We start from the raw sequence: 144,179 nt of genomic DNA, 5'->3' as shown, positions 1-144,179 counted from the left end.
TATGAGACCAGTAGCATCGCATTCAAAAATGACCAACGAGTTTCCATATTTGTCCTATTTAAAACTGGACTCTTCTGTAGTTATATCATGTACTAAGACCGGCGGAAAATGTAAAGCTGCTATTTTCTAGGTGCAGTAATATCACGCAGCACCTGAAGTTTGGTCACAATTTCAAAAAGCTGGTCACATTGGAAGTTACCCAGCTGGGAACTAATTTCGGGCGCTGCGTGATATTACTGCGCCTGCTGCGTCCTTATTACAGCAGCAAACTTCCTTGACTATTACGCCGGAATGGAAGTGTAGTTCCTAATCTTATCGGCCTAGAAAATTGCAGCTTTACATTTTCTGCCGGTCTTAGTACACGATATAACTACAGAAGAGTCAAGTTTTAAATAAAACAAATATCGAAGATATTTAGAATCCAGAAAATTAATGAAAAACTGATTTTGGTAAAAATTACACTGAATTTGGGAAAGGAAAACAAAAAAACAATTTATATGGCCTTAATTTAATTTTTATTAAACTTGTAATAAATTGATGTTAAATTGTGTAAGTTTCTTGATTTCAATTATTTAGACATGGTTTTTGACTAAGAAAATTTCATTTACCATTAAAACAGTCCAGAAAAATGAAAACGGATAAACAGAATCAAAATTAAAAGGGGGAAAAAAAAGAATTTGGAAAAAAATAGAATGGAATTTGAAAGAAGATAAATAAACTGGATTTCATAGGGCCCTATTGAAGAAATCATTGAATTTTTAGAAATTTATAAATATTTTTTTATAATATTAGATTATATGAATAATCTTTTAAACAATTTAAAAAAAAAATGTTTTTAATAAGTCTTTTATGCTCACCAAGGCTGCATTTGATCATAAATATAATATATAGTAAAAACAGTAATATTTTTAAAGTTATTGTTACACATTAATACTCTTTTCTATTTGAATATATTTTATAATCTTATTCCTGTGATGCAAAGCTGAATTTTCAGCATCATTACTCCAGTCTTTAATGTCACATGATCCTTCAGAAATCATTCTTATATGCTGATTTTCTTTTACTACTTCCCCTTTTTTTTTTTTTATCAATTTTATTTCTTCTTAAAAATGTTGAAAACATTTGTATTGCTTAAAATATTTTGGAAAACGTAATTAATTTTTTCAGGATTCTTTGGTTAATAAAGTTTAAAAGATCATTTATTTAAATTTAGTTTTTTTTTTTTTGTAATAGTAGAAATATTTTTGTCACTTTTGGTCAGTTTATTGCATCCTTTCTGAACAAGTATTAATTTTCTAAAAAAGGATTTTTTATTAGCCTTACTAACGCTAAAATTTTGAATGATAATGTAAATTTATACACTACAGTTTATACAGTTTATCTCTACTGTTTCCATAATTTAAAAAACATTTATTTTTCTTCACTTTTCATTTTTATAATTATTTATTTATTTATTTATTTATTTATTATTATTATTATTATTATTATTATTATTATTTTATACATTTTATATGTATACTCTGGACCACAAAACCTTTAAGTAGCACAATTTTAGCAATAGCTAAAATACATTGTATGGGTCAAATTATTCATTTCTTTTTTTCTTTTTCTTTTTTTTTAATCAAAAATCGTTAGGATATTAAGTAAAGGTCATGTACCATTAAGATATTTTGTAAATTTCCTACCGTAAATATATCGAAACTATATTATTGTTTCGTAATATGCATTGCTAAGAACTTCCTTTGGACAACTTTAAAGGCGATTTTCTCAATATTTAGATTTTTTGTTTTTGTTTTGTTTTTCAAATAACTTAATGGTTTTTGGGGGGCACAAATGGGTCCTAATGATCCGTTTGTGCTTTTTTGTATAAAAGAAAATCCAAAAAAACGTGACGTTTGAATCTTCTTCTTTTTTGGTTGAGCACAGTGATTTTACATTTTGTTGGACTATATTGAATTACAAAATGTATTTTAATCAGTATTACTAACATTCACAACTAGGGATGTGCACGAGTACTCGATTAATCGATTAATCGAACCCATCAGCGACGATCGAGCATGAAAATGACGATCGATTGGCTCTAAAAATGCATTTTTTAAATTTAAACTACTTTCATTCTTTCTGATTGGTTATGCTGGTATTTGGGCGGTAGTCTGATATTTGATTGGTTACGGCTGTGAGAAGTTACGGTCTAGAGACAAACCGGAGCACAGAGCGAAAATGGCTTCTAAAGTGTGCAGGGCTTCAGTTGCCGTTGTTTTAAAGTAACGGGAGAAGCTCATCCACTACTTTATGATTGGCACGTAGTTCAAGCTCACATGCATTTTGTGTAGATTTACATATTTATGTATCTAGGCTATGTGATTAATTTTATATACAATGCGTCATGTAGAAAAAGCGCTTCAGCTTCACCTCATGCTGTTATTTCTTTTAAATGTATACTGTGATGCAAACGCCCCGCCCCTTGCTTAAACTCCACCCCCGATTAATCGAGTAACTCGTTTCTCAAAACTGTGGATTACTCGAAATGAAATATGAGCAGAAATGCCCATACCTATTCACAACACAGTAAACCTTCATTAAGTGGTCTAAATGTATCAATTGTGCCTCCCCTAGAAATTCACCAGCTTCAGCAAAACATTTCACAACAATTACTGTCAGAATTCAGATCGTCTGCTGAAAGCAAGTGTTATTATGCCTATTCTGTGACTTTTTCTACAATTAAAATCTTGTTTCTTAGTCTCAAGAAACAAGACTGCTGATCCTAAACCATCTAAGTTACACATAACTTCCTTCAGACTAGTTAAGAAAACCTGTCAGCTTTCTATTTCACGAATATGTTGTTTTGCACTGATATAGTGGGAAAACACTATGTGCCTTGACTGTGATCAGATGTTTTGACTCCCAGTACTGCTAGGCTCAGAGCAAACAGCTCAAAGTGGAAGTGGATGAGCCGCTCGTAAGAAACCTCTCTACAGGTGTTGAACTTTAAGGACGCCCATCCGACCACCTGGGCTGTAAATGAGCCATCGCGACACATTTGTGGTGAGGAGGTGGTGTATTTGCAGTGTCTGACAGGCTTTGGTCTCTGTCCAGTGAAGGGAGCATACAGCTGGACTGCCTGGGAGGGATCCAGGACAAAATCACGGTGTGTGCCACGGACGACTCCTACCAGAAAGCCAGGCAAAGCATGGCTCAGGCCGAGGAGGAAACCCGCAGCCGTGGAGCCATCGTCATCAAGCCCGGCGGGAGATACGTGGGTAGGTTTGGCGACCGCTGCTTGAACGGAAGAGCCTCGTTTTGGCCGTCGGCTGGTCAGAATCTGATCTGTTTACAGTCGTGCGCGTAGACAGGTGGAAGGGGGGCGATTAGAGCCGCTTCGTCTCCACATGTCTGGAGCTGCAGCGTTGCTACATAATTTATGAAGCTGTCTGTTACGGTGCTCACTGATGAGACTGCTGAAAATATTATACGGGGAGCTCTAACTCTCACAAAACTATCATTACCAAACACCAAAAACATTTAATGACCAAAGTCAATCAGCTAAATACATTCCCACTGATCTGCAGTGCGAAGTCACGACACAGGCTGTGCAACAAATACATTTTTTTCCCCCCTCAAAATCTATTTTGTATATATTTTATTAAGATTGTGTAATACCCAAGTCAGTGGTTCTCAAAGTGGGGTCCGTGGCGCACTTCCTGGGGGTCCGTGGAAAGTTTGCTACAAAATATAATCAAACCCGGAGAAAGTGCAGGGACCATTGTCATTACTCCCGCTTGTGAAACGTTAGACCAATGAGAATTCGGCTTTTACATTACGTCAATCTACGGTGACGCATTGCTGCCACACACTTATTTTTTTCCCACTCAGCTATGTCGTAATAACGAGATCTTTTCTCGTAAAAACTACATCTTTTCTCGTTAAAACGTCAATTTTCTAGTTAAAACGACATCTTTTTCTCGTAATAACGACATATGTCATAAAAACATCATCTGATGTTCCTGTTATAGATGATATGATTATATTATGTGAGGGAGCTAAGCGTTTGTCCGCGCTGCCTTCGCCACAGTCCTGACCTAAAGGAGGATGCACGCTGCTGGAGTTATATAGAAATAGACTGTTTTAATAATTTTAATGTAATTGTTTCAATTGTAGCGGCTTGTTTATTAGGATTAATCTCCATACTAATCTGCCCTCAGACCCAGAGGATTTAAGATGATCAGATCAAAACTGTTATTTTTGACTCTGAGCTTGGAATATTATTTGGATGAAAGTTTGATTTTACAGAAAATGTAGGCCTAAATAGTATTTCAATTTTCTGTAAAATCTAACTTTCATCCAAATAATATTCCAAGCTCAGAGTCGATTGTTCAGAAATAACAGTTTTGATCTGATCATCTTAAATCCTCTGGGTCTGAGGGCAGATTGGAGATTGATCCTAATAAACATGCCGCTACAATTGAAACCATTACATTCAAATTATTAAAGTGTATTTCTATATAACTCCAGCAACGTGCATCCTCCTCTATGTCAGGACTGTGGCGAAGGCAGCGCAGACAAACGCTTAGCTCGCTCACATAATATAATCATATCATCTATAACAGGAATATCAGATCATTTTTATGACATAATATGTCGTTATTACGAGAAAAAGATGTCGTTTTCACGAGAAAAGATGTCGTTATAACCACATAGCTAAGTGTGGAAAAAAAAAATGTGTGTGGCAGCAATGCATCACCGTATCAATCTGCCAAAACATTTCCCTCAGACTTTAACTTCACGTCTCCATTTAATGAATGAAAGACAATTAAACCGGCGCATTATTTTCAGCACTCCCCCCGTTTTAATTGTGGGCCAGTAGAAACTTTGTTGTTACATTACGTCAAAGCACTATAAAAACGCTAACCTAACGTTACTAGGCTAGAATCCACAATGGATAAATATTTAAGGTCAAGTATTGATAATCCCAAATTGGTGCATTGTCATTGTATTTTATATCTGAGCACTATACTTATCCTTAGCAAACATCTTTTGCACTATTTTCATTGTGTTCCAATGTTTCTGCAGTGTTAATTGTTAAACTGGGTAAACATACTCTCTTTTTTTTGCCTGTTACTGCATTGGTGCATTGTCATTGTATTTTATATTTTAGCACTATACTATCCTTATCAAAAATCCTTTTGCACTATATTCACTGTGTTGCTGCAGGGTTAATTTTTACTTGTCCCCCACCCCACCCCACACACACACCTGTTAAACATATATTTTCCTAACACATGAAGTCATTCCAAAAAAGTTTGATTCTCTCTGTTTATTGCCTGTTATTGCATCAGTGCATTTTCATTGCATTTTAGGACTATACCTATAAAAGCCTTTTGCACTATTTACATTGTGTTCCACTGTGTTCTTGCAGTTAATTTTTACTTGCTCAACCCTTTCCCATCGTTCTCTCTCTCTCTCTCACACACACACACACACACACACACACACACACATTTTAGCTATTACATTTGTGTTGCGGTTATGAGGGGGTGGGGTCCTTGGAATTTTTTCTGCCCTATGAGGGGTCCCTATCTCCAGATAGTTTGAGAACCCTTGACCTAAGTAACCCAAATTTATTCAGACACCTTTAACATTTCTTGCATTATCACAGTTTATTTGCTAAAGTTTAGAAAATGGTAATAAAAGAGCTCGAGTTAAACTGTGTCTGAACAAATTCATCTTGATAATGACTGATGACTTTGATTAAAAAGGTATGTAACAAGACATGGTCAGGTCAAAGTGTACATTTTTTTTATTTATTTTTTTTATTAATTTTACTGGTAGTCCACTGTATGAAGAATTTTTCGGTTATTATGTCACAGTGTAGTTATTTTTTAATAATCATACATTTATAAAATTTTTAAATATATAATTAGATACATAACATTTACAATAATACAATTGTAATTTATTTTATTTAATTTTTAATTTATTAGTGTCTAAATATTAAATTATTAATTAATATTAAGTGTTTTTCCTCAAATCTTAATATATTTTATTAATAATTATGTATTTAAATTTGAACAATACTGAACTTATTTAAAATAATAAAATTATTTTAATAATAATAATAATAATTGATAAGTTACATAAGTTATGTTTTATATTTAAAAAATATAAATAATATTAAATGTTTTTTCCTCAGATCTTAATACATTTATATATATATATATATATATATATATATATATATATATATATACATACATACATATACTATTGACCAGTATACATTTAGATTATGTAAGTTTGGTATTATACATTTAAAATAATTATACTTGTGTATTTTATACATTTATTCATAAATTATATCATTTATATATTTTAAATATACAAATATTAAAGTTTTTTTTATTGTATATTAGTTAGATTGCATAAAACGTAACTTTACATTATATTAAATATAATGTAAAATAATGCATTGTATTTAATTTATTTTATGTATGACCATTATATTTATAAATTGCATAATGTATAATGTATTTAATAAAAAAAAAAAAAAACTTTTTTTTTTTGTGGCCCTAATCTTTTTTGGTCCAAATAAACAAATTATAAATATAATTTTATTTCAAACAAAAATATATAATTTACATTTTAGATGATACAATTATAATTTGATTAATTTATTAAAAACTAACAATCTTCTTTCTAATATAAATTGTCATTTATATATTTGAACTATTTATTATTTTAAACTTGGGCCAAACACACATTTCTTACATATAATTTATGTAATTTATATATTTAAAATAAAACAGTTTATAATTAGTATTTAATGTAGTATTTTAATTTTTAATCTATAATCAATTTTAAATAATATATATTATATATGTAATTAGTTTATAAATTACAAATTAAATTGATATAATTGAAATATTTCTTTAGTTTAATAATAATTTTAATAGTAATTTTAGTTTAACACTGCTAAATGTGGCCCAAAATTATTTTTTATTCTCAAATTAATTACAATTTTATTTTCGAATAAATAAATACATTTTATATAATTTATTTATTTCTAATAAATAAATACATATTCTACATTTTATATAAAATTTTATGAAATTTAATTTTACAAAGCCGTTTGCTCTGCACTCTTTTGTCACTTAAGATTATATTTTGGTGTGTCAATTTATCAGATTTTTTATTTACTATGAAATATTTAGTCAAAAGAAAACGTATAGTACTAATTAAACATTTAACATTTGTTTTATTAGTTATTATTGTAAATCCATAGTCATTTTTGCCAAATGTTTCAGTTACTGAAATTTAAAAATTGACTACACATGCGAAATATACTTGTCTGTTCTTTTAACATTTAATTTTTTCCCTCCCTTGTCTGGTCAGGTAAGCGGGTACAAATCCGGAAGCCGATAACGACCGTATCGGACGTGGCGCCGTCACGACGGACCTCGCGGCCGGTCATCATCTCCAGCAGTCAGAAGAAGAGTCCGCCTCGGCCGCTGAGGGAACGGCTGGTGCATTTACTGGCCCTAAAACCCTACCGCAAACCCGAACTTCTGGTGCGGCTCACGAAGGACGGCCTGTCTCCTCAGGACAAGGAGACGCTGGACAGCCTCCTGCAACAGGTTCATAACCAGTGCTAATAACACTGAATGATAACTGTATTCAGTTACTGTAAATATAGCACAAGTAATGTGCTACTCTGTCCATAGCCAATGCAGCCAACAACTCTTTTTTTTTTTTTTGGTTTATGGCTCATTTAGTTTGTTTGACCCGTTCAAAATCATGTTTTTGAACTCTACTTAGACATAATGGCTCAACCTAGACACATGTCACTACGCAGACAAACAAGCTTAGCCCTGCGTAAAGCCAGAGCATATAACACACAGGCTGTCAGCATGCCGTTGTACTGTTGTTTGTTTTTCTGCGCTGGTGTTGAAACGCAGCGCTTGTACTCTTATTTTTAGAAAGCCAAAGACTTAAGCCTCTTGTTTTATTGTGTTTTTTTTTTTTTCTCTCTGTACGGGTGTAGGTGGCTAACCTGAATAGTAAGGACAACACCTTCACATTGAAGGATTGTTTGTTTAAGGAAGTTCAGAAGGACTGGCCTGGTTATACTGAGGTGGACCAGCAGATTCTGAAGAGAATTCTTGTACGGTAAGGTGTTTTTTTTTTTTGTTTTGTTTTTTGGAATTTGTTTAATAGTGTTTATGATTATTATTTTAAGTGATTTAAATTTTATTAAAGTTATTTTGAGTCCCGCTATTGATGTAGATTTTTTTACTTTACATTTATTTTATGTAACTAGGTGGCGTATTCTTTTCCGTTTGGTTTTAACTTTATGCAACTAGGTACTGTTTTTAATTTATTTATTTATTTTAATGATTTTATTTTGACTCCTACTTATTTTGTGTTCTTTTCCCATTGGTATTAATTTCATTTACCTAGGTAATTTATTTTTAAGTTATTTATTTATTTTTATTTGTTTTTATGTTTTGTTATTTATTTTATTTTATTTTTACTTAATGCAACTACTTTTATTTTTTTTATTAAAATATTTGTTTTATTTTATTTTATCTCCTTATGTATTTATTTCTCCTTGGTATTAATTTTATTTAAACAGGTAGTGTATTTTTTTTATTTATTTGTTTATGTGTTATTTTCATTTTATTTTGACTCCTACGCCTTATGTATTTATTTTTTTTCCTTGGTGTTAACTTTTTGGAACTAAGAAATGTTGTTTTAAATCAAATAAATAAATAAATAAATAAAATGAAATATAAAATTTTTTTTTTTTTTTTGACTACTCCATGTATTCTTTTTCTTATTGGTAGTAATTTTATTTAACAAGGTAGTGAATTTTTAGGTGATTTTTATTTTATTTTGACTCTTACTCCTGATGTACTCTTTTCCTCTCGGTACTAACTTTATGCAAGTAGGTGTTTTTTTTTTTTCAGTGATTTTTATTTTAATTTATTTTATTTTATTTTGGTATTTTATTTTTTATTATTTTAAAGAATTTAAATGTAATTTTGTTTTAAATTATTTTATTTTCAGTGATTTTTAGATTTTTATTTGACTCCCACTACTGATGAATATATACATGTACTTTTTTTTTTTTTTACTTTTTTATGTAACTAGCTGGTGTTTTTCTTTTTTCCTTTTCTTTTATTTTGAGGACGACTCCTGATGTATTCTTTTCCCCTTGGTATTAACTTTATGCAACTAGGTACTGTTTTTTTATTTTTTATTTTAATGATTTTATTTTATTTTGACTCCTCCTTATTTTGTATTCTTTTCCCCTTGGTATTAATTTTATTTACCTAGGTAGTTTATTTTTAAGTGATTTATTTATTTATTTTTATTTGTTTATATATTTTATTTTAGTTTTTATTTTATTGACTCCTACTCCTGATGTACTTCTTTCCTCTTGGTATTGACTTTTTGCAACTAGGTGGTGTTTTTTCCCCAATGATTTTTATTTAATTTATTTTATTTTGGTAATTTATTTAAGTTATTTATTTATTTTTATTTGTTTCTATTTATTTTGTGTTTTTTTTAGTTTTTTATTTTAGTTTTTTTTACTCCTCCTCCTTGGTGTATTCTTTTCCTCTTTTTAACTTATTTTATGGGATTTTATTTTATTTTATTTATTTATTTTATCTTATCTTATTTTGACTCGTACTCCTGATGTACTCCTTTCCTCTTGGTTTTAACTTTATGCAACTAGGTAGTATTTTTTTTTTTTTTTTTTTTTTTTATTGTTTTGACCTCTTGATTGTATTTTTTTTTTTTCTCTCGGTATTAACTTATTTTGTGATTTTTATTCTTTTTCTTTTCATAATTAACTTTATGCAATAAGGTGGTGTTGTTTTTTTTCTAGGGGTATATTTAAGTGACTCAATTTTTAGGGTTTTTTTTTTTTTTTTTTTTTTTCATTTCTGGTGGTGTTTTTTTTTCTGTGTGCTTGTTTGGTGCTTTTTTATTTTAAGTGATTAAAGTGAGGGTTTTATTTTGACTCTCACACCCAGTTTATTTATACATGTACATTGTGAAGTTTAATATTTGGTGTATTACCAAATAAAGGTAGTATTTCAAACTGGAATTGCACCAATAGTAGGTGTATATGTTATACACCAATCTACAATCTTCAATGCAAAAGTCATTTAAAAAAAATGAAAAGTGATTTGAGTATTCATTCCCTGCCATGCAGTAGTGTTTTGCATAACCAAATTGATATCATTTGGTGTATTCCTATTGGTATTTTGCACACCAGTTGGTCAAAACACTTTCAAAAACCTTTATCTGCCCAGTCCAGCTGCGTTCACCCTTGTTCTCCGAGCCCTCTTTGGCTCTACATGGAGAAGTCTGGGTTCCCATGAACTGCCGGCGGAAGACTGGCCCCTGGAAGCTAAATTTAGAGAGGCCATGCTGTGCGCTAGACTGGCGAGAACATGGTGTTGTGATATCCGTTCAAAACAAAATGGAAATATTTGCCAGAAACGCTCAGGTGGAACACACTCCACACGCTTGCACTTTGAAACCTGGTGGCGACGCTTATCAGCTGATGGGCCTTTTTACGTGCGCTCACCCGCCCCTCACTCAAGCAACCATCCACTTTCCCATCTGGTCGTGGACACCAGGCTGTCACGCAAGAGCCGTCGGGAGGTTAGTGATGCAACCTTATTCCAGCACATGCTGATCCATGTGTGTGGGTGGCACGGGTCCAAGGTCCGGCCGTGCATGGGCACACGCAGTTCGATGGAGATCGTAGCGACTCATGCCTCCTACTCTCAGGCATAGTCCCCTGTCAGTGTACCCTCGATGAAGGCGGGGTTTGCTTTTGGGATGCATTGGACCATGTCATACTGCCCCCTGTTGACATACAAACCTCAAGCAGCATTGTAAACTTGCAAAATGTACAAGATTTGTGGTTCAAAAGTATATCAATTTTCTTTTCTTTTTTTTAGAAAATGGTAGATCGTTTCACTAGATAAGATCCTTATTTCTCGGCTGGAATCGTGTAGAGCCCTTTTAAGCTGCATTTAAACTGCAATTTGGACTTTCAACCCGTTGATCCCCATTGAAGTCCACTATATAAACTAAAATTCTGGAATGTTTTCTCAAACCACTTGCAAACCAATTAATGCTCCTACGTTTGCAGCACTTTTCTAGATTAGTCAGGTCTTTTGCATCTCACTCAAGCAGTTCCTTGGCTCTTTTAAAACTGATGATTGTCTGTCTTTCCTTCTCCGCAGAAAACTGTGTAAGCCTCAGAGCAGTGTCCCTGTGCCTGTGCCTGTGCCTGTGCCTGTGCCTGTGGAGAGTCCGGTCAGCCCGCACAAAGAGCCGGCCAGCAGTTCGCCCTCTCAGGTCAGCCTTTTGCCCTTTTTAGACCCGTCAAAGCTGGTTATGATGGATCTGCTTGGATTATTTAAGGGTTAATCCTTTCCTGCTCCTACATTTCTTCATAATCTTTCATCGAAATGCTCTGCCTGTGACTTCATGGCAGACGTGACTAAGCCCTCTTTCGCGTACTAACAGAAGCAGTTTGCACGATTCATGAGCGCATGTTATTCTGAAGTTTTACGTAATCTTTGTGCAAAATATGATTCACTTTCTTTGCCTTAATATTTGACTCTTTTTATAAACCATCATTGCTCACATCCAACAGAAACGGCCTGCAGCAGAGTTCATCGATCCCCTGGCCAATAAGAAACCCAGGATATCGCATCTAGCCAGCAAGTCTACAGGGCTCATCAACGGCAAACTGAGCTCATCCAATGGGAAGGACTCATCTAGTTCTCAATCAGCAGAGACGTCGGCGAGCTCCCAGTTCCCTTCGCTGGAGATCCCTCGACCCTTCGACCCCCTTTCGGATGTCAGCAACGACTCCAACGGCCGAGACTGTGAAAGTCAGGAGTCGGCGGTGGCGGAGAGACTGAGTCAGCCCCCGTCGTTCGCCCCTCGCTCCAGGACACAAGAGGAAGGACTGGGCTCCACGTCCCCGGCACACACCAGCCTGGACGGGTCTCAGACCCAGAGCTCTCAACCCTCTCTCCATGGAAAGTCTAAGAAGAAGTCCAAAAAACACAAGGACAAAGACAAGTCCAAGGAGAAGGACAGGGACCGAGAGCGGGACATGAAGAAGGAGAGGAGAGTTGATGAAGATCAGAGGAAACCCTGTGACGTCACAACGAGCGATAGGAGCCCAGGTGCGGATCGCTTTCTCTGAATCATTTATGATGTCAAGGGTTATGGGGTCAGAAAGTACCTCAGAAGAGAACGGATTAACTTTTGTCCCACTTGAATCTAATTGGTTTCGATTAGATTGTTTTGATCTCTGATTTCAAGTATTAGGAAGTTTGTGTTTAGTTAACAGCTAAAAAACTAACCATTAAGTAAACAACCAACTTAGTTGCTAAATGAGGTTTAGTTAAATAGTCGTTCGAGCAGCCTACCAGTCAGATATGTGGTCCAAAAGCTGACGCATTTAGTTAGTCACTAGGGAGTTGTCTGAATGATTACTTGGCTAACGACTAACTAGTCGAGTACCCTAGTCCAAAAATCAGGCTAGTCGTTATGTGAGGATGATTACTTGAATATGAGTTCAGATAGTCCATCCCACCAATTAGTAACCCAAAACCCACTACAGTTGGTTAGTTAGCTGACTAATCATTCAGACAACCCACTAACTAGTTGATTCATCTTCCTTAATGACTAGGTTGGTTGTTGGAGTAATACTTGAGTAGCTCTTCAGACAGCCCACCACATCAACTAGCTGATTAGTAGTCTAACAACCAGCCTGAACTGTTAGTAAGGTCGGTTAGAATTAGTTGAATAGTCATTCAGACAACCTATTAAAGGGTTACTCCACCCCAAAATGAAAATTGTCTATAATCACTTACCGCCATGTCGTTCCAAACCCGTTAAAAGCTTTGTCTATCTTCGAAACACAATTTAACATATTTTGGATGGAAACCGGGAGCTTTGTGACTGTGCCATTGACTGCCAAGTAAATAACACTGAGAGCCCAGAAAAGTATGAAAGACGTCGTCAAAATAGTCCATCTGCCGCCAGTGGTTTAACCGTAATTTTACGAAGTTACTCTTTTGACGACGTCTTTTATACTTTTCTGGGCCTTGGCAGTGTTATTTACTTGGCAGTCAATGGGACAGTCACAAAGCTCCCGGTTTTGATTCAAAATATCTTAAATTGAGTTCCAAAGATGAACTGAGCTTTTACGGGTTTGGAACGACATGGAGGTAAATGATTAATGACACAATTTTAATTTTGGGGTGCAGTAACCCTTTATCCTTTGGATTGGAACAACAGACAAGTCAGTTTGCGAGGTCAGTTAGTTGAATAGTTGTTCAGACAGCCCACCACATCAACTAGATGATTAGTAGTCCAACAACCAGGCTAAACTGTTACAAGCTTTCGTTTAGAATTAGTTGAGAAGTTGTTCAGACAACCTGTTAACCTTTGGATTGGTAGTCTAACAACAGACCAATTGGTTTGTGAGGTCATTTTAGTTGCATAGTAGTTCAGACAGCCCACCACAACAACAAGCTGATTAGTAGTCCAACAACCAGACTAGATTGCAGATAAGGCCAGTTATTTGAATAGTTCAGACAGCCCACCACATCAACTAGCTGATTAATAGTACAACAGCCAGCCCTAACTGTTAGTAAGAATTAGTTGACTAGTCCTTCAGACAACCTATTAACTTTTGGATTGGTAGTCTAACAACAGACAAGTTTGTTTGTGATGTCAGTTGTTTTCAGACCCCCCACCACAACTAGCTGATTAGTAGTCCAACAAACAGCCTAAACTGTTAGTAAGGTTGGTCAGAATTAGTTGAGTATTCGTTCAGACAACCTAATAACCTTTGGATTGGTAGTCTAACAACAGATAAGTTGGTTTGAGATCAATTAGTTGAAAAGTTGTTTAAACAGCCCTCCACATCAACTAGCTGATTAGTAGTCCAACAAACAGCCTAAACTGTTAGTAAGGTTGGTCAGAATTAGTTCAATAGTCATTCAGTCCGTCAGAATTAGTTTAGTCATTCCTATAATAGTAAGATCGGTCGGAATTAGTTAAGTAGTCATTGATTTCAAAGGTTAAGAGGTTGTCTATGACTATTCAACTAATTCTGACCGACCTTACTAACAGTTTAGGCTGGTTGTTGGACTGCTAATCAGCTAGTTGATGTGGTGGGCTTTCTCGACTAATTGATCTCAAACTGACTTGTCTGTTGTTAGACTACCAATCCAAAGGTTAAGAGGCTGTGTAAGATCAATTAGTTAAATAGCTGTTCAGACAGCCCACCACAACTAGCTGATTAGTAGTCTAACAACCAGCCTAAACTGTTAGTAAGGTTGGTCAGGATTAGTTGAGTAATCGTTCAGGCAACCTAATAACCTTTGGATTGGCAGTCTAACAACAGATAAGTCTGTTTGAGATCAATTAGTTGAAAAGTTGTTCAGACAGCCCACCACATCAACTAGCTGATTAGTAGTCTAACAACCAGCCTAAACTGTTAGTAAGGTTGGTCAGGATTAGTTGAGTAATCGTTCAGACAACCTAATAATCTTTGGATTGGTAGTCTAACAACAGACAAGTCTGTGTTTGTTAGCTCAATTAGTTGAATAGTTGTTAAAACAGCCCACCACATCAACTAGCTGATTAGTAGTCCAACAACCAACCTAAACTGTTAGTAAGGTTGGTCATAATTAGTTAAACAGTCATTCAGACAACCTAATAACCTTTGGATTAGTAGTCTAACAACACAAAGCAGTTTGATGTCAACTAGTTGAATATTGGTTTGATTAGTAAGGTCAGTTGAGTAGCTATTCAGACAGTCCACAGACTAGTTGATTAGTAGTCTAAAATAGGGTTGTGCCGATAGACGATAGTATCGTGTATCGACGATAGTCAGAGATATCGCCTGTTGCTGATGCCTTTGACGATAGTTAGACGATTATTATTATTATCCGTCAACAAAGAACTTAACTTTAGCAATGCAGCACAGAGAGTCTGTTCTAGGATGCTTCAGAAACTTGCCGCGGTATAAACACACGCATAGAGAGGCCACCGCGCCTTAACGCACCTCGTGCAGTGAGAATGGGAGATTTACATCATACAGTACGGTGGTAGATTAACTGATTCTAAAGGGAGTGTTATATTATATTAGCATTGCAGTCATTAGGATAACAGAGGTAGTAAAACCTGGTTCAGGCTGAATTAATTACGATGTATCATAATCAGTCTGTATACAGTAAACATAAACATTCATCTCAGTAACGTCTATAGGCGTTAATTAGAATTACGATGCGATCAGATGGCGCTAAACATACGCACGTGAATTACACGCGCGTCACTTCTCCGCATTCAATATGAACTTAACTACAACATCACCTGATGACAACCTTCAGACATACAGCGGTAACATTATCGCAATATGACGGGTAAAGAAAGATTCATTCATTTACATTCTGGCACGCACATTTACAGCTCACTCACTGACGATAGCAGAGAATGAAACCGAAAGTAACTTGAACAACTCCGGCAGAACTGTAGTCAACGCTCTGTACACGCACAACTTAATCATATGCCAAAAGAAAGTCTACCTTTACAAAACGAATAAGGAATTTAGTACAGAGATAATTAATTAAATTAGCACGATAGTATCGTGTATCGGCGATCTCTCAGGCTGACGATAGGGCGATTTGAAAATTGAGCATATCGCCCAACACTAGTCTAAAAGCCAACCTATTGTGTTATATGAGGTCGATTAGTTAAATGGGTATTTGGACAGCCCTCCAGCTATTTTACTAGTAGTCCAACAATCGACAAACTTGCTTTTGTGAGATCAATTAGATGAATGGTCATTTAGGCAGCCAACCAACTAGTTGACTAGTGGTCCAACTGTTGACTTAATGAGGTAATTAAGCTGAATAGACATGTAGACCGCCCACCAGCAACTGACCTAGTCAGCCTGCCAAACCCACCAACTAGTCACTTTTAAAAATGTGTAGTTTTGAAAGCACCTCTTCAGCTTATGTTCCTAGCTAGTTTTTATCTCTCCAGGGTGGACTGACGTCACAGCACACTTTCCTTGTCCTTCAGTCTACAGGATAAAACTGTGTCCTTGAATTCACCTTATATTTCTCTTCAGGTCTGAACGGAACGTGCAACAGCTCCAGTATCCCTGCGTCTTCGTCGGAGACGGCAGACTATTTATTGTAAGCACCTCTTTGTACATTACACATTGCTCTTACCTTGCGTCAGGGTTTGTTAAAAAGTGCGTTATATAACCGCAAGAAAATAACATTAAACTTTTATGACGTTTATAAAATGATGATGTTTCTCGCTTGGTTTCCTCAACAGAAAGTACACAGTGATAAGCTCACAAGAGCAACGTCAGACTTACAAAAACGACTTCAACGCAGAGTACAGCGAGTACCGGGGCCTCCACTCACGGATAGAGGGCATCACCCGACAGTTCACTATACTCGACTCCGAGCTCAAACAACTCCAGCAAGGCACAGACAAGTATAAGGTACCTTCACTGAAAATGCGGTGCATCCATTCACATTTGATTCCTAATTTTTTATTAATATGCTGTCCTAGTCCTGGTAGTCACGTCTTCCTCCAGAAAATGAGTAATTAAAGAGTGTAGTTGACTCATCTGCAGTCCTAGTGTTTTCTCATCTTGATAAATTGGAAAATGTTACTATGCGAGAGGTAAGAGAAGAAAACCTAGTGTTTGAGCGCAATGAGATAAACGACACAATCAACCGACTGATTAGAGGCAATAATGTTAAATAACCGGAGCAGAATGTCGTAAAGATCATTTATTTCTCCTAGACACAGTCATAATCGTTTATTGGGCTCAATAATAAGGATTGCCCACTGGCGTAGGGCCAGTTGGAGAGTTTCAGGTCAGCTGACAGAACGGCTGCTTATATTATTGCTGTAAAACTGTTGCCAGATCTCAACTTCATTGTAAAAATCTGTTTGTTCTTTTCAGACAATCCACAATCAGATACTTGAAGAGTATCGCAAAATCAAAAAGGTAAGCTGACAGTTTCTTCCACCTTATTTTTTTTCTATTTAAAGGGACAGTTCACCCAAAAATGAAAATGACCCCATGATTTACTCATTCTCAATCCTACGTGTATATAGCTGTGTTTCCATTACCCTTTAAATTGCACAAATTAAAATTGCGAATTAAAAATACGCCTAATGGATATGCGTCCATTGCGCAAAAATATATATCGCATGAGGTGTTTTTTCAGGCAATTTTGCAGTACTTTTTAATCTACTTTTATAAAATAGTGCCAAAGTTTTGCGCAAATCTGAAATGGAAACGCAGTTTATGACTTCTATGACAGTTGGCGGAAGCTAGAGATTATAGCCTCTAAAGTTTTAAACATGGATTTAGATTCAGTTCAGAAGGCATTTATTAACATCCTGGAGCCGTGCGTAGCACTTTTTATGATGGATGAGGTGGTTTTTCAGGCTTTTCAAAAGAGGAATATTTCACGAAAACGGCAATGGAAACATTTTTTTTTTTCGCATTTACAGGTCACATTATATTAAATATAGCCAAAATCCATTGCCATGACTTTTCACAAGAGGAAAAAAATATGTTTTAGTTGCATAACATCAGTTAATGGAAACGCCATCATTTCGCAATACTTTTTAATCGACTTTTATAAAATAGCGTCAAAGTTTTGCGCAAATCTGTAATGGAAATGCAGATACTTCTATGACAGTTGGCGGAAACTAGAGATTATAGCTTATAAAGTTTTAATTATGAATTTAGATTCAGTTCAGTAGGCATTTACTAACATCCTGCAGCTGTGCGTAGCACTTTTTATGATGGATGATGTGGATGGCAATGGATATGTGTTTTTTCCGCATTTACACATTCACATTTGATTTAATATAGCCAAAATCCCACAAAAATCAATTGCCATGCCCATGACTTATCGCAAGAGGGAAAAAATTAAGTTTCAGTCGCATAACATCGATTAATGGAAACGCGTAATTTCGCAATACTTTTTAATTGACTTTTATAAAATATAATAAAATAAAATAGTTTTGCGAAAATCTGTAATGGAATTGCAGATTATGACTTTCTTCTGTGAAAATTGGCGGAAGCTAGAGATTATAGTTTATAAAGTTTTAAATATGGATTTGGATTCAGTTCAGAAGGCGTTTATTAACATGCTGGAGCCGTGCGTAGCAATTTTTTTTATGATGGATGACGTGGTTTTTCAGGCAATTTGAAAGGAATATTTCGGAAACTTTTTTTTTTCCTGCATTTACACATTCACATTCGATTAAATATAGGCAAAATCCTACATAAATTTGTTGTCATGAATTATCGCAAGAGGAAAGAATTACGTTTCAGTCACATAACATCAGTTAATGGAAACGCGTAATTTCGCAATACTTTTTAATCGACTTTTTAAAAATATAATAAAATAAAATAGTTTTGCGCAAATCTGTAATGGAATTGCAGATTATGACTTTCTTCTATGAAAGTTGCCGGAAGCTAGAGATTATAGTTTATAAAGTTTTAAATATGGATTTAGATTCAGTCCAGAAGGCATTTTATTAACATCCTGGAGCCGTGCGTAGCACTTTTTATGATGGATGATGTGGTTTTTCAGGCAATTTGAAAAACCGCAATGAAAATGTTTCCTTTTTTTTCGCATTTACAGGTCACATTCGATTAAATATAACCAAAATCCCACAAAATCCGTTGCCATGACTTATCGCAAGAGGAAAAAATTATGTTTCCGTTGCATAACATTGGTAGCACTTTTTATGATGGATGAGGTGGTTTTTTCAGGCGTTTTGAAAGGAATATTTTGTGTAAACGTTTATTTTTTTTGTTTATTTATTTATTTATTTTTTTTATTCACATTTCCAGGTCACATTTGATTAAATATAGCCAAAATCCGTTGCCATGACTTATCATGTGGAAAAAAAAATACGTTTTAGTTGCATAACATCAGTTAATGGAAACGCCGTCATTTCGCAATACTTTTTAATCGGCATTTATAAAATGGCGCCAAAGTTTTGCGCAAATCTGTAATGGAATTGCAGATTATGACTTTCTTCTACGACAGTTGGCAGAAGCTAGAGATTATAGCTTATAAAGTTTTAAATATGGATTTAGATTCAGTTCAGAAGGCATTTATCAACCTCCTGGAGCTGTGCAGTGCACTTTTTATGATGCATGGATGGATGCACTTTATTGGACTTTGAAATCTCAAAAGCCATTCACTGCCATTATAAAGCTTGGAAGAGCCAGAACATTTTTAAATATACCTTTGATTGCATTTGCCTGAAAGAGGAAAGTCATATACACCTAGGATGGCTTGAGAGTGAGTAAACCATGAGCAAATTTACATTTTTGGGTGAGCTATCCCTTTAACATTCAAAATAATTTGCAACACTCATCGGATTCTCTTCTTTTTCCCTCCCAGACTAATCCAAACTATAGCCAAGAGAAGAACCGCTGTGAATACCTACACAACAAACTGGCACATATAAAAAAACTGATAGCAGAATATGATCAACAGCAACTTCAAAACTGGCACTAATAATGATATTTGTCTATTTTTTTTCTCATTCTTTGTCTCTTTTGAGAGAGAAAGAACTCTGGATTATTTTTTGTTTTTCTTGGCTTGCTCTAAAAACAAGTTGCTCTAATGTAAAATGCCACGAAACTGATTTCTTTTTTCCCCCATAGTGGGCCAAGTGCTCTAGCAAGGACAATGCAGACCCGTGAATTTCATTTTTTTTATGAGACTCGGGACATGGGCGTACTCAGCCATGCTTACCTGTGTAGCCTAATGCATTATGGGATTGGTTGCCAGCTCCCTTCTCTTCCTAAGGGTCTCGGAGTGTAAAAGGAAAAAACGATTCTTTAAAGATCTTTTCCGAGTAGGGATAACCAACACCCGTTCCCAGAATCTCAGTTTAAGGTTTAGAAAAAGTTATAAATGGATATTTTTTTTTCTCTATGTACTAAAATGGAAGGTCCTAATGATAAACTATTTTATTTTCTTTTATATTTATTTTCGTCTTCCACACGATTTCGATTTCACACTCCTCAGATTGAGTGCTGAACATCTCCATCTCGTCCCGTCCCTTTGGTCTTTCGTTCTTTAATCAGTCAGTATTTTATGCAAAAGCTGCCTTGGATTTCGAGATCCCTATTGCAGCACATCTTTTTTTCCCCCCCGTTTTCTTTTTGTTTTAGAGTGCTGTAGTGTCTTAAATAGCACTATTTGGCTCCTTGTTTTGTGCAATGCGCTAAACCATGTGCAATGGACATGAATCGGATGCCTATGGGAAGGAGATAACCGTCTGTTTAGAGGCTTTGACACTATCAGTATTAATATGGTAGAGCTCCATACGGATGAACTTGCCATTCCAGAAGTGAGGGAGCGCTTCGGTGTTGGCACATTTTTACAATATTTTATGCTTTTAACTCGAAATATGACTTAAACAACCCAAATCATGAATCAAAGTGAGGTTGTACAAAAACGCGGCGAATTTTGTAAAATTGTGCCTCGTTTGTCGCCCCTCAGGTATCTACAGTAATCCAGTATTGCCAGTTACGAGTGTGACGGTAACACATCACGTTTGCGGCCAAACTTTCTTGGTATTCTTCCAGAAAATAGTGATTGTATCCCTTTAACGCAGCCTTGAGGTGTTTCCGACGGGCTGGTTGGTGAAGACGACGCAAAAATGGTACCTTCGCTCACTGTCCGAACCCTTTAGCAATTCAATGCCTGCTTGAATACTGAGTATTTATGGGAGGGTTTGACCATTTCTGACAGTATTTTTTCGTTTTGAGATGACTGTTAAATTTCATTGAGGCATCTCATCGTGGAGGATGCATTACAGACCTCTGACGTGCTCCTCACGTTACCTGTGGACGCTCGGCCACAAGTTGCTCATCTGTCGGATCCTGTTGAAGCATCAGTTGTACTTCTGATATCTGAACTCTTTTGTGTTTAAATATTCAAATTCAGCACTTTGCTCAGCTTCTTGCTGTTACTCTTACCTGGGTTTAGTTGCAAGGAGACCTTGCCTTGCCCTTGCCTTGTCTGTCTGTGTATGCATGCTTTCTGACTGTTGAAGACACAAAAATGGATAAAGGCCAGTGTTTACAGTGGATTCACACTGCTGTTTAATATTCAAAAGTCATATTTATCAACCTGCCCTGAATTCACCTGGCCAGAATTGGTTCAGAGTTACAATTTTAGGAGCAAAAAATGGAGATCTCTTATGAATCTTTTTTTTTTTTTTTTTTTTTTTCAATATTTATTTTCTTTTCCAACAATGATCATGATCTGCTTTACGGTCTTTTGTGTTACCTGAAGAAACAGAAACAATCTGAAAATGATGCACAAATTCAACAACGAATACGAATGCCGTTTGTTTGGATTTGAAACTGCTACGATACTTTGAAAAATGATGAGACAACTGGGGGGGAAATGTGCCAAATGACCTGTTGTATAGGTTTGCATCGGATGAAATATGTTGCTGTTTTAGCAAAAAAAAAAAAAGCAAAAGACAAATAAAGGGAGTGGGAGGAGCTTTGGGACGAAGGCTTGATGTCAATGCTAAAACCCAAAGCGCGCTTTTTGAAACAGCAAGGGACTGGGACTGAAATTTATCTTGGTATTTCAATAAAATTCTTGGAAAACTTGCGTTTCATTCTGATGTTTTGTTTTGTGTGTCCTAATGATGTTTCGTTACCTCAATTGTTGTTTCAGCTGTTTAGCCATGCATTACCAGCACCAAATTTACACCGCAAAGTTGGCAGAGAAACATTCTGAAATGACATTTAGGCGCCTTTACACAGACTGTTCAATGCTGCTTAGAGGTGGCATAAATGTTTGGTTTGTGTAAAGATGCCCCTTTAAAGCCAGTTTTAAGCATGCCTAGAGTAGCCTTGTGCCAATTTAGACTGCAAAGGTGACACACACACAAGCTCTTCTTAAGTGGCATTTAGGTATCATTACATAGACTGTTTAATGCTGTTTAGAGGTGGCATGAATGCATTTATATGGCAATTGTATGGGATGAGGTGGGTCAGAGCAGGAATAATTTAGTCTGGCTTTTATGCTGCATTGCATCTTAACACAGAATTTTGTGCAGGCGCAGAGCAATTTGGTGCCAAACAACATTCAAAAGCAGCCCAGACGTTTCTGAAGTGGCATTTAGGTGTCTTTACACAGATCACCAATTTAGACTGCAAAAGTGCTTCTTAAGTGGCATTTAGGCGTCTTTACGGAGACAGTTTAATGATGCTAAGATCAGGCATAAATGCATTTACAATGCAATTGCACCTTTATACAGTAGTTTGATACTAGGGGATGAGGCAGGACAGAGCAGGCAAAATTTAGCCTGGCTTTTATGCTGCATTGCGTAGTTACACAGAATTTCCAGCGGGCACAGAGCGGCCTTACTTGTGTTAAACAACACTGCAAAGGTAGATTATGACCCACCTCAGCCTTTAACATCAAACTACTGTATAAAAGTGCAAACAGCCTGTGTAAAGATGTGCCACCTTTGCAGTGTAAATTGACACAAAGCTCCTCTATGTCTGTTTAAAACTGTGTAAAGACAAAATGCGGCATAAAAGCCAGGCCAAATTATGCTTGCTTTGACCCAGTTTAGCCCCTAGCATCACACTACTGTATAAAGGTGCAATTGCATTGTAAATGCATTCATGCCACCTCTGAGCAGCATTAAACAATCTGTGTAAAGACACCTGAATGCCATATCAGAGGAGTTTCTGTGCCATCTTTGCAGTATAAATTGACACACAGCTGCTCTATGCCTGCTTAAAACTGCGTAAAGACCAAATGCGGCATGAAAGCCAGGTTAAATTATGCTGGCTTAGCCCCTAGCATCACATTACTGTCTAAAGGTGCAATTGCATTGTAAATGCATTCATGCCACCTCTGAGCAGCATTAAACAGTCTGTATAAAGATACCTAAATGCCGCTTCTGTCCCACCTTTGCAGTGTTTGGCACAAGAAAGCCTTATTTGTGGCAAACATTAAAGGAGACACAGAAGTGCTTCTGAAGAGGCATTTAGGTGTCTTTACGCAGTTTAAAGCTGCTCAGAGGTGGCATGAATGCATTTACAATGCAATTGCATCTTTATACAGGGTCAAAGCAAACATAACTTAGGGGCCGTTCACATGTAGCGTCTTTTGCGCGCTCAAGTTCTTTATTTCAAATGTAGACGCGCGGCTTGTGCGCACATAATGGAAGCGATGCGACGCGCTCGTTTTTCCAGGCGCGTCCGCGCCGCATCGAGCACCGCAGGTCATGTGACATGAATCAACCAATCAGCTTCCTCACGTTTTTCGTTACATTGAAACCTCAGCAGAAACATGGAGGAGCAGCTCATCATTGTGGTCCAGGGATTTCCTGAACTTTATGATTTGTCAAGCCCCCATTATTTTGACGCTAATAGAAGAAACAATGCATGGAGACGCATAGGCTTGGAGCTAGAGCGCAGCTGATGGTTGCTTAGAAACGGCAGACGCTTCCGGAGCGCAAGCGCCCGAGCGCTTTGTTGATTAGGAAGAAAGCGGCGCGCCTAGCGTTTTCCACGCGTTTTTAGGCGCGACATGTGAACGGCCCCTTAGTCTGTTTTTTTTTTGCAGCATTTTGTAGTTCTACTTTGTGTAGCTGTATACTTTGATATTAGGGGCTGAAGTGGGATTGAGGAGGTGTAATTTAGTCAGGCTTCGATGCGGCATTGCATCTTTACACTTAATTTTAAACAGGCAGAGAGTAGCCTTAAGTTGACCATGTAAAGGTGCCTCAGTTCAATCAATTATCACATTTGATTTACGCTACGGAAGTGCTTCTGACAGACTGTTTACTGCTGCTTAGAGGTGGCATACATGCATTTACGTAGCGATTACAACTGTATACTTTGATACTAGGGGCTGAGGTGAGTTTGAGAAGGTGTAATTTAGTCTGGCTTTTATGTGGCATTATGTCTTGACTCTTCACTGAATTTTGAGCAGGCAAAGAGCAGCCCTAACTTGGCTGTCTATGACCGCTAGATGGCAGCACGGGTTTTGTTTTTAACCAAGCTGTCACAGTTCCCCTATTTACTAAGTGGGACCGTTTATCTGGGTAAATAGGACTCTATATCAGTTCCTAAATATCATAATGTGTACCCTACTTACCCCAGCGGCTTTCTGTGCCTTATTTGGTACTCGAAACCCTCGCGTTATATAAACACACTCGTAACCAATACTAAACTCTGAGTGGAAGACGCATTTGGATGTATACGGTAAGGGAAATGTCATGTGTGAAATCTTCAGCTGGCTTCACAGCACTTAGTTTGGCTTGACGCCGCTACGTTGGCCTCAATTTTAGGGGAGCTCGAGGAGAGTCAGCGAGTTCAGTTTGGCACCGCGCCAGCCTCTCGTTCCTGGCTCATTTGCGTCTATCCCTGTCCTCGTTCATCCCGTTACGACACACCGAGCCCCCTGACAGTTGGAAGACGCCCTCAAGATTTAAGGCTCTCCTTCCTGTTTGCTTAGGCCCGCAAATTGCACTCTTAATGTCCGCGTTTACGTTTCCCTCAAGGTTGTGGGAGTGTAGTTTTAATATAGCTCTGCGTTCATGGTTAGGATGGGTTTGCTATTCATATACGAGCTGTTTGTCGTCGGTAGGATGTAGAACAACAACTTTAATTGGAGAGTTATACTGGTGTCTACAAATGTTTGTTCTCAAGGAGTGTAGGATATCCTGGAATGCTTAATATGTCTGAATTAATGTTGATAAATGACCCACAATCTGAATCTGAAATATAAATTTAATAAAACAGGTCGCATTATATAGAAATCAAATCTACCGAACTCTACTAGAATGTTTTCAGTGCCAAGTAGTTTTGGGAAGTTTGATTCATTTTAGGAAATTGTTCATTTAGTTTGATTCTTCAACAAAAGCTAACAAAAGCGCGATAATATGTAAGTGACAAATTGTGGATAGTCTAACAGTAAATGTAGTAAGTTTTTTTTGTCATATTTATTTATAATAAAAAGAAGACAGAATAGAAATAGAATAGTGTTGGCTTTAGAGGGTCAAGTGTTTTATAATAAATACAAAGAAAACAAGTAGAACAATAAAAATAAAATGGAGAGTGCAAGTGCTAGAGGGTCAAGTTTTTTATTTTTAATAAATAAATAAAAGAAAATAAAAATAGAATAGAGAGTGCTAGTGTTAAAGAGCCAGGTTTTTATAAAAATAAATATCTAAAAAGAAAACAAGTAGACAAATAGAAATAAAACAGAGTGCAAGTGTTAGAGGGTCAAGTTTTTAATAAACAAAAAGAACAAGTTGATAAATAGAATAGAGAGTGCATGTGTTAAAGGGTCAAGGTTTTTTTAATAAAATAAAATCAATAAATAAAAATAGAATAGAGAGTGCAAGTGTTAGAGGGTCAAGTTTTTAATAAACAAAAAGAACAAGTTGATAAATAGAATAGAGAGTGCATGTGTTAAAGGGTCAAGGTTTTTTTTAATAAAATAAAATCAATAAATAAAAATAGAATAGAGAGTGCTAGTGTTAGAGGGTCAAGGTTTTTTTTAATAAAATAAAATCAATAAATAAAAATAGAATAGAGAGTGCTAGTTTTAGAGGGTCAAGTTTTTTATATTTAAATAAAATAAAAGAGAGAGAGTGCTAATGTAATATGTAAAAATAGAACAGAGAGTGCTAGTGTTAAAGGGTCAGGTTTTATACAAAATATATAAAAGAAAATAAGTAGATAAATAGAATAGAGTGCAGGTGTTAGAGGGTCAAGTTTTTTATTTTTAAATAAATAAAATAAAATAAAATCAATAAGTAAAAATAGAATAGAGAGTGCTAGTGTTAGAGGGTCAAGTTTTTTATTTTTAAATAAATAAAATAAAATAAAATCAATAAGTAAAAATAGAATAGAGAGTGCTAGTGTTAGAGGGTCAAGTTTTTTTTATTTTTAAATAAATTAATTAAATAAAATCAATAAATAAAAATAGAATAAAGAGTGCTAGTTTTAGAGGGTCAAGTTTTTTATATTTAAATAAAATAAAAGAGAGAGAGTGCTAATGTAATATGTAAAAATAGAACAGAGAGTGCTAGTGTTAAAGGGTCAGGTTTTATACAAAATAATATATAAAAAGAAAAAGTAGATAAATAGAAATAGAATAGAGAGTGCAAGTGAGGGTCAAGTTTTTTTTTTTATTAAATAGGTAAAAGATAAATAAAAATATAACAGAGTGCTAGTGTTAAAGGGTCAGGTTTTATAAAAAAATAATATATAAAAAGAAAAAGTAGATAAATAGAAATAGAATAGAGAGTGCAAGTGAGGGTCAAGTTTTTTTTTTTATTAAATAGGTAAAAGATAAATAAAAATATAACAGAGTGCTAGTGTTAAAGGGTCAGGTTTTTTTAAATAAATATATAAAACGAAAACATTAGAAATAGAATAGAGAGTGCAGGTGTTAGAGGGTAAGTTTTTTGTATTTTTAATAAATAAGTACATAGAAATAGAAGTGTTAGAGGGTCAAGTTTTTTATTTTAAATAAAACAAGTAGATAAATAGAAATAGAATAAAGAATGTTCAGAGGCTAGTTAGAGGCTCGGGTTTTTTATTTTAAAGTAAATAAAAAATAATACAATTAGAATAGAAATAGAGTATGTTGCTTTTAGACGGTCAGGTTTCTTCTCTTAATATTTTGAATAAGCTTTATTTATTTTTTCAGTTTAATTTTTAGTTTTTTCCTTATTTATTAATATGTATTTAATAGTTCTATTTTCTGCTAATATATATTTTTTTCTGTCAGAATACAAATGATAAAACTAATTTAGAGTGGCTGAGTTAAACCTAAACGCATAAATCCACATTAAAATACAGCTAAAATCATTCACTACGTCCAGTGTTTTATTATATTTAGTTTACTGAAATAAAATAGAAAAATTAGATGAAAAACATTACCTTGGTAAGCTTTGGCAACTAACCGAAACAAAATAAATTTTGTCAACTAAACACACAGAATCACTGTAAGGCATTAATAACTAAGACAAAATATTTTTTAATTTTATTGACATTATCCTGTCATGTTTCTTTAGACTTCAGCAAGCAGGAAGTTGACAGTAGTGGCAAAAAATGTAACCGTTAGTCTTGATCATGTCATCTAAACACTGGTTTAGGTCAGGTTTAGAATTAAACAGCTGGTTATTGTTATGATCAGTGTGTTCTTAACCTAAAACACATGCCACAACTGTACAGCTCACAGATGTACTTCAGGTTTGTTCCTGGTATCCGTTACATTAAGTTTTAGTGCTGTGTAAACACTTACTATATTTATCAGATGATTCCAGGCTCTATGTAATATATAAAAAATGGTTATATGAATGTTAACTGTCCTTTTTTGCCACCATCGTTTTGAATAATTTCTTAAATATTTCCCAAATAATGGGAATCCAAAAGGAAAGCTAATAGATTAGTTTTACTTCATCCTTTCACCCTTCCACCCTTCATTTTAACTTGAAAGTAACGGCCCTGATAGTAAACAAGGGTTCTTCACTTTCAGCACATGTGCTGGGGGAAAAAATGGTACGTCCCGCCCATTCAACGGTTATTGGCACCGGCATCGTGATTCAAACTGCCCGGTTAATTGTCAAACCGTGTCATCGTTACCCAGCCAATGTGAGAGAGTTGTCGAGGAGAAATCACCGCCGTGTGTGTGTGTGTGTGTGTGTGTGTGTGTGTGTGTGTGTGTGTGTGTGTGTGTCAGAATACAGACGCCTCGCCCCTCTCGTTTCATACATACCGATTTCCACTCTCCCTTTCGTTTCGGTTTTGATGGTACGACCTGCGCACAACACACACACGAACGAATCGCTTTATGTGAGTCGGATCTTTTCAGCGAATCAGTTGAACCGCTTCCCAAAACCGTTGTAGCCGACTCGTTAAAGGGATAGTCCTCCCAAAAACGAATATTCTGTCAAAATTTACTTCCTTTCGTCGCCTTTATCTACTATCTATCTATCTGTCTGTGTATTCATCTGTCTTCTCTCTCTGTCTGTCTGTCTGTCTGTCTGTCTGTCTGTCTGTCTGTCTGTCTGTCTGTCTGTCTGTCTGTCTGTGTATTCATCTGTCTGTCTGTCTATCTATCTATCTATCTATCTATCTATCTATCTATCTATCTATCTATCTATCTATCTATCTGTCTATCTGTCTGTCTGTCTACTATCGATTTGTCTGTTCGTCCGTCTATCTACTATCTATCTACTATCTGTCTATCTCTCTGTCTAACTATCTATCTATCTACTATCTGTATGTCTATCATCTGTCTGTCTATCTGTCTGTCTGTCTGTCTATCTATCATTTGTCTGTCTGTCTGTCTAACTATCTACTATCTATCTGTCGGTATGTCTATCGATCTATCTACTATCGATCTAACTATCTATCTATCTGTCTGTTCGTCCGTCTATCTACTATCTATCTCTCTATCTATCTATCTGTCTGTCTGTCTGTCTAACTGTCTGTCTGTCTATCTATCTATCTACTATTATCTATCTAATTATCTATCTACTATCTATCTATATATCTGTCTGTCTGTGTACCTGTCTATCTAAGTATATATCTACTATTTATCTAACTATCTACTATCTGTATGTCTATCTATCTATCTATCTATCTATCTATCTATCTATCTATCTATCTATCCTGGCGCGGATTAACGCACAGGCTTACATAGGCTGCAGCCTAGGGGCCTCACGTGTTCAGGGGGCCTCGGATTGGCCAGACAATTTTTTTTTTTTTTTTATACTGAAGTGCGAACCAGGCACGGCACGGCGCAGGCAGGGACACCAGTTTGGATGGGCCAGACCAATTGTGAACGTTAAATTAAAAACGTTATCTAATCACTGTTTAACCTAATAAAAATTACTGACTAATATACTGTTAAATTATCTGTGACTATACATAATATACATTTTAATAGCTTGCTCTTTAAATATTTTGTTGCATTGTAAAAAAGTTTCGGTGCATAGGACGGACTTCGCGATCGCTCTCCGTGGTTCTGACCAAAGAAGAGTGCTTTGGAATCTCCATTAGGTATCATAAGCATCATTCCTGGGCTGCGGGGGGCACCAAAAAATCTGGGTCGTGAAAAATCATCACGACAGGCTACTAGTATAAATAACAAATAAAATATGTCTAAAGCATGTTGATATACAAAAGCAATATAAAGGTAATATAGGCCTAGACCAAATTAACGGAGAAAAGGTGATCTCCTGTGCGGCCCCCTCTCCAGTCTCCCTTCCCCACCAGTGATGCGCGGGTTGATCCAAAATGAGCGGGAGGCTGCGGTCATAGATCACACATAGATCAGCCTAGGGGCCCCTGACAACCTTAATCCGCCCCTGTATCTATCTATCTATCTATCTATCTGTCTGTCTGTCTGTCTATCTATGTCTAACTGTCTGTCTGTCTGTCTGTCTGTCTGTCTGTCTATCTATCTATCTACTATTATCTATCTAATTATCTATCTACTATCTATCTATATATCTGTCTGTCTGTGTACCTGTCTATCTAAGTATATATCTACTATTTATCTAACTATCTACTATCTATCTGTCTGTATGTCTAACTATCTAACTATCTATCTATAGTTACGAATAGACGTCAGTGGTCGTGCGGTGACGTAAAAGACTCGTTAGAGCTCTTTGAACTGTTCAAAAGAACCGATTCGCAGAAATGAATCGGACTCCTCGTCACCAACACACATACACATTCGGGCGCATTTTTTTTTTCATCGTGAGCCGGTCAAGATGGCGGCGGTACTGCCGAGACGGAGCAGCCGCTCGGCTTAATCGATCATTCTCTCTAAATCACCGGGGCAGATCGGATTCAAATCGACAAAATCGTGCGGCAGGACTCTGTGAAATCACCCGCAGCCTGCGATATCCAACGTGACATCCTATCGCGTTAAACCCGGCGTTTTTCCACGGAAAATGCTCTTACTCTAGTTTATGTGTCTCGTCCATTAGCTGCACTGGGGAGAATGGGAGAAAAGCTGGAGTTAAAACTGAAGTCGCCGGTCGGAGCCGAAGCTGCAGGCTATCCGTGGCCCTTACCTGTTTATGTAAGTACTATCTGGCTTATTGTTTTAATACAAACCGAAACCAGCACCGGGATTCCCTTGCGATAAAACGAACTGGGTCATGTAGGTAGAGAACAACGTGTATCAGAACGAGTACATGGTGTGCATAGTGTGTGGATAGCTTGTTGTGGTGTCTGTAGTGTGCTCACTTCAATATTAGTATTTTAAGAAGCAATAACCACTTATAATTGAGACACGAGAGTGTCAATACATGCTAAAAGCGTTGAATATACTCTAAACATGTTTATGTTCTTAAAGGTGTTCGGGCGTCCACTAAACGTTAGTTTACGACATAGTCGGTGTTGTTTTAAAAACATGAAATGTGTTATCACCTCAGTTAATAATAATATTTGAATCGCAGGAAATACACACTGTGTGTAGCCTGCTGACCCAGTTGGCTATCTCGTACACTGCCTGTGTCTCAAATCCCAGTACGCTGTCTACCTAGGCAACATGTTTATTGCAGTTCAAATGCGATTAAAAACGTCTTTATTGGGATTCAAATTAAAAAGAGTTTCGTTTATGTAATTGACCCTTTCTGGAGGTTATATTTATTATGCTAATTGGGTGACAAGTAAGCTTGCTTTTATAAGTTATAAGTTTGTCATGTAGTTATTTACTCGAACAAATACAGAAACAAGTATTTACGTCGTTTATTACAATATTAGCATTCATCATACGCTAGACTTAACTAAAACACGAGCGAATCGTTCGCTTACTAGGCAGGCAGCTCACTAGAGTTTAAGACACCGCCGCTAACCAAAACCTGCCATAGCAGAGAGTACATGTATAACACTTTTTCATTTACCTCAGAAACGCAAGGTTATCGACGAACAAACGATTTAAACGTACATTAAACGACAGTTTGTATGACTATGCGGAGTCGTGTATTCAACGAATGTTTATGGAGACTGAAATTCACGCTAGCCGTCATGCTAACAGTCAGATAGCAGAGCTAGCTAACTTTATCGCTTTTTACGCTACACTAACACTCCTCAAACTCTAGATAACTTAAACATTGTGAATATCTGCCAAAAGTGTGTGTGTAGAGAACTTAAGTAACATACTAGGGTGAAACACGCTTCGTACCGGCTCAATATCACACAGAGGGTGTTAAACAAAAGGCGAGTAGTGCACTCAGGCGAGAGGACGGTATCTCCATATTGTTAGTGTGTGTTTTATTGACAGACAGTTTTTATTTGTGTCCCTTAACGGGTACCTTACCGTTTTTCACACTTTGGGTGTTTCCTTCACACTATTTTGCGATCGAATCTTTTTAGTATGCTCCGTATATGGGATCTTTTGAAGTATTGTGTACTGCTCGGGAAGTGTCAAATTTGTCACTGATGGCTAAAATCGCGTTTGCTCGCTTGGCAGCCCATGCATTGGGATAGTGCTGTGTTTCGATTACCATCTGGATGCATCCTGAAAGGGGCAGTGCGCCATAATGTAACCCGTATGGCTGACATTTCTTGAAAAACAAGCTAGTATGCAGGATTCTGTAGGAAGTTTGACAGTAATTGACCTTTAGTGGTTATTAGGGGGTTGTAGAGCCTGCTGAACTTGAATATTGGCTTTTTGAGGTAGCTTTCCAGCATATATGAAGCTACTGTTGTTATTACACATTGAATGCTCTCCAAACTCTTAAAGGAGTAGTTCACTTTCAGAACAAAAAATTAGAGATAATGTACTCACCCCCTTGTCATCCAAGATGCTCATGTGTTCATGTTCATGTCATATGGTGCCCCCGAGTTTGAACTTCCAAAAAGCAGCTTCAAAGGGCTCCAAATGATCACAGCCGGGGTAAGAAGGGTCTTATCTAGCAAACCAAATGGTTATTTTCGAGGAAAAAAAAAAAAAAATACAATTTATATACTTTTTAACCTCAGATGCTTGTCTTGTCTAGCTCTGTGTGTACTCTGTGTAGAGCTTAAAAAGTATATAAATTGTAAATGTTTTTAGAAAATAACATCGTTTTGCAAGATAAGACCCTTCTTCCTTGGCTGGGATCATGTAGAGCCTTTTGAAGCTGCATTTAAACTGCATTTTGGAAGTTCAAACTTGGGGGCACCATAGAAGTCCATTATATGGATTTATTATTTGAAATCCTAAAATGTTTGTCTCAAAAAACATAATTTCCTTACGACTGAAGATAGAAAGACATGAACATCTTGGATGACAAGGGGATGAGTACATTATCTGTAAATATTTGTTCTGAAAGTGAACTACTCGTTTAAGTAATACATATTTGGTAAGTTATCCTGTACGGTTTTACTTAAAACTAGAATGACACCTCAAATCTTTGTACTCATTTATTGGTCTACTGAAGTGTTTTGAAACCAGGGTTGCCAGGTTTTCAAAACCCGCCCAATTGCTACTTAAAACTAGCCCAAAACTAGCCTTTCGGATGGGGTAAAATACGCTTTTTTTTTTTGGCAGGGTTCCCCTGGTTAAATGTGCATTCAGTGTTATTGGGGTCGCTCTAACCTGCGGACATGCGGTAACTGTGGAAGTAGCCTGATTCTGCGGACTTGGCAACACTATTTGAAACTCGCAGAATTATTCTGTGTTGATGTAATTTCAACTGAAACAGGAAGATAGGGTGGGACATCAAGCAGCCCTGCCACCTTTTTAAAAATAGCCAATAGTGTTTTATCACAGCTTGGGCTAGCCATTGAGCTCAGTAATGCTGTATTTGACAGCATATGACAGCCACAATCTCATCCATATCGCTATAAAATATACCATTTTGTGTATAATTAAAATGGGTCCCATACGTTTTATGGTCTGCTCTGACTTGTGCGTATGATCCGCTTCGTGCCATCACTGTCTCTGGACCAGAGCAGTGTGTGCGCGCTGCGGTGGTTCGTGTGAAACAGCGCAAAACCAGACTTCTTTCGCCCCAATGGAAAGCATATTTATACTGTCTGAATTGTTCTCTGTCTCCTATATATAGTGCACTATGTGCCATTCGCCTTACAGAAAATACTAATTCTGTGAAATTACCGATTTCAGCTGCAGCTTCAACGTTTGTTTATAGTGTAGGGGTAGGATGCTTCGGATTCTAGAGAGCATTTGATTGGACAGAAAATTTGACGTATTTGTTTGAGTGTTTGCTCATCTGCAATATGTCTGTTGGGCTTTTCCTCTCAGATGTCAAATAGACGCATGTTAGATGTCTTTAAGATGTTTATGATTTAGAATGTACGTAAAAACATCTGAAAGACGTCTGTAAGATGTTTGTACACAGCAGATGCTTTCCAGATCAAGAGATCTTTAACAGACATATTGCAGACGCAGATAACACATGTACATCTGCAAGATGTCTGTTAAAGATCACTTGATCTGGATAACATCTTAAAGACATCTTATAGACATCTATTTGACATCTGATAGGAGACATCTTATAGATGTATTGCAGATGAGCAAACACTCTGAAAGTACGTCCTAGAGATGTCTATTTGATGTCTGCATTTATATCTTTGTGATGTATGTGTGCTATCTGGTTTGTAAATAGTGTTGCAAAAATGTGGAACATTTCCAGTAAATTTCGGAAACATTCCAGAAATTTTGGTAACTTTCCAGGATTTTTTGGAATCTTCCTGGGATTTTGGGAAAGTTTCCATAAAAATTGACATTTTTAACCCTTTTGCAATCTTAGTTGTAAATCTGAATTTTGTTATTGACAAATAGATAATCTTAAGGCTAACATATTCACACTAAAACCCCAAAAACTTCATTTTGATTTCATGGGGCCTTTAAACTAGAGTTGCGTGAATTTCTGAACCCCCCTCATAAAAGATCGGGAGTCTGTTCTTGTTGTTCAGTTTCTTTTTCTTTTTTTTTCTTATTTGACGGTGAAACAACATTCATTGTCAGTTTTGCCTCTGTGTTAAACAACTAATTGGTGCAAAAAAAACAATGCGTGAAGCACATTAACCCTAACTCTAGTGGTTGAAAACTTTTTCACACGGGGCATCAGCGTCAACGGCTCTCATTTACTTTGAATGGAGTGGGTCCGTTACGTCACTGGCGCTGCTCACGGCAGAAGTTGAAAACTTTTCAACTTTTCAAGCGCCAATGCAAGCGTCAGCCAATCAGATGTTTTATGCAAATACTCTGGTGCAGACGCGAGCCAATCGGATTCATGCAACACCAGAAAACTAATGTGATTGGCTGTTGTCACTGGCAATCGCGTCAAGCATCAAAGCCTTGAAACGATTGGGTTTTGTTTAGGGTTAGGGTGCAATTGGACCTTCAAGCTCCACCCATTACCATCAAAGAGGTGGAGCTACACAACAAGTCCCACCCACTGGCTTCCTTGCAAGCACCTTTTTAAAAATCACATACTATGATGATGGCGAAATTACCTTACGTGTTGCGTGCAAGTGAAAACCAAAGTATACTTTGGACTTTTGCAGTGAGGCTTGTGATCTTCAACTGGCAGAAGATAAAACTGAAAAAAAACATTGAATATTTGCATCGAGTTGCAAATATCATGGAGACTTGATGGTGGAGGCTTTTGAACAGTGTAGCAGTGCACTGGCAACCACCCAGAATGCCCTAGCATTTTGTCGACAAGCTGTTTTTTGGCTTCGTTATCTTTCGAAGATGTATTCATCTGGTTTCTGTGATCATTGTGCCCTTTATTGTCAAACAAGCTTGTTTGGAGTCGTTTCATCCATTCTGAGTCAGACACTGTTCTTCTGTTCACTGTGTTCTTCTGAAAACATTGTACAGTCATTGCACATGTACAGTAATCATAACACACAGATTCCACGCTGTGATTAACTCCACTGATGCTAAGCTGCTGAACCGATTGGCGGTGGGTCGAGACCCTGTGTAAAACACACATATGCACTGCAGTTTGAGTAACATTTAGGGTCTAAGAGATGAGGAAACATATTCATGTTTAGTGTAACAAAAGAAAATACATTTGTTTTAATATTTCATTACAAGAGTGTGTTCGGAAAGTCCTCACGTCATCCGAAAGTTTGCATTTCTCACGCCACCACGGTTGCCAGCGCTGTTTCGGTCATAGACGGAAATAGGGGGGGTGCAGATCAAAGCCTGTGGTTTCCACAGAAACGGCTGTCTCATTTGTCCCGCCCGAAGTCTAATGTACTACGATTCATGCTCTTTTTACACAAACCGAGAATGTGGGTTTCTCAGAAGCGTGGGTTATTTTCAAAGCTGCTGCATCACTGAAAACTCCAGTCTCTTTCATTTATGTCATTCAGCTTGTAGTGTAGTAGTCGTGACCTCAGCCGCTTTACTGTCTCGCTTGGCCTCAGATGACTTCCGTCTTTGACTTTGGCTGATAAGGGCTGGATGCCCCACCTACTGAGAGCCATATTTCTGACCTGCTGTTGGGTAAACAGAGTTACAGAGCGCCTGCGTTTGGCGAGCGTCGGACATGCCTTGCAAATTTTTGTTTAGGGAGGGGCGGATTTTGTTAATTAGGGAGTCTGGGCGGCGGTTATCCACATGCACTGGTGATTTAGACTTCCCTTTAAGGGAAAGTTCATTTGGTCACCATGTTGTTCCAAGCCCATATGAGTAGCTTTCTTCTGAGGATCACAAAAAGAGATGTTTGGCAGAATGTTCACGCTGCTTTTTTCTTTACAGTGAATAGAGATGCACCGCTTTTTTGATTCCTGAACCCGTTTCAGACTACACCATTTTGGCCGGGTTTTGGCTCATTTTTAGGGAGACGGTAGTATCGGTTCTGCTAGGTGGAATTTTACAATGGAGGAAATGTTCATTGAGCTATGCCAACAATACTCTTGCATTTATGATGTTTCCTTGAGGAACTATTTTATCTTAGTTCTCTTTGACAGTCCGTACTGCAATCCAGATTTGTGTCCACTGTCTGGTTTTCTTTCTTTTTTGGGCTTTTCTGACAAGATCAAGTAAAACGGCGTTTGCTAGCCATTGTTTGTTTATGCTCGTGGCAGCTTCAACATGTAGTCTGACGTTCTTGTTCACGACATGATACCGCAAGATTTTAGGAGTCAAAATCACATGATCTGACACCGTGATTGTCACAACTGACAAAAAATTGTGTAGTCTGAACCACCCATTATGAGCCAGTTCTTTTTAGTGAGTCAAAAATATACGAGGCGATCATTGTAGTCCGATTCCCGAACAAATGACTCTAAGGTGATTGTCTTTAGTAATCATAAATATACAATTACTAGTGTAGTCTGGTTCCTGATAAAATCGATTCTTATGAGCATTTATTTTTTTGCGGATTCAAACATATTCAGCACAACCAGTGTAGTCTGATTTCTGAAACAAATGACCCTCATAAGCCAATTCTTATTAGTGAATCAAAAATACAACACGACCAGTGTAGCCTGATTTCTGAAACAAATGACCCTCATAAGCCAATTCTTATTAGTGAATCAAAAATCTACAGAATGACAGTGCTACAGTGTAGCCTGATTCCTGTAACAAATTATTTTTACGAGCCATTTTTTGTCACTAATTCAAACATTTTCGTCACAACCAGTTTAGTCTCTTCAAACAAATGCCTCTTATGAGATGATTCTTACTAGTGAATCATAGATATACAGTATGACCAAAATAGCCTGATTCTCAAAAAATGACTCTTATGAGTTGATTTTTTTTTTGTAGTGAATCATAAATATCCAAAATGATCAGTGTAGCCTGATTCCTGAAACAAATTACTCTTATGAGCTTCTTTTTAGTGAATCAGAAATATACAGCATGACCAGTGTAGTCTGATTTCCCATTTCAAACATTTCAGGATTTCTCTCCATATAATGGACTTCTATGGTGCCCCCGAGTTTGAACTTCCAAAATGCAGCTTCATAGGGCTCTAATCGATCGGAGGCGAGGAAAGAAGGGTCTTATTTAGCAAAACCATCGGCTATTTTCTAAAAAAAATAAAAAATAAAAAAAATTTATATGCTTTTTAACCTCAAATGCTCATCTTGTCTAGCTCAGCAAGACAACGTTTGAGATTAAAAAGTATATAAGTTGTAAATGTTTTTAGAAAATAACCAATCGTTTCACTAGATAAGACCCTTCTTCTTGGCTGGGATCATTTAGAGCCCTTTGAAGCTGCATTTAAACTGCATTTTGGAAGTTCAAACTCGGGGCACCATAGAAGTATATTATATGGAGAGAAATCCTGAAATGTTTGCCTCAAACCTCAAAAACACCATTTCTTTACGACTGAAGAAAGACAGACATGAAAATCTTGGATGACAAGTACATCATCTATAAATTTTTGTACTGAAAGTGAACTACTCCTTTAAGACTACTTTTGTGGTTCAGTGTCACATATGATCGACAGTTTCTTTCATGTGTTATCAAAATGAAAATCATTACCAAGTTGAATCACCTTACCGTAGTCTCCATTCACATTCATTGCTTGGAAAAGAGCAGCATGGACATTTTACGAAACATCTTTTGTGCTTTTCGGAACCAATAAGTCATGAATCATAAATGATTATTAATTTGCATGAAATGAACTCTTTATACGATAAGTGAGAAAGTAAAGTGCTACATTTTCCTTTCTCTTTTATTCGAGGTTACGGTGTGTTTTACAAAGACCCAAAGCCCTCCATTCATTCAAATCTTGTTGTTCACAGACTCAACCGAGTGATTTTTCCTCTCCCGCTGTCGTATTGGCTGTTGCCGGCTCCTCGTCCACTAGTGTGCCATTTTGCCTCACGGCTTCACATTGTGCTCCGAACAAAAGCATCCCACTCACCTGGGGTGGGAGGAAGGCGAGGGTTTTTATCGAACACTGAGCTTCACTGTTTCCTTTCTCCCCTACGCTGCCGTAACCTACGTATCCGGCCACATTTACATCCCATATCTGGAAACCTAGACGGCCTGTAATTGCTTCCACATGAAAGCGTCAGTCCCTTAAACTTGGCTGCAGAGTGATTCAGAGCATGAGCAATTCCAATCGAACGTTACGACCCGGTTAAACACGTTAATACAAAAAGGTGTGGCGTTTTCCCGCCTCAGCCAAAGCGAACAGTTGTGCAGTGAGAACAAGGCGTGCTTTTTTGTGAGTCACGTCAAGGGTGCGTGAGGTGAGCAAAGTGTCCGTTTTTGTTCTCGTGAGTCAAGCCTGCTCGTGACCGAGGGCTGTCGTGCTTTATTTTTTGCTCCCTGTCATCCTCCCCTCCTTTCCTCTGGATATTTTTAGCCGTGGCGCTGGTGTTGCTGTGCGCCGGAACATACCCCCCCCCATTCCTCACGATTCGCTGAAGTGTCTGCTTGTGCATGTACACACTCCGCCATCTGTCTTAGCGTTTGCATTTAACGCAATATTGAAATAATGCAGCATCCCCTGCTTTAAATAAGCGCCCTTGTTCGCCTCAGACTATGGCTGCATTATTTCCCAACGCCGTGACGCCGCCTCGGAGCTGCAGGGGTGGGCGGAAGAGCACGAGACCCGCCGTACATGCAGCCGAGCGGGAAAAACGGCTAGGAGGAGCTTAGCAAGGCACAGGAGCCCGGCAGCGGCACACTCAGGCAGGCAGAGGGCTTCTCAGGACTCTGTTGACGGAAAGTGGGTCACTGGGTCAGGCAGCAGCGCAGCTCCAGCGGCAGGATGGAGCGAGTTCAGTGGGGTCACATCCACATGTTAGACGCAATTCGAGGTTAATTAGACTCGATAATTATTTATATTGGCCTTAGGAGTTCTTAAAGGGATGGAGTTAGGCGTTTTTAAGTGAGGCACAGGCATGTGTGATGGCTTTCGGGTTTTGTTTATGGTTAAAGTAACCGTTTTGATAATCGAAATAAAATATTGGGCAAAAATTTGAAGTGTGAAGTTACTACTTACTGAAATAAGTTACTAAAGCTAAAATAAAGATAGGATTTATTTATAAAAACATTTCTTATTAATGTTTAATTCAGGACTTGTGTTAAAAGCAACAGCTTTGATAGTTTAAATGAAATATAAACATTAGACAAAAATTTTAAATGTTGCTACTGACTGAAATAAGTTACTAAAACTAAAATAAGAATATTATTTATTTCTGATTTTTTTTATTGTTTAATTCAGGACTTCTGTTTAAAGCAACAGTTTTGACAGTTGAAATGAAATATAAATATTTGAAATGTTGCTACTGACTGAAATAATTTAATAAATAAAAGCTAAATCAATCAAGAATATAATTTATTTATGAAAAAATAAATCCTTGTTAATGTTTAATATACTAATTTTGAGATATTCAAATCTGAAAACAAAATGTTTGCTTAAACTTGAACAAAAATCAGAAAAGTTTGAACTAACTGATAACTTTAGTGAGTTTAATTGAATTTGGAAATGATTAAAACTAAAGCTGAAATGAAATGCTAATTTATTACAAAATAAAACTTATGTTTAACATTCCAGTTTTGGCCATTTAAATAAAATGATTATAGGAATTAAAAAAACAAACTAAAAAACAAATAAACTAAGTTAACTAAACTAAATAGAAATTTTAATAATTATAATAGAAAATACAACAAATAATACAAGTGACAAAAGCACATGACATGACTGCAATTAAAGTTAAAACTAGAAAAATAAGAAAACAAAAGCTGATAGTGTGTATAAATTAATTTATAAAAAAAATAAGTCCTTGTTAATGTTTAACATAATTTTGACATTCAAATCTGAAAACAAAATGTGAGCTTAAACTCGCACAAAAATCAGAAACGTTTTAACTAACTAATTATTGAATTTGAAAAAATATTAAAACTAAAAAATAAAAGCTGAAAAAAGCTAATTTATTACAAAATAAAGCTTATGTTTAACATTCCAATTTTGGCTATTTAAATAAAATATAAGAATAAAAAAACTAAATGGAAATATTAATAATTATAATAGAAAATACAACAAATAATGCAAATGACAAAAGCACATAACATTACTGTAATTCAAATAAGAAAACAAAAGCTGATAGTATATAAATTATACTAATATAACAATAACATACTATTCTGTTGAAAAAATTATGAAAAAAATGTTAATGTTTAATCCGTGTTAATATGTTTAATATACTAATTTTGACATATTCAAACCTGAAAACAAAATATAAGCTTAAACCTGAACAAGAAATTAGAAAAGTTTCAACTAACCAAAATAAATTTAGTGAATTTTATTGAATTTGGAAAATTATTCAAACTAAAGCTGAAATAAAAAGCTGAAAAAAGCTAATTTATTAAAAAATAAAGCTTATGTTTAACATTCCAGTTTTAAAAAAAAATTCAAAATTAAAAAAAAACCTAAATGGAATATTAATAATTATAATAGAAATGACAAAAGCACATAACATGACTGTAATTCAAATTAAACCTGGAAAAATAAGAAAACAATAGCTGATAGTATATTAATTATACTAATATGCCAATAACATACTATTCTGTTAAAAAAAGTATGAAAAATATGTCCTTGTTAATGTTTAACATGCCAATATTGAGATATTCAAATCTGAGATTAAAAAAAAGTAAGTTTAAACTTGAACAAAAATTAGTAAAGTTCCAACTAACTAAAATATCTTTAGTGAATTTTATTACATTTGAAAAATTATTAAACTAAAGCTGAAAAAAAAAGCTAATTTATTGAAAGCTTATCAAAAATCTTATGTTTAACATTCCAAATTATGGCAATTCAAATAAAGTAAATATAAAAGAAAACTTTATACAATAATATAATATACAAATATGAGATGAAAACATAAGCTTGAACAAAAAATAGAATAGTTGCAATAGAAAAAATAATTTTATTGAATTGCTAAAATGATTAAATCTGAAGCTGAAATGAAAAAAGGCTTATTTATTAAAAAATAAAATAAAGCCTTATGTGTAACATCTAAATTATAGCAAAATAACTAACATACTACTAAGTTTATATGGTTTATATTGGTACTTCAAATAAGTTAAAGTACTAAAATTACTAACCCTGAAATGAAAAGTTAAAATAAAAAATACAAAAGTACATAAAATGACTGAAATTAAAATTATAAACTCGAAAAATAAACAAAAGCTGATTAGAAGTGTTAATAGATACTACAGTAGTATATAAATTATACCAAAATAACGCCAACACGCTACTAAAAAGTAAGAAATACAAAAACTAACAATTATTTGAACTATATATATATATATATATATATATATATATATATATATTAAAATAAAAGCTAAAAATATGAATAAATACTATAATAGCATATAAGTAATACTTAATGCTGTAACATATGACTTCATTCTACTTGTGTTTTGTAAGTAGGGCCTATTTTCTTTTGCGCATTCATATACTGTAACTACAGGATCATTGACGGCTTATAGTGACATGCCAAATGAGAAGTCTGGCAAGTAAGTAAACCGTTCATTTTAGACTTTGCTTATAACGCAGCATTTCTTTCCTTCTCCACAGGATAAACATCATGATGCTGCACATGAAATCATCGACACCATTCGGTAAGTCTGTGACCCTGAGTCCTTTTGTTTGATTTTGCTGTTATGTTTGACTGCTCTGTCCATTTTATGTGCATAATAGGTTTGTTTTTGATTTAAAACATGAGCTGTCTCTTCTCTTTGTCTAGCTATGTGTGTGAAGAGATCCCAGATCTTAAGCTGGCCATGGAGAACTATGTTCTTATCGACTACGACACCAAGAGGTGAGGAAATTAGTCTCATAAGATTGAGTCAATTAGATATCATTGGAAAAAGAAGCCTGAAAGTAAGTAAATAAATAATAGTATGATTATTAATAAGAAATCATATTTATTTATTTACTTATTGTAATGAACATTTTTTATTTAAATAAGTTATATTAATATATGACTATTATAATTAAAAATGGCATTTCTACATGCTAATAAAACTATGTAATGTAATAGTAGTTTTGTGAAAGATTTCACAAAATGCTGCAGGTTAAATATTTATTAAAATAATTACTTTTTAGTGTCGATATTATGAAATTACATACTTTACAGAATTTAAATTACAATTTAAATATTTGTAATTGCACACTTAATTTTAATTATATAATATTTAAATGAAGTATCGTGCATCAATTCATAAAAATGAAAAAACTACAATTTGTTTTAAATTTAATTAAAAAATAAATTTAAATGTTGCAACTAATAGATACTGAAATTACAACTGAAATTAAAATAAATTAAAACTAAATACAAATATTGATAAATAATAATATTAATAATAATAATAGAAAATACTAAAAATATTAATGATGACAAGCACATAACAAAAACTGAATGAAAATATTACAAAATACTACAATAGTATATAAATTATACTAAAATAATACTAACATTACATTATTTTTTTATTACAAACACTAAAATTACTTAAAGTAAAATTAAAGTGGAAACTGAAATATGTAAGAATGAGAAATTTTATAAAAAAAGATTACAAATTAACCCTAACTAGAATAAGTTGAAGTACTAAAATTACTAACACTAAAATTGAAACAAATGAAAACTATATAGAAATATTAAAAATCAATAATAATAATAGAAAATTCAAAACAATATAAATGATAAAAGAATGTAACAAAATGACTCAAACTAAAATTAAAATAAAAACAGGAAAAAAATAAACAAGCTAAATGAAAATATTTTTTAAAAATACTACAATAGTATAGAAATTATAGATTTAAATTTAATATTTCTAACCTATTTTTATTTAATTCTACATATAGCAAATATTTAATGGAAGTGTGATTTAATCTTTTTTTTTTTTTTTTTTCAAATGCTGTACAAATATGATATATTGCTGCTCATTGGCATTTCTTGTACCTGAGCACAGCAACATGGTTTATTATGAGCTGATTACAGATTTGATAGAAAGTCATTTATTTTTGATTTCTTGCAGCTTTGAGAGTATGCAGAGGCTGTGTGACAAGTACAACAGAGCCATTGACAGCATTCACCAACTGGTATGTTGTTTTTCCTGCCGATGACAGATGTTTTTTTTTTGTTAATTATATATATATATATATATTTTTTTATTTTATTTTTTTTACATCAAACAACATGTAAAACTTTGTGTTGCAGTGGAAAGGGACCACCCAACCCATGAAACTCAACAAGCGGCCTTCCAAAGGCCTGCTGCGTCACATCCTGCAGCAGGTCTACAACCACTCCGTCACCGACCCAGAGAAACTCAACAACTACGAGCCGTTCTCTCCCGAGGTGTACGGAGAGACTTCCTTCGACCTGGTGGCTCAGATCATCGATGAGATGGAGATGATGGAAGACGACACCTTTGTGGATCTGGGCAGTGGTCAGTAACGTCTGCTATCAAAAACCTATTCTACGGTGACTCTACAGTCAAATGAAATTCACAAATCAGAAAACTCAACTGTGAATAGAAAACACAGCAAATTCGCTTGCATAATTGGTTTAAACAAGTCTTGATTAGTTTAGTTTAAGACTGCTAATGTAATTAATTACTCACCCTCATGTCGATTCAAACCTGTAAGACCTTTGTTCATCTTCAGAACACAAATTAAGATATTTTTGATGAAATCTGAGAGCTTTCTGACCCTAAATAGACAGCAACGCAATTGACATGTTTAAGACCCAGAAAAGTACTAAGGACATCGATAAAATACAGTTGAGGTCAAAAGTTTACACCCCCCTTTCAGAATCTGCTAAATGTTATTTTACCAAAATAGCAGGGATCATACAAAATGCATGTTATTTTTTATTTAGTACTGACCTGAATAAGATATTTCACAAAAGGTTTGCATATAGTTCACAAGACAAAACAAATAGTTAAACTTATAAAAATGACCCTGTTCAAAAGTCTTAAAACTGTGTTGTTACTTGAATGATCCACAGCTGTTTTTTTTGTTGATGTTTGTTTAGTGATAGTCCCTTGTTTGTCCTGAACAGTTAAACTGCCGGCTGTTCTTCAGAAAAATCCTTAAGTTCCCACAAATTCTGTGGATCATTTGGGTAACAACTAGTGGTGGGCCGTTATCGGCGTTAACGTGCTGCGTTAACGTGAGACTCTTATCGGGCGATAAAAAAAATATCGCCGTTAATCTATTCTCAAAGTTGGGTTGGGAGCTGGGTCTAAACTACGCAAGATATGATGACTTTCACCTTGATATTTTAGCGCGGATGACGTATACCTAGTCGAATTGCACTGTAGGGGGCGAGAACGAGTCTTCAACTTCTGTGAAATTACCACATCAAATGAGACGTGCTGACATTGATGCAGTTATGAAGCCGCTTCAGGGCAGGTGCGTTGCTAGACCCTTTTTACTGGGGCACGTGAGTTATAATTTACTTTGATAATCCCGAAATAAAGACATTAAACTATATGCAACAACTGAATTGGCCCTTCTAAAAGCAACGCAGTTTAATGGAAGACTGCACGCAGAAATCCATGCCCGTGCGCGTCTGTGTATTCAACGGCAACACGCACGTCGTGCAGCCTTTTGCGCACAAGTACTTGGTTACACAAGTTTGTATAGGTAATTATGTTGTAAATGCAATTGTCAAGCAGTTTGTGATGCATTTTGGAAACAGGAGATGAGCGCCTGATCTAATGCGCCACCTGGCCCGTTCTCGAAGTCTTACTTTTAGTCATTATTTGGGTAGCACACATATTCTGAATGCCTTCAGCAGAATTCAAATTAGCCATTTTAATCTAGATTAATCTAGATTAATTCCAAGATTTAATCTAGATTAAAAAAATTAATCTATGCCCACCCCTAGTAACAACACAGTAATAAGAATCAAAGGGATGTAAACTTTTGAACAGGGTCAAATATCTTATTCAGGTCAGTACTAAATAAAAAATACCATGCATTTTGTATGATCCATCTTATGTTGGTAAAATGCAGATTCTGAAAAGGGGGATGTAAACTTTTGACCTCAACTGTAATCCATGTGAGATTTAAAAGGTGAAAGATGTGACATACGGTGTCGTCTTTTCTTGATTTGCAGGAGTCGGTCAGGTAGTCCTGCAAGTCGCTGCAGCCACCAACTGTAAACACTACTACGGCGTGGAGAAAGCAGACATTCCAGCAACCTATGCAGAGGTACCCACAGGGCATTAAACACTCCTTTTACACTCGAGTCTGCCTCAAAGTTTACATTTTGCACTATTTATGTCTGAATGTGTTTACAGTCAATGGACAGGGAGTTTAAGAGATGGATGAAGTGGTATGGTAAAAAACATGGCGAGTACACGGTAAGTGTGTGTTCACAGATGTTATACTGATGAAAACCTTATTATTGTGACTGAAGGGATGAAATTTCAGTCCATACTGATGTTGTTTGGTCGTATTTGGCAGCTGGAAAGAGGAGATTTCCTTTCGGAAGAGTGGAGGGAACGAATAGCCAACACAAGGTATGATCACATACAGACTGCTTAGATGCTTCATTTTTACCAATATTATCTTTTTGTCTTCAAAAATTTGCATGTTGCTTATACGTCTTGTATAAGTCTATAGTGTGATGTGCTCTTTTACAGTGTTATTTTTGTGAATAACTTTGCCTTTGGTCCTGAGGTGGACCACCAGCTGAAGGAACGATTCGCCAACATGAAGGAAGGTACGTGGTGTTGCGTTATTTAAAAAAATGGCTTTAGTAAATTCACCCAAACATGGAAATTCAGTCGCTAATTAATCACCCTCATGTTGGTCCAAACTCATAAGACCTTTGTTCATCTTCAAAGCACAAATTAAGATTTTTGATTAAATCTGAGAGCTTACTGACTTTGCACTGACAGCAAGATGCATTCAAGGCCCAGAAAGGTAGTAAGGAAATCTTTAAAATAGTCCATGTGACGTCGGTGGTTCAACCTTAATGTAATGAAGCTACAAGAATACTTTTTGTCCGCTAATACAGCAAAAAATAATCAGAAAGCTCTTGGATTTCATCAAAAATATCTTCATTTATGTTCTGAAGATGAACGAAAGTCTTACAGGTTTGCAACGTGAGAGTGAGTTATGAACAGTTTTCATTTTTGTGTGAACTATTCCTTTAATAATAAGTAGAGATGATCAGAGTCAAATTGAAATTGCTATAAAACATGAGAGCTGGTTTTTCCGTGTAATTGTATTTGCATGTTATTAAACGATATTTGTTGAAATAATCGCATTTTGTCCAGCGCTAACATGAAGTTAATAGCACTTGGCTGCTAACGTTTGAAAAAGAAAGGGATCTGTGTCAGTGTAGCTCGAAGGCACCTGTGTCAACATGTCATTCTTGACCTTTGACCCCAGTCAGACTTGTTTTTTAGTTCGCATTGATCTGCAGATGTTGAGGAGATGATATGTGCATAGGTTTTCTCCTCTCTCTGTTACTTGTGAGTGTTTTGACTCAATCTCGTCTCTTGTAGGTGGAAAAATTGTATCCTCAAAACCTTTTGCACCTCTTAACTTCAGAATAAACAGCCGAAACTTGAGTGGTAAGTATGAAACTTTGTAGGTTTGTCTTACGAGAATTAGCTCACTTCAGAATTACAGTTTCCTGATGATTTACTCACTCCCATGTCATCCAAAATGTTCATGTCTTTCTTTCTTCAGTCGAAAAGAAATTAAGGTTTTTGAGGAAAGCATTCCAGGATTTTTCTCCATATAGTGGACTTCAATGGGGATCAATGGGTTAAAGGTCCAAGTTGCAGTTTCAATTCACGGTGTTCGTACAAGGTGCTTAACCTACTTGAATTTGGCTTTTTGAAACTAAGGCCTGGAAAACCCTGGAAAATAGCAACATTCCTGAAGAGGAATTGCTAATTGATAAAATTAAACATTTAATTCATAGATACAATGTCTTTAAATAATTCAAGCATTTTTCAAAATCAAATAATCTAAGTCAAATGATTCATAAACCCGCTCTTTTAAATTAACCTGTTTTTTGCTAGTGAATCACTTGAAATGAATGATTAAAGTCACAAGTTTGAATCAGTCAGAGCGGTTCCAGCATAAATGACTCACTCAATTGATTTGGTTCATCTGTTTCTCTTTTCGCGTCTAAATGACTCAATCAATTGAGTGAGCCATTTATGCTGGAACCACTCCAGTTGATTCAAACTCATGACTTCGATCATTCATTTCAAAGCGATTCACTAGCAAAAACTAGATCAATGTAATGACATAGTGATGGGTGAAACGGCACTTTTGGAAACTCAGAATCAATGAAACCATTGTGTCCCAAAATGATTCACTTTTTTGAACTGCTCCAATCGGATTGCGTATCGCGAATCATTTGATTTAGATTTGGACTTTGGAGCGGGCTCATGAATCATTCGACTAAGATCGGGACTTTAAATTGCGTATCACAAATCATTTTAGATTTAGATCGGAACAGGTTTCTGAATCATTTGTAGAATTTGAAAGAAAAGACATTAGCTGCGTTTCCATTACAGATTCGCTAAAAATGTCGATTAAAAAGTATTGCGAAATGACGGCGTTTCCATTAACCGATGTTATGCGACTGAAACGTAATTTTTTCCTCTCGCGATAAGTCTTGGCAACGTATTTTTGTGTGATTTTGGCTATAGTTAAAAGAATGTGACCTGTAAATGCAAAAAAAAACTTTCCATTGCTGTTTTGCGAAATATTCATTTTTCGAATTGCCTGAAAAACCACCTCATGCGAGCGTAAAAAACTTTTTTGCGATATATGGGAGTTTTTGCACAATTGATGCGTTTTCATTAGGCATATTTTCAATTTGCGCAATTTAAAGGGTAATGGAAACGCAGCTAGAGTTTGATTACTGAGGTCTTTTTTTTTTTTGTTCATGAAAATCATCCAAAAAGTAGTGCTTGAAAGGTCCTGGAAAGTCATGGAAAGTCCTGGAATTTAATTTTACTGTGTCTGTATGAACCCATAATGCAGCTTCAAAGGGCTCTACATGATCCCAGTCAAGGAATAAGGGTCTTATCGAGTGAAACGATTGGTCAAAATGTATATACTTTTTAACCACAAATGCTCATCTTGCACTAGCTCAACCTCAAGCATTATGTAATCATGTTGGAAAGGTCATGCATGACATAGGCGGAAGTCCTAACCCAGTGCAAACATGCAAAGAAAGTCATATGCCCTTTACAAAAAAAGTGTTTCACCCTACCCGACCTTTTGAACCCAAGTACAAAAACGAAGAACTAACCACACATGACCTTTCCAAAGTGTGTGATGTCGTAGACATGCATTGCGGATGAGCATTTGTGGTTAAAGTATATAAATTTGTATTTTTCTAAGAAAATGACTAATCGTTTCGTTAGATTCAATGCCTAGAGTCCTTTGAATCTGCAATTTGAACCTTCAACCCATTGATCCCCACTGAAGTCCACTATATGGAGAAAAATCCTGGAATGTTTTCCTCAAAAACCTTAAAGGATTAGTTCACTTCCAGAACAAAAATGTACAGATAATGTACTCACCGCCTTGTCATCCATGTTCATGTTTTTCTTTTTTCTCAGTCGTAAAGAAATTACGTTTTTTGAGGAAAACGTTTCAGGATTTCTCTCCATATAGTGGACTTCTATGGTGCCCCCGAGTTTGAACTTCCAAAATGCACTTTAAATGCAGCTTCAAAAGGCTCTACATGATCACAGCCGAGGAAGATGGGCCTTATCTAGCGAAATGATAATTTTTTTTGAAGAAATTGACAATTTATATACTTTTTAATCTCAACTGCTGATCTTGTTTACTCTCTGAGATGCACATGCGTTTTCGTCTTCAAAATCGCCCTACAGTGCTGTTTTACCTTTTTTTTGTTAAGGGTGTTTGATAGGGCTGGGCGATTAATCGAAAAGTAATCGAAATCGACATTCAGAACCAATAATCGATCACATTTTTCCAGGTCAATTATTTCAATTACTTTCCCTTTAAAAACATTACTGCGTGTGGAGTCAGGTGACCCCGCTCCGTTACGTTGCGTTATTCCGCCGACATGTCGATGGAGAGCTTAAGCAGTATTTATACAGTAAAAAGTATTTACAGGATATACAAGAGTAATTTTATTTAGAAGAGATACTGCTTATTTTCTACTTTTAATATTTATTATTATTTTATAAATTAATTTTGTTTCAAAAAGTGCAAGTTATTTATTTTCACTAATTTAAGAAAAATGTGACTTTTCGTTTTAAGCAATGTGTGCTTTAATTTCAGTTGTTCAACACTGATGTTCAATAAATAATCATAGATAGTAGATAGTGTGTGCACCCTTCATTCAAAAATCTCTCACTTGTAATATGTGAGCATATTTACTGTACAAAACTTGTCAGTGAACTATGAGGGTAAAAAAAAAAAATATATTATTTAAATATAATTAAATATAATTGTATTAATGAATAAAATAATCGTTCATTAATCGTAATCGGGTTAAAATGTTCAATTAATCGAGATTTTGATTTTAGGCCAAATCGCCCAGCCCTAGTGTTTGATCATCTTTGCACATTCACTTTGTAAACACTGGGTCGGTACTTCTACAGCGATGGTAGTTTTTCGACATACCCTAACTGTATTAGCCCGGATCACACAGACTACGCATCGCAAAGACAAGATGAGATGAGCATTTGAGGTTAAAAGTATATAAATAGTGAGTTTGTTTTGAAAATGATGAATCGTTTCGCTAGATAAGACCCTTCTTCTCCGGCTGGGATCATTTAGAGCCCTTTGAAGCTGCATTTAAACTGCATTTTGGAAGTTCAAACTCGGGGGCACCATAGAAGTCTATTATATGAAGAGAAATCCTAAAATGTTTTCCTCAAAAAACAGTTTCTTTACAACTGAAGAAAGAAAGGCATGAACATCTTGGATGACAAGGGGGTGAGTAAATTATCTGTATATTTTTGTTCTGAACATGAACTAATCCTTTCATTTCTTTTCGACTGAAAAACCTGAACCCAATGCAAAATTTCCAATTAAATTCGTATTGAAAAGAATTCTGCAGAGCAAGGTGAATATGACTGCACCTTTTCAATGTTTAATGGTCTTTATTGTGTTTCTTTTTAAAGATATTGGCACAATAATGAGAGTAGTAGAACTGTCCCCTTTGAGGGGGTCGGTGTCATGGACGGGGAAACCAGTGTCATACTATCTGCATACAATAGACCGCACCATAGTAAGTTCCCTTTCATTTGTGGCACGTGGGTTTTGTTGTTCCTCTTGGTGTACAATAGCTCTCTTATTTGCATTAGCCTTTATTGTTAGGCAAATGATGACTTTGAGCGTGGCTTTCTCGTGTCACGCGGTCGTCCAAAAGGAAACTTGTTTTTACATGTATGTAGATTTACTAGTAACCAAAAGCTTGGTTTTTTTGCAGCTTGAAAACTATTTTTCTAGTCTCAAAAATCCTAAACTCAGGGTAAGTCTTGTTTGGTTCTCTTGTTGTTTATGGGTTTTTGGACACAATAGTGAGTTTGATTTCTTCCCACAACCCATGCGGTGTGTTTTTGGTTCCAGGAGGAGCAGGAGGCAGCCAGAAGGCGCCAGCAGAAGGACAGTAAGGAGAATAAGAGCAACACCACCACCCCGACCAAGCCCAAGGAGCACAAGGTAGACAAGGTACAGAAATCACTTGTTTATTTGTTTTTGTTTTTTTTAAAGTAATTGGTTTTATTTATTTTTTTTATATTAAATAATGATTTTTTTCTAATGATCAATATTTTATTATAATATTACATTTTGTTTTGTTTTTTAAATTCATATATTATAATATTATTATAATATTTTTTGTAAATTAAATTCTGGATCACAAGGTAGACCAACAGGAATAACTTAAATTTAATTGTGTATATTTTAAATATATTTATTTTTAATTATTATAGTATTTTAAATTATTTTATTATAATTTATGCATTTATTAATTGTTTAATACATTACGTTTCTAATGAATCTTTTATGTAATAATTTTATCGATTTTAAATGTGTTTATTTGTACAATTCAGAATTTATTTTAATTGTATTTATTTTTCATTTTTACTTTTCTGTTTATTACATTTCTGCCAAAGGAGCACAAGGTAGAGCTACAGGAATCACTCTTTTATTTATTCATTTTAATTAATTAACTATATTTTAAATGTATTTATTTATACATTTTTTTTTAGAGTTGACCTATTTATATGAATTTTTCAAGGTATCAATATTTTATTACAAATACTATATTTAATTTTCAATTTATGTATTACTGTTTTTATTTCTGCCCAAGGATCACAAGGTAGACCAACAGAAATAACTCTATTTATTTTAATTGTATATATTTTAAATATTTATTTATAAATGTATTAATTAATAAATAATTAAAAAATGAAATTCAAATGTATATATATACATGGATTTCAAATATATCTATTTATAAATATATTTATTAATTTATTTTAAGTTTATTTAGAAATTTTCAATGTATAGAATTTTTTACTACTTTTTTAATTATTATTTATAATTTATTTATTTTCTATTATTATTATTGTATTTATTTATATATTACTAGGTTCATTCAATACATACAAATTTAATTAATGTAATTAAACAAATTATATATAATTAAATAATACAATTATTTAAAGTAAATGTAAAACAAATTAATAAATATATAAATGGATACATTTACAATAAATGTGAAATTGGAAATGTAATGTTTTAATTGTATATTTAAATGTATTTATTATTACATTCATTTCAAATGTATGTCTTTATACATTTACTTTGATTTACCTTTATTTGTTTTTAAATAAATTATTATCTAAATACAGTTTTACATTTATATTATATTTTTACATTCATTTCAAATGTATCCATTTATACATGTATTTTTAAAGAAATATAATATAATTAAGCTTTCAAATTTATTTATATTTTTAAAAAAGTAATATAAATGATTTTCTATTCATTAAAATTTCTGCACAAGGTTGACCTACAGGAATCACTTATTTATTATTTTATATATATATATATATATATATATATATATATATATATATATATAATGCATTTGTTTATTTATAATTCATCTGTTTTTACATTTTATATTTATCAATGTTTTATTTATCAATGTTTTATGTATTTGTGTATTCATGTACTATTAAATTTTTTTCAATTTACATGATTTATTTTCAATTTATTTTAAAATGTTTTATTTTACATTTTTATTTATTTAAAAGTTTTATTTTAAAATTGTGTAATTACATTTCTAAATGTTTATGTATGAATTTTTATTTTATATATATTTTAAATGTATTTATAATTCTTGTCCTCCAGACGCAGCATGACTCTGGTGGTGAGGAGGAGCGCTCAAACTCGCTCGTGCCAGTGAAACCATCACCCAAACCTCGCCGGGCCAAACTGTTACCCAGGGGCCGCAAACTAGGCAACAGGAAGCGCGGACGGCCGAAAAAGGCTGCCACTGCAACCGCAGCCGAGCGCAAGAACAACAAGAAGAGCCAGAGCCAGAGCGCCCTTGATCTGCTGCACGCTAAGACCCTCTCAGCGGCGCCCCCTCAGGGTAAGAGGCACTTACCTAAAACCGTCACGCCTTTGATTGATGTTTAACAGCATCAGCACCTTTGACATTGACTTTTGTGGTTTGGATGAATCTGCAGATGCATACAGGTCACCTCAGAGTCCGTTCTATCAGCTACCTCCCAAAGTGCAGCATTATACATCAAGCCAGCTTCTCATGGGCCCCACTCCACCAGGCCTGCAGGCTCTTCTCGGTACGTTCACTTGCTCTCCTTTCATATTTAGCATGAGGAGATCCATTTTTTTAGTCCCACAGACGTGCTTCTGTATCTGCTCTAGTTAAGTAGTCAATCACCCAGTTAACGTAAACTGTCTTGCTCATGCTCCAGATAACATGAAAGTCCAGTACCTGCAGTTCATGGCCTACATGAAGACACCGCAGTACCGGACCAACCTGCAGCAAGCCCTCGAGCAGGAAAAGGTAAAATTTGTCTCTTAGTGTGTGTATAATAATAATAATGATAAACATTTTGAATAAAAATAAAATAATATAAATAAATTACTAAACCAGTATTATAAATAAATGAAGTATTTTTTATATAAACATAATAATAAAAATTATATACACGATTCTGTTTTACTCATTTGCTAATATTGTTTTATGTATTATTATTATTATTATTATGTTTAATAATAATATTAGTAGAAATGTTAATAATTGATCAGTTACTGACAAAATACTTGACATATTTAAAAAATAAAATATATAAATTGTAAAATTTTATATTTAATTTTTTTATTTTATTTATAAAATTTTATATTTTTATATTTTTTATTTTATGAATATTTCTTTAATACTGCTAGTAATAACAATTAAATCAATCATAAATAAATTGTGACAAGTATTATAAATTAAACAATGTTATTGTTTAATTTTAACTGTTTTGTTAGTTTAAGATTTTTATTTTATTTAAAAATGACAAATTCTAATAAAAATGAAAAAAACACAAATTTTTTTAGTATAATAGTAGTAGAAATAAATGTATAAATTGTCAAGAAAATATTTTAGATATTTAAATACACAAGTTTTAACAAATATTTATAAATGATGTATTTTGATAGTTATTTTTATTTTAAAAATGCCGTAAATTTTATTATTATTTTATTTATATATTATTATATATTGTTTTTTAATTATTATTATTATTATTATTCATGTCTTAATAATATATAATAATGTATATCATTGTATTTTATTCATATTGATTATTATTATAATAGAGATTAATACTAATATAAAGTTAAAATTGTATGTGTGTATATATATATGTATGTGTGTGTGTGTGTGTGTGTGTGTGTGTGTATAAATATATATATATATAAACATTTTATTTTGTGTTTATAAACGCCATACATTTTATTTAAAATGTTTAATAATACTACTACATTGAGAAAGCAAAATATTTGTATATATTTAAATATTGTATATATTCTTAGTTTAAAAATAGACTAAAAATAGAATATTTAAATCATGACTTTTATTATTTGTAAATTTCCTTTTTTCAGTAGAAATGAAATACATAATTATAAATATAAATAAAATGTTTTGTTACTTAACTAATTAACAGTTTTTTCCCCCAGTTTTGTTCATTTGAACTAAAAAAATATGGACTTTATGGTTTTGTCATAACATTATTGTTTAACCTTTCTTATCCCGTGTCTTATGTCACAGCTGAGACACACCGAACTGTCCGGTCAAGCCCAGCAGCTGCTCAATGCTTGTCATGCTCATAAGGAGAGGATCAGAGACCTTTTCCAGTCCAAACTGGAGGAGGTAAGACTTGTTTCACAACCTACTGTGCTGCCTACCTAGTCAACACTATCAGATCATTGATAATGTAGGCATGTAGTGCTGAATGTAACCTCTCTTCCGCCTTTCTGACAGCTGGGCTTGAAGGCGGTGACCGTGGAGGACCTGGTGCAAGCTCAGAAGGAGATCACAGCCCACAACATACAGCTGAGGGAGCAGACCAAACAGCTGGAGAGGGACATGGCGGAGCTCCGCGATCAGAGCCTGGTGCTGGTGAGTGAGCCGCAATAAACTGAGCAGAAGGATACTTGTGATTCAGAAATGAAAGGTTGAAATGAACGCCCATTGCACATATGTTTGTGTGTTTGTCAGCTGAAGGCTCGGTGTGAGGAGCTCAAGCTTGACTGGGGATCTCTGTGTTTGGAGACTCTGCTAAAAGAGAAAGCGGCTCTACGAAGACAAATCTCAGAGAAACAGCGCCACTGTCTGGAGCTCCAGGTACTGCCATGCACATTTTTCTCAGTCAGCTCAGAGCTAATATGCCATTGCATAATGTTGTACATCTGATGCTGTGGCATGCTAATCCTGGCCTTTAGTAATTTCCTGTTTCTCCGCTATTTTCATCTAATAACAGAAGGTAAATTCTGCCAAGACGCACTAGGATGACAACGAAAAATGATCAATTTAGTTTTTTTAACCCTCGCTTTTTTGTAATCATAAGTTATTAAATCTTATGTGTACTCATATAATACTAATTAGATGTCGAATTAGTTGAAAAAGATTTTAAAAATTATATAAAGTCTGTATGTGCCCATATTAGAAAATAACCTTGACTAAGCAGATTTCAGTTATCGTTGTTATTGTATAGGTCAGTTTTTTTAAATCCAGATGAATATTTTATTATAAATGTATTACTTAATCATCGCAGTTAACCATTTTTGTTTCTAAGATTTAGGTAGATTTCAGTTATTTCAGTTGCACTTAAAAAAAGTATATATTTTATATCAATTGCACTTTTAAAATTTTAAAGATCTGTTGATATATAATAAATGTCATTTATTGTTAAATATATAAATATATATGTATAATATATAATATTAAAATATTTATTCTAAAAATGTATTTTTAGATAATTATATTATCTAAAATATTTATATATGTGTATGTATGTGTGTGTGTGTGTGTGTGTGTGTGTGTGTGTGTGTATATATATATATATATATATATATATATATATATATATATATATATATTATATATATATATATAATTATTTATTTATCTTTATTAATGTTTATAATGTATAGAGTGCTGCACCCCAGCTAAATGTATTTTATGTATTATTTATTAATAATAGTAATAGTAATAAATTAGTAATAAAACATATATATATATATATAATTATTTTAGTAGATTTCAGTCACTTTAAAAAAAGTGCTGCATCCCAGCAAAATGTGTATTTAATATTTTATTTAATTATTAATAATAGTTCTAGTAATTAATAAAACACAATATTTATTATATATTTCTATATGGAATTATTTTATTGTAATTTCAGTTGCGCTATATCTGTTGATATGTTATCAATGTTATTTATAGTTAATAGTTTTATATAAATATAGCTATATATAAAATACTGCAAATTTTGCTCAGATGCAGCGGTGCATACATTATAAATATTAATTATAAATTCTAAATGTTTATATAGATCTATATATTTTTTATTAATCAATATTTGTAATTTATAGAGTGCTGCATCCCAGCAAAATGTTATTTTATGTTTAATTATTAATTATAGCAGTAGTAGTAATACATTAGTAATAAAACACTATTTATAATATATATACATATGTAATTATTGTATATTAATGTTTTGTAGATTTCAGTTATCAATTGCTGTTTAAAAAAATCAGATCTCTTGATAGATATGTGTGTGTGTGTGTGTTATAGTTAATAATTTATATATATACAGCACTGTATACATATTTTAAATATTAATTTAAAAACAGATGCATTTATTAATCGATCACTGCATTCCAGCAAAATGTGTATTATTTTATATATTTATTAATAGTAGTAGTGATAGATTCATAATAAAACAAAATAATTATATATTTTAGATTTCAGTTATTTCAATTTTACTTAAAAAAATCATCTGTTGATACATTATATTTTTAGTTGGTAATTGTTAATAATTTTATATAATTTATATAATTTTTAATGTGAGCGCTGCATCCCAGCAAAATGTGCATTATTTTGTTATTTAATTATTAATATTACTAATAAATTTATAATACAAAATTTTTAGGTATATCAGGTTTTTAAAAAACAAAATAAAAAAAGTTATATGTTTTAGATTTTTATTTTAACTAGGTTTCCCCCCTTTTCTTCATCTTTTCTCTTTCTTGTCATTAACTTGTTTAACGTTCTGACAAAAGCTTGTTTACAGAAAACTTGAACTAGCTCGTACAAGGATATTTTTTACCATGAGTGGTGTGGGTTGGCTCAGTCCGTGTTTACATCAACGGCTCCCCCTGGTGTTTCGTTGCAGATCAGCATTGTTGAACTAGAGAAGAGCCAGAGGGAGCAGGAGCTCCTGCAGCTGAAGTCTTACAACCCGTGTGAAGAGTCCCCCTACCAAAAGGCCCTCCCTGGCCCAGAGCCCCGGCCCACACTGGATTCCGACACCCCAAAACTCACCCCACACGCTTCTGCGGTGCTCAACGGCCTCAGTCCCGAGCTATCCATCAATGGCACGGCCTCTCCAGGGTTACGAGAGAGGTGGTGGCAGCGGAATGGGCAAAAACGACCTCCTCACTCGCTACCTGCCCATTTCTCCTGACCACGAAATTGTGCCGCCCACCCCAGACTCAAGAACCAGGCAGCTTGGGCAACCCCTGCCCGATTACACCCGCTTTTCTCCAGCCAAGATCGCCCTTAGGAGGCATCTCAACCAAGATTCGGCTGCCAATCAGTTTAGAGCCCTTGGCAACATCCACCGGTGAGTAAAATTAGCACGTTTCAATTAAGTGCTTGTTGATTGTCACTGATCACTCATGCCGCTTTTCAGGGGCGACATTGGTGCTGTTTCATCTCCAACTCTGGGATTAAAGCAGTCTTGCTCCTCTCCCAGTTCAACTGATATTCAAGCTACCGCTACACCCAAGAGCACAGATAAAGAAAAGAGCCCGGCTGCCCCTGGCGACACTATAACCAGTCTACCAATCAGCATCCCCCTCAGCACTGTGCATCCCAGCAAACTTCCTGTCAGCATCCCACTGGCCAGCGTGGTGCTGCCAAACCGTGCAGAAAGACTGGTATGGATCTGTGTGGGTGGCGGACTTTTGATATACAATCTTGTGGGTGTTTTCTGTAAACATTTTAGCAGTTATTCAAGCTGTGGTTTTCTTTTGACAGAGGAGCACTCCTAGTCCAGTTTCAAATCCTGCAGGACAGAGCAATGGCAAACCACCTCTCACGCCTACCTCAGGTACGGTCCCGCTGCCCACTTTGGTATGCTTTGTTTGTGTAGATAAAACTCCAGATGAAGTTCTTTTAGAAATAAATAAACATTACTGTTTAAAAGTGACCACAATTTAATTAAGCCCTTTCAAAAATACTTAAAAGTGTTTTTGAATGTGGGCTGTTGTGTTTAATTATGACTTGTGACCTCTCCTGATTGCATTTTTCCCATCATTTCCTGTGCTGATTTGGCAAAATGGCCAAGGGTCTGTTTTTTTTTAACCACCTCCATAACCAGATGTCCAGAAATGGAACAAGGATTCCAACAGTCTTGGAAAAGCTGCACAAGGAAGCCTTGACTTTGAGAAAAGTCATGTAAATTAATAAAACCTCAAAATGCTGTGTGCATTTTTATAATGAATAAACATTTTTCCAGTTTTTTTAACTCTAAAGTAATTTTTGCTCAATTTGTAATTTCTAAAATATTTTAAAGTCTGTGTAAAGCAATATTAAAGGATTAGTTTGCTTTAAGAATAAAAATTCACTGATAATTTAGCCCCCCCCCCCCCCCCCATGTCATCCAAGATGTTCGTCTTTCTTTCTTCAGTCTAAAAGAAATTAAGGTTTTTGAGGAAAACATTCCAGGATTTTTCTACATATAGTGGGCTTCAATGGGGATCAACGGGTTGAAGGTCCGAATTGCAGTTTCAATGCAGCTTTAAAGGGCTTGACACGATCTCAGCTGAGGAATTAGGGTCTTATCTGGCTAAACGATTGCTAAAATTAAACAAATTAAAATTGACATACTTTTTAAACACAAATGCTCATCTTGCACTAGCTCTGTGATGCACGTCTTTACATATTACATAATCACATTGGAAAGGTCACACGTGGTTACTTTTGTCGTATATGTACTTTGGTTCAAAAAGGTAGGGTAGAGTGAAAAAAAACACGCCCATTCATTGGAAAGCTGCCGTCTCAACTGTCAAAAACAAAAAAATTGTTGTATTGAATATTATCACAACCGGGTAATATGCATTTATGTGACCAAGGCATAGCTTACTAGCTAACTATACGCTGTAGTAACTAATAGTAAGAACAGTAACTCGTGACTGAGCAGCGAACAACTGATGTTAATGTGCTCTAGTTATTATAGTGTTAGGGGAGGGCCCATGCTCAGCGGCTTGATTTCATGCCCGCCTGAGACATTATTTCAGGCCTACCCAGAAAAATCCTGAACACAAAAATGGTAAAAAACCATTTAACGTACCTCACAGTTCACAGTCTTCGTAACATTTTTACAGCAATGCATTCCTAACATTTATTATGCGTTTAGAAACAATTCTCAAAATTACCTTTACACAGACTTTAAAAGATTATCCAGTAATTTACAAATTACTAGAAAAGACTTGTAAATTTGTTGTTTTAAAATAAAAAGAAAATTCCACTCTTAAAACGTCTTGAATTCTGAAATTCAATTTACAGAACCAACAAGTGTCCATACATTAAAATTTTTCGCATATTGTCGTAGACACTGGGGGCCTTGGAGTCAGAAAGAGTTGAGAACCTCTAATCGAATCCATCATTCATCCATGTAGTTTACATACTTTAGGACTATACTAGGGGCTTTCGCACCACGCAGATCTAGGAACTAGCCAGCATGGTGGTTCCTAAAGAACCAATTTCTCCCTCCGGCCATTTTTCTGGTGGCATTCGCACCGGCAACAGAGACGTCTTATTCACAGCATTCACAAACATCAACAACCGGTGAATTGGCGGCGTAATCTGATCGGTTTATTTTGTCATGGATTTTGTGATAACGTGATAATGGTGATGGAACGTAAACCGTACAATTTACGCAATGACAACTTGCAGTATTACATATCATCAAGGCTGAGAAAAGAACTCAATGCTGCAGACAACAGGTAGCTAAATGCCGTTGTCGCGGTTTTCCATGTTTGTGAAGTAAATTTTTTTTTGTTCTCTGCTATTAAAAAATTTCTTGGTAGCCGGTGTTTCGTATGTGTTTTACCAATCAGCGTACACTTACATCACTGATAGTCCCTATAAAACTGATTCAGACCCTATTCTGAAGTAGGAGCTAATTTAGTTCCCCCAAACTAAAACGGTTCCTAGTTCCTGTGGTGCGAACATGCCAAAAAGCGAGAACTTCCGTCAATAGTTGTAGGAACTAGGAAAAGTTCCTCCTGTGCGAAAGCCCCTACTGAATCCAAAATCTGCTTCCTCTTAGGGTACTCCTCCAGCTCAGGTTTGGTGAATGGCTCCCACTCTGCCATGCTGACCGAGGACCAAGACTGTGATGCTGCATCCCCTCCCCCTCACAGCACTCCCATTATGGGCCTCCAGCCTCGCGGTTCTGGCCTCAGTCCTGCACTAGGCACTGGAGGCGTGCTACAGTATGCCGACGGCCCACCAAGGCTTCCCCCTGAGGACGGCCATGACCGCCAGGGCCCCGAATCCGACACGGAGCCCTTGGACAGCGAGGCACGTCGCCGTATCTTTTTCTCCTCTTCTTCTTCTTCCTCCTCATCTTCGTCCTCCACAGGAGGCTCGAGGCTCCACCACGGGTCGGTAAAGCAGGGTCACCATCATCACAGTAAGCACCATCATCACCACCACCACCACCATCATCATCACTCTCCGAGCTCCCACAGCCAAGAGGGGCGGAAACGAGGGCGGCGGAAGCGCAGCTCCTCTGGAGTCGTTCCCAATAGCGGATCACCCAAGAGAAGGGCATTTCCGGGAATTGGCTGCTCAAGCCATTCCTCCGGATCACCCCTTAATATCAATTCAATGGTGAGCAGACCAAAAATGGCCGGTGTTGGTGTTGCTCAAACTTATGATTGGACTGAAATCAGACCCAAAATGTTTGTTGTTTTACCAGGTGAACAACATTAACCAGCCTTTGGAGATCTCCGCCATTTCTTCCCCGGAGCAGTCAGGACGAAGCCCGTGCGGGACAGATCTAGATCAGCCTCCCGTGCTTAAAAGAGAGCGTCCCCTGGAGCTCAACAACACAGGTCGTTATTCCTCCACCCCTAGTTCAGATGACGAGGGCACAAATTATGCCCCGGACACCTCTAGTTCAAGCCGGTAATAGCTCTTTTCTTTCAAATCCAGTTTATTGGTGTCTTGAACTTCGCAGATCATCGAAAAGATGGTTGATAGGACAACTGTTTTCTCTTTCAGAATTGAACGGAAAATTGCCACCATTTCCTTGGATCGAGATGGACCCATCAGAGATGTGGAAAGAGGTAAGTGCCATACATTTTGGCTAAAGGACATTTCTTGCTCCACTACCAATTTGTCATGAAACGTGGCATTTTACAGGCTCGCAAGGACGTAAATCAGGTGCCAGTAGCGTGAGCAGTGAGGTATCATCTTCCTCTGGAGCCAGCAAGTGGAAATCCACCTTCTCCCCAATCTCTGACCCCAAGCCAACTCCGGATCTCCGCCAGGGTGGCTCGCCATTTGGTGTGGGGGCTTCCAGAGGCGGTACGGACTCTGACTCGGACCAGAAACCACAGAGGAGAGGGGAACGGGAGCGTGAGCGTGAGCCTTACGGGAACTCAAACCTCTTCCTCAGTCAGGATGGCGGCGGTCGCTCGGTCGTCAACTCGTCAGAGCGGCCGCTGCAGAAACAGAAATCGCGGGAGTGGGACTTGAAATCTGTAGGCGGATTGGCCAGCCAGAACCTCTTTATATCTGCCGCGGCCAGTGGAGGCATCTTGAGTGGGAAAGTGGGTGGGGCCGCCACAGTTTCCTCCGCCTCCTCAGTGGGACAGTACTTCCCCCTGGGCGGGGCTTCAGTCCTCCAGTCCTTATTTGGAGCTCAGACGCCTGGACCAGCCACCAGCGGAGCCCCTCGGTTGGTTAATGGACATTCGGCGCTTAGCAGTTTCTCCAGCGCCGGGCTGGCAGGGGGCGCTGCAGGAGGTGAGTTGGATATCTTCTGTCTCTCTCTGTTTTCCTGTAAATATTGAGCTCATGGTCAGAACAGTCTCTTGGGTGTAGAGAAAAGGTAAGTTAAGGCCCAGCGCTGCCACCTTGCCTGGCTCTCCCACACTGCTTGCTGTGCTGACTGTGCAAAGGCTACAGCTATACACCTAGAGAAAATGACGGCAGGTTGTAACAAGGTAAATTTCATGGAAACATGTCTGGCATATGTTTCACCCCAAAGTTGAAAGCAAAAAGTGTGTGTGTGTGTGTACACACTACCAGTCAAAAGTTTGGACACACTTCCCCATCAAAGAGAATATATATATATATATATATATATAATTTTTTTTTTTAAGACTTTTTTCTTTCTTTTCATTTTGCTGTGAAATATAACCCAGGCATGTCCTTGAAATTCTCTGCGGGATTCACCCAATGAAACATTTACTATTATAATGCAAAATGTACAAAGCTCAGTCCTAGTAAATCATTTTCACTGGCCTTGATGGTGTAAACTGCTGATTTAAAAGCCTGTGAAAATATGCTAGAGCTGTTAAGCTCTGTGTAGTTTATGAGATTGGCGAGAAACTCCTCGACTTTTGTGGTTATATTTCAAACTTGCACATTTTCTCTGGGTGTTTGTCTGAATTGCAGGTCTTGTTTTTTGGGTGTTGAGGCATTTCACTGTGTACCAGCACTTCACAGTCCACAAAGATAGAATTAGTTTCTTAAATAATCTGACCACCCTTTAACCTCTATATATATATATATATATATATATAATGTAGATAGATAGAGGGAGAGACATATAAGGGTGAATGACGGATAAGGATTTAAAATGTGGAAAAAAATAAAACAGGCAAAAAATTTAAATGTTAGTACTTTCTATACTTATTACAGTGTTGTGTATGTAATGCAATGATATTTACACATTTCAAGAATGTAATTAACCATTTTTTTTGATGAATCAGATCTTTTTCCTCATGAAAATGTCATTCCTGGGTAACGTAATAAATTTTAAAATTAATTACATTTCTATCATTGTTGGCATATACAAATGTACTTATCTCCATATTTGGAGCTCAACAAACAATTAGTGCTCAGAAAACTACATTTTAATCACAATTAATATAATAAATTTGGGATTTCATATAGGCACACGCTCATTTTGGGCTGCTGCTAATTCAAAATTCAGAACCAAATAAAGAAAAAAACTGGAAAATGTTTAAAAATGTTTTCCAATAAAGTAAATAAGACTTGTTTTATCATTAACTCAACAAAAAGCTGAATTGTGTTATCTAACACAGAAATATGGGTTAAATGAATTGCCCGTGTCATTGTTAGCCAGAATGACATACTGTTAGACGGAATGACATTCTGCAATATTTTTCAGGATTACCATAAGAACCATCATCAGTATAATTTTTCTTTCCAACACTCAAATTTGAAACTAAGTAAGATACACTTGACAGTTGCAAAACTCACAGTTTTTAATGATTTAAAAAAAGTACAACAGGCTTTTTGGGAACTGGTCTTGATTTGTAGTAGCTACACACAATAATAATAATAATAATAATAATGAGTATTAGATGCAGGTTGTAATCACACCAATTTCATTACAATCGTATTTTCTAAATATTACAGTAAATCTGTAAAATTATAATGCTTCATAAACAATGGCCAGGGGTATAGTGTATGATGTGTAATAACACATTACACCGCTAAAACATTTAGGCTTATTACAAATGAGTGTGAACCTATTTTGATTAATATTTCAAGTTTGCTTGTTACTGACACATTATTGTTCCACTGAATCATCACCCTAATACCTTGATCTCTTTTTTCCAAGATACTCAGCCCTAGCTTCTGCATCTGTGTTTATTCTGGCTCTGAACCGTCTCTGCCTCTCTTTATTAGACAGAGGCATCTGGAAGAACATAATTGACCTTAAAACACCAGAAGCTATACAAAAGTTTTAAAATGGGTAACACTTTATAATAACGGCACGCTATTAATCATTAGTTAAACATTAGTAAACAGTTAATTCATCATTTATAAAGCATTAAAAGACATTAATAAGCAGTTTATAAATACAGCTATAAATGCTTTATTCTTGATTTAAAAGCATATCTATAATGTGTTTAATAATTGTATTTCCATACTTTAATTTCATACTTGTTGGTAGGCTTATAAATCAAGCATTAAAGGGATAGTTCACCCAAAAAGGAAAATTTGATGTTTATCTGCTTACCCCCAGGTCATCCAAGATATAGGTGACTTTGTTTCCTCAGAAAAACACAAACGAAGATTTTTAACGAAAACCGGTACAGTCTGCCAGCCTTATCATAGACGTGGATGGGCACCAGACCTTTAAAAGTAAACAAAAAACATGCACAGACAAATCCAAATTTCACCCTGCGGCTCATGACGATACATTGATGTCCTAAGACACGAAATTATCGTTTTTTGTGAGAAACTGAACAGTATTTATATCATTTTTTACCTTTGATACACAGCAACATCCATCTGTCCTGTGCACGAGTTTGGCATCAGTCACGTCACATGTGCACGCGCTCTTTGTAGAATACGCAAACGCCGGAAGTGATCTTTCGCATGTACACGACACTCATTTTTTACACAGTGCACACAGACTGTGGGTATAGCGGCTATTCAAAATAGTAATTATTGCGCTTATCACGATTGTTCAAACTGATTTAAAGCTAAAAGATTACGTTTGCTTGCGCAAACTCATCCGGGACTTTTCACTGATTTCCCCTTACGGCGTTTGCGTATTCTACGCTAGAGCGCGTGCTCATGTGACGTGACTGATGCCAAACTCGTGCTCATGACAAATGGACGTGGCTGTGTATCAAAGGTAAAAAATGATATAAATACTGTTCAGTTTCTCGCAAAAAACGATCGTTTCGTGTCTTAAGACATCAATGCGTCATCACGAGCCGCAGGGTGTAATTTGGATTTGTCTGTGCATGTTTTTGTTTACTTTTAAAGGTTTGGTGCCCATCCACATCCATGATAAGGCTGGCAGACTGCACCGGATTTCATTAAAAATCTTTGTTTGTGTTTTTCTGAGGAAACAAAGTAACCTACATCTTGGATGCATTGGGGGTAAGCAGATAAACATCAAATTTTCATTTTTGGGTGAACTATCCCTTTAAGAATTTATAGCTGCATTTTAAAACGTAAATTTATTAATGAATTAACTGTTTAATGATGCTTAAATAATGATTAATAACGTGTAGTTATTATAAAGTATTACCAAATGTGGATATATTAATAATAATGATTACATTATTCATGATTTGACCATTAACATTACAAAAGTTCAATTCAATGATAATTAAATGTGAATCATATGAAATCAAGATGAATGACAGCAAAAATACGGCAAAAAACATACAATTATGTAAATAATGTTAATGTTAATAATATAACTTTAATAACTATACCTAAAAGTTTACAAATGTTAATTAAAAACTAGATTGTTATGCCTATGTCATTCTGGATAACGGATGACATGTCCTGGCTAACAGAGTTTTTTTGTTATCCAAGAATGACATGTTGTTATCCAGGAATGACAAAACAAATATTTTTCTTTATAATCAGGCACTAATTTAACCACCTATGGAAAACTACAACTTAGCCATCATCGCTTTAAGGTAATCTTTTAGATCAAATAGATAGTTTTTTCATATAAAAACATTATAAATAGTTTGTCAGTGTTATCCAAAAGGACACATAATATTGCTACAAAGTGCATCAGTGACCGAAAAGGTCAAAATATCATCATTTTAAGAGACGCTTACTCACCTTTGCACTTGTTCTGGTGCTCCTTCAGGGTCTTCTTTTTGATACAATATTATGTCACATGACATACCACAATGCATTATGGTCTAAAATGGTCATTGGTGTCTGTTATCCAGGAATGACATTACAGAAATCACAATTTGGGGACAAAAGTCTTTCTGTCATTAAAATGTAATTAAGCTCAGTATTATAACCATATTTGCAGGTATCGTTTAAAACATCAATACAATTATGCCCAAGTAGATTTTAAATATTTTTATTTTTATTATTTACATTTTTATTGTATTTTTGTACTCAGATTTTAAGCCGGGACAGTTACCCGGAATGACGTTTTGGGACTTTTGAGCTCAATAGTTCCTTAAAGATTAATTATTTATAATGAATTCTCACAAGAGTAATTAAAGAGGGGAAAGTTGAGTCATTTAATGAAATGCATTTAAAAATGTATACATTTTTAATATTATGAATATGCTTTGGACACCAGAATTGACATGCCACGTCATTGACCCATAAATTGAATTAGAAATATAAATCTAGATAGAGACATTTACAAATAGATATGGAGATAGATGTATGATCGATATAGTTGGATGTAGATGGATGGACATTCATAGATAGATAGGTAGACATGAAGATGGATGGATATAGTTGGATATAGATTTAGGAAGTTATAGATAGATATACATAGATGGTGTAGTTATAAGCCGTTGGATATAGATGGAGATGTATGGATAGATAGACATGGAGGTGGACGATGAATAGACATAGTTGGATATAGATATAGGTAGTTGGTTATAGATAGATGGATGGATGGATAGATGATATATTATTATTATAAGGCATTGGATATACAGTACAGACCAAAAGTTTGGACACACCTTCTCATTCAGATGTGTCCAAACTTTTGGTCTGTACTGTAGATATGAATTCAACTGAAAAAACTTGTGAAAAAATATCTTTCAGGTGGGCAAATAGCGAATAGTGGAGCTCTGCAGCCACCTACTGGTAAAAGTTATGTGTAGTTGTTGTTTTTTTAAAACTGGATTTTCCAAAAGATGGGCAAAAATCTTACACTAAACCATGTGAAATTATCCATGTTATCACCATGAATTAAAGTTAGAAATGTGGGTCTTTTATAAAGTGAATTTTACATAAAGCAGTTTTTGTATAAAAACCCATTTAAAAATATTTATTTATTAATTTATATATATTTAAAAAGTATCACTAACCCACTGAAAACTGCACAAATGTAGAGTAAAAACTTTAATAAACAGAAAAATATACAGTACAGACCAAAAGTTTGGAGACACCTGAATGAGAAGGTGTGTCCAAACTTTTGGTCTGAACTGTAGATGATAGATGGATGGATAGACATGGATAGGTGAAGACATGAAGATGGATGGATATAGTTGGATATAGATTTAGGTAGTTTATATAGATGAATGGATGGATACATGGATGGATGGATGGATGGATAGATACATACATACATACATACATACATACATACATACATACATACATACATGATATAGGTATAACTCATTGGATATAGATGATGGATAGACATGGATATGTAGACATGGAGATGGATGATGGATAGATATAGTTGGATATAGATATAGGCAGTTGGTTATAGATAGATGAATGATGTAGTTATAAGTCATTTGATATAGATGATATAGACGGATGGATAGACATGGATAGGTAGACATAGAGATGGATGATGGATAGATATAGTTGGATATAGATGTAGGTAGTTGGATAAAGATGGACGGATATAGATAGTTGGTGTAGTTATAAGTCGTTGGATATAGATGGATGATGGGGTGTATAGACATGGATAGGTAGTCATGGATGATGGTTAGATACAGTTGAATATAGATTTAGATAAACAGCTAATGGTTCATTAGCCTATAGAAGTGTTTATGAGGTGGCTGTGGTCCATCAGTGCAGTGCCTCGTGGCTTTATCTGTGCTTGTTTGTTGGACTGGCTTGCTGTTGTGCACAATCTGGCTGAGCCCCCATTTTCTGTCTCTCTGTCTCTTGCTCCCTCTCTGTGCTGTATGTCTGCAGGGATATTTCACCACATGGTGCCTTCAGTCTCCTCACAGCAGTCTGGGGCCAATCACCCAGGCCCCGGGGCCCTCAGTTCCCAGCAGAGGCATCTGGACACGAACCCCAAAGCGGGGGCCTCGTTCTTGGCCTCTGGCCCCTCGCAGCACAGCCGCACACAGACAGTCCTACACGCGCCCTCCCCGCCCACCCTCGCCCTCCCTCCGCCCCCTCCCCTCCTGAACGCCTCCTCCGCCGCCCCGTCCCAACCTTCCTCCCCGCATCCCGAGCGCCTCCAGTCCTCAAGGCCGCAGTCGTCCCTCCCCGCTTCCACCTCCTCCCCGGCTGCCACATCTGCTTCCGCCGCCACCTCCGCTTCCTCCCGGCCCTTTACTGTGCACTATCCCCCGCATCTGCCGCCTCCGCACCCGCCAGGCAGCGCAGGTTCAGGTGGGGCTGGGATGTCCTGGAGGACTCTGGGTATGCAGGTGTCCTACACGGCCTCGCAGATCCCAGGCAATCGCCCCAGATAGGACACGTCCAGGCGTAGGAGGGTTGGGGGTAGGGGTTGAAAACATGAAAATAGACTGTTACTAGACGGATACAGGGAAGCTAATGTTATGAGTCCCAACAAAGGTATGTGGTGTTGGCATGGAAATGGGCGACACGCTTTGCTGCTTTTTTTTTTTTTTTTTTTCGTAGCTGCATTTCCTGCGAGTTGTTTTGGTTTCAGAAACCAGCTGTTAGACTATTTATGTCAGAATTGCTGTTTTGTTTGCATCTTTTGAAAATATCATTACATGTTCAGGGCTCAACAATGAGGAGTGGTTTCTACTTTTATTAACCCGCAAAAATGATATTTTATTTTATGTAGTAGGAATTCACAAAACATATTAGTAATGTATTTTTGTAAGTGTTTGAAAAATATTTATTTTTTTCATTAAAATGTTTTTCCCCTGTCGAAAAGGAAAATTTAAAATGGCTAATTTGGATATTTTTACTATGTTTTCAATTAAATAGAAGAATATTATAGTAATTTTATAATGTAACTAAATTTCAAACATTTTTGCTGGATGATTATGATGGTTTATTGTGCAAATATTGTGATTTTGAGATATATATATATATATATATAATTTGATATTTATTTCATATAATAATCAATTATGCATTAAATACAACCCTAAGAAAGGGTTTTCTGCAAAAAACAATTCTGCTGTTATTATAAAACATGAACTAATTGATAATATTATTCATTTTAAATATAGTGCAAAATATAACATTAAAATATCATTTAATAATCAATTTAAGCATTTCATACATATTTTTATATATAATATTTAAAACTGTTTTTGTGAGAAATAAACTCCTTATATACTTTTTTTCTCAGAATTGTATGATATAAACTCACAATTGCAAGAAATAGTCGGAAATGCGAGATTAAAAACGTGCAAATGTGAGAAATGGTAAGAAATGTGAGAATCTCAAAATTCTAACTTTTTTTCTCAGTGTTGTGAGATATAAACTCCCAATTGTGATTTATGAAGTCAGAATCGCAAGATGTAAACTAACATTTCTGACTTTTTCTCAGAATTTTGTGATATAAACTCACGATTGCGAGAAATAGTCAGAAATGCGAGATAAAAACTTGGAAATGCGAGTTATCTCGTAATTCTGACTTTTTCCCCTGCAATTGAGTTTATACCTCGCAATTCTAAAGTTTTTCTCACAATTCTGGCTTTTTTCTCACAATTGCATGATATAAACATACAACTGTGATAAATAGTCAGAAATGCGAGATAACTTGCAAATGCGAGTTTACGTATCGCAATTTTTATTTTTTTCTCACAATTCTGACTTTTTTTCTCGCAGTTGCGTGATGTAAACTCACAGTTGCGAGAAATAGTCAGAAATGCGAGATGACTTGCAATTGCGAGTTTATATTTCACAATTCTGACTTTTCAGACAATTGCATGATAAACTCACAATTGCAAGAAATAATCGGAATGAAAGATAAAAATGTGCAAATACGAGTTTATATCTCGCAATTCTGACTTTTCAGACAATTGCGTGATAACTCAATTGCGAGAAAAGGTCAGAAATGAAAGATAAAAACTTGCAAATGCGAGTTTAAATCTCGCGATTCTGACTTACATTGCGTGATATAAACTCGTGATTACAAGTTATAAAGTCAGAATTGCGAGTTTGTATCGCAATTCTACTGTTTTCTAATGCAATTATAAAATATGAACCAATTAACAGTTAAAATATTTGTTTATTATTCATATATTACAAATAGTGTAAAATATAAATCAATTAATAATCAAATAACTTAATTAAACATTCATAATTTTAGATTTATATGTACATCATGAAATCAAGTTTTGCACAGTAAGCCATCATAATCATCCAGCAAAAATGGATATAAAATAGTTTTGAATATATTATTTTTGTTATGTAATATTATTATTACTTGTATAAAAAATAATATAAATACCTACAATTTTAGCCCATTGTAAATGTTTACAAGCAAGTCGCTCTTGCAGAATTAGAAAAAAACAAAGTTTTAAACATTGCAAGTTTGCCAGGCATGTAAATTGTTGAGCCCTGATGTTATATCAGATGAAATATCTGTCCACATCTTGTGTAATTCCTGGATTTTACCCCCTGACTGGTTACAGGTAACTGAAGAAATCTACCTCAACCCAACATAACCTATGCAATGGACAGGTGTGGACCAATGGGCTCGACTCGCTCACCGGTGCTCAAACATTTGCTAAAGCCGCCACTGTAAAACTGGCATGGGTATCAGTACTTCTCACAGGTGCAGCTTAACACAAACACACACAAACACACAGCCCCTGAATCATATTCCGATCGACACCATATGCAGCTTCCTTGTTTGTTAATGTGGCACCATGTTGGGCTGATGCTAACAGCCGTTTATCAATAATTGTGAGTTTAACATGGCCTTACTGAATGATGGCTTTCTAAATTTGCAGCCGTCGATGACACAGGAAGTGTTCTCAATGTCAGGAAAATAATTTCAGTCAGTCCGTACACAACAAAATTACTTGTGAATCTCTGTAACCTTGCTGCTGTTATCAGTGAAATGAAATGTGGCTTTTTGTGATTGACAACTCCTATTCGGATGGACTCCACGAAGCCCCTGGAGCCTGATTCAACATCCTTACAACATGAGCTTGTGCTGTGAAGTCACTACTTTAGTGAAATTAATGTGGCTTTTCCAAATTCATCATTAATTATTTGCCTTAATAAGGTGAAATATGCATGAAATCACAAGCTCAGGCTGTATAAGGGTCAATCTGATAAAGTGATATTTCATCCCAAAAACATGACAGTTAGAAATTATATGTTGCATAATATTAAAACAATCAAGATTTTTTTTGCAATTCACGACTACAAAATTCTCATTACAGTAATGCAAAAAAATGCATTTGCCATGTACTGTAATTCATCAAAATGTTTTTTTTAATTATAATTCTTTTTTATATTTATTTATAATTATTTTGATACTAAAGTATTATGTGATTATAAAATGTTTTTTGGTTAAATTGCAGTACGGTTTCGCATTGCTTATTGTTTGTGAAAATATATTTTGCAGTACATCTATACATTTTTCTTGCATTACAGTATTGTATGAAATTTCATTTCTGCCACTGAATAAAACGTTTTTTTGCAACTTTGTTCCCAATTCTGACTTTTTTTCTCAGAATTGCCCGATACAAACTCACAATTACGAGTTATAAGTTATGAAGTCAGAACGGTGAAATATAAACTAACAGTTTTGTCTTTTTTTTTTCAGAATTGCATGATATAAACACAATTGCGAGATCACAATTCTTACTTTTTTGCTCACAAATTAGTTTATCGCAATTTTAACTTTTTTCTTACAATTGCGAGTTTGTATCACAATTCTGACTTTTTTCGCAAATACGAGTTTGTATCACAATTCTAACTTTTTTCTTACTATTGTGAGTTTATATTGCAATTCTGACTTTTCTCCCGCAATTGCGAGTTTGTATCTCGCAATTCTGACTTTTTTCGCAAATACGAGTTTGTATCTCGCAATTTTTTTTCTTACAATTGCGAGTTTATATCGCAATTCTGACTTTTCTCATAAATGCGAGTTTGTGTCTCGCAATTCTAACTTTTTTCTTACAATTGCGAGTTTATAACACAATTCTGACTTTTTTCTTGCAATTCTTTTTTTTTTTTTTTTTTCAAAGTAAATGTGTTTGTATCTCGGGAAAAAAAAAGTAAGACAATCTAAATTCTGACTTTTTCTAAGAATTGTGTGATGTATACTTACAATTGCAAGAAAGTCAGAATTGCGAGGTAAAAACTCACCATTCTGAGTTTTTTGCTCGGAAATTCGAGGTTGCATCTCGCAATTTACTTTTTTTTCCGCGAATGTGAGTTTGTATTTCCAAATTCTTCTAAACTTTTTTCCTCACAATTTCGAGTTTATATCGCAATACTGACTTTTTTTGCAAATACGAGTTTGTATCTCGCGATTAAAACGTTTTTCTCACAATTGCAAGTTTATATTACAATTCTGACTTTTCTCAAATACGAGATTGTATCTCGCAATTCTCACTATTGCAAGTTTATATCGCAATTCTGACTTTTTTTCTCGACTTTTTTTGCTAATGCGAGTTTGTATTTTGAAAAGGTCAATCTAACAGTTCTGACTTTTTATACAAGAATTGCGTGATGTAAACTCACAATTGCGAAAAAGTCAGAATTGCAAGATAAAAACGCACCATTCTAACTTTTTTGCTCTCAAATTCGAGGTTGTATCTCGCAATGTATTTTTTTTTTTCGCAAATGTGGGTTTGTATCTCAATTCTTTAAATCTTTTTCTCACAATTTAGAGTTTATATCGCAAATCCGACTTTTTTCCTTGCAATTCTGACTTTTTTTTAAATGCAAGTTTGTATCTCGAAATTGTGAGTTTATATCTCGCAATTCTGACTTTTTTTCTTAGAATTGTGATACAATTGAAAGTTAGAATTTTGAGGGGAAAAGACTAATATGATTTCGAAATTGAGCGTTTATATCTTACAATTCTGACTTTTTCTCGCAATTGTAAGTTTGTCTTCTGATTCAGATTTTTTTCTTGGAATTCTGACTTTTTTTCTCAGAATTGTGATTGTAAACTCGCAATTGTGAGTTATAAAGTCCAATTTTGAGAAAAATGAGTGTTCTCAGAATTGCGTGTTTATATCACAATTCTGAGAAGAAAAGTCATAATTTTGAGATATAAACTAACAATTCGAACTTTTCACTCATAATTCCGTCTTTTTTATATTAGTCTTCTATAAACTAACAATTCAGACTTTTTTCGTGGAATTGTGATAAACTCGCAATTAAAAGTTAGATTTTTGAGTGGAAAAGATTTTAAAATTGCGCATTTCTCGCAAATTCAAGTTTATATCTCACAATTATGACTTTTTTCTCAATTGTGAGTTTATATCTTTTTTTTTCTTGCAATTATGACTTATTTTTCTCAGAATTGTGATATAAACTTGCAATTGTGAGTTATAAAGTCCAATTTTGAGAAAAAAAAAAAAGAGTTCTCAGAATTGCGTGTTTATATCAATTCTTTCACAATTGAAGAAAGTCAGAATTGCAAGATTAACACTCGCAATTCCGTCTTGCTTTTAATAGTCTTCTATAAACTAATAATTCTGATTTTTTTCTCTCGCAATTCTGGCTTTTTTCTCAGAATTGAGATATATGTTCTCAGAATTTTGAGTTTATATCTCTTGATTCTGACTTAACTCGCAATTGCGCCTTTATATCTCAATTCTGTCAGAAGTCAGAATTGCAAGAAAAAAAAGTAGTCATAATTGTGAGAGAATAATTCGGAATTACCTTTTTTATTTTTTATTCAGTGGCGGAAACAGGCTTCCATAGTATTGGGAGTTTAAGTAGATTGTCATGAAAGTCTAGTCACTACAAAATAAATATATATATATATATTAATTAAATTAAAATTTTGGGTTGAAATATGACCAGGGCATGTTCTTGATGGGCTTCATGAAAGACACAGATAATTAATTTAATTTTAATTTTTACACTGGATAATTTACCTGTGGAGCTGTTAATGACATACGTATTATAACAGCATGTCATTTTTAAAATTTAAGCTTTTATTAATCAAAGGGAAAAATTCACATGCATGTAAAATAAATCAATTTGAAAAAATATGAAACAAACACAAACGCGCCTTCCAGGAATACACAATTAAAACCCGATCTGCAGGGAGAGAAGCAGTTAGAGCCACAGAATGAGCGAAAAGCCTGTAGGGAGCTATTCAAATCAGGTTAGTTACTTCAACTACCAGATCTTATTGAATCACTACGTTTACCGTTTGGTTTAAGGCCCTGTTGTAATACTCAAGCTTCCATGCTCCTAACAGTTACTGCTGAACCTTTAATACAATGCACATATTTCGTTCAAGCAGGATGCGGTGTCTCACACGGTACAGGCTTATTCAGGTCAATCTGGTGCTGAACCATTTTCCTTGCAGATTTTCATTTCGGATGAGCAAATCCGATATTGTCGTGGTGCTCTTCGCAAACCTGGAAAAAACCAGCACACGCTTGTACGTACATACAGTACAATCACACTGATTAAAACATGTACACACACTGGGGAAAATGCAAGATCACAAAAAAAAAAAAACGACACACAACTACTGGGCAACTTCAACTCATCCTTTTTTGTTTCTTTTTCCTTTGTATATGTTTTTTTTTCTTGTACTGTGAATGGTAGTCTCTCTCAGACTGTATAATTGTGTATATAATTTGGGTTATTTATCATTTTAATTCTGTCTTTTTGTTATTTCTTTTGGTTTGTGATTGCTCTTGTTTTGTATTGGAGCAGAGCACAACTTGTGCAAAAGTGTATGTACTTGACTCGCAGTCTAAAAAAGAATGGTGCTACAATCTGTACAACTTTAGACTGTGCTTATTTATATTAAGATCATCAGTAACAACAACAACAAAAAAAGAAATGAATAAAGATTTCTGGTGCTTCTTTTACACAGGGATGTTTTCAAGCCTTGCGGCATTTATTTTTCCAATATTTATAATGTATTATTTGGCGCCCAGCATGAAGCAGCCCCTGCTTGTTTGGATCAGTGCCGTTTTTATATAGAAGAAACACCTTTTGGTCTTAATCGAGCTTGAAGAAGCATGAAAGTACATTGCAGAACTTTATAGGATGATGAGACGTTTTATTTTTTAAGTATTTACTTCAATGGTGCTCCGAAATCGACCTGTGCGACAGGTAGTGAATGCTTTGAATTACGTGTTTCCTTTAAGGTTTTTTTTTTTGGTTTCTCATAAGGAGAACGTGTGCTAAGCCTGTTTGCTACTAACTAGGGCCCGTACGCCTCGGTGCTGTTTCCTAAAGTTGTTTTCTTCGCAAACAGCTTCATCGTACACAAAATGGTGCTGCCGTTCACACGGATGTCGTCCGTACCAGTGGGCCCGTACCAAAACCTACTATCCACTATCAAAAGGTGTCCTAGAGTACGTTGTGTAACTTAGCATTTGAGCCTATTACGTATCGTGGTGATGTGAAGTTGTTCTGATATGACCGGTCATAGATTTGGCTAGTGTTTTGTCAGTTGGCTAGTACTAGTGGTCAACCGATATGGGTTTCCAATGACTTGGCTTGGAATAATCAATCATGTCGTTCCAAACCTGTACAACTGCGGAAAACAAAACTTTGTTCAATGAAAGCCATTCGCTTTCATTGTACGGATGAAATTTGGTCGATTCTCGGCTGCCCGATATATCGGTTTATCACGTCGTCAAAATAGTCAAAAGACAACGCAGGAGTGGACTTCCTCGTCGTTTTGCGTCCTTATTTCCTTTTATCGTGTTTTGTTGCTCAAGGAAAACTCAACCTCGCCTAAGCTTTAGTCAGAATGCTGTTTAATAGACGTGTATAATAATATAAATAAAAAAAAAAAACATTGTGTAGGTGGTCTTTGTCTAATTAACAAAAGGACATTTTGATGAAATATGATATTGACCAGGACATTGTTATCAGCACTGAGGGTTATTATTATTTGGGTTTTTTTTATTGGTCGTAATTAATAGTCATTGTTAATGTTATCTGTTTTAATGGCCAATTTGTGTTGATATTTTTGCGACTGTTTATCAATGATGGTTTTATTATGATTTCATAATCCTGACCATTTAAATCTTCTTTCGAACAGTAAAGGTGCTCTCCTACACTTTAAACAAGGAAAATGCAGCTATGAAATTCATGCGCCTCTCGTTTCGCGAGGGGTAAACAGTACAATTAATAAACGTCAATGCAAGCTTTGCTTGTTTTACTTCATTGTGACGTCTCATTTGAACTCTTTTTGTCCATCGACGCTGTTTCCTGTTGGGGGTGGAAGTTTAGCTCTTGTTGAAATTGATGTTAAGCTATTTAAAAAAGTAAACCGATCTTAATTCTTGATGTTGCGTTTTTCTCAGGTACATGTATGAGGTTGTGCATTGCAAAAGGCAACTCAAATCCTTTCGCATGTTTTAAATAGATTAAAGAATATGTACATTTTAGATATGTCTAAATCTGTAAATTCCTATAGGCTTTGTCTAGTGTCTCAGGAACATCAGTTCTGGCTTTGTTCATAGTTTTGCATATTGAAAGGGAATGTTGAAAACATTGGCTGTCTTCCTAGCTGACAGATATAAATGAGAATGAGATTGCTTTACTGCGCGTTATTTACCTGTGATAGAAATTTCCACTGTTTTTGTAGTCACAAACTCAGTTTGTCTATTGTAATGTGTCCCTTTTAAGTTATTAGAATGAACTTGTAATACACGCATTCTTATTTTCAATGAACCACATCATGTTTCAGCAGAAATATCGCAGGATAATTGTGCAACAGTCTCTGTTTGGTGCTTTTAACTTAAAGACTTATAATGACAGCCTAATTCAGTTGATAAGTTTTTAAATCTCAGCTTTTTGTTAACAAAGTGAATAAAGTGTTTCTAATGAAAGCTCGGTTTGATCTTTTTATTGCTTTATTAGCACAATGTACATGGAGTAACGTCCACCTGGGAAAGGTAACAAAGGTAACAACAATAATCAAAGGCGATGGTGGTTTTCTTCAGAAAAATCCTCCAGGTCCCACAAATTCTTTGGTTTTTCTGCATTTTTGTGTATTTGAACCCTTTCCAACAATGACTGTATGATTTTGAGATTCATCTTTTCACACTGAGGACAATGAAGAGACTCATATGTAACTATTACAGAAGGTTCAAACACTCACTGATGCTCCAGAACGACAAAACATGCATTAGGAGCTGGGGGGTGAAAACTTTTAGAATTTGAAGATCAGGGTAAATGTAACCAAAGAACTTGTGGGACCGCAAGGATTTTTCCGAAGAACAGTGGGCAGTTTAACTGTTCAGAACAAACAAGGGACTCATGAACAACTATCACTAAACAAGGGGGGAAGCTGTGGATCATTCAGGTAACAACACATCAAAGGGATGTAAACTTTTGAACGGGGTCATTTTTATAAATTCAACTTATTGTCTTTTGTGGACTGTATGTAAACATCTTTTATGTGAAATCTTATTCAGGTCAGTACTAAATAACATGCATTTTGTATGATACCTCTTGTTTTATTAAAATTAACATTTAGCAGATTCTGAAAGGGGGCTGTAAGCTTTTGACCTTAATTGTATAAACGTCTTTTTCATCTGGATTCTGTGGCCACATGTTCCCTGGGGTTTGCTGATAAATGATAACATTTGCCAAATATAATTTGAAAAGAATGTAATGTTACTTTTATACAATAAAGGACATTCAAAATCCCTTGCAGCAACATCGAAAAAAAACTACATTGTGTTCTTTTGTGTGCTTGCCAAACAGGCCTAAAATAGACTCATCTGTTTTGAGAAATACTTATCGCTGGGATACAGCCTGGGCAAATAAGAGAGCACTTGCAGTTTGATGGAACCCTATATACTAACATTTATTGACAACTTTTAAAATGTGACCCTGGACCACAAACCAGTCATAAGGGTCAATTTTTTGATAGTGAGATTCATATAGCATCTGAAAGCTGAATAAATATGTTTTTCATGTATGTATGATTTGTTAGGCTAGGACAATATTTGGCCAAGATACAACTATTTGAAAAACTGGAATCTGGGGGTGCAACACATTTATTGTTATAAATACACACATGCTACTTTTGACAGGTTTGTGGTCCAGAGTCACAAATAATTAAAGTGTTTACATTTTGTGAAAATGCATCACATTATACTACACATCGTAAAACTAGTGCTTGTAAGCATTCAAAAAATACCCCTTTTCCTTTCATCAAGAATTCCTGATATGGTAAACAATCTAGCATTTTGTCCTCTGTGATTTGTTCCTGTTCTCAGCCGTTCTTTTGGCTAAAAGATACCTGCCTTATCTTTTGGGACTGGTCAAACATCTAGTACACCAGTGTTAGAAGGACCTTGAAAGTCTGGAAAACATGTGCAGCTGTGTGTCTTCCAGAGATCAGGGCTAGGAGGAATGAAAGGATAATTGTTGCTGTTCCTTTAAGGTGTAGCAATTCACTCTAATCAACCTTTAGCACTTATTTAAGGGCCTTTTCATAAAAGTCATAAAAGGTAGATAGTGCTAAGAAATGGCCCCTACGTGTCGCAATCACACCTGCATTTTAATATTGGCGATCCATGAATATCGTGCCCAGCAAGGCTTCAGAAACACCCTGCGAGCAGAGAGAACAGAACATTGCAGGTAAATGGTAACCCATGTTCTGCAGAAAGTTTTGCAACTTTGAAAAGCCATTGTAATTCAATAGGGAGTTTTTCAGTACAAGGTTTGCCATTTGGACACAATGGTGCGCCTGTTCATTGTTCATGGATCAGCTCCTTGCAGGGTTTGAACCTACACCCAGATATGCCTTATTACCATGTTTAATCAAGTTCAGGACAAAATGGTGCATAATACAGGGCAACAAAAATCTACCCCAAAAGATAAGGACACTCTCTGAAGTCTAACTGCATCCCATGGGAATGAGTGAAGAAATTGTTTACAAATTTAAAAATAAAACTTTGTTGCAATTTCCCGGCTAGGAGGATCAAACTGTTATCCCCTACTGTAGCTGCGTGTCTGGGGTCTACAGAGTATCCCATTGTCTGGATGAGTTCCTCCTCACCTTATCAAAGCTCAAAGGCATGTGATGTCCATTCACTATCCCTCGAAATTCACACGTCTATCGCATGCCTTGAATACCCTGTTACTCCAAGGACAAGCTTTCTTGGCAGGCTGGCTCTGCTCAGGAGAGCAGGAGAAATATATAAAACACCACCCCAAAACAAGTGCTGGATTTCTCTGTGATTGAATCAGAGAATATGCTTTTCCACACAAGATTTTGGCTGATGCTGTTGCTGACTCAGACATATGGTGCCAGCATGGGACACGAAGAGCAGGATAACAGCCCGAAGGTCACCCCATTATCAGGTGAGTCCCTTTGATTTGCCCCGCATCTGTACGTTGATGCATTAATGGAAGTGTTTTGCATTTTTGCAGCACAGATCAATAAATCGGAATTAGCTTGCAACTTTCGGTGTGATTATGATAGTAGTTCTTTTTGGACATCGTTCCCTGAAGAGGTTGCAGGGGTACTATTGTAGGTACTGTTTAACAAGATTTGGGAACGTGTTAACGCAGAACTGTCCAATCCTTTCCTTAGAGGGTCACTTTTTGCAGAGTTTAGATCAGGCTTCCTCAAATCTTGCCCTGGAGGGCCAATGTGCTGCAGAGCTTATCTCCAAACACTGATCAAACTCCTGAAGACATTGATTAGCATGCTCAGGTGTCTGATAAGGGTTTGAGCTAAACTTTGCAAGAAAGTGGATCTTGTGGGCCAGATTTGTGGATCCCTGGTTTAGATCGGTTATACCAAACCTGGTCCTGGAGGGCTGATGTCCTGCAGAGTTTAGCTCCAACTTGCCTCAACACATCTGCCTCAAAGTTTCAAGTATACCTAGTAAGACCTTAAGTAGTTGGTTCAGGTGTGTTTGATTAAGGTTGGAGCTAAACTCTGCAGGACAGTGGCCCTCTAGGACCGAGTTTGAGCACCCCTGGTTTAGATCCAACACACTTGGTTAAAAATTTTTTAGTGATCCTGACCTTGATTAGTTGATTCAGGTGTGCTTAATTAGGGTTAGCGTTAAACTGCGGAGAAGGTTGCCCTCCTAGGGCAGGATTGGACACCCCTGAAATAGGACATGGGTGTTGCTTTTCTCCAAAACGTGAAAGGGCAACTTTAGATCAGTGCTTTTCAAACTTGTCTTAGGGACAGCCCCACCATCCAACACAGGGCTGGGCAACTTTGGTGCTGAAAGGCCAATGTCTTGCAGTTTAGTTCAGCTCCAAACCTAATCAAACATACCTGCCTGTAGCGTTCTAATGATTTTGAAGACATTAACTTGTTCAGGTGTGTTTAATTAGGGTTGGAGCTAAATTCTACAAGACATGGGCCCTCCAGGACCGAAGTTGTCCAGCCCTGATCTAACACACCTAATGCAACTCATCTGCAAGACTTGAACTGGGTGTGACCAATGAGGAAGAAATCCAAAATGTGCAGTAATGAGGGTCCCCAGGACAGGGGTGAAAACTACTCCTTTAGGTGACGCATGTTCTGTTTTTGAATGGTTCTTTAACTGACCAACAGGATGGAATGGAAATGAGCAGGAAGTTGCAGATACAGCACATACATCCCATAGTGCCAAAGAACAGCCGATTGGTCCATCTGCCCGGTCAACACATGCCACTGAAGACATTCCATGTGATGAACAGCAACTAGCTCGCAGCCGTGCCATGGATGACTTCCTGTCAGCTCTGAACAGGGAGAGTGAACTAGAAAGGATGGAGCTCCAGCGGTTCGGAATATGTTCATCTGGAACTCCAGATTTGCAAATTCCACGTCTTGTACAAAGTTTGGTCCAAAAACGAAGTGGTCTAAAGGGTCTACATGCCACAAAAGGTAAATCCAAATTTCTTGGTTTGGTAATTTGATTTCCAGCTCGACCCTGGATTTAGTTGGATGTTCATCCTTGTTGACACCATTAGTTGAGTTGTGGTTGTTTTTTAGTAGATATTTGGGATGCTGAGGTGGAAGGAGAGATGACTTTAACCCTCACATTCCCAAGGCATGCTCAACCGACCAGCCCAGCCTCTGTAATGCTCCTGTTCAATGTCGATTCCATTAAAGGAGATGGTTTGAGACTGAAATTCAACAGTCACTCGATCCATCCAAATACACAGGTTAGCCTCATAACCTCATAGTTTTGACACTTTATTAACTATGATGGTAGGGCAACGGGACTGTGAAATGTTATATTGCTGGCATATCAAAGCAGGGGTGTAGCAACCACCTACATTGTGTAGTCTTTCCTCCTCAATAGGGTAAGCATTATCTTCCCTAATTAACGTTCCTGAGGTTTATAATGTATGCCCACAGTATTACTATGCTGCCAACTAAGACAGTGTGGCTCCATGCACATTTGAAGTTTCCATGTTGTTTTTTTCTGGTTATTTGCCTTTCAGATGGTTTGCATTTCTGAGGCTACACGTTTCCTGCTCCTTACAGGAGGACAAAGCCATGCCCACGTTCACCTTAAGCTGAGTCTAACAGTTGAGACCTGGAAGGATGAAAACAGTGAGACTTTTTCCCTTCAAATCTAGACTTCTCTAAAGAATCCTTTCACACTGTAAATTTTAATACTTTCTGTTACATATTAGAGCCGAAACCCAGTGTGTCTGAGCTTCAGGAAGTGCTGATGAGAAAGGCAGGTGGCAGCAATGTGTCAATGAGGCCGATCTTACTTTTCCTCTCTGAACGTGACGAGCAAAGGACACTGCACTTAAAACATCATGGGTAAATGATTCATTTTCTAAAGGTTTGAACTGCTCAATTTTAATACTGCATTGTGAGATTAGATAATAACCCAGCTGTTAAGCCATGACCCATTTAAATCTGTGCCGCCTTAAAGTAAAAATTAAAATGGAATAGCATACTACAATACAACTCTATCAGCAGCATACAGTGCAAATACTGTGCAAAGTATGTGACCTACTACATACATAAGCAAATTGCTGATACAGTTGAGGTTAAAAGTTTACACGCTGATACAGTTGAGGTCGAAAGTGTACATACACTTGATTCTTAATACCTCATGGGGGGGGGGGTAAAGTCCATTGTTTGTTCTGAACAGTTAAACTGCCCACTGTTCTTCAGAAAAAGCCTTCAGGTCCCACAAATTCTTTGGTTTTTCAGCATTTTGTGTATTTTATCCATTTCCAACAATGACTGTATGACTTTTACATCCATTTTTTCACACTGAGGACAACTGAGGGACTCAATGCAACTATTACAGAAGGCTCAAACGCTCAATGATGCTCCAGATGGAAACCTTCTGTAATAGTTGAATATGAGTCCCTCAGTTGTCCTCAGTGTGAAAAGAACTCAAAATCAGACAGTCAATGCTGAAAAAACACAGAATTTGTGGGACCTGAAGGACTTTTCTGAAGAACTGTGGGTACTCAATATGCTAATATTCCATTCAGACACTTCCAATGTATCTATTCCTCCTCCTTCAGAAATCCACTGGATGAGAGACTCCTATCCAGAACTTATCTTTTCCTCTGCGAACTGCAGAAGTTCTTGAGCGACATGGTTCCTCAAAAAGAGGGGCTGACACCTCAGGAAGGGGTAAACACGGTCTCTTTGGATGTGCTGGATTCCCTTCCACCTCTCAGCCTTGGAGTGTCATCCACAGAGTCCCTGCTATTGGGACTGGTAAATTCCTCCACGCCGACTATATTTGTCTTCCCTGAGAGGCAGCAAGGCCTGCAGACTCACCGAGTGGAGGTGACGCTTGATTCTTCTCTGCTGTCTGTGCTCAGAATGAGACTGGATGAAGCCATGGCTCAGGTGAAACAGCAGGAGGTGGGTCAAAAGGCGATTGACAGGCTTGAGAAGCTGAGTCAACTAAGTGGCATTTCTCAAGATGGAGATGACGAAGCAGGTGAGCATTAAAGTTTTTATGTACACTACCTGTAAAAAGTTGATCTTTAAGCACCAATATTAAACTATATCAAACTATGATTTAATAGTTGCTAAGGACCACAAAGAGGCCCAGTACCGGTCCATCTTGCTGCTGAAGGCCCTGCAGGTGGTACTTAGTACCTGGGAGGTGGAAAGAGCTCAGAGAGCAGCCAGAGCGGATGAAGATGGCCCATCAGTGCCCAGTCAGTGTCGGCTTCAGAGCTTGACAGTCTCCTTGAGGAAGTTCTTTCTTGAGCCCTCCCAGATCAACATCAACAACTGTGAGGGAGTGTGTAAATTCCCCCTGACCAGCAGCAACAACCATGCCATCCTCCTGAACAGCCATATTCAGAGCGGCAAGCCCGTCAGTCGCTCTCTCTGCTGCACACCGGTGGATTTTGACGACCTGTGTGTGATCGAGCTGGAGAGTGAGGGCACCAATATCGCCTATAAGACCAACGTGGTGGCGACCAAGTGTGAATGTCGCTGATGGGCTCCTTATGTATGCGTATATAGCAATATACAAATAAAACCTCATACATCTGCATTTATTTTTGCTTGTAAATACACAAAGCTGTGTTTTCTCAAACATGCAACATAATTTGAAGTCATTTGAAGTGTAAATTTGGTAATTAGAGGGGCAATTTGCATATTTAGTGATATAAACAAAATTGTAGACCACTTTTGGCTGTATGGAATGATTAGTTGTCCTGTTAACTTAGATTTGCATCAGTGCTGAACGCATTAAAATATTTGGCTGTGTTACAATAAAGTAAATATTCATAAAGTATGTTTTCTCTGTGTATTCACTATGCAAAATTCTCTCAATATTTTACTGGTGATTTTAGGTTTAAAACATTTCAGATTAGTGTTTTTTGTAAGTAAATAAATATACACACTAACAGTCAAAAGTTTGGAATAATTGTGATTTTTAAAGTCATGATCGTTCAGAAATCATTCTAATGCTGATTTGGTGCTCAATTATTAATAAAAGTTCTCATTATTAAATATGTTGAAAAGAGTTTTTTGTAGAAACTGATTTTATTTAGGGTTCTTTTTTCTTTTTATTTATTTGACAGATCTTTTGTAACATTATAAATCTCTTTATTGTAACTTTTGGTTCATTTAATGTTTCCTTGTTTACATCTTGCAGAATCTGCAAAAAAAAAAATATCAGAATAAGATATTTCTTATGAAAGCTGTTAACATATATTTCTTTTGTTTGCATATGACTTTATTCAGGTCAGTACTAAATAAAAATAACATGCATTTTGTATGATACCTCTTATTTTGGTCAAATAATTAACATTTTGCAGATTCTACTTCAACTGTATCAGTTGCAGAATTTTGAGCAACTCAACTGTTTTCAACATTCATAATAAGAAATGTTTCTTGAGCAGAAAATCAGCATATTGGAATGATTTCCAAAGGATCATGTGACACTGAAGACATCACATGAAAAAATTACACTTTAAAATGTACTAAAATAGAAAACAGTTTTTTTTTTTTAAATTGTACAAATATTTAAGAATATTACTGTTTTTACTGTATTTTTTGACTGGTAGTGTATACTTATTTCATCGTAATAACCTTAAGACTATTCCTTTTCCTTGAGTAATCCTTTAGCGGTTTCTTTGTTACGGATCCTCCGTGGTCCAACCTTCTCTCCATCCTGCCTTGGCCTTGCTGCTCTTTTCTTTTTAAAGTCTTCGAGTTTATCCCCAGATCCCCAGTTCCAAAACGCAAAGATGTCCCACCATGAGTCAGGCTACAGCAAAAACAGACAACATTTCAGAAACGATGAACTAGGTGAAAACTGTTCAAGCAGACTCAAATGAGCCTTACCTCTGCTTCACCAGCCTGAAGCTCTGATCCAGGTTCATCTTCTGTCTCTTCAAAGAATGGCTCTATTGTCTCTGTTACACATTAAAACATCATAAATACCGATGTCATAGCAATTTAATCACTTTAATGTGTCCTTGCTAAATAAATGCATTAACTGACCCAAAACTTTTGAATAGTAGTGTATTTGGTAAGCAAATGAAGTCAAAAGTTTTCATACACCTTGAATAAAAGCGATCAGAAAATGCATGTTATTTTTTATTTAGTACTGACCTGAATATGATATTTCACATAAAAATGTTTACATATAGTCCACAAGAGAAATTAATAGTTGAATTTATAAAACGACCCCATTCAAAAGTTTACATACACTTGATTCGTAACACTGTGTTGTTACCTTAATGATCCACAGCTGTGTTTTTTTGTTTAGTGATAGTTGTTCATGAGTCCATTGTTTGTCCTGAACAGTTAAACTGCCCACTGTTCTTCAGAAAAATCCTTCAGGTCCCACAGATTCTTGTAGAGAATTGTGTATTTGAAACCTTTCTAACAATGACTATGATTTTGAGAGCCATCTTTTCACACTGAGGACGACTGAGGGACTCATATACAACTATAACAGAAGGTTCAAATGCTCATTGATGCTGTAGAAGGAAAAAACATGCATTAAGAGCCAGGGGTGTAAACTTTTGAACAGAATGAAGATGAGTACATTTTTTTTTTTTTTTGCCTAAATATATTTCTTTCACTTAGCACTGCCCTTCAGAAGTTAATGACGATCTTACATGTTTCTCAGAAGACAAAATAAGTTACCCTGTTCTTCAAATTCCAAAAGTTTTCACCCCCTGGCTCTTATTGCATTGTGTTTTCTTCTGGAGCATCAGTGAGCGTTTGACCCTTCTCAAAAATCATACAGTCATTGTTGGAAAGGGTCCCACTAAAGAATTTGTGGGACCTGAAGGATTTTTCTGAAGAACAGTGGGCAGTTTAACTGTTCAGGACCATATGTGGACTATATGTAAATGTAAAATATCTTATTCAGGTCAGTACTAAATAAAAAATAACATGCTCTCATTTTATTAAAATAATTAACATTTTGCAGATTCTGCAAGGTGTATGTAAACTTTTGACTTCAACTATACATGCACACGTATTTACTGCATAACTCACATTCAAGAATTCACCTTGTACTATCTCAACCGTTGAGCTGACCATCACGACGACCATGGCAACTAATATACAGCGGTTCAGAGTGATGCCCTTCCATGGATTTTCCACCTTACTCAAGGATTCCACTGGAAATATGCGCCGGTATTTCACTGTTAAATGAAGATATGAAGTTAAGTGTGATACAGTTAGAACCTAAATGTAATGACAAATGTACAGTGAATATGTTCTAAATAGTTTTGTGTTAAAGTTGTAAATCATGGGTTAGAGATACATACTTGTTCTAATGATCCTTTCTGGAAGTTTCTGTGGACTTGAAGATCAAAACAAAACACATGTTTGATTACACCACCATTCAATGGTCTTACACTTAAATTTGTATATTAAATGGCATTTAAACTTCATTGTGTACTTTTATAACATGTTGTCATTTCACTGTATGGTGCAAATTTATCAATTTTTCATTTATGCCAAAAAAACAAAAAAAAAACAATAGGATATTAAGTAAAGGTCATGTTCCATGAAGATATTTTGTACATTACCTACCCTAAATATATCAAAACTTATTTTTTGATTGGTAATATGCATTGCTAAGAACTTAATTTGGACAACTTTAAAGGTGATTTTCTCAGTATTTAGATTTTTTGCACCCTCAGATTCCAGATTTTCAAATAGATGTATCTCGGCCAAATATTGTCCTATCCTAACAAACCATACATCAATAGAAAGCTTATTTATTGAGCTTTCATATGATGTATATATCTCAGTTTTGTAAAATTTTACCTTATGACTGGTTTTGTGGTCCAGGGTCACATATGATTTTATTTTATAGGACATGTGTCGCGTTTATTCAGGTGTGGCACAGCTCAACAAGAGGTGGCTAACGTTAAAATGCTAACTTGAAACTATTTAAACTTTTCGAAAATAGCACAAAAAAAATCCTAAAAATATGACAGAATTTAACATGTACAGCTGCAAAATATAGCTACAAAATTACAAGAGCTGGCATCTGAGTAATATAGGCTAGCCCTGATAAATGCAATACATATAATTCTGAGTCTAAACAAACAAAAACAACTGCATTACTGCTAGTTAGTAGTTAAAAGCAGTTCTTACCAGGCAAAGCCGGAGTGCTCACGCGAAAACTGTGTGTAAGGAGGAGTCTCAAGTTCTTCAGAGCCCTGATGGACAGGAACAGCTGAGACTTTATTATTAAAAACACAGCACTTGTGAATTTACATAGCCGATTTGCAATCTTAAATTTAATGTTGGTGTTATGTTTATTAACATACAAACGCACGTAGTCATTTTGTGTTTTTTCCTGCTAATATTATTCCTTTTCAGTTTTAGTAATTTCTTTAAATGCATTAGTTATAACTCATCTCAGATATACAGTACATTATGCACTGCTAATCATATCGAATGCTTGTACCAATGATAAATATGGTTAATTATTAACAAACTATGTAATTCTATTAGATATTGTAATCTATTAGGTTTGTCATGACTACAATCTATTTTAATTCGTTTATTTCCACTTAGGGCTTATTTGTTTGTCAAGGCGCGTGACGTAAAGCCGAAGCCACGCCCACTCGTGTTCCCAGTATAATTACTGCGGGCCTACAGCCATTAACACTTTCAGTGGGAGCACGGACAGAGAAGAATCGGGCCTTGACGTTGGCCGGATGGTTAAATCCAACCTACAGACGATCCTGAATAGCCACTGTTTTGTCAGAGAAAAAGAGAGCAATATATCCAAGATGCCAGTGATCGAAATGACCCGTAATAAACCCGAGAGTGAAAGGTAATGTGGGACTTTTATGTAATGTTAGATGGCTCGCTCATCTGCGGCCTTGTTTTAGCTTAAGCCTAGCGAGCTATAAATTGTATGACGAAATACAATATTATGTTTAATATATTTAACGTTTTTCGCTTGCGAAATGAGATTCAAATCTGTCAGACGCCTTAAATAAAGGCTTTTTTGAATATATCACGTTAAATATAACGTGAGAACGCCGCTATATTCAGGTGGGATCGTGTTGTCAATCAGTCACGGATTAAAATGATTGACAGGCCCGTTGCCAGGTAACCGTTTTAGCCGAGTTCGTTGATCATTCGAGAAACTTCTCAATCATAAATTCGCTGTCATTATTCCCAACGTTTGTTTAAATGTATTTAGACGTCTATATAGTCTCAGTTTGGGTTTTCTGAGCTGAAAATGTTTTAAACGTCATTATGTGGCATTACAACGTTTTTATTTATTATACGGTTTTGTTTTATAGATGTACAAACGTTTACCGCGTTTATTCAGGTGTCGCAAAGTGATTGACGGGTAGGTGCAGAGGTGGTTAACGTTCAAATGCTAACTGCTAAAACGAAAACACTTGGGGAAAATGGCTCTTGTGTCACTGCCGAGAGTGTTTTAGGAATAATACGTTGAGTAAGGATAATAAACAGCCGTATAAAGAGAAATTCGCCACAAAATGGTGGTTAAAACGGTTTGAAGCTGAAGCGTAATGGCTAAACATCGCCTCGCCCATCCCCCCTTGTTTGTTCCTCTATCATGCGTCATTGCTGTACTGTATAGAGCACCATCATGTTTTTATTGATTTTTAATATGCATTACTTTAAAAAAAACAAACAATTGTTTATCTAATGAATGAAAATATGACTGCTTAAATCTAAATTCTAAATATATTCTGAGTTATCTATCCATTATTTTAATTGCTTATGTCATCCGGACACCTTCCCCTCAAAGAATAGGTATCAAGGGGAAATTTGGTTTGAGTAATGCAGCTCATTTTAAGATGTAGTCATGTCTCGACTTGTATGTGGGCAAATGGGCTCTTTGTGACACCGGGTTCCTCCTGTTTTTGGAAGGAAGTTGCCCACTAGATTATTCATTTGTCTTTCGTGCTTTGATGTGTCACAAATCCAGGCTAAAAAAATGGGTGGGTGTTTTAGCTTCCTGTATTTTGCCTAATCTTTCAACAGAGGGTTTCTGGTCTTGCAGTAACCCCTTGTACTCATCGGGTTTAAATGATGTTGTTCATTCACCTGCTCCAGGCTGTTGTGTAACTACTGTTCGTGCCCTCCCATGTGATCCCTGCGTCTGTAACCGGCTCATTGTGTCCCGTGTGAATGGAGAGCGAAGGTAGTTTGACTTCAGGGATAAGCCGTTCTTCAATGGGCTAAATGAAAGTTCTTGTTGATGCCCTCACGTTGCTTTGCTACAAGTGGCAGTGAATTGAAATTGGGTTGCTTTGGTTTGCAGAGATGGCATTTTGTTGAGGTTAACAAATTGCAAACACTCGTCAGGGTTCATACACGGTGCTTGAATTAGACTTTTTGAAATTGAAGGCCTGGAAAACCCTTGAAAATGGCAATATTTCTGAAGAGGTACTTGAAAAGTGCTTGAATTATTGAAAAACAGTGTATCTATGAAGTAAGTGGTTAATTTAGTCAGGAAGCACATCTTTTCTCAAAATTCACGCAATCACATTCCTTTTTCCTTTTTTTTTTTTTTTTTTTTTTTTTTTTTTTTTCTCAGTGAGTAGTAGTACTGACAGTGTCGTGTAAACATGACTGAAGGTGCGAAAAGAGCAACGGATGAACCAAATCAAGTCTTTTCGCTGGAACCGCTATAATTGATTCAGACTCGTGACTTGGATCATTCATGTTGAAGTGATTTACTAGTAAAGTCCAGATCAAATTAAAAGAGCCATTCATTTTTGAATTTCAACGTCACTTATAATGATTAAGAAATTTTATTTTACAGAAAGCCACAAGTTAATATAATTCTCACAATTAAAAAAAAACATGATACCTTTTTCGTTTATTTCAGTTCATGTCAGAAAATAATCGAGCTAAGCAAGTAGTAGTACAGACAGGGTCGTGTAAACATGGCTGAAGATGCGAAAACGGCAACAGATGAGCCAAACCAATTGACTCATTTAAGCTGGAACTGTGACTTTGATCATTCATTTTGAGCGATTTACTAGCAAAAACCTGATCAAATTAAATAAGCCGTTCACTTGTAAATTTCAACATCGCTTGTAACAATTTTAAAAAGAACCCATTGATGGGTGAAACGGCTTTTTTCGAAACTCTGAATTATTTAACCATTGTGGCACAAAAATATTCACTCTTTCTAAACGCTCCAGTCAGTTTGCGTATTGCAAATCATTTGTTTCAGATCAGGATATATCTAGATCGATAAACAATCGAGCGAAGCAAGTAGTAGTACTGGCAATATCGTGTGAACACGACTAAAGATGCAAAAAGAGCAACCGATGAACCAAATCAGTTGTTATTTATGCTGGAACTACTATGATTTATTTGAACTAATGACTTTGATCATTATTTCCAAGTGATTTACTAGCCAAAACGAGATCATCTTTAAAGTTAACTTTTAAATTTAGATCTCGCTTGTAACAATTTTAAAAAGCATGTATTGATGGGTAAACGGGGCTTTTTCGAAACTCCAAATCAGTTAAACCATTGTGTCGCAAAATTGTTCTCTGTTTCGTGGTGCTTCAATCGGATTGCGTATCGAGAATCATTTTATTTCGATCGGAACTCAGTGCATTTCAAATCATTTGATTTATATCGGAATGGATTTGTGAATAATTTAGCAAAATGAATCAAATCAAATGATTGCTGATAAGTTATTTGAAATCATGATCTAAATCAAAAGATTTTCAGTATGCAAAGTTCAGATGTTTTCTGCCATTTAAGAAATTAAAAAAGAAAAAGAAAAAAGATTTGTGAAATTGCTCTGAAATCCTGATCTGTAACACACACCGAAATCCCGATCTGAATCAAATGATTTCCGCTCAGAGGTTTCGATCTAAAGCAAAAGATCGAAATCAAAAAGTAGTGCTTAAAGTCCTTAAGTCCTGGAATTTAATTTTTATTGTTTCTGTACGAATCCTGTAATGTGTGCCGTATTTTCCGATATGTTTTTTTGGTACTATGGTCAGCAGATGCACCATTTATAATTCAAGCCATCAGCCAAGATCTTGCAATGTCCAAGGTGCCAAGACATCAAAATGTACTACTACTACGGTTTCTTTTTAAACTTTTACATTTAAAAATGGAATATAATCTCTATTTTTAACTTAATTATGGATTTCTGTTAAAAAAAAAAAAGGCCGCTCTACGAAAAAAAAAAAAAATCTGTTATGCTGTATTATCGAGTATTGGCAACTTTTCTTTCAATTAGCACAGGTTTTTGAGTGAACATTATGCGGTATAACAATAACAATATGCGGTAAACGATAAAACTGTTTGCACTACAAACCAGTGTGTTCATGATTAAGTTAATCCATTAAAATAACATGGGAAGACACCAATCTGCAGTATCAAGCAGCAAAATGAGCTGTTTTGTACAGCTAAAAATAGATGGATACAAATGAGACCAGAAGCCTGACCCATAAACTGTACAAATGGCCATGTCCAATCTTATAAGTAGAAAAGGTGGATACAAAATGTATGTATTTCTTTGCGTTTCCAAGAAATTGAACTTTGAGCACTGGTGTCATGCTCTACCAGTTGAGCTACTAGAACTCAGTCATTCATTAAAATGTATAGTAATTTAGAGCCAAAAATGGTCAAACAGTGTATGTTGATGTCATGCCGTCTAAGTATTAACAAGTTTGTTGTTTTTATTTGATTACAGTTCCCATCGCTGCAGTAACCCCTGTCCGGGGCCTCTGTGGTGTTCCTGATGTCCCTCTCCCACCCCTGAAGATCCCAGGTGGGCGAGGGAATGATCAGCGGGATCACAGTCTTTCAGCTAAGCTATTCTATTCTGTGAGTACCGAGATTTGACACTCAACACGTTTGCATGACGTATGCTATTATCTCAATGTGCAAGGGTCGTCATATCTTATCTACATAATCTCGTCACCTGTGGGACTTGATGTTGGACTTCTCACCTCACCTCACCTGATTGCTAATGTTAATGATTTAATGCATCTCATCTAGGGCTGTCACGATTCGAGTACTCCATTTAAAAAATAAAATAAAATCCTGCATTTTGCCTGATGTCAAGTGGTGCAAACACATTATTAGACCGTTTTCTGAGGATGCATATATATCTATGTCATCCCATTTAAAAATAATGATAAAGAATAATTCAACCTTAATTTCCCAAACAATATGAATTAAATTAATATATGATGCAGGTTTAATATGCGCTTCAATTATTTACATGCATGTAGGTACGGGTCGAAGTGACTCCGTTCACAGTAAATGCTGCTCCGCATGAAACGTTTATGAACGTTTATGTGTGGAGCGTCTCAAACTCCATCTCTGCATATTGTTGCGAGATCGGGTTTATTGTAATGTTCATCTGGGAATGAAGTGTGCGCCGTTTTATCAGATTTGTAAGGTACATCGTTTATAAACCGACACAAACACAGGAGAGTACATCAATATCTTTTCAATATGCTAAACTGTTCAACTATTTCAAAATAAAAGCTCAAACCCTCTCTCTGAGTTTCCACGTTTTGATGTCCTCATATTCCGGAAGGCACAGTGGCTGTAACATATTTGTTGTAAAGAAATGGCCAAATATTAAAGATAAGTTGGACACATTGAATTAAATGATGTTTGGTCAATATTAAACAAGGATTAGATCTTGCAGTAAAGTGTAAAACAATTTTCAGGCTGTTGGCGCCCTCTGCAGTCACTTGATATAATGTGTAATGTACATTAGGTCTATTGTTCATAATGCTTTATGTATTTAAGCAGTTTTGTTCAATAAAACGGTACATTTTCTTGCTTTTGATACTTTATTTGAACTAATTATTATTGCTATTATATATGCATTAAGTAATTTTAAAGGCTATTGTTCACTTATCTATTTTTATTACCACAAAGAATTTATAATTATAATTATAGGGCCCTATCAAATCAGTTTTATTTCCACATTTTAATGGTTAATTGAGTTTTACAGTTTTCCATTACTTTTCTGGATTCAATTTTTATGGTTCCATAAAATTTTAATAGTCAAAAGTGTCTCCATCCAGTTGATGTATTTTGTATGGTCGTCTTTTTTTTTTTTTTTTTTTTTTTTTTTCTTTCTTTTTTTTTTTTTTTTTTTTTTTTTCCAGAAATACTGTCCATTTACATTTTCCTCCTGAATAAATGTAAAGGTATTTCTGGTAAATACTCCTTATAAAAAAAAAAAAAGAACACTCTGACAGAAATCTGAAATACATTACTTAATGCAATGATAGTACTACTACTAAACTTATAACCAAAACATTATTTTAAGTTAACCTGAACTTTTATTTTGATGGGTTGCCGTGAAGACTTTCAAGTTTGTTTGTACTCCATATGACATGACAATAGTTTTTCTCTTAAGAAACTGTAAAATGCTCATGAAGTGACTCTCAGAGCAGTTCTAGAGATTGTTCATGTACTAATATATTACATGATTTAAGTGTACTTGCCTACTTTTGATTTATCCATCCAAAAATATACAGTAAGTTCTGTTTTTATGACTGGATTCTGTCTGCATTTTCCATGTCGCAGAAATCATAGGGCCCTATAACTACCTGATTACTCGATTAATCATCAGACTAATTGATCGAGTACTCCATTACCAAAATAACCGTTAATAACAGCCCTCCTTTTATATGTATTTTAAGTCATTTAAAGGCCATTGTTTACTTGGGTCTGTTTTTATTGCCTCAAACACCAAGTATAATTATGATTACTCGATTAATCACCAGAATATACGGCTGATTACTCTCCAGATTGATCGCTGATGACAGCCCTAGTCTCATCCAATGCTACCGTTTGTTAAATGGCTGTACTGCAGTCATTGTGTATGTGTATAACTGTATTTATGTTCTCTTTGTAGGATGCTCAGTTACTGGTTCTTGAGGAAGCCCCTCAGTTGAACAGCCGTGTACGTTTTTTGCTCTTTGAGCGGCGTTGCTCTGTGAGCAAGCACATAGTCTGGAGGGGGGCACTGAAGGGGGCGAACCTTTACGTTGAAATCCCCACCGGTGTCCTCCCGGAAGGGAGCAAAGATAGGTTGGTCAACTTAAAATTATCTTGTTACTTTTCTCCCTGCTCAAAAAGTTATGTGTAGCTTAAAATGATTGTTCCATTGTTCTTGCAACAGTTTTTCACTCTTGCTGGAGTTTGCAGAGGAGAAGTTACAGGTTGATCACGTTTTCATCTGCTTCCATAAGAGCCGAGATGACAGAGGTAAGGTTTGCATCTTCTCTCTTCCTGTATTCAGTTGTTTTGGCCTATTTTTAACCACCTTTCTTCCGTCTCCAGCATCGCTGCTGCGGACGTTCAGTTTCATGGGCTTTGAGATTGTGAGACCGGGTCATCCCCTCGTCCCAACCCGCCCCGACGCTTTCTTCATGGCTTACAGCATCGAAAGAGACTCCGATAGTGACGAATAAAGCTCATCAATCACATCCTGCTTCTAATTACTATGCTGTATTTCACTCAACATGGTCACCATTAAAAGAAACCTAGTATGAATGTGTCAAATTGACTTTTTTTTTTTCATGTTAATTACTATGTTGTAGTTCTTGTAAGGGTTGTGCTGTTGTTGTTGTTTTTTCAGTCGTATTTGCACTAGTGTAAACCAAATTTCCACAGTGACCATTCATATTTTTATTTTTAAGCCATTACCACTGGGCTTAACTTCCAATGTAGTTGGGTTCTTTGCTGATTCCCCTTCACCCATTCCCACACTTATCATTTTTAGTGCATAATATTTATGGTTAAGATCCCTCAAGCAACAATGTTTGTATAATCATGGTTTTCGTTGCTGACATGTTGATTTCTTTTTACAGATGTCATCAAGCTGTTGTGTTTTCTTTCTTAATGTGTGCATGAATTGGAGTTTTTAGTTATGACTTCAATAGGCTCTGTCTGCATGTTTGACAGTGTGCAAAATAAAAATGCTCACCCTATACCACTACCTTCGTTTTGCTACCTCTTTTCATTTCCACATGCGTAATGTAAATTATTAGACGGTGTCTTGCTGGGTTTTTACAATACTTTATTGCTCTTCTAACCAGTTTTGTAAACAACAATGATTTAACAAAAAATGAGGGAACAAAATAATCAGCCAAAGCCCCAAATTAATTAAATTAAGGTACAATTTTTTTTTATTTGTGATACGATATCTAGATTTTTCTGCATGCAATGCAGGGCTTCTGAAATTTCAGAAGTTCATTGACATAAATTACAAATATGGGACAAGGTGATCTGTTCTTAAGATTGTAAAACTGCTTAAGTCAGGGGTAGGCAAGTTCGGTCCTAGAAAGCCACAGTCCTGCAGAGTTTAGCTCCAACCCAAAGAAAAACTCACCTGCCAATAGCCTTAGTTATCCTGAAGACATTGATTAGCATGTTCAGGTGTGTTTGATTAGGGTTGGGGCTAAACTCTGCAGTACACCGGCAATCCAGTACCAAGTCTGGTGACCCCTCCTCTATATAGTATAAATTAGTTTAGTTGAAGAGTGCTTAAACTTGGTCCTGGAGGGCCAGTATCCTGCAGAGTTTAGCTCCAACTTGCCTCAGCACACCGGCAAGGAAGTTTCCAGGACTGAGTCTGATGACCCTTGCTCTATGTAGTATAGATATATAGGTCAGGTGTGCCCAAACTCGGTCCTGGAGGGCTGGTGTCCTGCAGAGTTTAGTTCCAACTTGCCTCAACACTCTGCAGGACACTGGGCCTCCAGGAACAAGTTTGGGTACCCCTTATATCTGAGGCACACCAATTCTCAATTGCTGTCATTACTATTTACATTTTTATCTGTTAATCAGGTCTAATGAAGTCATGAAGGCCCATACGTTCAGTTATGCTACGCATAGTCTCTGGGTTGGTTAGGGATAGATACTGCAGACAGAGATAGTCTTCCCAGTCCAGGCCAGGCTGATCCTGAAAGAGTCCCTTTTCAGCAAGCTTGAGAACCAAAAGTGATTGCTTAAGTAGCAGCCAATTAGAAAGCACAGAGTTCTCCATTTGGTTCTGCTGAAAGAGTGCCTGTCGTGGACCCCAGAGCAAGGCCTGGAGGACACCCACCACGTCGGCTAATAGTAGCCTAGGGTTCTCAGATATAAGCTGGGTGACCAGCCAAAGCAAACCTGGAGTGTATGGAGTATCTTGTGGCACCTTCCACGTAGGTGAGCAAGTGTCGGTGAGATGTAGGCAGTACCTCAGCAAAGTCCCCAACTGGAATTCTTGGGATGTTGGTTCTTGCAAATCTTCATTCTCAGAATGGCTCTTCAAGACCAAACGAGGGGTGCCCAACTTCTCCCACAAGGTTTGACAAGTCTCACTTTTCGTTGTCTCGTTGTCTGTTTGAACTTTGGTTACTGTGATCACAGGTGTACCTATAGATGTGTCTGTATTCGTGCTTCCCTTTTTCATCCCACTAGGGTAATCCCTAGTGTCTTCCACTTTGCGCATGATACTAGGCCACACTAATGTCATACTCTGTGGTTTCAGTTCCCTGTGAAAGACCTTAAAACGTCCCAGTTGCTGTAGTGCCAGTACCAACTGGAGGGCAAGAAGACAAAGCCTCCTCTCATAGACCTCGGGAAGTGTGGAGTGCAAAGAGTGTCCTTCCTCAACAAAGTCCTCCAGTGTTCCCAACGTAAAGTCTCTTACCACAGTCACACTAACACCTTTCTTCAGAAGATCAGCAACTGTTTGCTGTTGGTGTACTTCAGTGGAGTCCACATGTGAAGGGTCAGAAGTTGTCTGAGCATGCTGAGAGGTGGAAGTTTGATCCATAGCTGTACCTTGTGGAAAATGGATCAACCCTTGCTCAATGTTAGGATGCGGCATGAACATGGTGCAGTCTGATACTGAATCTCCTTGGTGAACCTGATGAAATATTTAGGAGTAATTTTGAGTTTTCACACATTTTCTTTTATTCAGTTATGCAACACTTAACATATAGAAATCTTTAAAGGGATAGTTCACTCAAAAATAAAACTCTGTCATTAATTACTCACCTCATGTCATTCAAGACCTCTAAGACCTTTGTTCATCTTCAAAACACAAATTAAGATATTTTTGATGAAATCTGAGAGCTTTCTGCCCCTGCATAGACAGCAACAGTACTATCATGTTCAAGGCCCAGAAAGGTAGTAAGGACATTGTTAATAGTCCATGTGACATCAGTGGTTGAACTTTAATTTGATCAAACTATGAGAATACTTTTTGCATTGTGGTATTCTCGTGAATCTGTGTCATAGACTGAATCACTGATGTCACATATACTATTTTAATGATGTCCTTAATACCTTTCTGGGCCTTGAATGTGCTAGTTGCATTGCTGTCTATGCAGGGTCAGAAAGCTCTCGGATTTCATCAAAAATGTCTTAATTTGTATTCCGAAGATGAACGAAGGTCTTACGGGTTTGGAACAACATAGTGAGTAATTAATTAGGGTGACCAGACACCCTAAAATTATAAATGATGATGATCGAAAAGCAGTTTGACCATCGGTGCCAATAGCCTCATGGTTAGTGCGCGAACATATAGTGCAACTGTGCTCGTGGCGACCCGAGTTTGATTCCTGTCTCAAGGTCCTTTGCCAATCCCGCTCCCCTCTCTACACCCAATGCTTTCCTGTCTGCCCTCAACTGTCCTGTCAAAAAATATAACTTGGAAAAAAAAGAAAAGTAGTTTGACCAATAACATGCAGGCATTGTACATAATCGACTAATCATAGCGTATGAGAAGGTGGGATCTATAGAGAACGGTCAAAGTGATGCAAATGCACGTACATATTAGGTGTGTTTGACTTGGAGCGCCGCTGCGCAGACCAATCAGTGTTTCACATCAAAGTAACTCGAGAGTGATTTGAAAGCATAAAAAGCCATCTGCTCTCGCTCTTGCTGTTGTTACGGCCCTATGAGTTTGCCGGTGTGTTGCGTTCTTTCTTTTGTTTTCTCTCACTGTCATCTCTCAGGTTACTCCCCTTGGTTTCCAATTGGCCAGGAAGGTGCCTGTCATTGTTAACCGGAGTGACGTCGCCACCCGCGCTGCCAATCACGGACAACTGCTCCAGTTTAAAGAGACGCCGGAATGAGCGTTCGCGAGCTTGCTTGCGCTCCTACTTTGTGTTCTGTTCTGTTTGATTCTGTTCTAACCTGGTTGTTGTTGTTGTTTTTTTTGGCATACTTAGTATGTCTACAGTTATTATTCTATCGTTGCAAATACGCATTTTGTAACTCGTGCTACTATCTGGTGATCGTTAGTTTTTCCCTGGGAAAAGAGGATAGGAAGATGTCACGTGACGTACACGGTACCACACGTAGTAACCAGACTGTTTAAACACACCAGGTTAGGAGTGAGCGCCACACCTGTAGATTTTGTTTTGTTTAGTTAGTATAGTTTATTTAGGGCGTTTTTACGCTGAAGACTTTTCTTTTCCTTTTTATTTATAGTTAGGGTAGAGGTTAACGCTAAGTTAGATTGGGGTTTTGTTATATTATTTTCTTTCCTTTGGCGCCACTTATGTCCCTTTTCCCTTGGGTTTATTTATTGATTTGTTTGAATCTATTTTGACTTGTGCATATTATTTCTTTTTCTTGTTTCTCCATTGTATATATTTTACATTTCCTCCTTTGCTTAAATCATTTCTACTTTTGTATAAATAAATTTCATTTGGCATTATATTTTTCGATTTAGGTTTGCTTTCTTGCCACCAACATTTCACCAAAAAAAATCACTATCTAAATGTTACTTTCTACACCCTAGAATTATCATCAAAATCGTAACACTGTACTTTGATGTCATGCACTGATTGGTCTGCGCACACAAACAAAGCCTAACCTGGATATTATAGGCAGTCCTGGCCAAAACATGTCTGGAAAAAATGTCATGTATGATCACCCTAAATTAATCGCAGAATTTTTATTTTTGGGTGAACTATCCCTTGAAATTCTCCTAGTACTTTACCCCAAAACTGTTGCATTGTGAATAAATCATGCTCTAATGTCTTGGTAGAACATGTCAGACTGTTGATGTTGTTGCTCAACACCTGGCATGATGAAGGAAGTGTGGGTTTTTTTGAGGGTTTTGTACTGCAGGCTAGGGCTGCCTTATAAGGGTGTGCATTTTGCTTGTGGTTCAGGGGCTCTGCCTGGGAAACACTGATGGCCTAGTTACAGCTTTGGATTGACAACCCTCACCCACATATACACAAACAATCGCAGAGTGCTACAGTTCCTGACTAGATTCCATGGTTTAGACTGGTGGTCTCTTTTGACATTAAACTCTTGATGTTCTTACCTTCGCTGAAAACAGTCTCCCAGGAACCTTCGGACAACGCACCAAGTTGAAAGCATCAGTCCACTGCTGCTCACACAAAATAAAGTCATTAGGCTGAGAAGTCTTTGCCGTCTCCATTTCCTGTTCATTCAGGAAGATGCTCGATTCAATGTTCTGCAACATGGTCTTAAGAAACTGAAGATAACACTCTTGGATGCTCATGGAAACTTGTTCATGGCTCTGGAAGCTTCTGAAGACACTTTGAAGTTGCTCATCCGGTGTATCAAAGGTCACGTTGTGCAAGGGCAGACCCTGATATTCCTCCACGTGTACCTCTTCCTCTTGTAGTGCAAGCGTGTTGCGTAATGGTGTTATCATGTATAGGGGATTTTCATAGTTGCAGGTTCTTGTATGAGCATCGTAAGGTGGGTCCACAGTCTCCGCTGGGAGGGACAAGGTCCTTTTCAGACTTTTTTTGGGTACTGGAGGAGGAGTTTCTTCTGAGAAGAATCTCACCTGGTGAATTTCTGAGCAACAAGATTCAAAAGGTTTAAAAAATACATCTGGCAGTTGAAGACATGATGAATACACATACTCAAATGCTGTTGCATGTCATGTATTATAGAACCCTAAAATGAAATTCAGTGGAAACTCTCTCGGTTCCCACATTACCATGACACATGTGGTTTAGTTGTCTGTCTAGCGGGTTACTGAATTGGTTTCAGGTGTTACTTCCCACAATAATACGTTTGTATTCAAGAAAAATGTTTAAAAAAAAACATAACCAGAAATGAGGAAGGCTACGCATGTGAAAAGTTACAGAAACCAGTTCTCATTTTTACTAGATCCTTATCACTTGCCTCAAAACTAACTTGTCTGTATTCAAATATACAAACATGTTAGCAGTGCTCACCATAGCGATGATGTATTGGACAATGAACTGCATTGCAGTGAGTAGGAGTGAACACTTCAGTAAATGGAGAGGCTGGGGTCTGTGGTCCAGACAAGTGTAGATCTCCCACCTTCAGCTCAAGATCCTGGATGGAGCTTGAAGAAGACCTGCTCCTAAACACATGCACATATGTATTTACAAAAATCCAGAAACATTAGAACATTGTGAAGTTACTGGGGCAGACCTGCTTCACTTCTAATATTTCATTATACAACTCACTAGTAAGTGACGAGTAACTTTCGTGGTATGAGGTTTCCTGTATCACAGCTTGCATGGGTGTCAAGTCATAACACTAGCATCTCTTACCTGCGCTGTTTGATGGGCAGAGCAGGTGGCGATGTCCCTCCTGACGCTCCCAAGAGAGCGTAGTCTGTTGCTTGATGCATCGTAGTTTAGCGTGTGACAGTGTGAGCGTTTGTGAATATGGTTCACCCCCCTCCAACTGTCAGTTCCTGTAGTTTTCTTCTAGTTCATTAGCACACATGCAGTTACCTCAACTACTCTCTCTCTGTGGCTGTCTGAGACATTGCCACAGCATATCTAGCATCTGAGGTTGGTAGCGGAAAAGCAAGAGCGCATTTTGTGCACATCTGTTCACTGTACTTTCAAATAAGGAAACTTTGAAATAAGGAACCAGTTTTTACTGCCACTGATGACATGATAATGTGAAACTGTGCTCATGTACTGAGCTAAATTTGCATTAAAAGACAAATCTAAAGAGTTTCTTTTGTCCCTTACTGAGAATTTCAATAAATTTGGGAAACATTTTATAATTTTGATATTCTATATTTGTTTTCTACTGAACATAAAACTAAGCAACTTGAATTGCACAAGTCACAAACTCATTTCCAAACTGATTTGGGAAGTGTTTGGAAAGATTTGGACACTTTGCAAGATACCAGTGATAAGAGTAGATATGTCAGTGGTTTTTTTTCTAGTGTTGTCATTTTTCAGTCACTAGAGGATGCTGTTGTCCTTTATACACAATAAGCAAACTTAGACATGACTTGAGACCTTGTTGTGTATCAATGGGTCCAATTAAAAGATTAGTTCACTCTCAAATTTAAATTTCCTAAAAGCTTTACTCACTCCCATGTCATCTTTCTTCAGTCAAAAAGAAATGAAGGATTTTGAGAAAAACATTCCAATATTTTTCTTCAATGGGCTCTACACGATCCCAGCCGAGAAATAAGGGTCTTACGTCATGCTATTTTTTTTAAATCCACCCGGTTAAAAAATAGCGGTTTCATGCTCCCAAAATGCCAGATCTGTCTGGACGAAACGCTGATACAATACAAAATGCTTACGTATACAGCTAAACGCATCTCCGTGTGGACAGGGCCTAAGATTTGATTCAAAAACCTCCATAGGTCTAAGAATAAAACCCTAAGAGGAACCAAACCCTAACCCCAAAATGTCAGTACTGATGACTGTGTGGTTGGGTCATATGCAATTGAATATTTTGTACAGGCAGGCACTGGCATGACCTATGTTAGCCCCTGTTGGTAGGTTCTGTAACTACACCATCTGCAAAAGTCAAGGGTCACCAAACTCGGTCTTAGAGGGAAAGTGTCCTGCAGAGTTTAGCTCCAACTTGCCTTAACACACCTGCCTGGAAGTTTCAAGTATACCTAGTAAGACCTTGATTAGCTGGTTCAGGTGTGTTTGATTAGGATTGGAGCTAAACTCTGCAGGACACAGGCCCTCCAGGACCGAGTTTGGTGACCCCTAGCATAAGTCTATAGCAAGGGTGGGCAAGTTCGGTCCTAATAAGCTGCTGTCCTGCAGAGTTTAGCTCCAATCCTAATCAAACACACCTGAATCAATGTCTTCAGGATTACTAAGGCCTGGGACACACTATCTTCAAATCTGTGGAAACCACAGACATGAAGACAGTTTCGGCCAATTTTTAGCCTTATAATCCTCTGAACCTGCACAGATGATTCGACCAGAGTGCAAGAACATACACTTGTTGACTGTAGAAACAATTTCACAGTGATGCAAAATCTCACAGAGACTCGCAAGATCCCATGTGACAAGAGAAGAAAAACAAATGGAGGACAAGCGACATTGTCAGCTGGTTCTCCTGGCGCGTGTTCTGTTGTACAGTGAAAAGCAAAATAGAAAAACAAAAAAAAAGAATATGGGTGTTGATCCTTTCTTAGTACTTTCGTGGCATGATTGTGGCTGCCAAGTTTTAGCTATAGAAGCATGCAACATTCGGTGGGTGACACTTGCTCATTCTCATTGGCTATCGCGGTATTCTGTCAGAGGCAGCCCGATCAAGAGATGTAAATATCAAACACGTTTTCAAAATGCCTTAAATTGGGCTTACAGTTGGCGTTAAAATCTTCAAGTGTGTGGCCAGCTTAAGGCTATAGGCCAGTACTCTCAAACTCAATTCCTGGAGAACCACAGCTCTGCACAGTTTAGCTCCAACCCTGATCCAGCTAATCAAGGTCCTCAGGATTACTAGAAACTTCCAAGCAGGTGTGAGTTGGAGCTGGTTGGACCTAAATTCTGCAGAGCTGCGGCCCTCCAGGAATTGAGTTTGAGACCTTTGCTATAGGCAGATGAGGTTTTTTTTTCAGGGTTGGAGCTAAAATCTGCAGGACATCAGTCCGGTGCGGAAGACCCAGTTACACCACCCTAAAGATGGCCCTGAAAGGAACACCTTATAAGGATCCACCTTATTCTTCAATGCAATAGTACGATACTAAAAATATCTGGATGCGGATGGGACCAGAAGCCAGAGCCATAAAATTTACAAATGGTCATTACGGGACAAAATAAGTTGGATATAAGGCCTCCATTCAAACTGAGCTCTGTGAACAACCGGTAGTGTTTTTAGATTGCTCTAATGATACAGATGTAGCTCTTCTAGCTGGAGTAAGAGAGTGAGTCAGATGGGGCTTATTGTCTGGGTCTTTTGTCCTCATTATGTATAGATGCTTCAGAGTACTTGAAAACCCCCATAGAAGACCTATGACTAGACAGATTTCATGAATTTCCTTAAATGGTGAAAACAGTAATGAAATACTAGCTGCAATAAGACAACACAGCTAAAAAAAGATTGAATCTAAGGTGCAACCTGCAATCTGTGAAGTAAAACGGTGACATTTTTTGACGTTACTTCCAGAGTCTAGTAGTTTTTTTATTTTTTCTGACATGTTTTGCTCCCACAAAATGGATGTTATTCTGTATAACAGCAATCATTATAAACCGGGGTGCCCAAACTAAGTCCTGGGAGGCCAGTGTCCTGTAGAGTTTAGCTTCCAACTGGCCTTAACACATCTGCTGGGAACTTTCTAGTATGGCTAGTAGGAGCTTGATTAGTTGTTTTATGTTGTTTTATGCATTATATTTAGGACAAGGCAACTGTTGCAAATCAAATTTGCATCTACTCATGCCCAAAACAAGTGCATTTTTTACAGGTCCGTCATGTTCATGAAGTGCAGATCAAAAGATGAATTGCCCAGTTCTAATTTAAGATGAGTGCAGGGAAGAAGCCCTCATCAAAATGAAAAAGAAAGAAGTAAAGAGCGCGAGGGTGAGGAGGGGACAATAACAAAGCAAGCACTGAAGAGACCCTGAAGTGGACCATCATTAAGCTCATGTGCTGCTCTCAGTAAAGAGACTCTTCTCATGCTGTGGTCCTGAGTGCTGGGGCTTTCTTACGCACAGATTTTGCCAGGGATTTACGTCAGGAGCCTTGTAATGTAGTCAGTCGGCAAACTACGCTGACAAACTTCAAACTGCCTTAGGAACCCACTTGAACCTAAATGGAATCGCACTACACCATATTCATAGTAAGGATGCCACGCTAATTTTGTCTAAATATATATATATATATATATTTTCATTTAGTACTGGCCTTCAGAAGCTATAGAAGATACTAACATGTTTCTCAGAAGACAAAATAAGTTAAATTTACACTGATCTTCAAATTCAAAAAGTTTTCACCCCCCAGCTCTTAATGCATCGTCTTTTCCTTCTGAGGCATCAGTGAGCGTTTGAACTTTCTTTAATAGTTGCATATGAGTCCCTCAGTTGTCCTCAGTGTGAAAAGATGGATCTCAAAATCATACAGTCATTGTTGGAAAGGGTTCAAATACACAAAAATGCTGAAAAATAAATAAATAAAAATTGTGGGACCTGAAGGATTTTTCTGAAGAGTTGCAGTGGGCAGTTTAACCCCTTAGCATTCCTGTCAAACTTAACTCAATGCAAACGTCCCGTGATTGAAATGTTGGAACACTAAGGGGTTAAGTATCAAGTGTATGTAAACTTTTGAATGGGGTAATTTTTATAAATTCAACTATTGTTTTCTCTTGTGGACTATTTGTAAATGTCTTTTGTGTGACATCTTACTCAGGTCAGTACTAAATAAAAAACAACATGCATTTTGTATGAAGAAGACTGAGGCTTTTGAAACATTTGTATGTTCAAAATATTTATTTTCGCCATAAAGTCATGGATAACATGTATAACCAGTACATTTGGACATGAGAAATGAATGTATAAAATAAATAAATTCTCACACAACAAAACAGACATCATCAAAAACTTGTGCATTCACAACAGAATGTGCTTGATTGTCATGTTATTGAGCAGGACTGCTCTGGGCTTTGTTCATTTGAGGTTTGAATTGAAATCAAAAGACTTTCTGTCTGCTTTGCGAAGAATTCCCCAAAGGCTTCGCTTGGTTTTGCTGACCTTTTTCACTGACTCATTGCTCTGAGCCAGTTGCTTCTGGATCTCGATTCCCGTAACGCTGTGGCTTCTCAAGAAACGATGTGCGATGGGAGACTGAGGTGATATCTGGATGGGTGATGTCCTGAGAGTGACGCTTCTTTTCATTTCCAGCTTAGGGTGTCTGGACGAGTTCATCTCTTCATCGTGACCCCAACGTCTATGGCCCTGGAAGAGGAGCGCCTCTTCGTTGGCCATCTGTGGGCTTTTGCTCAAAGTTACGAAGCCGTATGGGGTGGTGACCTTGGGAAGGTGAGGTAAAGAAAGAGCTGCCCGGCTGGCAGGGTCAGAGCAATGTTCAGCCTCCACCAGAGGACTAGAAACATCTGCTTTTCTTCCAGGTACTGGAGATATGCTGAACCCTGAGGATGATGACGATGACACCGATGAAGAAAGAGAAAGCCTGGGATGATAGGAACCACTAATGTCGTCAATGCTGCCCCAGTCCTCATCTTCATCACCTTGCCGTTCTTTCTCACTTGCTCTGGATCTACAGCCATCCTCCAAAGCGAGTTTTGGAATGGTGAACTGTGGGATGCTCTCAGGTGTCACGACAATACTGCGTATACTGTCTTTACTCCCGCGGTTTTCTAACCCCAGTGAACATCCGAACGAATTACTTCTGGCCACGGCCCATTTGAGCGCGAGTATTCCCGCGGAACTGTGCCGACGCGCGAACGGGAATCCCGCGCTGTCTGACTGGTCACTTGTCCCAGTGCAGTTTCCAGCACTGATGGTGCGCGTAACCGTCATGTTCTTGTGCAGTGCTGCCATGCTGTGCTCTGTTTTACTGTAAAAAATAAATAAATAAAAAGTATTGTTTATTACCTGTTTGTGGAAAGTTGTGACTGAAAGAGCAGCCTCGGACATTTATAGTCCTCCAGACCCTTCAAATCTGCCCCTCTCCGTTTGTTTTAGACGTGCGTAAATGTGACGAGGGAGCAGTAAGCGGAAACATGCCCAAATATGGCTTTCTCCCGCCTGAAGGTTATCCTCTGTGACTGACAAACAGTACACTCGCGAAATTGTAATTTGGTTACTATAGTTACTCCAATTAGTCTACTGTTAATAGAATAAACCGGAAAACAAACCCAAACAAGATGGTAGAAAGATTATGTAAAGTCTTTAAAGATATATTTGATATATTAATTTGAAGTCGATTTTATATTTGAAGCATGGTACTTTAATAAATACGTATGGAGGCTACGTATTTCTACATAGTGTGCACAAAACAACGGGATTTTAGGTTAAAAATGCAGGTAAACTATCAGCTATTTTTTTTTTGTAGCTACTGTAAGATTTTTAATGTTTTTTAACGAAGTCTCTTCTGCTGAACAAGCCTGCATTTATTTAATCCAAAGTACAGCCAAAAGTACATTTTTTTTTCTATTTAAAATAACTCTTTTCTATTCGAATCTATTTAAAAATGAGATTTAGTCCTGTGAATTCAAAATTTTTTAGCATCATTACTCCAGTCACATGATCCTTCAGAAATCATTCTAATATTCTGATTTGCTGCTCAAATAACATTATTATTATTATTATTATTATTATTATTATTATTATTATTATTATTATTATTATTATTATGTTAAAAACAGCTGAGTAGATTTTTTTCAGGTTTCTTTGATGAATAGAACGTTTAGAAGAACAACATCTATCTGAAATTGAAAACTTTTCTAACAGTATAAATGTCTTTATCATCACTTTTGATCAATTTAAAGCATCCTAAATAAAATCATTAAAAAATTCTGACTAGAAGCTTTTGAATGCAATAGTGTATAATGTTACAAAAGCTTTTTATTTCAGATAAATGCTGATCTTTGGATCTTTCTATTTATCTTGAAAAAATGTACTCAACTGTTTTAAATATTGATAATAATAATAATAATATTAATAATAAATGTTTATTAAACAGCAAATCAGCATATTAGAATGATTTCTTAAGGATCATTTGACACTGAAGACTGGAGTAATGATGCTGAAAATTTAGCTTTGATCACATTAAATTACATTCTAAAACATATTCAAATAGAAAATAGAAAGCAGAAATAGTAAAAATATTTCTTTTTTTGTACTTTGGATCAAATAAATGCAGGCTTGATGAGCAGAACAGACTATTTAAAAAAAAATTGACTGCTGTTTTGACTAGTATTGTATATTTTAGGAATATTTAGCTGTTGACGTGCAATAATTTTGAGGTAATTTGTGACCCTGGAACACAAAACCAGTCTTAAGTAGCATGGTGTATTTGTAGCAATAGCCACAAAATACATGGTATGGGTCAAAATCTGGTCAAAATGATTGATTTTTCTTTTATGCCAAAAATCATTGGGATATTAAGTAAAGATCATGTTTTATGAAGTTATTTTGTACATTTCGTACTGTCAATATGTCAAAACTTAATTTTTGATTAGTAATATGCATTGCTAGGAACTTCATTTGGACAACTTTAAAGCCGATTTTTGTCAATATTTAGATTTTTTGCACCCTCAGATTTTATCTTGGTCAAATATTGTTTTATCCTAACAAACCATACATCAATGAAAAGCTTATTTATTAAGCTGTATACATCTCAATTAAAAAAAAATCGACCATTGTCCAATTTATTTATTATAAGGTACTTTATTTAGTTTATCTTATTTATATTCAATTGTTATTTAAAAAATATCCTACTTATATTAGCCTACATTACTGATTTATAGCCTATTTTTTCATGTTTGTTTTTAGGTAACGAGTGCCAGTAACTGTTGCTTTATATATTGTTTACGAAACGCGGATATACGAGTATTTGTGTATTTTCCTCGCATACTTTACTTTAAAGTATGCAGTATGCAGTATGCAGTAGGCTACACCACCAGTGTTTCTACGCATGCGGACACGAGCACCAACCTCAGTGGGCTGGAAAAACTCACCTGTTTTAATTAGCACGTGTATGGCTGCTTGTAAATTGGCGGTGAATCGCTTTTGGACAGTCGGTGGTTTAGTTCAGAGAGCATCGAGATGACAAACCAGAGCAACTACGCCGTTGAGTCTGAGAACGTTGAGGGCCAAGAGGCAAGTTTATTTGGTAACATTTATCTCACTGAGATAAAACAGTGCTTATTTTGTTCCTACGAGACGTCCAAGACAAAAATGAGCGTTTGTGAAGACTAAACTTTTGTTTTCAACAGAAGAAAGCTGTGGCGAAGAGAGGTGGAGTCGTTTCAGCCATCTTCTGTCGGATTTCACAGTTTTGGCCAGTCAGGTTTACTGTGAGTTAACTCTTTATCGCTAGTGAACTAAATAAGTGATTACAAACTGCAGCCCCCGGGTTTGCGTACTTGTTAGTAGTTGGTTAGCAGGCTGTTTGCTCATAAAAGATGTCAGACTGTAAACAAACCACCTCGGAACAGTTTGGCATTATTATTAAGTTAGTTACCCTGTTGAAAAAAAAAAACAGCATATGCTGGTTAGGGAGGTTTTGATGCTGGTTTTAGCTGGTTGAAGATGGTCCTTATGCTGGTCCTAGTAATCCAGCATCCCAACATCAAAACCTACCTAACCAGCATATGCTGTTTTTTCAACAGGGTATTAATTAAACTGAAAATAACTTAAATAACTTAAAGGTGCTCTGTTGGTCACAATGGAAACATTTCAGGCGTGCATACCACTAAGCACCAAACTGGTAGAGACCAACATAACCCAGGTGAAAAAAACGGCTAAAACCAGCCTAGGCTGGTTTTAGCTGGTCAGTCAGCCTGGTTTTAGAGGGGTTTTGGCCACTTTTTGTCAAGCTGGTCTTAGCTGGTCAGGCTGGGAAACTGCCAGACTGGGAGACCAGCTAAAACCAGCTACCTCCAGCTTAAACCGGCCAACCAGCATAGGCTGGTTTTAGCTGTTTTTTTTTTTTCAGCAGGGAAACTACTTCGTTCCAACAAACCAGATTCAGCTGGATTTATTTACTTATCTATCTAGTATTAGTAGTACATTTCCCCTTTAAGTTTGTTTAACTTCATTTTTAAATCAGCTTTATTTTGTTCAGAAAAAAAGCTGTTGTGCCACCAACCAGTATTAACAAATTAAATTATTGTAACCAGTACCAGTTTGCAATCAATTAGTGCTATTTTGGTATTGTTGAGATACTAGTACCGTTTTTAATATTTTAAATCAGTTTTTATTTTAATGTTTTCTAACACTTATAATATTTTTAATAAGTTTTCATTTTAATTGTCAATTTTAGTGTATTTTCTTTCTTCGTATTCTTTGTAGTTATTTTAAGTTAAAATAAATTAAAATGAGATTTTTCCTTGGCAACTGGATCCTTTTTTTTCCCCAGTTAATGTTTACTTTGTCAAGTAATTCAAATTGTTTGGGTTGTTTATGGTTTTTAATTTTAGTTTACCCCTGTTTTAATAACCGTTTTCAATATCAAGCAGTGTATTGGACTGTAAGATAATAAAATAACTGTAGATGGTGCAAAAAGCAAGTTAGCCATGGCAATTTAAAAAAAAGGAGGATACTGTAACTTGAATACAGTAGATGCAGTTGAAGTCAAAGGTTTACATACACCTTGCAGAATCTGCAAAATGTTATTTTACCAAAATAAAAAGGGGATCATGCAAAATGCAGGTTATTTTTTTTTTTTTTAGTAGTTACCTGAATAAGATTTCACATGAAGGATGTTTACATTTAGTCCGCAAGAAAAAGTAATAGTTGAATTGATAAAGACCCCATTCAAAAGTTTACATACACTTGATTCTTAATTCTGTGTTGTTACCTGAGTGATCCACAGCTGTTTGTTTATTGATGGTTATTTATGAGCCCCTTGTTTGTCCTGAACAGTTAAAAGTATGTAAACTTTTTTTTAAAAAGGGTCATTTTTGTAAAATTCAACTCTTTTCTCTTGTGGATGTCCTTTATGTGAAATACTAAAAAACATGCATTTTATATGATCCCTCTTATTTTGGTAAAAAATTAACATTTTGCACTTTCTGCAAGGTGTATGTAAACTTTTGACTTCAGCTGTATGTTCCTCTTGATCTTGTATCCCTTTTCTTCAGATGCGGGCTCTCCGTGGTGTGTGGTGGCTGTTTGGGTTCTCCACACCAGTAAAGGCCGTCTCTCCAGCTCGAGAGGGAAAAAGTGGCTCCCCGAAAGAAAGGCAGTGCAGAACAGTCCGGAAGCGTCTCCACAGGGCCACGCGGCTGTTGTTGGCCATCCTGCCCCGGCGCATCCAGAGTGCTCTGGGTTATCCCGTCTGCACCAGCATTGGCTGTGCTGTGTCCCCTGGTATGCTTACCCCTTCACCTCAGATCCATTTCCAGATAGGAAAAAATGCAGCAGGTGTGTTTATTTCTGCTTTAGAGGTGCGTTGTTCCCCTACCAAGCCTTGTGGCAAAGGCAGCAAGAGAAAACAGGATGACCTGGATGAGGAAGAGGAGGTAGAGCAGCAGTCCTGGGTGGAGGCGCTCAATCAGGAGCTGGCCGAGGAAGACCACGCAGCTGATCCAGACTATGAGGTTTGCTTTACCTTCCAAAATCCTGTTGGTATGCATCACTTGTTTGTGAGTTTCGGGATGCTTCTTCACTACTTCTCCAGCCTACCGCAATGGAGACGGACAGTGAGGAATACCGGTCACACAATGACACTGAGAGTGACTTGGAAATAGAGAAGGGTGTCGTGGTGATCAAAGATTTGGAAACGGTATAGTTCTCTTTGCTCACCCACCACCCCTTTTTTTTTTTTCTCTCCCTCTCTCTGTAATCTCTATATTCCAAGTCACCCATGTTTCTTTTTTTTCCAGGTAGTTCCTCCTGAGGCCTAATGGTGGCAGTGTGTACTAATAATAGTATGCAAATCAAGAATGTGACAGTTGCAGATTGTTCGTTCTCCAGCATTGTTTTTTTTCTGGAAGGCTCATTTGATGGCTTCCGAAATAGCTGCTTGTCGTCAGTTAATTTTGTATCTTTTGTGTGTGTTTTCAGTGTTAAACTCCCAAATAAAAGGATTTGTAGTACATCTAGTTTGATTTAAAGTGTCCTGTGCAGTTTGGCCAATAGGTGTCAGATGCTCACTTAGTTTTAGATTGATTGGTACATGGTTTTGATGCACCAAATATTATAAAAATCCTTTTGATAGATAAATGTTAAAAATTCAAGTTTTAAATGAATACTTTTTTTTTTTTTCTTCCCCAAGATATGCTTTTGTGTTCTTTTAATGTTTATATATACACAATGCAAAAAATACTAAATATTTATGTAAATATAATAATTTCTCATATATACATGTACACATTTGTATGCACATTTTTATTTTATACAAAAAAATCTAATACAAAAATTTCCATTTATATATGCACATCTACATGTGTATACACAAATGTTTTGATCTGTATTTGATATTTGTAGTTTATATATAATGCAAAAAACTTTAAAATATATATTTATACATTATGTGTGCCTTTAAATATTAATGTTTTTGCATGTTCATAATTAATATAATGCAAAATGTATATTTTTCCCCTCAGAGTTGCATGACAAATTCACAATTCTGACTTGCCAGATAAGTTTATTTCTTGCAAGTTTGAGTTTGCATCTGGAAATTCTGACTTTGTTCCTCAGTTGCGTGATACAAACTCACAACTTTGTCAGAATTGTGTGATGCAAACTCACAAATCTGTCAATTCGGACTTTTTTCTTTACTGACAATTTCTGTCTCAATTCTAACTTTTTTTTTTTTTTTTTTCCCCAGAGTTTCGTGATATAAACTCACAATTCTGACAGAATTGCTAGATAGAGAAAGATAGAAATTTGCAATTCTGAGTTTACATCTCAATTCTGACAGAATTGTGAGATTTGCAATTCTAAGTTTGCATCTCGATAGTCTGGCTTTTTGTTTCTCAGAATTGCAAGATACAAACTCAAAATTCTGACAGAATTAAAAGATAACTTGCAATTCTGGGCTTATTTATAATTTCGAGATGTAAACTGTATTTTCTCAGTATTTGTTTCTCAGAATTTTATTTTTTAACTTTTTCCTCAATTGTGTACAAACTCTCAATTCTGACAGATTTGTGAGATTAAAAAGTGCAATTCTGAGTTTATTTGTAATTTCAAGTTCACATCTCAATTCTTTTTTCAGAATTGCAGGATACAGACTTACAATTCTGACAGAATTGTGAGATAAAATCGTGCAATTCCAAGTTGATTTATCTTGAAATTCTGCCTTTTTTCTTAGAATTGTGTGATACAAACTTCCAATTTTGTCAGAACTGCAAGATAAAGAGTTTAAATATAAGTTGCTATATGAAAGCAATTGCTATATGATTCTGAAAACAATTCTGCCTTTTTTTTTTCTCTCAGAACTGCAATTTAAGTCAGAGTTGTAAGAAACTCACAATTCTGAAAATGTATCAGAACTAGTGGTGGGCCGTTATCGGCGTTAACGTGCTGCGTTAACGTGAAACTCTTATCGCGCGATAAAAAAAAATATCGGCGTTAATCTATTCTCAAAGTTGGGTTGGGAGCTGGGTCTAAACTACGCAAGATATGATGACTTTCACCTTGATAGTTTAACGCGGATGTATACCGAAGACTGTAGAATATGGTCGCTCGTTTAAGTCTCCTCCGCCAAAACACAGACGGGATCGCGTCGTCCTCCATTCATAAAAACCGAATCTACTATAGCAAAAACCACGTAAATTCGTCGTTTTTTTTTTTTTATTCATAAATCAACTGTTGGTCTGTCACTTAATTCATATCGCGATATGGACTAGTGTATGTGAGAACTGAAATGCAAAAAGACTGTTTTAATTTGAATCTGTTTGCCTAGCTGTATGTGTGCATTGCGGAGACGAGCTTTTACTACACGCATACTGAAACACACGTGACGCTCCCGGTAATTTTTGGCATTTTCATCTCACATGAACAGATAAAATCAATCTCCCAAACTTCTGTGAGTGTCACTTTTACCGTTTCATTTGAGGAAACTAGCATCATATCATACTGTATACACAGAAACGTCACGGCAACCTGTCAAAATAAAAGTACGGTGTAACATGTAATGGGTTGGGTAGGTGTTGATGTTAAAAAAAAACACAATCTAATAGGTAGAAAAAATTATTTCATTTTAAGTTAGTTAGTAAGTACATCTAATTGAACATAATTTATTTTCATCAACAAATTATCATAGAACAGCTTTATGAGCGTTATGATCCATTCTCAAAGACTTACTTTTAGTCATTATTTGGGTAGCACACATATTCTGAATGCCTTCAGCAGAATTCAAATTAGCCATTTTAATCTAGATTAATCTAGATTAATTCCAAGATTTAATCTAGATTAATCTAGATTAAAAAAATTAATCTATGCCCACCCCTAATCAGAACATTCAACCTTTAGTTTAGAATTTGACTATAGGCTATCTCACAATTCTGAGACAAGTCAAAATTGTGAGAACTTTTTGCAACTGTAAGTTTATATTCCGATATTCTAAGAAAAATGCAAATGCGAGAAAAAGTTTTAAGTGCTACTATTATTTGTTTTATTCAGTTGAAGAAACGGGCTTCCATACTAATTAGATTGGACTGCCAAACATGAACTTTTTTTTCTCTCTTTTACTGGTGAGGTAGAAAACAACTCACAACTACTTGAGTGTGATGAGTACACTAGCGCTCGCTCCTCAAGGCACTACCACCTACACTCGCTCCGTCCTGAACGCTTTTAGCCGAAGGTGAGAGCTGTTCACGCTCCTCAAAAAGAGGGGGTGGATTGTTGCCAAAGACTCTTATTACGGCCCTTTGCGCCACAAGAAATCATTTTCCGGTTGTATGTGAGAAAAACATGCCCTTGAGAACAGTCTCAAGTTCGCAAATTAAACATTCGCATTAAATTCAGTTGTGAGGCGTTGCGGAAGTGCGCATATGTCCGTGTGAAGGAACAGAGCGAATTGGGCCGACCATCAAAGCGATTCTTGTTTGTTGACCTAGCTGGGAGGTTTTTTTCTTCCCCCAATGTTTTTTGACAACTATAAACAGGCGGTGAGAGGAAACCATAGTGGAATGTGATTTGTTCTTGGAGGCTTCGAGAAGAACAGATGCTGAGGGGGGTACGAACGGGGGAAAGCCTTCAAAGTATACATCAGATCTACGGCCTGCTGGGATTTCTTAGCTGTCGGGCGTTTTTTGAAGAGGAGACGGTCGAGTCTTTGGAGAGCCGTGTTTTTAGTGTTCCTGAAATAGCAGGCGCTCCTTATCCCCCATTTCTCGACTTTTCCTTTAATGTAGATGTTGCTTTGAAAGATTTGGTTGTGTGTGAGTTCGGAGCCGATACGAATGCGATACGATGCCTTATTCTAGGTTCACAAGCTCTACTTCCTTAAGCTATGCTTAGATGCTTGTCTTATTGACTGTAGATGCAATTTTATGGTGAAATTGTGTCCCTTTCATGCCTTCGGTTTTCATTCTTGTCCTCGGGGTAACCTCAGGAGAGGTGTTGAAGTACGTAGATGCCCTGCTGCGTTTTGGCACACAAAACCACTTCCCTCAGCACGTTCTGACACCGGCTCATTGTCACCTTTGAATGACAACGAGTGTCGGCGAGAGCACATTGTCTGACCTGAATGCTGTTAACAGCTTGATTATCTCGTACTCCCTGTGCTTGTAATACGATTCCATTTGTTTAATGTAGGGCTGCCAGTGCATTTTTAATTGAATTAATTACAGAGTATGCTGTTTAATTAGCTTAGCTAATGGCATATTGTAAGAGAAAAGCCCCCAAATGCAGACATTATATTATTGTGGCATCGTTCATTTAATTTTCAGGTCATTAAGCATAAGTCTGCTGTCCAGAGAAATCCATTTTGCACTCGTTTGTTGGTATGTCTGAGGTAGATTTAGTGAATGTACAAGGCCCTTTGTTTTATTTTATCTTAATTTATTTTTAACATAAAATGTTAATTATTTAAAGTAGGAATGCACAGTATATCTCTTTTTTTTATCAGGCAGTTAGTTTTTATATCAATATTATGGAAGCCCGTTTTCGCAACAGAATTAAAAAAAAAATGGTTATTGCGACTTATCTCAAAATTCTGAATTTTTTTCTCAGAATTGCGAGTTATAAAGTCAGAAATAAAGTCAGAATTGTCTGATTCACAGACAAGGCTTAAGCCTAGTCCCAGACTAAAACGTAAGTCTGAGCTGTTACAACTGAAAGAAACACCAACTGATCTTAAATTATATCAGTGCCTTTGTTTTGTCTCAAGATGCACCCCAGTAATGTTTTTTTCTAAGGCACGTCTATAAACATTACTTAAATGTCCTAATTGAACTATGGCCTAATCCTGGCTTAGTCTAAGACTTGTCTGTAAAACCTGGCCTTAAAGTCAGAATTGTGTGATATTAACTAGCAGTTCTGAGAACATATCAGTCTTTTTTCTCAGAACTGGACTTTATAACAGATACAAACTCGCAGTTACGAGGAAAACAAATCAGAATTGTGAGATACAAAGTCGCAATTGCGAGAAAAAAGTCAGAATTGCTAGTTTATATCTTGCAATTCTGACTTAATATCAAGCAGTTCAGACTTTAAAACTTGCAATTGTTAGTTTATATCTCGCAGTTCTGAGAAAGATGTCAGGATTGTGAGTTTATATGACGCAATTCTGATGCAAGAAAAAAATCTGAATTGTGAGAAAGACGCAATTATCTTTATTCAGTGGTGCAAACGGGCTTTCATAAAATATTGAATATTTAATATTGAATAATTATGATCATGTATGGATACATTATACATTTGATGGAATTATTATTAAAAATATTTACATTTTATGTGTATATTAACAATGCTATATGAAATACATTCATACAGTGGTGTGAAAGTGTTGGCCCCCTTCCTGATTTTTTTTTTTTTTTTCATGTTTGTCAAAATTTAATGTTTCAGATCATCAAACAAATTTAAATATTAATCAAAGATAACACAAGTAAACACAACATGCCGTTTTGAATGTAGTTTTTTGTTATGAAGGGAAAACAAAATCCAAACCCGCATGGCCCTGTGTGTAAAAGTGTTTGCCCCTTAAACTTAATAACTGGTTGGGCCACCCTTAGCAGCAACAACTGCAATCAAGCGTTTGCGATAACTTGCAATGAGTCTGTTACAGCGCTGTGCAGGAATTTTAGCCCACTAATCTTGGCAGAATTGTTGTAATTCAGCCACATTGGAGGGTCTTTGAGCATGAACTGCCTATTTAAGGTCATGCCACAGCATCTCAATAGGATTCAGGCCAGGACTTTGACTAGGCCACTCCAAAGTCTTCATTTTGTTTTTCTTCAGCCATTCAGAGGTGGATTTGCTGGTGTGTTTTGGATCATTGTCCTGCTGCAGAACCCAAGATCGCTTCAGCTTGAGGTCACGAACAGATGGCCGGACATTGTCCTTCAGGATTTTTTGGTAGACAGCAGAATTCATGGTTCCATTTATCACAGCAAGTCTTCCAGGTCCAGAAGCAGCAAAACAGCCCCAGACCATCACACTACCACCACCATATTTTACTGTTGGTATGATGTTCTTTTTCTGAAATGCTGTGTTACTTTTACGCCAGATGTAATGGGACACGCACCTTCCAAAAAGTTCAACTTTGTCTCGTCAGTCCACAGAGTATTTTCCCAAAAGTCTTGGGGATCATCAAGATGTGTTCTGGCAAACTGAGACGAGCCTTTATGTTCTTTTTGCTCAGCAGCGGTTTTCGTCTTGAAATGGCCATGCAGGCCATTTTTGCCCACTCTCTTTCTTATGGTGGAGTCATGACCACTGACCTTAACTGAGGCAAGAGAGGCCTGCAGTTCTTTAGATGTTGTTGTGGGGTCTTTTGTGACCTCTTGGATGAGTCGTCACTGCGCTCTTGGGGTAATTTTGGTCGGCCGGCCACTCCGGGGAAGGTTCACCACTGTTCCATGTTTTTGCCATTTGTGGATAATGGCACTTTTTCACACAGGGCCATGTGGGTTTGGATTTCGTTTTCATCTAAAAACTGCGTGTTGTGTTTACTTGACTTATCTTTGATTTATTATTTAAATTGGTTTGATCTGAAACAGTAAAGTGTGACAAACATGCAAAAAAAAAAAAAAATTCAGGACCAACACTTTTTCACACCACTGTATATAATTATATATATTTAATATGTATATGTGAAAAACAATATATTTAATATTTATAACACACACACACACACACACACACACACACACACATGTGTTACTAATATACTAATACAAATATACTAATAATGTTACATAACATACAAGTATTGTAACAAAAAATATACCTTTATATAAAATGTAAAAATGTTTTTATATTTTAAATATACACTATATAATACATTTTAATTCTAATTACATAAAATGCATTTTATAATTTTATTATACATTTACATTATAACTATTACTACTATTAAAAATTAAACCCTATTAAATTAAACACCTAAACAGTTAGTAATACTTTTGTTTAAAGCCTTTATAGAAATACCTTTGTAGCAGATATCTTTGACTAATAACTTCTCTCTCTCTCTCTCTCTCTCTCTCTATATATATATATATATATAGAGAGAGAGAGAGAGAGAGAAGTTATTAGTCAAAGATATCTGACAAAGATATATATATATGTATATGTTTACCCAAAAATGAAAATTACTCCATTGTGTACTCGCTGTCAAGCCATCCTAGGTGTATATGACTTTTTTTGATAGATGGATGCATGTTTTTTTTTTTTTTTGCTTCAAATTCTCAACAATCATTCACTGCCATTATAAAGCTTGGAAGAGCCAGGACGTTTTTTAATATAACTCCAATTGTATTAGTCTGAAAGAAGAAAGTCATATACACCTAGGATGGCTTGAGGGTGAAAAAATTATTAGTAATTTAAAGTGTAAACAGTGAGGTCTCGAGCTTCCTCTAAGTTGTTTAAATCAGATGCATGCGTTTGTAGTTTTTCTTAGTATCAGATCAGATGTGTCCTTAGCTCAACTCTCCCTTGAGCATTACAGCTGTTACTTCACATCCAGTCATGGGTTTCTCCAGCTGAATTTTACACATTTTACACAACGGCTTCTAACCTGCCGCATTGTTTAACGTATAGCCGCAGCAAGGTTTTGCTGCAGACGACACGGCTGTCACATTGCTCTTCTTTAATCTACGCTGCGACGTCTAACCCCTGCTGTTTGATGATAGCGTGACGCTTCGCTTTTCCAGCATCACTCTCAGCAGTCGTTTTTCCCCTCGTATCCCAGAGGTAATTACCTTATATGAGCACCACAGAGAGTACTCTGCAATTCTACTGCAAATTGTTCAATCGATAGGTTTGAGCTGAGGGAGAGAAGAGTTTTTAGTATTCAGACTGAAGCATTAATTAAAGAGCCTCTCGCCGCTACCACACTACATGAAAGGACCTTTCTGTTGAACAAAGATACTACAACACTGAGATATTTAGTGATGGACCAAACAGCTGCTTTGTGAGTGTTTGGCCTACATTTTGTGACTACGCACTTGAACGCATTTAAATTCTCTGCTTATGTGTTGCTTGGCAACAGCCTATAATTAGGCTAATGAACTATATTACTTAGTGAAAGAATTGTTTACTTCAATAAATAATGTGTTTAATTGAGCATCTGTGACTTTCAGTGTTGCGTTTGCAGTTGTTGTATAAATGTAAGCCACTGATAATAGTTCACTCAAAACTTTGCTGAACATTTACTCACCCTCAGGCTATCCAAGATGTAGATGAGTTTGTTTCTTCATCAGATCTGAATAAATGTGGGGTGCCATTATTTTAATGATGTAAACTGTTTGCACTCTGAGCTACTGGCGCTACCTGTTGCTATTTTTACCACAACACAACTTGGAAAATAAAATACTGATACAGTTCCACACTCTATGGTAATTTTGTTATTCTTAACATATTTTGACTTTATTCTTGTAATTTGACTTCATTCTTGAAACATTTCGACTTGATTCCCGAAGTATTTTGACTTTATTCTTGACATTTTGATGTTATTCTCAACATATTTTGACTTTATTCTCGTAATTTCCACTTTATTCTCAACCTTTCTCAACTTTATTCTTGTAATTTCGACTTTATTCTGGAAATATTTCCACTTTATTCTCAATATTACCACTTTATTCTCAAAATATTTCGACTTTATTCTCAACGTTTTTTGACTTTATTCTCAACGTTTTTCGACTTAATTCTCAAAATATTTTGACTTCATTCTCGAAATATTTCGACTTTATTCTCAACATTTTTCCACTTTATTCTCGACATTTTTCGACTTTGTTCTCAACATTTTTCGACTTTATTCTCATAATTTCAACTTTATTTTCGACATTTTTCAACTTTATTTTCGTAATTTCGACTTTATTCTCGACATTTTTCGACTTTTCTCAATATTTTGACTTTATTCTCAACGTTTTTCGACTTTATTCTCAACATTTTTCGGCTTTATTCTCAACATTTTTCGACTTTATTCTCGACATATTTCGACTTTATTCTCGACATATTTAGACTTTATTCTTATTTCGACTTTATTCTTGAAACATTTTGACTTGATTCCCGAAAGGGCAACCAGAGAAGAGATGTCTAAGTAATTCAAAAAAGGAGAAAATATCGGGAAGATCCCTGTGGATGAATAAAACTTCCCAAAGACCCACGTATTTGGTTTCTTCACTTTAGCCTTGATGCTTTTGAGGCTTTTAGTCGACCACAGCTACTGAAAGATCTTACAAATGGCAGAGACGAGAAATGCTAGCTACCATCCTGGCAGAATATAAACATGTCAACGTTTGTCATGATGCTGCAGCCACTGAAGGGGGTTTTTAAGCAAGGATTTCACTCGATATGTGGGGCATTTAGACGCCTTGTGGGAAAAAATCTACTGTACAGCATTTGGTTTAAGCCTACGCTTATCTCCATTGACACCTGTAAGCTCTTTCAGTAGCTGTGGTCATTGTATCAGTATTTTATTTATAGAGTTGTGTTGTGGTTAAAATAGCAACAGGTAGCGCCAGTAGCTCAGTGAGTGCAATGATTTTACGTCATCAGAATAATGAAGCCCCCATAGTCCAAAATATGTATAAAATTATGTTGATTTTTTAAAATAATGTAAATCTTTCATGGGTTTTCTACTACATATTTCAGTAAGAGACAACATTTCCATTATATTAAGCCATACAAGTCTTAATATCCAGGGTTCCCTTTAAGGACATTTTAGGGTCTTTTGCCTCAGTATTTTATTGGATGATAAACCATGCCAACCATCAAAAATATTGGCGGAGTAATTTCCGGGGGTGTTTTTTCAGCCTGTAGCATTTAAATTCTTCAAAATAATCAATAATTAATTTCTGTCTTGTCCCTCTGCTGTGTGTGCTTGTCATAATCAGACCTGTCAATCTTCAAGATTTATTAATCAAAACAGCGCATAGCTGTCACTTCAAATTAGTGTCCGTTCGCCGCAGGTCAGTTCTAATGAAATCAAACAGTGTTTAATATCTCTTTGATTACAAAACTTTCAGTGTTTTAAAATTGACAGTTGACTTCTCTTCTAAAAGCATTCAAGAACCTTTGGTTGTCTTTGAAACAAACTGTTTATCTGTCGAAACAGATGTTGTTAAAGATAAATGGATTTTAATTCCCTGTGAATTATTTTTGTTTACATCAAGTGTCTCTGCAGTGTGTTTTATGGCGGAGTTTTAGTGGCACGTAAAAAAAAAAGCAAGATTAAAGTCGAAATATTTTTAGAACAAAGTCGAAATATTTCAGGAATAAAGTTGAAATATTTCAGGAATAAAGTCGAAATTACGAAAGTAAAGTCAAAGTATGTTGAGAATAAAGTTGAAATATTTTGAATATAAAGTCGAAATTATGGGAATAAAGTCGAAATATGTTGAGAATAATGTCAAAATATGTTGAGAATAAAGTCGTAATTATGCAAATAAAATCAAAATATTTCAGGAATCAAGTCGAAGTATGTTGAGAATAAAGTTGAAATATGACGAGAATAAAGTCAAAATTATGGGAATAAAGTTGAAATGTTTCAGGAATAACGTTAAAATATGACGAGAATAAAGTTGAAATATGACGAGAATAAAGCTGAAATATAACGAGAATAAAGTTGAAATTACAAAAAAAACTTAAATTACGACAAAAAAGTTGAAATTGCCAGAATAATGTCAAAATTACGAGAATAAAGCTCAAATGTTTCTAGAATAAAGTCAAAATATTTTGAGAGTAAAGTTAAAATTGCGAGAATTAATAGCAATAACGAAATTAAAGTTATAATATTTTGAGAGTATATTCTAGCCTTTTGCGCATACAAATGGACTGGATTGGGAGCACCGGGAGATATTCCAAAGCCTCAGCTTTCAAATTACTATTATATATAGTATACTATTATATATAAATATACTATATGTGTTTTTCACACTCTAATGTGGCGTGACAGATCGCTGTATTCGACTCAGTTTAAGCCACATGTGAATTAGTCATCTTTCCAATTACAGTGAGACATTTGTTTTTTTTTTCATTCCTTCTGATGTTCCTTCATGTTTATATAATGCTAACTTGAATTCACGAGTTCCCTCTTACAGATAATGAATCGAGCGAAAGGTTGTGCGTATTTGGCGTGCTGTCTGGGAGAGGGCCTCGAGCTCGGTAGTCATTCCCGAGTCCGGGGCTCTCCCCCGCCCAGGGGGAGGGGTCCGAGCTCAGCACTGGCCCGAACCCTATAAGTGCTCCCCAAAAGGCTAGTAATTAAATCGCAGGACAGCAGCCAAATAGCCCCCCAAAAAGCTTGGACTTAAGGGATGCTGGACGTTCGTTGTAGTTGCGGGCGTTGGTGCATGGATGAGATAAGGGAGGAGCTCCTGCGGGTACTGCTGGGGTAATATAGGAAAGAAAAGTCCTATGGAGGGGGGACTGCTGCGGCAGAGGGGAACTACGAAAAGGTGGATGAGGCTCATGTGGAAGCTGGCATTGCTGCGGCATAAGGGGAATAAGCTGGGAGCTCCAGCGGGAGCGGGCATTGCTTCTGCATAAGGGGAATAAGCGGGGAGCTCCAGCGGGAGCGGGCATTGCTGCGCATAAGGGGAATAAGCGGGGACTCCGGCAGGAGCGAGCATTGCTGCGCATAGGGGAATAAGCGGGGGCTCCGGCAGGAGCGGGCATTGCTGCGGCATAAGGGGAATAAGCGGGGAGCTCCGGCGGGAGCGGGCATTGCTGCGCATAAGGGGAATAAGCGGGGGGCTCCAGCGGGAGAGGGCATTGCTGCGCATAAGGAGAATAAGCGGGGATCTCCGGCGGGAGCGGGCATTGCTGCGCATAAGGAGAATAAGCGAGGATCTCCGGCGGGAGCGGGCATTGCTGCAACATAAGGGGAATAAGCGGGGAGCTCCAGCGGGAGCGGGCATTGCTGTGCATAAGGGGAATAAGCGGGGGGCTCCTGCGGGAGCTGGCACTGCGGTGCGGGGAAGAGGGCTAGAGACTTCTGCGGAAGCAGGCTCTGCTGCGGCAGAGGGAAGATATAAATAGAGGCTACGGTGGGAGCAAACACTGTTGCTGTAGTGTGGGAAGAAGGCTAGGAGCTCCTGCAGGAGCTGGCACTGCGGTGCGGGGAAGAGGGCTAGAGGCTTCTGCGGAAGCGGGCTCTGCCGCGGTGTGGGAAGAAGGCTAGAGACTCCTGCGGCAGCAGGTTGTGCTGAATTAGCGGGGAATTTATAAATTGCGGACGCTGCGGTGGCTGTAGGAAAATGATAGAGGCTCCAGCCGGAGCGGACATTGCTGTGGCGGGATACGAAGGAAAGGTGCTTGGTGGGATTGCTGACAAGGGGCTGCGTGGATAGTGCGGGTGGATGGGGATGGACTGGGATAATTGCTTTAGGTGATTAAAGTCTGGAGAACTTCTTTGATGTGGGAGCGGTCTGATCGAATATAGCTTTTGAAGGCTTCTGACGACCAGCGACCGAGTGTTTGGATTTGCAGCTGGGAGAGGCCTTTTTGGGCTGCTGTTGTTGTTGTTGCGCCAATTCGAAAAGAATGGCTGGAGAAATTATCAGCTGGGGTGCCGGATAGGAGTAGGACGGACTTGAGGTGCTTCTGAAACTAGAAACAGGTGAGGGGACGTCCATAAAAAAGGGGGTCGGATGTTTTTTTTTTTTTTTTTTTTGGATTGTGATTTCCTGAGCTGGAGGAAGACTAGGAGGGTTTGAAATGGCTGGATGGGCGACTAGAGGTTGAAGATGTAAACAAAATGGCCTCTCTTTGACTGGTCTGTTTTGCTTTGTTTAATAAAATAGGAAATGGCTTCTTTGCCTAACGCTGCTAGATCGGAGATGGTTGGGTGGTGGCTGGGTTAAAGCTAGATGTGATGGCGAGCTCAGAGCATCTGAGGAAGCCAAAGAAAGCCAGGATAAACATGGCATCTAGCGTATGGGCGTTGTGGATGGATTGGTAGCCTTTGCGGAGGGTGGGAATGCGGTTGGATAATATATTTTTAGCGTTATAGGTTGGCGGGTGTCTGGGCGGGTGGGGTGGGTTTTTGTATACCTTTAATGAGTAGGGTAGTCTGGGAATTGGTAATTTGGGCGTTTTTTTTTTTGTTTTGTTTTGTTTTTTTTAAAGGTGCTGAGATAGGAGGTGAAGGAGGTAATGGCTAGCAAGGAGAAGTCGGGAAACAATAGCTTGTAAGCTATGTGAAATGTTTTAAAACACTTCCATGCTGTTAAGTAAGACTGGAGGGTTCTGGGGGAAACAACTTGGAGAATGGAATTGAGGGAAGCTTCGAGGAGAGGTCTCAGGGGGTGGTTCATGGGAATATCAGTTCTGAATAGGAAGGTACTGGGGTCGGTAGCGGGTCCGCCTCTGGTGCCAAGGATCTGAATTTCTGGAAGGAAAAAGGAGAAAGAGAGTCAGCTATTTGATTTTTGGACCCAGGAATGTGTTTTGCAGTGATAATAAATTAGAGTGGGGGAATGGGAGCGGCCTTTTTTGACGCAGTGCACGGTAACTTCGTTGTCGCAATGGACAAGGGATTCTAGTGGCGGACCATTCTTTACCCCATAGTAAAGCTGCAACGACTAAAGGATATAGCTCAAATAGCACTGAGGATGATAGCTGATGCGGAAGATCTGCCAGCTGGTGGCATGTGGATGCGAACCAGCGGCCTTGGAAAACGCCTCCGAAACTTACCGAGGAGGTGGCGTCTGTAAACGGTTGGATATCAATTGGGGAAGAAATCAGGTTGTTATAGATGGATAATCCATTCCATTGTGTAAGGAAGGATATCCATAGACTGAGTTCATTGCGGCAGGGTCAGTTAGGGATATTTGGTCCTCTAGGACGTGGGCGGAGGATGTGAGCGAGAAGATGGGAGATGAAGGGGCGGCCTCGGGGGATGATGCGCATTGCGAATTTAAATGGCCTAAAACGGATAAAAGCTTGCGCTTGGAACAGTAGAGAGGCCTGGAATTTTTGGGAATCCAAGTTGATGCCCAAAAATTAGATAGAAGTGCTGGGGCCTAGGGTTTTGTCTGCAAAAAGTTTTTTGGATAGTCAAAAGATGTGCGGCTGGGAAGGTGAGGCGGCAAAGTAATATTTGTTCTGCCAGTGGACGCCGAATAGGTGCCAAAAACCTGGGTGGACGGGCATGACTTAAAGGCAGAGGTGATGTCGACTTTGGCCAGCCAAGCACCGCGACCTGCTTTTTTAATCAGGGTAATGGCTTGGTCGATGTCGTGGTAGTGAAGAGAAATTTCATCGAGCGGGATGAGACTGTTAATGCTTGGAAACGGGGAATTATGTGGGGACGACAGATCGATTAACTTTTAATTATATTTTAATTATATTTTGGTAAAATCACTGAAATTAACAAAATGACTCAAAAAAAGATTTGTTAATTTTGCTGAATGAGACTCAAAGATCCGAGTCGGTAAAATGATCCGAAGTTCTCAGCATTAGGCTGATGAAAGAGAGGGGAGGAGGGGGGTAGCTTGGGCCTTGCGTCGTTAGTGGAGGCACGCTCACGCTAGACGTAATCCCTGTAATGGACGAGAGAAGGGGGAGGGAAGAAATGACGGGCACTGGGGCTTGCGCAATTAGTGGAGGGATGTTCGAGTTGGGATTGGATAGCGGCGCTGCCGGCCATGGGAAGGAAAGGGGAGTGTGGTGAGGCACGGGCTGTGAATGGGATTTTGCAGCCTGCGGTTGTAAGCTCGCGCTAACGCGGCGGCTTGAAGGAGCTGCAGGGTTGTGATCGAAGCCGTGATCGGCGGCTGGCGTTCGCTTTGGTAGCTCGGTGCGGGATGTTGGCGCTGGCGAGCGCTTGCTGCAGTCCTGCCACGGTCCGTTTCCCTGTGGCTGGGGCGGATGAGAGGGCTGAGGGCGTTATCCTCTGGAAAAAAGCGATCTCAGACATGTTCGCGGTGGTTGGATGTGCCAAAGCGTTGACAAGACAAGAGATGATGAAGGTAGGATTGTTGTGTTTTTTATAGGGATTTTTCCTGTGCTGATTGTTTAGGGAGAGTGATTGCTAAGGGTGAATTGGCCGTGTTAATTATCTGTGCGAGCTCCTCCCGAAACTTGTTAATAAAACATCACATAAAGAGGAAAAACACATTTATAATTTGTATTTCGTAATAAAACTGACCAAATTTGAAAGCTGAGACATTGTTTTATATTAAAAGTACCAAAAGCACAAAGCTTATTGCTATTATTGGGTGGCTGGCACACTACAAATAGGCCTAATGAATGCGATCGAATACATGAAATATTATTTCCAAGGACACTGTCCCTGCGAGAATAACACATGGTATGATTTTTGCTAATATTCCCACATATATTCAAATAAATTCTGATGGCCTGGCAACTCTCTCGGTGCTTTCAATCCAGGCCATTCACATGTGCAGACTATACTGTCAAAATATTATAACTTAAATTGCTACAATTAAATTTTCATAAATTTGACTTCATTCTTAAAACATTTAGCCTTTATTCTCGAAATGCTTCTTTATTCTCGTACCATTTTGACTTTATTCTCGTAATTTCGACTTTATTCTCGTAATTCCGACTTTATTCTCAAAACATTTCGACTTTATTTTTTGAAACATTTCGACTTTATTCTCAGAACATTTTGACTTAATTCTCGTATCATTTCGACTTTATTCTCGTATAATTTCGACTTTATTCTCGAAACATTTCGACTTTATTTTCAAAACATTTCAACTTTATTCTTGAAACATTTTGACTTTATTTTCAAAACATTTAGACTTTATTCTTGAAACATTTCGACTTTATTCTCGAAACATTTCAACTTTATTTTTTGAAACATTTCGACTTTATTCTCGAAACATTTTGACTTTATTCTCGAAACATTTCGACTTTATTTTTTGAAACATTTCAACTTTATTTTTTGAAACATTTCGACTTTATTCTCGAAACATTTCGACTTTATTTTCAAAACATTTCGACTTTTATTTTTTGAAACATTTCGACTTTATTCTCTAAACATTTCGACTTTATTTTCGAAGCATTTCGACTTTATTCTCGAAACATTTCGACTTAATTCTCGTATCATTTCAACTTTATTCTCGTATCATTTCAACTTTATTCTCAAAATATTTTGATTTTTTTCGAAACATTTCGACTTTATTCTCGTAATTTCAACTTTATTCTCGTACCATTTCAAATTTATTTAATCACATCAGTTTTGATTTCTTTTTTAATGTGGCACTAAAAGGACATTGTAGTAAATAATAAATATTATAACTTAAATTGCTACAATTAAATTTTCATAACTTTGACTTCATTCTTAAAACATTTAGCCTTTATTCTCGAAACGCTTCTTTATTCTCGTACCATTTTGACTTTATTCTCGTAATTTCGACTTTATTCTCATAATTCCGACTTTATTCTCAAAATATTTCGACTTTATCTCAAAACATTTCGACTTTATTTTCGAAACATTTCAACTTTATTCTCAGAACAATTTGACTTAATTCTCGTATCATTTCGACTTTATTCTCGTATAATTTCGACTTTATTCTCGAAACATTTCGACTTTATTTTCAAAACATTTAGACTTTATTCTCGAAACATTTCAACTTTATTTTTTGAAACATTTCGACTTTATTCTCGAAACAATTCGACTTTATTCTCGAAACATTTCAACTTTATTTTTTGAAACATTTCGACTTTATTTTTTGAAACATTTCGACTTTATTTTTTGAAACATTTCGACTTTATTCTCGAAACATTTCGACTTTATTTTCAAAACATTTCGACTTTATTTTTTGAAACATTTCGACTTTATTCTCTAAACATTTCGACTTTATTTTCGAAGCATTTTGACTTTATTCTCGAAACATTTCGACTTAATTCTCGTATCATTTCAACTTTATTCTCGTATCATTTCAACTTTATTCTCAAAATATTTTGATTTTTTTCGAAACATTTCGACTTTATTCTCGTAATTTCAACTTTATTCTCGTACCATTTCAAATTTATTTAATCACATCAGTTTTGATTTCTTTTTTAATGTGGCACTAAAAGGACATTGTAGTAAATAATAAATATTATAACTTAAATTGCTACAATTAAATTTTCATAACTTTGACTTCATTCTTAAAACATTTAGCCTTTATTCTCGAAACGCTTCTTTATTCTCGTACCATTTTGACTTTATTCTCGTAATTTCGACTTTATTCTCATAATTCCGACTTTATTCTCAAAATATTTCGACTTTATCTCAAAACATTTCGACTTTATTTTCGAAACATTTCAACTTTATTCTCAGAACAATTTGACTTAATTCTCGTATCATTTCGACTTTATTCTCGTATAATTTCGACTTTATTCTCGAAACATTTCGACTTTATTTTCAAAACATTTAGACTTTATTCTCGAAACATTTCAACTTTATTTTTTGAAACATTTCGACTTTATTCTCGAAACAATTCGACTTTATTCTCGAAACATTTCAACTTTATTTTTTGAAACATTTCGACTTTATTTTTTGAAACATTTCGACTTTATTTTTTGAAACATTTCGACTTTATTCTCGAAACATTTTGACTTTATTTTCAAAACATTTCGACTTTATTTTTTGAAACATTTCGACTTTATTCTCTAAACATTTCGACTTTATTTTCGAAGCATTTTGACTTTATTCTCGAAACATTTCGACTTAATTCTCGTATCATTTCAACTTTATTCTCGTATCATTTCAACTTTATTCTCAAAATATTTTGATTTTTTTCGAAACATTTCGACTTTATTCTCGTAATTTCAACTTTATTCTCGTACCATTTCAAATTTATTTAATCACATCAGTTTTGATTTCTTTTTTAATGTGGCACTAAAAGGACATTGTAGTAAATAATAAATATTATAACTTAAATTGCTACAATTAAATTTTCATAACTTTGACTTCATTCTTAAAACATTTAGCCTTTATTCTCGAAACGCTTCTTTATTCTCGTACCATTTTGACTTTATTCTCGTAATTTCGACTTTATTCTCGTAATTCCGACTTTATTCTCAAAATATTTCGACTTTATCTCAAAACATTTCGACTTTATTTTCGAAACATTTCAACTTTATTCTCAGAACAATTTGACTTAATTCTCGTATCATTTCGACTTTATTCTCGTATAATTTCGACTTTATTCTCGAAACATTTCGACTTTATTTTCAAAACATTTCAACTTTATTCTCGAAACATTTTGACTTTGTTTTCAAAACATTTATCATTATCATTAGTATTTTTCTGTTGAGGTAACAGTATTTTTGACTGTCTTTATTCAAATTTCAGTTAATCATGCTGTGATATCTTGGAAAATATAAAGCTACACAGTAAATGCATTGTAGTTTTCAGTCAGATTGGTTCATTTTAGGCCACATTTTCTGGTTTCTCTAACCATGCGGCAGTCTAACTGTCTATATTATTTATCTTGCTTTATTAGAGCATAAAATTGCTTGCACATGCAGTGTCGGTTTCATAACCAAGTCGAAGAGTTCATGTTGAAGTAGTAATGTGGCTCACTCATGACGCTCTTGTCAAAGAAAAAAATACAATCAACCATTTCAATCTGGAGTAGCAATTCCCAAATAAGCCCTATATATATATATATATTTTTTTTTTTTTTTTTTTTTTTTACTACCCAAACCCTTGATATAGTGTTCAGCTGAAATAGACTCTCTGTTTTTCCCGTCAAGGGACTGTAACATTCTCTACCCAATTCCTTTCATGCTGACAATGTTTTGACAAATTAATAAAGGCACGGTTGGCTCCCTAAGTGACTTGCAAGAGGCCAACATTTTTTGACAGAATTGCAGTGAGTTTTTGCGCACTTCTTAATTAGGAGTGTCTGCATCCCTTGTGAATGCAAAGTTGAAATTTGTTTCAGAAACTAATTACTGTTTTATCTGGAACCTCTCTGGACTCTTAACTCATGGGTAAGCAGGGTGAAAGTTTAACACAGACTGAATCAATCTGATTTGCATTCAGATGAGGAATTCTAATATTTTGGTTGAAATAAACATCATTTACATGTTATGATTTATAGACTTAATTAGCTTTAAACCTTAATGAGTTGTGTTGCCATCTATGCAGGGACAGAAAGTTTTCGGATTTCATTAAAAATATCTTAATTTGTGTTCTGAAGATGAACGAAGGTCTTACAGGTTTGACAAAACATGAGGGTGAGTAATTAATGACAATTTTCATTTTTTGGTGAACTGTGATTTTAATAAACAACTCACCTAGAAGTTTACTTTTGTATCCTACTTGAAATAAAAGCCTGGAAAAGAGCAGCCTGGACATTTTACTAAAATTCTCCTTGTGTATTTCTCAGATACAAGAAAGCCATTAAGGTTCTTGTAACATTTTGACTTTATTCTCAAAACATTTTGACTTTATTTCTAGAAACATTTCAACTTTATTTTTGTAATTTCGACTTTATTTACATACCATTTCGACTTCGCAGTGAGTTTTGCGCACTTAATTAGGAGTGTCTGTATCCCTTGTGGATGCAGAGTTTAAATTTGTTTTAGAAACTAAATAGGGCCCGAAGCGCCACCTATACACGTTCAGCAGAGTGCGATTTTTAACTATGCTTCACGTACATGCACGAAAATTGGTACACACATGTAACACATCGATACCTAAAAAAAAATCTCTTGGAGCAAAATCCGAAACCCAACAGGAAGTCAGTTATTTTTAATTTTCTCAGCAAATTTTGTCATTTTTGCCATTTTTAGGCGTTGTACTTGAACGAACTCCTCCTAGAGATTTATTCAGATCAACACCAAATTTTGTCAGTCTAATCTAAAGCCCTTTGTGACATTAAATTGTGAAGATCTTGAGTTTTCGTTGGAGGGCATGTCCATGGCATCCTGACAAATTTTGATGTTTTGCATGAAACAGGAAGTTGCTATAACTCAGGCATACAATGTTCAATCTGACCCACACTTCAAATGTGTGATAACACTCCTGACCTGAAGTCATCTACATGCCCATATTCAGTTATAGTCATAGCACTTTTTTTTGTTAACATGAAAGCATAATTTACATGTAATTCTTTATAGACTTGGCTTTAATAACCTTATTAAGTTGTGTTGCTGTCTATGCAGGGACACAGAGTTTTCAGATTTCATCAAAAATATCTTAATTTGTGTTCCGAAGATGAACAAAGATCTTACAGGTTTGGCAAAACATGAGGGTGAGTAATTGACAGAATTTACATTTTTTGGTAAACTGTGATTTTAATAAACAACTCGCCTAGAAGTTTACTTTTGTATCCTACTCGAACTTAAAAACCTGGAAAAGAGCAGCCTGAGCATTTTACTAAAATTCTCTTTGTGTATTTCACAGATACAAGAAAGCCAGTGAGGTTTGAAACAACCTGAGGGTGAGTAAATATTTTCATTTTTGGATGAACAGTTCCTTAAACGAAACAAAAATAACCCATTGTGTCTTCATTCGGTTCATGGTTCCTCCAGTCACATTGTGTTCATGAATCACGCCGTGTCCAGACTCCAGCGACCGCCTTATGTAAGTGCCGTGGGCTGGACCCTCCCAGCAGGACAGCGGGAGAAGTACATGAGCCTGAGGTAAAAGAATAAAATAAAATAAAACCAATTGCGTAGGCTGGAGGCTTCACGAAATGGCTTGTTTTTTTAACTTTTTATTTGATCTCTTTTTTTATATATTGTGTGTTTACTTGAAATCAAGTCTACGGGAGATGTAGTGTCAGTCTGAACGATATTGGTTGGGAAAACTTGTAGACTGCAGCCTAACCATGCACTTCAATCGTTCTGAACATGCTCATGCCATTACGCCACCCACGACTGGCTCTTCACTGTCTGAATCTGCATATGGCGTAGGAGGATATTGTGTGGCCTCTGTTCAGTCCACGTAAATAGCCACATTAGACTCACCACTGCCCCTTCCATCTGCATAAAAACACAGTTGAATGGCATATGCAGCAAAGCTTTCAACATGAAATGTTTACGGCTGCACTGTCTTGTTTATGTTAATGAAAACAGGACATCCTGACACTATGAGTGACTCAAATGTGCTAGTTTTTAACAGCTTTTATACAGCCTTTTTGGGCAACTTGGAGACAGCTCATCCAAAAGTGAAAATTTTGTCATGAATTAATCACCTTCATCTCGTTCCAAACCTTGTAAGACTTTCGTTCATCTTTGGAACACAAATTAAGATATTTTTGATGAAATCTGAGAGCTTTCTGACCCAAGGCTTAGAAAGATGAACAAAGGTCTTACAGTTTTGTAATGACATGAGGGTAAGTAATTAATGACAGAATGTTCATTTTTGGGCGAACTATAGCCTTAAATATTGCAAGTATCATCACATAAACACATGTGTGAGCAAATATACACATGTAAACAAGGGTTCCCCCAAATATATGGTTTGAACATCTGTTTTTTGAGTTTTCAGGAGGCTAGTGTGAGTATAAGGAGAACAATGAGTCCATTGCTATTCTTGGACAGGCTGTGGTGTATCATTCTTTATAAGCTGATATTACACTCCTCCACGGCAATTGTTCCCTCTGATTGCTTTCAGAGCTCTCTGCAATTGTGTATCATCCTATCATTCCGTAAGTAAACATTAGGGGAGATGGCCAGGCGATGTTGCTGTATCATGAGGGACAGAGGCGAAGGAAATTGCTTAGGCCCTTTTTCAAAAACCTCCCATCTCATTACACTCCTGCTGGGCTCCAACATCCAAATAAATGTGTTGCTTATTGACTCTAGAATGGTAAATTTCACAGTGCCATTTTTTGATGGATTTGTTTGGAAGATCCTATAACTTTTCTGAGCTTGGCTTGGCTTCAGAATTTTCACACATGGGCTTTCATAGTCTTTTCATAGTATGTGCTGAATTAGGTAAGTATGCAGGTGTGTAGTATGCATTATTAATTATTAGCTAGCAATAGTCTTTTTTGCAGCATTCATGGACGTACTACATCCACCATCTTGACATTGTTTTTAACCTTCGACGTACTAACAAAAACTGCGAAAAACAACACAGAGCCAACACTGTGCAAACCACCTTTTGCCATTAAAATAGTACAGTCAGGATTTACTAAAGACGCACAGTGACTGATTAGAGCTGAAAAGGCGTGGACACAGCTATTTTTGCGCCTGACATTATTGAATATGCATTTGTAGGAGTTTCTATTTCAAACGCAAAATTTATGGGAGGATAGTATTAAAATGAATCACACAATACGAAAATGAAACGAAATGATCTGGCTGCATCTGTGTTCTTTAATATGCATGTTGGTAATTCACACAAAATTTATTAGAACTTTTATGGTATTGCGTTCTAACGCTAATTTGCCTTGTTTAGTGCCTTATTGACTAATTTCATCCATGTTAAATTTACCTGCCAGCTAATAAACTGGAAAACTTATAAACAGCTTTGTATTCAGTCTCCCTTGTTTAACTTTTAAGTTTTAAGGTTTAGTTTGCGTTGCTGTGGAACAACTTTCTTGGTAGCTTTAAAGGGATAGTTCACCCATAAGTTATATATAAAAAAAATGTCCTGGCTCTTCCAAGCTTTATAATGGCAGTGAATGGCTGTAGACCATTGTGAGGCGAATCAATTTGTTTGTGCGAGAAAAATATCCACATTTATAAACCTTTATAAACTATAATCTCTACACTCTAAAAAAAACGCTTGGTTAAAACAACCCAACTTGGGTTATTTGGCAACCCAGTGTGCTGGGTAAATATTGGACAGAACACATGCTGGGTTATTTTGACCTAGCTGGTTGGGTTAAATGTTTTTGAAGTCACACTCAGAATTATGGAGGCAACAGCAATAATCAAAACATTTAACATTTATTAAGCAAGAACACCCATGGACAAAAATACAAGACAAATTGAATTTATTTAGGTGAGTACAGCATAGTTTACAATATTACATTTAAACTTGTTTAACAAGCATTTTAGAAATTAAAAATGTAACATTTAAAAGTAGCATTTTAATTTAAGTGTATTGAACTGTTCTCTAATCACTTTTCACAGAAATATTACTAATTCTCATACCGGTGTGTTGGTGAAATCTAAGCCAGTGATGGGCTGCTGTTCACCAGGAACAAGCAGTACTGAGATAAGAAACCTATTTTAACATCAAATTAAATTAAATTCAGTATTAAAACAAATAAAGTCAGTTTGTTATGCAAGGCAAAAGGTGTTTCCATCATGCGAAACAACCGCTGCTGATGCAGTTGACTGACATCTCGTCCTGGTATGTTGTGTTGCGTAAAATAATAAAATTTACAGCACAGTAAACCTTTATTTTGCTGAAGAAGTGCACCAAATCTGGAGCGTCTCTTTCCTATAGAAGACTCAAAATGCCCGCGTTCTTACTGTAACTCAACAGCTGGGTTGTTTCGTCGGAGATGGGCTCAACCCAGTGGTTGGGTAGAAAATAATAACCCAGCATTAAAAATGACCCAACAGCTCAGTTACAGAAAAACTAACCAGCACCTGGGTAAACATATTAAAAACAACCAAATAAAAGGACCCAACAAGCTGAATCCAGCATTTGGGTTAGAAAATGTAACCCAGCATTTTTTAGAGTGCAGAAAAACTATCCAGCACCTGGGTAAACATTAAAATTAACCCAATGAAATGACCCAACTGGCTGAACCCATCATTTGGGTAAAAAAAAAGTTTAGTGTAGCTTCTGCTAAATGTCGTACGTGTGTTGACGAGAAAGTGAGTGGCGTTCCAGCGGATGATGTAGGTTAACGTAGTGATGAATGAAACACTGGTCACAAATTTGAAGTACAAATCCTCATTTTGTACTTCTAATTTGTGACCGGTGTTTCATTTTGCAAAAAGCTATTTTTTTTGCGCAAAATATAACGACTTTATTCAACATTTTCTTCTCTTCCATGTCAGTCTTTGACACGTGTTCACAAGTACACGGTGCAAAAAGTATTCCTGTAACTTTATAAAATTACGGTCGAACTATTTTAACGATGTTCTTCTTACTACCTTTCTGGGCCTTGAATGTGTCTATGTTGCTGTCTAGCTCTCGGATTTCATCAATAATATCTTAATTTGTGGTCAGAAGATGAACGAAGGTCTTACGGGTTTGGAACGCTGTGAGGGTGAGTAAGTAATGACAATTGTCATTTTTGGTTGAACTATTCACTATTATAAGTGTTTTGAGACAGCATTAAAATTCATAGATGACTTGGCAGAGTACATAGTGTATAAAACAATTGTGTATGAAAATAAACTCTTTTGACTATGTACAACAAAACACAATAATACTCTGTTCTTGATCTCGCCCACCTGCTATTTAGTTATCTCCTTAGATTCGCAACAGAATCTGTCATCTCTTTATCTCCTGTGGCCTTATGGGATTGCCAAGTATCTACAGGTTGCACAGTTGAGAGCCTCAGCAGATGCGGTAGGTCATCCGTATATTGTTTGCCTACTTAATAAACATGCTTAGCTGCTTTTTCATACTATGTCTAGCAGTTTATTAGGCAGCTAGGATTGTCCTCTTGTTAAAAACTGTTTCCGAAGAAAAGTTATAGTCTCCTTTTGTGCCACTGGTTTTGTTCTCATTTCCCTGTGTTCCTGTTTATCCACCTTATCTGCTTTTTACCTGAGGGGCATTTATTTATTTGCGACAGCTTGGAAATTGGGGTCCATGACCATAACCTGTATAGACTCCCGTCTGCCCGTGCTTTTGCTGTTCACTCCAACTGTGCGTAATCAAGTTCTGTGTAAATGCAGTGACACCGCTCTGACCCCGTTTACAATCCCTAGGCCTCATCTGAAAGTGCTTTTGCTTGCAACTCAACTTTCAAAAGGTTCAACAAAGCCATTGACATCAGCGCTGACTCATTCCGCCATCATGTTAAGGGGAAAAAAAAGGTAAGAAATGGGGCCTCTTTCATAATGTTTACCTTTGCCAGGCAATTCCTGCCTGGCCTGATAGCATCGAGCTCCTCTGTAAATATTGCACAGTTTGTCTTCATTTGAACCGATGCGACACCACTCTCGGTGCCACTGGGAACATGATTAAGAGATTAGTTTTCTTGTTAGAAGCCCTCAGAAGGCAACAACACAAAAGAAGCACAGTCAAGGTACTCGCTGTGCAATGCAGACTGCAATTTCCTCACGGCCCAAGGGACGCTTTTATGAGACAGCTGGATTTTGTGTTGTCACGTTGGACCGAGAGCATCCCGAAGCTTGATTACAGAATATGAGCCAGTCGTGAAGCAGACAGACGGCCCCTTGCGGAAACACACGTTGCTTTTGGCCGATGGCACCCTGTTGCCGTAGACTGGATTCTGTAATAGTGATGGCTTGGTTTTCTCTGGCGACTCTCCCAGCGTTACTCTGGCATGTATCGCGGGGCAGAATGCTTGGCTGTGTTCTGAGTAGCTCATTACATTCCCAGAGGCAAACAGGCCAACCCAAAGATACAAACAAAGACAGACGCAGCCGACAGCAGGGAGTCCCCCCTCCCTGACTCGCAATGCACGGTGACTGCTCGCATTTCTCTTGCAGCTAGCGAACAGCCTTAAGACCCACTTGCTGATAGCAAGCCATTAATTCAGTGTGTTGAGAGTAGGGATGTGCAGAACTGCCTATTTTTAAAAATCGACAACTTGGTCTTGAAGCCTTAACAATTTAGCTGGTTTTGGGTTCATATTGCGGATTCAAAAATTCTGTCATTATTTATTCACTCTCGTGTCGTTTCAAATCAGTTAGACCTTTGTTCATCTTCGGGGCACAATTGATGATATTTTTAATGAAATCTAAGAGTTGTCTGACCCTGCATAGACAGCAACGCAATGCATCAGTGATTTGGCTCTACTGTTATGAAGCTGTGAGAACACATTTTGTGTGCAAAGAAGACTAAAATAAAGACTTTACGTATGCACTGTGGTACTTTTGTGAACACACATTGAAGACTGACACAGAAAAGAAAAAAATTGTTGAATAAAGTTGTTAGTTTGGTGTTCTTTGCACAGTATTCGTAAATTGACACAAATTATCTACCCCTAACCCCACCCCAAAACCTACTCATAAAATACGTACAAATTGGTCGTGAGATACCGATGGACTATTTTAACAATATTGAACATGTCAGTTATGTTTCTGTCTATGCAGGGTCAGAAAGCTCTCGGATTTCATCAAGAATATCTTCATTTGTGTTCCGAAGACGAGCAAAGGTCCTACGGACTTACATAAGGGTGAGTAAGAATGAAAAAATGACAGAATACAATTTTTGGATGAACTATCCCTTTAAAAATAGCTTGTTTGATTATCTGAAACGAGATGTTTTTGATCAGTGAAGGAAAAGGGTGGAATGTTGTATAACGGCTAGCAGTTCTGCGCCAATTTTTTTCTGTTGACTTTTCCGAACTGTCATCTCCTCAGCTCGTGTGGCCTTATGGGATAGAAAGAGTATTGCTCTCCTACTTGTTTAACATAGTGACATGGTTTTAATTAATTAAGTTTTTTTTTAATTAATTGATGTTTAAGAAAACATTCCAGGATTTTTCTTTATATAGTCAACTTCAGTGGAGAACAACAGGTTGAAGGTTCAAATTGCAGTTTCAATGCAGCTTCAAAGGGCTCTACACGAACCCAGATGAAGAACAGGGGTCTTATCTAGTGAAATGTATATAGTTTTTAACCACAAATGCTCATCTTGCACTAGCTCGACTTCACGCATTACATAATCACATTGGAAAGGTCACGCATGACGTAGGCAGAAGTACCGAACTAGCGAACGTGCAAAGAAAGTCAAACGCCAAAAAGGTAAAACAACAATGTCGGACAATTTTAAAGTTGGAGGAGTCTTTCGCACTACCTTACCTTTTTAAACTGGAGTACACTGATGAAGAACAAACCACGTGTGACCTTTCCAACATGATAATGCAATGCATTAAGTTGAGCTCAGTCCCTTATTCCTCAGCTGGCGTCGTGTAGAGCCTTTGAAGCTGCTTTGAAAGTGCAAATTGGACCTTCAACCCACTGATCCCCAATGAAGTCTGCTATATAAAGAAAAATCCTGGTTAGTTTTTTTCAAAAACCTTAATTTTGACTCAAGATAGAGAAACATGAACATTGGATGATATGAGTAAATCATCAGGGAATTTGTGATTAGGGAACTAATCCTTTAGGTTAACCTCACTAATTGAAGAGTTACTATATTTAGCTGCTTGTTAAACCAGATGAAGTATAAATTCTTGTTTTCTGGTGTTCAATTCCACAACTTTGTCCAGGTACACACTTGGTGGATAAATCAGCATTTTGAGGTTAATATATTCACCCGTATGAATAAAATGATGTGTTTGCAGGAAGGCATCAAAGTGAGTCTCCGAATTAACCAGAACTCCTATCTCTGCAGTGAGGCGGCTTGGGTTTTTCTGAGCATGAACAAGAGGATATTAATTCATCTTGACTGCGGAGAGATGGCATGTCGTGTGCTCTGGAACCCCAGGATGTGTAAGCTTTTAATGAAGTGCTGTTAAAAGAAGCCAAGGAACACGGAGTTCCAGCGTCATGCTGAATGTCAGCTGTGGTTACAAATCATCATTTGTCTACGTGGGCCAGGTTCTTGTAGATCACCTATTATGTAAATGCGCACAAATAGCTATTAGTGCCATCACATGAAAATAATTATTTCTATGCAGGTTGCCCTGCATCTGCGAGTGGCTACATGCACTGGTAGTCCCGCCCCTAAACTCACGCCATTGGTTGAGCTAATAATGCGGCATCAGGCAGGTCAGTACGTTGCCATTATTACTTTTTAAGGTAACTTACAGATGACTGACTTATAGTTGTCCCTACATATTAAGCTGGGAAACAAGTATTTTAACGGTAACACTTTACAATAAGGTTCATTAGTTAAACATTAGTTAATGTATTAACTAACATGAACTAACCATGAGCAATACATTAGTTACTGTATTTACTAATCTTCATTAACGTTAGTTAACGGAAATACAGTTGTTCATTGTTTGTTCATGTTAGTTCACGCTGCATTAACTAATGTTAACAAGATTTTAATAATGTATTAGTAAATGTTGAAATTAACATTAACAAAGATTAATAAATGCTGTATAAGTGCAGTTCATTATTAGTTCATGTTAACTAATGTGGTTAACTAATGTTAACTAATGAACCTTATTGTAAAGTGTTACCATTTTAACATTAAAAATCTGTGTTTTAGATGTTGTTGTATTCTAAGTTTAGTAATATTTATTTTTGTGTAATAAGCACCTAACAATAGAATTACAATGCTATATCCTACAAAGAAGTTTATTTCACATACTGTCCACTTTTTTAATTTATTTTTTTTAAGTCAAAACTATAAATCAAATTAATTCAAAATGGTTGAGCATATCACAATTTTTTATCAAAAATTATAGCTTTCTTAATTTCATGGTCACACTGTGAAGTATTCAGCAGCAGACATTTTTTCAAATAAAAAAAATGTCTTAAACTAAATTTCTCTTTCTATTCATGTAACTAAATTTCTACTTTCGACGCTGATGCATTGCTACCACACACAATTTTTTCTACTCCATTATGTCAAAATAACAAGATTTTTTGTGGTTAAAACTAACACACTAACACATTGCAAAAATGACATATTTTCTCGTAGTAATGAGGTGTTATGTCATTAAAACTATATGATCTTTTTAAAACGATGTAAGATCAAAATGACATTTCTCTTGTTAAAACATCTTTTCTTGTAATAACAAGATGTTATATCATTTAAAATCTTTTCTCGTATTAACAAGATGTTATGTCATTAAATGGCATAATTATCTCATTAAAACGACTTCTCTTGTTAAATCGACATCTTTTCTCACAATAATGTTATATCGTAAAAAATAAAATAAAAAATTATAACATTGTTGTTATAATTCTTTTTCTCGTTAAAATGATTTTTTTTCATATTGAGATATCGTTAAAATGACAATGATCTTGTTAAAATGACTTGTAATAACAAGATGTTATGATGTTAAAATGACATAATTGTCTTGTTAAACTACATCTTTTCTTGCAATAGCGAGATGTTATATCGTAAAAAAAACATTTTCCTATGACATTATGTAGTTAAATTGACAACTTTTTCTCGTTAAAACGACATCTTTTCTTATAACAATATATGTTGTTAAAATTACATCTTTTTTTGTAATAACCAAATGATATATTATTAAAATGGCATCTTTTTTTGTTAAAACGACATCTTTTCTCGTAATAACAACATATTTTCTCATAATAACATTTTTATATCGTAAAAAAATATTTTCTCATAACAATGTTATTTCGTTAAAACGACATCTTTTCTCATAACAATATATGTTGTTGAAATGACATAGTTAACTTGTTAAACAGCATCTTTCCTTGTAATAACGAGATGTTATATCGTAAAAAAAGATTTTCTCATGTCATTTTGTTAAATTGAAAAATTGTTAGATTTTTCTCGTTAAAATTACGTTTTCTCCTAATAACAAGATTTTATGTTGTTAAAATGACATCTTTTGTTGTAATAACCAAATGTTATATTATTAAAATGGCATCTTTTTTGTTAAAATTACATATTTTCTCATAACAGCATATTTTCTCATAACATTTTTATATCGTAAAAATTATTTTCTCATAACAATGTTATTTCGTTAAATTGACATCTATTTCTCGATAAAACATCTTTTCTCATAATAACAAGATGTTGTTAAAATGACAGTTAACTTGTTAAACGACATCTTTTCTTGTAATAATGAGATGTTATATTGTAAAAAAGATTATTTTTTGTTGTTTTGTTAAATTGACAACTTTTTCTTGTTAAAATGACATTCTCAATAAGATTTTATCTTTCATCTTTTTTGTTAAAACGACATCTTTTCTCGTAATAACAACATATTTTCTCGTAATAACATTTTTATATTGTAAAAAAATATTTTCTCATAACGACGTTATGAATTTACATCTTTTTCTCATTAAAACAACATCTTCTCTTATAACAACGTAATAACGAGATGTTATTTCATTAAAACGACATCTTAAAAGACACAACCAAATGTTTATTAATCCGGCTGTTTATTTGGCATGTTTTTAAGGATTACGAAAAAAGATGTTGTTAAAACGACATAATATCTTGTTATTATGACATAATTAAGTGGGAAAAATATAATAATAATAATAATAATAATAATAGTAATAATGCGTAACCATAACTTTCCATGCTTAAAGCTTACAATATTAAATGTAATTAATTCAATTTAGATTTTTATTTTTAATTTAATGGTTCTTGCACACAACAAAAACAAGTCATTTTAAAGGGGAAAATATTTTATTTTATTTAATTCAACTTAATTGACAATAAAAATCCAATATGTACAGTGGGTACGGAAAGTATTCAGACCCCCTTAAATGTTTCACTCTTTGTTATAGTGCAGCCATTTGCTGAAATCATTTAAGATTTCCCAAACGTCTTCCATTTAAGGATTATGGAGGCCATTGTGCTCTTAGGAACCTTAAGTGCAGTAGAATTTTTTTTTTGTGACCTTGGCCAGATCTGTGCCTTGCCACAATTCTGTCTCTGAGCTCTTCAGGCAGTTCCTTTGACCTCATGATTCTCATTTGCTCTGACATGCAATGTGAGCTGTAAGGTCTTATATAGACAGGTGTGTGGCTTTCCTAATCAAGTCCAATCAGTATAATCAAACACAGCTGGACTCAAATGAAGGTGTAGAACCATCTTAAGGATGATCAGAAGAAATGGACAGCACCTGAGTTAAATATATGAGGGTCTGAATACTTAGGACCATGTGATATTTCAGTTTTTCTTTTTTAATAAATCTGCAAAAATGTCAACAATTCTGTGTTTTTCTGTCAAAATGGGGTGCTGTGTGTACATTAATGAGGAAAAAAATGAACTTAAAGGATTTCAGCAAATGGCTGCAATATAACAAAGAGTGAAACATTTAACGGGGGCTGAATACTTTCCGTACCCACTGTACATGGCTGTATAAATTTCTGACAAGTACGGCATCACAAAATGGTGTTATTTTACTATAGACATTTAAAATAATTTTTTCCCCCTATTACTAGTTTAAATGTTGCTGAAAATACTGAAAAGACACTGGATAGACGTCAACTCCACAACTGTATCTACAGCTTCGACTGCAGCATTTTAGTTTACAATATATTTGTGGCAATGTTATTATAAGAAGCAAATTTGTCATTTAATCAAGATTCTAATTTAGATTTAGTTTGATCTCGAAATTCCCATGTTTACAAGTACAGCTCTTCACTAAAAATGTACAGTGGCATGTCCATAAATAATCCTGTTGTAGCCCCTTAGCTTTTAGCATCCAGTTAGCATTTACCAGATACCTGGCTAATGAATAGAAATGGCTGTGTAGTCTTCGATTCATACAGAGGAGCAAAGGGTGATGTCAAACTTCAGGAGAATCTAGATGTCTATTTATATTCGTTAACTCTGTGTGGCTCGCTGAAAATAGCATTCATTATTTGAAAGTAGCGACTCAAAGCCTGCGGCAACCTCTGAGGAGGTGTCGCTCTCCTGCGCTTGAGTCTTTCTAAAAAGATCATCGCATATTTTGCCGCCGTTGCTCTGCGAGAGCTTCCTCGTCTTGTGGCGTTTGGCTGCATCAGCAGTATTAGCGCAGGTGTGCGTGACTGATTCCCAACACTGGCTTTATCTGCAACGTCAGCTTATTTCCACTTCAGTGCATTAGTTAAAGCATGTCAGGCTCGAGTATGATGTCTTTCTTCCAATTACCTCACCACACGAGGACATGCTCCCAACATTAAAGCCCATCTCAACCTCTTCCACGGTGTAAGTCCGGAATTGCAATGACTTGTAGCTTATTGGATTTTAAAAAAGGATGACCATGGCTTCATTTTCCCTCTCATGAAATTCATGAGCTCAAGTCTCGTGGTCCTTGACCTCCTTTGGAATGATAAATCAGCACCTATGGTTCCTCCAAATCAGAATATTCAAGGGAATATTTCAATATAAATCTGTGTAGTTGCATAACCGGATGGTTCTTAATCCTTGTGCTCTCAGGAGGGAGGTTGGTGTGCTCTTTTTGTTTATAGTAAACAGGAACGCCGCAGCCTTGCTTATTGGATGTGAAAGACATTTACACATGGCTTTGTGGACATCATTGACCCTTCCCACAAGGCTAGGGACCGTCTATCAAGAGCTGTGTGTGAAAATGAAACGAGGTAAAAGCAAATACGTTTTTCGAATAGTCTAAAGAGATTGAGATTTAATCAGAAATATCTTAATTTGTAGATGAAAATGTCATTTTGGTCTAAATGCATAACCATTATATTACTAAATTCTGAAAATTGTCTTTATATGTGTGTGTACATATAAACAGTTCTCTGAATTTAATTCTGGAAATAGCCATGGTAGTTCTCTCTCATTGGGATGCCCTCTGGCTTTCAGTCTTTCTCACTGCCTCCCTGTAGGGACCCATTTGGACCCGTTGGGACTCCAGCTATGCTCTGCTCTGCATGACTTCAATCACGGTTGCCTCTGGAGGCGTTGGTTTGCTCTGTCTCATGCAAACCCCTCACGTACACACACACACACACACACATACTAAGGGTGCAAATTAGGTCCTGCTCTGGCAATGTCATCCACCGCTAAAAGAGAGGAACGCCCTAAGTTCAGCATGGTCAACTTGAGGTCTGAGTGACATCGAGAATTTGAGTCACTTCTGCCTTTCTGCCTCATGGTTATTTCACAGCAGCATGTCACTTTGTATTATTGTATAATGCATCTCTGCCAAACTATGGCATGTTAAAACATGAAACGTGACACCGTTTCCTTTGGTAGTACCATGGGAACTGGATAGATAGCTTCCAACTACTGGACGGGGGCAGTGAAAATAAATTAGAGACCATACCAAATTAGCAAATTTTATTTTATTTTTTTTTGTAGCAATACAGTTTATAAAATAGTATAGCTCTTCTGGTAAAAAAGGTACTTGTTAGCAATCTAAGCTAGCAAGCTGAGAGCGCAACGTTTACAAAATATAATTCTAAAAATGTGTTCATTATAAGTACATTACTTGTTTATTCTGTGGTACACAACTCCTGGTGCTAGTAGCAAACAGACTAGTCGTCCCTCCATCCTGGAAACAGTGTTTCTGCTAAAAAGCAAACAAACAAAAAACAGCTAAAACCAGCCTAATCTGGTTGGCTGGTCTTAGCTGATTTAAGCTGAAGTAACTGGTTTTAGCTGGTCTCCCAGCCAGACCAGCTAAAGAAGTGGCCTATACTTCTTTAAAACCGACCTGCTGACCAGCTACGACCAGGATGGGACTGCCAGCTAAATCCAGCCATTAAGCATAAGCTGGTTTTAGCTGTTTTTTTTTTTTTTTACTTTTTTACAATGGTGTGTCTGCTGAAAAAAAAACCAGCTATAACCAGCCTAAACTGGTTGGAATGTTTTTTCTGGTTTAAGCTTGAAGTAGGTGGTTTTAGGTTCTTCCAGCTTGGCTAAGCTGGTTTTAGGTGGTTGGTCAGCTGGTATTCCAGTCTGACCAGCTAAAGAAGTGGCCAAAACCCCTCTAAAACCAGCCTTTTTTTTTTTTACTTTTCAGAGGTGTCCCTGCTAAAAAGAAACCCCAGCTACAACTGGCCTAAATTTGTTGGATTGTTTTATCTGGTTTTAGCTGGTCCTCCAGCATGGCCAAGCTGATTT

At 36.4% G+C, this 144,179-nt stretch overlaps 6 protein-coding genes across 6 annotated transcripts in view; 5 read left to right on the top strand and 1 right to left on the bottom strand.

The window, feature by feature from the left end:
• Positions 1–21,762, top strand: part of ell (elongation factor RNA polymerase II) — a 60,625-nt gene extending 38,863 nt beyond the window's left edge. The window contains exons 5-13 of the mRNA XM_073843662.1: positions 3,097–3,260; positions 7,390–7,631; positions 8,039–8,163; positions 11,265–11,379; positions 11,681–12,221; positions 16,187–16,253; positions 16,399–16,570; positions 17,042–17,086; positions 19,515–21,762. Coding sequence (XP_073699763.1) covers positions 3,097–3,260; positions 7,390–7,631; positions 8,039–8,163; positions 11,265–11,379; positions 11,681–12,221; positions 16,187–16,253; positions 16,399–16,570; positions 17,042–17,086; positions 19,515–19,631 — 1,588 coding nt within the window. The 3' untranslated portion in view covers positions 19,632–21,762. The remainder of the gene's footprint in view (positions 1–3,096; positions 3,261–7,389; positions 7,632–8,038; positions 8,164–11,264; positions 11,380–11,680; positions 12,222–16,186; positions 16,254–16,398; positions 16,571–17,041; positions 17,087–19,514) is intronic.
• Positions 21,763–30,036: 8,274 nt separating this feature from the next.
• dot1l (DOT1-like histone H3K79 methyltransferase) lies at positions 30,037–68,307 on the top strand. The gene is given in 28 exon segments (XM_073844609.1): positions 30,037–30,215; positions 41,650–41,693; positions 41,819–41,893; positions 43,113–43,176; positions 43,295–43,523; positions 45,200–45,294; positions 45,384–45,446; positions 45,550–45,605; positions 45,729–45,808; positions 46,599–46,667; positions 50,223–50,329; positions 50,531–50,572; positions 50,671–50,772; positions 52,471–52,708; positions 52,806–52,919; positions 53,055–53,146; positions 54,398–54,499; positions 54,611–54,748; positions 54,848–54,973; positions 57,027–57,242; positions 57,244–57,476; positions 57,546–57,792; positions 57,893–57,965; positions 60,189–60,754; positions 60,843–61,051; positions 61,148–61,212; positions 61,289–61,894; positions 67,796–68,307. Coding segments are annotated over 28 exon segments (4,644 nt in total). The 5' UTR covers positions 30,037–30,134.
• Positions 68,308–72,031: 3,724 nt separating this feature from the next.
• On the top strand, positions 72,032–83,428 carry amh (anti-Mullerian hormone). Its single transcript, XM_073844925.1, has 7 exons — positions 72,032–79,315; positions 80,532–80,843; positions 80,952–81,124; positions 81,407–81,518; positions 81,602–81,737; positions 82,460–82,887; positions 82,976–83,428. Exons 1-7 carry the CDS (start codon positions 79,207–79,209, stop codon positions 83,395–83,397), a joined length of 1,692 nt encoding a protein of 563 aa, XP_073701026.1. The 5' UTR covers positions 72,032–79,206; the 3' UTR covers positions 83,398–83,428.
• Positions 83,429–87,537: 4,109 nt separating this feature from the next.
• oaz1a (ornithine decarboxylase antizyme 1a) lies at positions 87,538–94,875 on the top strand. Its single transcript, XM_073844701.1, is given in 6 exon segments — positions 87,538–87,720; positions 91,597–91,642; positions 91,644–91,730; positions 93,790–93,965; positions 94,057–94,142; positions 94,218–94,875. Coding segments are annotated over 6 exon segments (645 nt in total). The 5' UTR covers positions 87,538–87,601; the 3' UTR covers positions 94,349–94,875.
• A 124-nt stretch (positions 94,876–94,999) lies between these two features.
• Positions 95,000–100,527, bottom strand: LOC141338098 (inactive tyrosine-protein kinase PRAG1-like). Its single transcript, XM_073843661.1, has 4 exons — positions 100,448–100,527; positions 100,103–100,254; positions 99,211–99,716; positions 95,000–96,792 (listed from the first exon to the last, which is right to left on the bottom strand). Exons 1-4 carry the CDS (start codon positions 100,525–100,527, stop codon positions 95,719–95,721), a joined length of 1,812 nt encoding a protein of 603 aa, XP_073699762.1. The 3' UTR covers positions 95,000–95,718.
• Positions 100,528–107,896: 7,369 nt separating this feature from the next.
• Positions 107,897–110,700, top strand: org (oogenesis-related gene). Its single transcript, XM_073843659.1, has 6 exons — positions 107,897–107,950; positions 108,067–108,147; positions 109,936–110,164; positions 110,240–110,394; positions 110,475–110,579; positions 110,680–110,700. The coding sequence occupies exons 1-6, from the start codon at positions 107,897–107,899 to the stop codon at positions 110,698–110,700; spliced, it is 645 nt and encodes a 214-aa protein (XP_073699760.1).
• The last annotated feature ends 33,479 nt before the right edge of the window (positions 110,701–144,179 follow it).

This window comes from Garra rufa, chromosome 7 (genome assembly GCF_049309525.1).
Source record: "Garra rufa chromosome 7, GarRuf1.0, whole genome shotgun sequence".
Lineage (NCBI taxonomy): Eukaryota > Metazoa > Chordata > Actinopteri > Cypriniformes > Cyprinidae > Garra > Garra rufa.
This window is presented reverse-complemented; position numbering and strand designations above follow the sequence as displayed.

Excerpts from the sequence above, each read along its gene's own strand:
- amh (XM_073844925.1), top strand. The coding sequence starts at position 79,207 with ATGCTTTTCCACACAAGATTTTGGCTGATGCTGTTGCTGACTCAGACA. Across the intron at positions 79,316-80,531 it reads GAAGGTCACCCCATTATCAG|GATGGAATGGAAATGAGCAG; the intron begins GTGAGTCCCTTT and ends ACTGACCAACAG. Across the intron at positions 81,519-81,601 it reads GACCTGGAAGGATGAAAACA|AGCCGAAACCCAGTGTGTCT; the intron begins GTGAGACTTTTT and ends GTTACATATTAG.
- org (XM_073843659.1), top strand. The coding sequence starts at position 107,897 with ATGACAAACCAGAGCAACTACGCCGTTGAGTCTGAGAACGTTGAGGGC. Across the intron at positions 107,951-108,066 it reads AGAACGTTGAGGGCCAAGAG|AAGAAAGCTGTGGCGAAGAG; the intron begins GCAAGTTTATTT and ends TGTTTTCAACAG. Across the intron at positions 110,165-110,239 it reads TGGCTGTGCTGTGTCCCCTG|AGGTGCGTTGTTCCCCTACC; the intron begins GTATGCTTACCC and ends TTTCTGCTTTAG.
- LOC141338098 (XM_073843661.1), bottom strand. The coding sequence starts at position 100,527 with ATGCATCAAGCAACAGACTACGCTCTCTTGGGAGCGTCAGGAGGGACA. Across the intron at positions 100,255-100,447 it reads CTGCCCATCAAACAGCGCAG|GAGCAGGTCTTCTTCAAGCT; the intron begins GTAAGAGATGCT and ends GCATGTGTTTAG. Across the intron at positions 99,717-100,102 it reads TCCAATACATCATCGCTATG|AAATTCACCAGGTGAGATTC; the intron begins GTGAGCACTGCT and ends CTTGTTGCTCAG.